This window comes from Daucus carota, chromosome 6 (assembly GCF_001625215.2).
Source record: "Daucus carota subsp. sativus chromosome 6, DH1 v3.0, whole genome shotgun sequence".
Lineage (NCBI taxonomy): Eukaryota > Viridiplantae > Streptophyta > Magnoliopsida > Apiales > Apiaceae > Daucus > Daucus carota.
In genome coordinates, this window is record NC_030386.2 from 15,674,315 (window position 1) to 15,809,740 (window position 135,426).

At 35.8% G+C, this 135,426-nt stretch overlaps 13 protein-coding genes across 18 annotated transcripts; 8 read left to right on the forward strand and 5 right to left on the reverse strand.

Moving 5' to 3' along the window:
- The first annotated feature begins 12,076 nt into the window (after positions 1–12,076).
- LOC135147220 (uncharacterized) lies at positions 12,077–14,568 on the forward strand. Its single transcript, XM_064080089.1, has 2 exons — positions 12,077–13,610; positions 13,682–14,568. Exons 1-2 carry the CDS (start codon positions 12,077–12,079, stop codon positions 14,566–14,568), a joined length of 2,421 nt encoding a protein of 806 aa, XP_063936159.1.
- Positions 14,569–25,981: 11,413 nt separating this feature from the next.
- On the forward strand, positions 25,982–27,486 carry LOC108225934 (putative ubiquitin-conjugating enzyme E2 38). Its single transcript, XM_064080090.1, has 5 exons — positions 25,982–26,243; positions 26,377–26,454; positions 26,542–26,681; positions 26,770–27,081; positions 27,238–27,486. The coding sequence occupies exons 1-5, from the start codon at positions 25,982–25,984 to the stop codon at positions 27,484–27,486; spliced, it is 1,041 nt and encodes a 346-aa protein (XP_063936160.1).
- A 3,133-nt stretch (positions 27,487–30,619) lies between these two features.
- Positions 30,620–33,949, forward strand: LOC108217713 (uncharacterized). The gene has a single exon (XM_064080091.1). The coding sequence runs from the start codon at positions 30,620–30,622 to the stop codon at positions 33,947–33,949; it is 3,330 nt and encodes a 1,109-aa protein (XP_063936161.1).
- Positions 33,950–53,674: 19,725 nt separating this feature from the next.
- Positions 53,675–66,370, reverse strand: LOC108224299 (F-box protein At4g22280). Of its 2 annotated transcripts, none has more exons than XM_017398840.2 (5): positions 57,330–57,547; positions 56,184–57,224; positions 55,760–55,912; positions 55,384–55,683; positions 53,675–54,177 (listed from the first exon to the last, which is right to left on the reverse strand). In XM_017398840.2, exons 2-4 carry the CDS (start codon positions 57,111–57,113, stop codon positions 55,399–55,401), a joined length of 1,368 nt encoding a protein of 455 aa, XP_017254329.1. In that variant the 5' UTR covers positions 57,114–57,224; positions 57,330–57,547; the 3' UTR covers positions 53,675–54,177; positions 55,384–55,398. The 2 variants fall into 2 exon arrangements, with proteins under 2 accessions (XP_017254329.1, XP_063935305.1); XM_064079235.1 differs by lacking the exon at positions 57,330–57,547 and adding an exon at positions 66,150–66,370 and having other exon boundaries at positions 54,036–54,177; positions 56,184–57,116.
- On the forward strand, positions 59,274–65,831 carry LOC108224338 (uncharacterized). 2 transcript variants are annotated; one of them, XM_017398912.2, is made up of 16 exons: positions 59,274–59,574; positions 59,657–59,797; positions 60,179–60,270; positions 60,554–60,650; positions 60,788–60,831; positions 61,360–61,448; positions 62,209–62,300; positions 62,377–62,520; positions 63,040–63,190; positions 63,322–63,398; positions 63,840–63,911; positions 64,327–64,374; positions 64,447–64,574; positions 64,669–64,828; positions 64,953–65,163; positions 65,457–65,831. In XM_017398912.2, the coding sequence occupies exons 1-16, from the start codon at positions 59,464–59,466 to the stop codon at positions 65,513–65,515; spliced, it is 1,716 nt and encodes a 571-aa protein (XP_017254401.1). In that variant the 5' UTR covers positions 59,274–59,463; the 3' UTR covers positions 65,516–65,831. The 2 variants fall into 2 exon arrangements, with proteins under 2 accessions (XP_017254401.1, XP_017254402.1); XM_017398913.2 differs by lacking the exon at positions 65,457–65,831 and having other exon boundaries at positions 59,313–59,574; positions 64,669–64,867; positions 64,953–65,091.
- A 10-nt stretch (positions 66,371–66,380) lies between the features above and the next one.
- LOC108225939 (homeobox-leucine zipper protein MERISTEM L1) lies at positions 66,381–68,665 on the reverse strand. Its single transcript, XM_017400888.2, has 7 exons — positions 68,630–68,665; positions 68,356–68,412; positions 67,624–68,184; positions 67,226–67,534; positions 66,988–67,144; positions 66,624–66,880; positions 66,381–66,551 (listed from the first exon to the last, which is right to left on the reverse strand). The coding sequence occupies exons 1-7, from the start codon at positions 68,663–68,665 to the stop codon at positions 66,381–66,383; spliced, it is 1,548 nt and encodes a 515-aa protein (XP_017256377.2).
- A 1,284-nt stretch (positions 68,666–69,949) lies between these two features.
- Positions 69,950–76,926, forward strand: LOC108226970 (protein disulfide isomerase-like 5-4). Its single transcript, XM_017401964.2, has 15 exons — positions 69,950–70,139; positions 71,744–71,834; positions 72,196–72,290; positions 72,545–72,602; positions 72,748–72,932; positions 73,034–73,091; positions 74,060–74,100; positions 74,200–74,274; positions 74,676–74,732; positions 74,902–74,950; positions 75,481–75,603; positions 75,884–76,111; positions 76,309–76,458; positions 76,555–76,632; positions 76,728–76,926. Exons 1-15 carry the CDS (start codon positions 70,078–70,080, stop codon positions 76,803–76,805), a joined length of 1,428 nt encoding a protein of 475 aa, XP_017257453.2. The 5' UTR covers positions 69,950–70,077; the 3' UTR covers positions 76,806–76,926.
- A 618-nt stretch (positions 76,927–77,544) lies between these two features.
- Positions 77,545–84,690, forward strand: LOC108224611 (rab GTPase-activating protein 22). 3 transcript variants are annotated; one of them, XM_017399285.2, is made up of 13 exons: positions 77,545–77,750; positions 78,055–78,161; positions 79,108–79,203; positions 79,644–79,747; positions 80,186–80,340; positions 80,416–80,511; positions 81,244–81,366; positions 81,762–81,850; positions 82,261–82,366; positions 82,858–82,955; positions 83,512–83,775; positions 83,912–83,995; positions 84,372–84,690. In XM_017399285.2, exons 1-13 carry the CDS (start codon positions 77,729–77,731, stop codon positions 84,384–84,386), a joined length of 1,359 nt encoding a protein of 452 aa, XP_017254774.1. In that variant the 5' UTR covers positions 77,545–77,728; the 3' UTR covers positions 84,387–84,690. The 3 variants fall into 3 exon arrangements, with proteins under 3 accessions (XP_017254774.1, XP_017254775.1, XP_063935713.1); XM_064079643.1 differs by having other exon boundaries at positions 77,634–77,750; positions 78,007–78,161; XM_017399286.2 differs by lacking the exon at positions 81,244–81,366 and having other exon boundaries at positions 77,591–77,750; positions 84,372–84,531.
- Positions 84,691–85,678: 988 nt separating this feature from the next.
- LOC108224694 (DDRGK domain-containing protein 1) lies at positions 85,679–90,006 on the reverse strand. Of its 2 annotated transcripts, none has more exons than XM_017399385.2 (10): positions 89,881–90,006; positions 89,558–89,685; positions 89,335–89,449; positions 88,357–88,466; positions 88,074–88,175; positions 87,826–87,987; positions 86,989–87,045; positions 86,431–86,467; positions 86,128–86,338; positions 85,679–85,955 (listed from the first exon to the last, which is right to left on the reverse strand). In XM_017399385.2, the coding sequence occupies exons 2-9, from the start codon at positions 89,672–89,674 to the stop codon at positions 86,133–86,135; spliced, it is 906 nt and encodes a 301-aa protein (XP_017254874.1). In that variant the 5' UTR covers positions 89,675–89,685; positions 89,881–90,006; the 3' UTR covers positions 85,679–85,955; positions 86,128–86,132. The 2 variants fall into 2 exon arrangements, with proteins under 2 accessions (XP_017254874.1, XP_017254875.1); XM_017399386.2 differs by having other exon boundaries at positions 85,679–86,006.
- A 1,792-nt stretch (positions 90,007–91,798) lies between these two features.
- LOC108224592 (protein translation factor SUI1 homolog) lies at positions 91,799–94,762 on the reverse strand. Its single transcript, XM_017399263.2, has 5 exons — positions 94,625–94,762; positions 93,447–93,548; positions 93,063–93,268; positions 92,925–92,978; positions 91,799–92,083 (listed from the first exon to the last, which is right to left on the reverse strand). The coding sequence occupies exons 2-5, from the start codon at positions 93,481–93,483 to the stop codon at positions 92,039–92,041; spliced, it is 342 nt and encodes a 113-aa protein (XP_017254752.1). The 5' UTR covers positions 93,484–93,548; positions 94,625–94,762; the 3' UTR covers positions 91,799–92,038.
- A 3,656-nt stretch (positions 94,763–98,418) lies between these two features.
- Positions 98,419–99,038, reverse strand: LOC108227034 (2S sulfur-rich seed storage protein 2). Its single transcript, XM_017402030.1, has one exon. It carries the CDS (start codon positions 98,991–98,993, stop codon positions 98,496–98,498), a length of 498 nt encoding a protein of 165 aa, XP_017257519.1. The 5' UTR covers positions 98,994–99,038; the 3' UTR covers positions 98,419–98,495.
- A 5,042-nt stretch (positions 99,039–104,080) lies between these two features.
- LOC108227018 (2S sulfur-rich seed storage protein 2) lies at positions 104,081–104,569 on the forward strand. Its single transcript, XM_017402009.2, has one exon. It carries the CDS (start codon positions 104,081–104,083, stop codon positions 104,567–104,569), a length of 489 nt encoding a protein of 162 aa, XP_017257498.1.
- Positions 104,570–122,254: 17,685 nt separating this feature from the next.
- LOC108225940 (uncharacterized) lies at positions 122,255–123,265 on the forward strand. Its single transcript, XM_017400890.1, has one exon. It carries the CDS (start codon positions 122,255–122,257, stop codon positions 123,263–123,265), a length of 1,011 nt encoding a protein of 336 aa, XP_017256379.1.
- The last annotated feature ends 12,161 nt before the right edge of the window (positions 123,266–135,426 follow it).

Below are 135,426 nucleotides of genomic sequence, written 5' to 3' on the forward strand. Positions count from 1 at the left end.
TCCTTCATCAGTTGAATAGTGTTTGTCCTTTAATTGATGTGCTTGACAACCTTCATCAGTTGAATGCCTCCTCTACTCATGTTTCAATTGATGTCCCTCATCAGTTGACAACTGTTGTTACTTCAATTAATTTACCTCTTTCTACATCAGTTGATCACATGGTAGCACAAACACTACTAGGATTGAGTGATGTGAGCACTGGAGTGGAGAGGCAGCCTTGGGTGCTAGCAAAAGGAGAGGGTGTGGAGAGTCTGGCAATTTATTCTGGCCAGGAAAAAGGAGAGGTAATGAGTGACCCTTTAGCAAGGGTAAGTGAGGGAGAGGTGAGTTGTGAGGTGAGCCAAGGGGAGCCCTTGATGCAAGAACAGAGAGAAAATGAGAGAAATGCAGGTGTCAATGAAGGGTTTAGTGAACAAGAATATCAAGAAAAATACAGATCCATATTGGATAGTGTTTCACTAGACCCTGAGACTTTTACTCATGGGATGTCTTCTGTCCAAGCTTTTGCAAAGATGGACAATCAAGCAGCTGAGAGGAGCTTAAATCTCATCCACACTACATCATCTATGCTTAGAGCAAAGGAGGCACTTGCAGCTCTGCCTGCCAATGCTAGAGATGATTTCCAATATAATGATAGTGATGAAGATCTCAATGATGCTCTTGAGGATTCTCTAGGTGAAGAGCCTACAGTCTCACTTCCATCTTGGCTCTCCATTCAATCTGCCAATGCAACTGCAGTCAGTCTTGAGTTGCAAAGGCAAGCCACCTCCATTCTCCATCCTCAAGCTGGAAGCTCTTCCTCTTCTCCATCCATCACTGCTACTTTTGTCAGTCAAGCTCTTGAAAATCTAAGACTGCGCAAGTACCAGTTTCTCCATTTCCAGAAGGAAGCTGAACATCTAAACTCTCTCATCACATCTGTCAAATCAGACTTATCCACAAAGATTGATGAGAAGTTTTCTACTGAAGTCCAAACTGCAATTTCTGCCTCTGACAAGAAACAAGCTCAACTAGAAAAGAAAGTGGAAGCTCTGGAAGAGAATGTTCAAGTTTTAAATTCCAGAATGGAAGAGATGCTCCAACACCAAAGGGTGCAAACTGGTCTTCTCCAACATCTTCTATTGGCATCTGGCATTCCTCTTCCCAGTCCTTCACTTGGTGCTAACAAAAAGGGGGAGAAAGAACTCTTACCTTCTCCTGCTGAGTTGGTGAGCAGAATTCCTCCTCCTTTTCATACTGCTAAGGAGCAAAAGAGGCTTGAAAGGCTTGCAGCCTTGGATTTAATTGAAAAGAGATTGGCTCTGCTAGATAAGAAGGCTGCCTCTGCAACTTCAAATTCTCAATCTACATCTGCAGTTCCAACTTCTTTTCCTACAACAACTACATATCTCAGGGTGATCACACCTGAAATTGTCATTCCCTCCAAGAAAGAAAAGGGTGAGCCATCAATTGTGAATGAGTTCAAGGCCATCATATTTCCAAACAATTGTGGTTACTCCAAGCCTGGAAAAGACTCAAGCTCAATTTACTTTCCACTAGCCAGTCCTGACAAGAGTGAGTGCAAGATTTTGGGCCAAGAAATTAAGAGCTATAAAGATTCTACAGATGTGGCCCTAAAATCTCATTTTGCCATCATCTACAGAGAAGGCCAAAAGCTTTTTATTGGAACTGGCCATCCTCACTACTCATTTGCTAAAGCTGAAGAGGTGGCCAGAGACTGTGAAAGAAAAGAGTATAAATCTCAACTTTCTGTGAATCAAGAAATAGAGGTTGATGAAAGGTATGCTATTGAGCTAGAAGAGGAGTTGGCAGCTGAGCTACAAAGTGAGAATAGATTGGCTCCTGAAACTTCTCCAAAGAAGAAGAGAGTCAAGTCTAGATCAAAGATGCCTGAGGCTGCCAAGAGAAGAGAAGAAGTGCCTGAAGAATCTGTACCTATCTCAAAGCCTTCTTCTCCAATCAAGGACACCACAGTGGTACATCCAGATGTCAACTTCCATGATGAGCCAATAATGCCAAAGGAGGAGCCAATTGACCTAGAAGATATTCCAATCCCAGCCTTCCTTGTTCAAGAAACTCCAAAACCAAAGAAGAAAGTGAAGACTGTGGCTAAAAGAATGGCTAACCCCCCTAAACCTCCAAAAGAACCTGAAAATCCAGATGACTATCTTGTCATTGCCAATATTGAAGAAATTTCTGAGTTAGAGCTGGAGCTGGATGATCTTCAAGAAGTCATAGGAATAGAAGCAACTTCCAAGCTTCCTGAAAAATTGGTATTCTCTTACAAAAGCAAAGGTGATGTCACCTGGCCTATTCACAGAGTTCTAAGTTCTGAAGGATTCAGTTCTTTAACAAAGATATATGCTTCCATGAAGAGGACGGGAGGATTTACACCACCTGCAAAGCAAATGGTGTTAAAGAGAATCCTTGAAATCAGGAAAGAATGGTCCTCAGATGCTACCTCTACAAAGAAGGCTGAAAATCCCCTACAATGGAAAGAAAATTCACCATGAACCAACTCCAATCATGGAGTTTAGGTACATTCAAGGTGTTAGGAGATTTTTCAGACCTTAAGATCAACTCAAGGTTGCTAGCATGAACACTCTGAAAACTCTCCAATCCAAGCTTAACAGACAGGACAGTGATGAGGAATGGTTCTACAGGATTTTTCAGAAACAGATTGATATTCTTGAAGAAAAGCTTAAGTCCAGAAGAAGAAGATCTTCTAGGAATAAGTAAACTGCTCAGGCTAGAGGAGCATAATCATCTGTAAACTTTTCTAACTCTTGTATTTAAATTCTGCATTTTATTTATGTTTTGTTATCATCAAGTGTAGAATTTATGTCTGTATCTTCTCCAGTCATAAATTGGGGGAGATTGTTAGGAATCAATAATTTTTGATGATAACATAAAAATTTTGTAACATGTCTTACTTAGAATCTTTATCAAATTTCAGTTGTAATTGTTATAGTATATTTCTTATCTTTGGGAATTATCAACGGATGGGTAGAATAGGATGGCTAATTGTAAATATCCAATGCCATGTAATTTTATCTAAGTGAAGGATATTCAACTGATGAGATGTAACTATTCAACTGATGAAGACTAAATCATGTTTCAACTGATGAAAACCAAGCATTCAACTGAAGACAAAGTATTCAACTGATGATGCTAAGGAATTCAACTGATGAGACTGGAACAGCATTCAACTGATGAAGCTTGTAATTCATTCAACTGATGAGTCTAGCGCAACATTCAACTGATGAAGTCAAGAGCAGTTGAAAGTAACCAGAACTTTCAACTGATGAAGCAAAGAGCAGTTGAAAGTGACTAGAGCTTAAGTCTGACAAATCACATGGATTGAAAATCACATGGATCGAATTACACTAAAATAGACATGGAAGCCTGATTAGGAAAATAAAGAGGAAGCAGAAACATTCTTATCTCATGCAATGCAATCTGGAAGAAATCAAGATGATGGTCAAAGATGAAGACATCTCAGAAAGCATGCATAAGACAATGATGTGCAGCATCATTTTTAGATTAGAGTGCATTTTGTAATCTAGCTAAAAGCTTTGTAAAACTTGGAGTATATAACCAAGTTAGTAGCATCAGTTGAACTTGTTCGAAACACTTGAGAGAAAATCTGAGAGTTAGAATTTGTTAAAGTGATGAACCAGCAGCTGTGCGAATTGTAATCAATCCACAGATTCTTCTATATAAAATCTCACGGGTGGATCATTCAATCACCCGTATTTTTAATACTTGGTGTTTTCTGTTTTATTGTTTTAAAGTGTTTGTTCTTGAATCTTTTAAATTTGTAAAAGATTGTATTCAACCCCCCCTCTTCTACAATCTTTCTTATAGTTGGTGTAAAATAACATACTTTAAACGAAGAACACCTTCTACTAGCGATCCGAAACATTTACTTCCTTTGCACTTCTGAAAATTTGCTTTTAAACATCAGGTACATATCTCAACTATATATGCTCTACTGTAATAGAAAATCTAGCCTGTTAATTACTAATACTGTCAGCACTTTAATGTTGATAAGCCACTAGTAATATATGTATCGTAGTTTATTGTTTGTTTGTCGCCACGCCCAATTGTGATTGATAAACCGTTGTATGATCCTATTTTCCTTATAGTGATTCAAAGTATTCTTTTAATTCTCTATTGATATCATTAGCAGGACTTGGATTTTACTGTTCCATCCAAAGTTATTGTATGAATTACTTTTAAATTTTAAATTGATTATATTGATTTTTATCAAAATTAATACTGTTAATGTAAAAAAATGCATTTTTTTACTATTCTACGTCAAATTTCTTCCCGTCATAAGATAAACTCAAAGTTATATATATATATATATATATATATATATATATATATATATATAAATTGAGGTTCACATGTTCAATATTGTTTACGTATTATTTTGCACGATCAGTTAACTTTTTTGATAAATTCCAAATAGAAATTTAATGCTCATATACTTTAAAAGAAGAACAACTTCTATTAGCGATCAAAAGAATTTACTTCCATTTCATTAGCACTTCTGAAAATTTGCTATTAAGCATCAGGTATATATCTCAAATGTATATGCTCCATTGTCATAGAAGTTCTAGCATGTTTACTAATATTATCAACACTTCTATGTTAGTCAGTCACAAGTAATATATGTATTGTAGTTTATTGATTGTTTATCACGGCACCCAATTGTGATTGATAAACCACTGTATGATCCTCTTTTCCTTGTAGTGATACAAAGTAGTCTTCCATTCACTATTGATATTAATTTTTAGCAGGACTTGGATTTCACTGTTCCATTCAAATTTATTGTATGAAGTACTTTTAAAATTTAAACTAATTATATTGATTTTTGTCTATATTAATACCGTTAATGTAAAAATGCATTTTTTTACTATTCTCCATCAAATTTCTTCCCGTTATAAGATAAACTCAAACTTATATATATAGTAATATTGGTTCACATGTTCAATGTTGCTTACACAGTATTTTTCGTCGGATTTCATCCATCTTTACATGCGTCAGAAAAAACTGTTTCACCCACGCACGATCAGTTAACTTTTTTGATAAATTCCAAACAGAAATTTAATGCTCATCATACACTTTAAAGGATGAACAACTTCTATTAGCGATCAAAAGAATTTACTTCCTTTTCATTAGCACTTCTGAAAATTTGTTATTAAGCATAAGGTATATATCTCAAATGTATATGCTCTAGTTTCATAGAATTTCTAGCCTATTTACTAATATTGTCAATACTTTTATGTTAGTCCGTCACGAGTAATATATGCACGGTAGATTATTGATTGTTTGTCGCGACACCCAATTGTGATTGATAAACCATTCTATGATCATATTCTACTTGTACTGATTCAAAGTAGTCTTGTATTCTTTATTGATATTACTAGCCGGACTTGGATATCACTGTTCCATTTAAAGTTATCGTATGAGGTACTTTTAGAATTTAAATTGATTATATTGATTTTTATCTATATTAATACAGTTAATGTAAAAATGCATTTTTTTACTATTCTCCATCAAATTTCTTCCGTCATAAGATAAACTCCAAGTTATATATATAGTAATTGAGGTTCACATGTTCAATATTGTTTACGTATTATTTTTTGTCAAATTTCATCAATCTTTACACGCGTCAGAAAAAGCTGTTACACCCACGCACGATCAGTTAACTTTTTTGATAAATACCAAACAGAAATTTAATGCTCATATACTTTAAAAGATGAACAACTTCTATTAGCGATCAAAAGAATTTACTTCCATTTCATTAGCACTTCTGAAAATTTGCTATTAAGAATCAGGTATATATCTCAACTGTATATGCTCCAGTGTGATAGAAGTTCTAGCATGTTTACTAATATTATCAACACTTCTATGTTAGTCGGTCACAAGTAATATTTGTACTGTAGTTTATTATTTGTTGTCACAGCACCCAATTGTGATTGATAAACCATTGTATGATCCTCTTTTCCTTGTAGTGATTCAAAGTAGTCTTCCATACACTATTGATATTATTAGTAGGACTTGGATTTCACTGTTCCATTCAAATTTATTGTATGAAGTACTTTTAAAATATTAACTAATTATATTGATTTTTGTCTATATTAATACAGTTAATGTAAAAATGCATTTTTTTACTATTCTCCGTCAAATTTCTTCCTGTTATAAGATAAACTCGGACTTATATATATATATATATATATATATATATATATATATATAGTAATTGTGGTTCACATGTTCAATGTTGCTTACAAAGTAGTTTTTGTCGGATTTCATCCACCTTTACACGCGTCTGCAGAAAAAACTGTTTCACCCACGCACGATCAGTTAACTTTTTTGATAAATTCCAAACAGAAATTTAATGCTCATCATATACTTTAAAGGAAGAACAACTTCTGTTAGTGATCAAAAGAATTTACTTCCTTTTCATTAGCACTTCTGAAAATTTGTTATTAAGCATAGGTATATATCTCAACTGTATATGCTCTAGTTTCATAGAATTTCTAGCCTGTTTACTAATACTGTCAATACTTTTATGTTAGTCCGTCACGAGTAATATATGCACCGTAGTTTATTGACTGTTTGTCGCGACACCCAATTGTGATTGATAAACCATTGTATGATCCTATTGTCCTTGTACTGATTCAAAGTAGTCTTCTATTCTCTATTGATATTACTAGCCGGACTTGGATATCCCTGTTCCATTTAAAGTTATCGTATGAGGTACTTTTATAATATAAATTGATTATATTGATTTTTATCTATATTAATATAGTTAATGTAAAAATGCATTTTTTTACTATTCTCCATCAAATTTCTTCCCATCATAAGATAAACTCCAAGTTATATATATAGTAATTGAGGTTCACATGTTCAATATTGTTTACGTATTATTTTTTGTCAAATTTCATCAACCTTTACACGCGTCAGAAAAAGCTGTTACACCCACGCACGATCAGTTAACTTTTTTGATAAATACCAAACAGAAATTTAATGCTCATATACTTTAAAAGATGAACAACTTCTATTAGCGATCAAAAGAATTTACTTCCATTTCATTAGCACTTCTGAAAATTTGCTATTAAGAATCAGGTATATATCTCAACTGTATATGCTCCAGTGTGATAGAAGTTCTAGCATGTTTACTAATATTATCAACACTTCTATGTTAGTCGGTCACAAGTAATATTTGTACTGTAGTTTATTAATTGTTGTCACAGCACCCAATTGTGATTGATAAACCATTGTATGATCCTCTTTTCCTTGTAGTGATTCAAAGTAGTCTTCCATACACTATTGATATTATTAGTAGGACTTGGATTTCACTGTTCCATTCAAATTTATTGTATGAAGTACTTTTAAAATATTAACTAATTATATTGATTTTTGTCTATATTAATACAGTTAATGTAAAAATGCATTTTTTTACTATTCTCCGTCAAATTTCTTCCTGTTATAAGATAAACTCAGACTTATATATATATATATATATATATATATATATAGTAATTGTGGTTCACATGTTCAATGTTGCTTACAAAGTAGTTTTTGTCGGATTTCATCCACCTTTACACGCGTCTGCAGAAAAAACTGTTTCACCCACGCACGATCAGTTAACTTTTTTGATAAATTCCAAACAGAAATTTAATGCTCATCATATACTTTAAAGGAAGAACAACTTCTGTTAGTGATCAAAAGAATTTACTTCCTTTTCATTAGCACTTCTGAAAATTTGTTATTAAGCATAGGTATATATCTCAACTGTATATGCTCTAGTTTCATAGAATTTCTAGCCTGTTTACTAATACTGTCAATACTTTTATGTTAGTCCGTCACGAGTAATATATGCACCGTAGTTTATTGACTGTTTGTCGCGACACCCTATTGTGATTGATAAACCATTGTATGATCCTATTGTCCTTGTACTGATTCAAAGTAGTCTTCTATTCTCTATTGATATTACTAGCCGGACTTGGATATCCCTGTTCCATTTAAAGTTATCGTATGAGGTACTTTTATAATATAAATTGATTATATTGATTTTTATCTATATTAATACAGTTAATGTAAAAATGCATTTTTTTACTATTCTCCATCAAATTTCTTCCCGTCATAAGATAAACTCCAAGTTATATATATAGTAATTGAGGTTCACATGTTCAATATTGTTTACGTATTATTTTTTGTCAAATTTCATCAACCTTTACACGCGTCAGAAAAAGCTGTTACACCCACGCACGATCAGTTAACTTTTTTGATAAATACCAAACAGAAATTTAATGCTCATATACTTTAAAAGATGAACAACTTCTATTAGCGATCAAAAGAATTTACTTCCATTTCATTAGCACTTCTGAAAATTTGCTATTAAGAATCAGGTATATATCTCAACTGTATATGCTCCAGTGTGATAGAAGTTCTAGCATGTTTACTAATATTATCAACACTTCTATGTTAGTCGGTCACAAGTAATATTTGTACTGTAGTTTATTAATTGTTGTCACAGCACCCAATTGTGATTGATAAACCATTGTATGATCCTCTTTTCCTTGTAGTGATTCAAAGTAGTCTTCCATACACTATTGATATTATTAGTAGGACTTGGATTTCACTGTTCCATTCAAATTTATTGTATGAAGTACTTTTAAAATATTAACTAATTATATTGATTTTTGTCTATATTAATACAGTTAATGTAAAAATGCATTTTTTTACTATTCTCCGTCAAATTTCTTCCTGTTATAAGATAAACTCAGACTTATATATATATATATATATATATATATATATATATATATATATAGTAATTGTGGTTCACATGTTCAATGTTGCTTACAAAGTAGTTTTTGTCGGATTTCATCCACCTTTACACGCGTCTGCAGAAAAAACTGTTTCACCCACGCACGATCAGTTAACTTTTTTGATAAATTCCAAACAGAAATTTAATGCTCATCATATACTTTAAAGGAAGAACAACTTCTGTTAGTGATCAAAAGAATTTACTTCCTTTTCATTAGCACTTCTGAAAATTTGTTATTAAGCATAGGTATATATCTCAACTGTATATGCTCTAGTTTCATAGAATTTCTAGCCTGTTTACTAATACTGTCAATACTTTTATGTTAGTCCGTCACGAGTAATATATGCACCGTAGTTTATTGACTGTTTGTCGCGACACCCTATTGTGATTGATAAACCATTGTATGATCCTATTGTCCTTGTACTGATTCAAAGTAGTCTTCTATTCTCTATTGATATTACTAGCCGGACTTGGATATCCCTGTTCCATTTAAAGTTATCGTATGAGGTACTTTTATAATATAAATTGATTATATTGATTTTTATCTATATTAATACAGTTAATGTAAAAATGCATTTTTTTACTATTCTCCATCAAATTTCTTCCCGTCATAAGATAAACTCCAAGTTATATATATAGTAATTGAGGTTCACATGTTCAATATTGTTTACGTATTATTTTTTGTCAAATTTCATCAACCTTTACACGCGTCAGAAAAAGCTGTTACACCCACGCACGATCAGTTAACTTTTTTGATAAATACCAAACAGAAATTTAATGCTCATATACTTTAAAAGATGAACAACTTCTATTAGCGATCAAAAGAATTTACTTCCATTTCATTAGCACTTCTGAAAATTTGCTATTAAGAATCAGGTATATATCTCAACTGTATATGCTCCAGTGTGATAGAAGTTCTAGCATGTTTACTAATATTATCAACACTTCTATGTTAGTCGGTCACAAGTAATATTTGTACTGTAGTTTATTAATTGTTGTCACAGCACCCAATTGTGATTGATAAACCATTGTATGATCCTCTTTTCCTTGTAGTGATTCAAAGTAGTCTTCCATACACTATTGATATTATTAGTAGGACTTGGATTTCACTGTTCCATTCAAATTTATTGTATGAAGTACTTTTAAAATATTAACTAATTATATTGATTTTTGTCTATATTAATACAGTTAATGTAAAAATGCATTTTTTTACTATTCTCCGTCAAATTTCTTCCTGTTATAAGATAAACTCAGACTTATATATATATATATATATATATATATATATATATATATATATATATATATATAGTAATTGTGGTTCACATGTTCAATGTTGCTTACAAAGTAGTTTTTGTCGGATTTCATCCACCTTTACACGCGTCTGCAGAAAAAACTGTTTCACCCACGCACGATCAGTTAACTTTTTTGATAAATTCCAAACAGAAATTTAATGCTCATCATATACTTTAAAGGAAGAACAACTTCTGTTAGTGATCAAAAGAATTTACTTCCTTTTCATTAGCACTTCTGAAAATTTGTTATTAAGCATAGGTATATATCTCAACTGTATATGCTCTAGTTTCATAGAATTTCTAGCCTGTTTACTAATACTGTCAATACTTTTATGTTAGTCCGTCACGAGTAATATATGCACCGTAGTTTATTGACTGTTTGTCGCGACACCCAATTGTGATTGATAAACCATTGTATGATCCTATTGTCCTTGTACTGATTCAAAGTAGTCTTCTATTCTCTATTGATATTACTAGCCGGACTTGGATATCCCTGTTCCATTTAAAGTTATCGTATGAGGTACTTTTATAATATAAATTGATTATATTGATTTTTATCTATATTAATACAGTTAATGTAAAAATGCATTTTTTTACTATTCTCCATCAAATTTCTTCCCGTCATAAGATAAACTCAAAGTTATAACTACACCATAAGTGGCCTATTGTAACAAATAATTTTGGTGTTACAAGATAAAATGTTACCATAAGTGCCTTAGAATGAATTTTATCTACATATGCCTACACCGTTTTTTAGTGTAACCATAGGTAAACTCTAGTGTAATTGTAGATATAATGAGACATCTATGGTAACATTTTATTTGGTGTTACCGTTAGTTTTAAAATAAGTGTAACTAATTCCTGAATTGTTTTGGGCGGCTGAAGTGAAACATGGGCGCGCGGGAGAGCTTGAAATTAATTAAAAACAGAAAGGGGGAAATTGCCTTGTCTTAAAACAAAACACCACAGTTGCCTTGTCCTAAAACTAAAACAAAACCTCTCGAACACTCACCCTCTCGAACACTCACCTCTCGGAAAATCAATCCCACCCACTCCACACTCGCTCTTAGTTCTCAGCTCTCAGCTCCCTCCCAGCATTGTGAACACTCGCTCACCCACCACTCACTCCACACTCACTCACCAGTCACTCGCCGAGTCGGGTCTGCAATCGGGTCTGCAATCGGGTTTGCAATCGGGTCTACACTCTCAGCTGGATCTTCACTCTCAATCGAGTAGCAATTTGGTCTTCAGTCGAGTCTTAGGTTCGGGTTTTCAAACGGGTTTTCAATCGGACTTAAATTAGGGTTTTCAATCGGGTCTTCTACAGGTATGATTCTCCCTCTTCATTAGCTCTTCAATGTGTTTTTTTATGTTTCCTCTGTGTTTTTTATTTGCATGTTCTGATTTGTAATATTTTCTCTGGGTTTTCTCTTTGTGTTTATATATTCTGATTTTAATGTTCAATTTTTTATGTTCTGATATGTATGCTCTGTTTTCTCTTTGTGTTTGTAAGATATTCTCTGGGTTTTCTCTTTGTTTTTTTTTATTTTTTTATGTTTTTTATGCTCCAATATTTATATTCTGTTTTTTTTGTAGCTTTATGTCCTGTTGAGATTTTGGTCAAATATAAGTTTGAATAGTTTTAAATTCATGTCCTGTTTTTTTGTTTTCTCTATTTTTTATTTGCATGTTGTGATTTGTTATAGTTTTTATGTGTCTCCCCAGTGGTGTTTGTGCTTTTAGTTTGCAAGAGTTGTATGTTAATTAGGCCTGCTAACGAGTAAATATATGATTAAATAATTAGGCCTGCTAATAGAGTTAAAAATACATAAAATAGGGCTTCGTTAACCGCCAAAACTAATTTTTAAACACGTAAACCAAACACGTAGGCTACTGTGACTAATTGTATACATGTTTAAAATTGGTAGTTATGACAGAAATAGGTCATACTTGGTTGAATCTTCCCAAGTATACGAAAGATTACATCGATGGAGTCAAATTGTTTGTGAAGAATGCGATGGCCAATTTCTCTACAGGAAAAGAAATAAAGTGTCCTTGTCGTAAGTGTGAAAATTGCTTGTGGTGGTCTGCCGACGATGTTGAGAGTCACCTGATCTGCAGTGGACCATCTATGTCGTTCGTTAAGTGGATTTATGACGTTACGTCACTGGTAGACAAAACCGATAATAAGGATTTCGAACCAAATACCGGATTCGGAGATAATCTTGATGAGATGTTAAATGTGACACACGACAATATGGAACCAAATGCAAATGCGCGAAAATTTTATCGACTTGTTGATGATGGAAAACAGCCCCTCTACCCTGGTTGCAAGAATTTCTCGCGATTAAGTTTTTTAGTTAGGCTGTACCATTGGAAGTGTCTAAACGGAGTAACCGAGTCTGCATTCGGAGAGATACTACAGTTGTTAAAAGAGGTTGTTCCCAATATTAATGTGCCTGCCTCTTTTAATTCAGCTAAAAATATAATAAAAGATCTAGGTCTTGACTACAAGAAAATACATGCATGTCCGAATGACTGCATCTTGTATTGGGGGGAGAATAAAAATAAAGATTCTTGCAAGACCTGTGGTGTTTCAAGGTGGAAAAGCGTGGCACAAGAAGCAGACGAGGACAATAGTAAAATTCCCGCCAAAGTAATGCCATATTTTCCGCTGATCCCAAGGCTCCAACGACTATTTATGTGCAAAGATTTTGCTAAACAAATGGTTTGGCATGCTGTTGAACGAAAGAAAGATGGGAAGTTACGTCATCCGGCCGATGCGAAAGCTTGGCAGACTATGGATGCCAAGTATCCACATTTTTCTTCCGATTCTCGTAATGTGAGATTAGGTTTAGCTACTGATGGGTTCAATCCTTTTCGCAAGATGAATGCCACGCATAGCACATGGCCAATTGTAGTCGTGAACTACAACCTTCCTCCGTGGCTAAATATGAAACCGGAAAACTTGATTCTCTCAACCATTATTCCTGGTCCGAATGATCCGGGAAACAACATCGACGTCTACATGCAACCTCTGATTGAGGAGTTAAAAGAGCTATGGAAAACAGGAGTGGAAACATTTAATGCTGCAACGAACCAAAACTTTACGCTTCGAGCAGGTGTCTTATGGACAATTAGTGACTTCCCTGGTTATGCAATGATGTCGGGGTGGAGCACAAAAGGGAAGCTTGCTTGTCCAGTATGCCACTACGAGACGTCGTCAATGTATTTGAAGCATAGCAAGAAAGTTTGTTATATGAACCATCGGAAATTCTTAGATGCAAACCACAAGTGGAGATCAGACAAAAGAAGATTTGATGGCACAGTGGAGACTGGAACAAGTGCTCCGATGTTAACTGGGAGACAAGTTGCTGAAATTTTGGATGGTTACGAGAATTCGTTCGGTGGGGTGGGTAAAAAAAAAGAAAAGTCAGCTGCGATGTCAACCCTTGGAATAAAAGGTCAATATTTTTTGACCTGCCATATTGGAAGGATAATTTAACTCGACATAACTTGGATGTTATGCATATAGAAAAGAACATATGCGATAGTGTTTTAGGCACCTTGTTAAATATTGGTGGTAAAACTAAAGACCATCTAGAAGCTCGGTTAGATTTGAAGGAATTGGGCATTAGAAAGGCCATTCATCCTACCACCTCTGCTGATGGAAAACACCTTGAGATTATGGCGGCGAAGTTTGATATGACGAACAAAGAAAAAGATATTTTCTGTTCAGTGCTTGAAAATGCTAAATTCCCTCACGGTTTCGCTTCCAACATCAGCAAATGCGTGCAAGATAGGAAAGTAATGGGATACAAAAGTCATGATGCACATGTAATCATGCAATACTTGTTACAATTTGCTGTCAAGGGGTCGTTAAAGCCTGAGGTTGCAGTACCCCTAATCAGACTTGGTGAATTTTTGAGAGGTATTTGTTCTAGAGTTATTGAGGTTGATGAAATCAAAAGGTTACAACAGGAGATTATTGAAATTCTCTGCCAACTCGAAAACATATTTACAAATGCCTTCTTTGACATTATGGTTCACCTGCCGGTACATCTGTGCTTGGAAATTGAATACGGTGGACCAGTCCACCAAAGATGGATGTATTCAATTGAGAGGTATTTAGGTGTACTGAAGAAATATGTGCGAAATAAGAGTAAACCCGAAGGATCCATTGCAGAAGGTTACCTTGCTGATGAATGTTTGACATTCTGTGCAAGATTTCTTAATGATGGTGAAAATAAACCGGTGAACAAAGCTCAAACTTCAAATGCAGAAAAAGGAGGGTATCCTATCGGTTTGGGGAAAAGCAAAACAGGGAAAGATATACACTTACCTGAAGATACTTGGATAAAAGCCCAGCGGTACATTTTATTCAATTATAATGACAAGGAAGTGGAAGACCTGATTGAGTAAGTCATGCAATTTAATAAGTCCTGAAATATTTCGCATTAAGTATATAAAATACTTTACTAATTTAAGAAAACTAAAATACCATACTTGTTTTAATTTCAGAAAACATCATACATTAATGGACAATAATGCAAGTCCAAACGTTATAAAAGGGAAAGAGCACATATGGATGAATTCTGTGAGTGGTTCAGAGATGAAATTAGGAAAAAAACAAATGTTTCGAGGGAACTAGCTTCATTAGCAAAGGGGCCCAGACGAGAGGCGAAGCGGTTCAGCGGGTACATAGTGAATGGCTATAGGTTTCACACAAAGCAGAGAGATCGCAAGTGCACCACACAAAACAGTGGTGTCTACTTGACAGCCCTGACCACTAGTTTTGCGAATGCAAAAGACTCCGATCCATTAGTTGGCGAAGTTAGTTATTACGGATCAATCGAAGAAATAGTAGAAGTTGACTATTGGGGAGCCTTTCGTGTTGTTTTATTTAAGTGTACTTGGTATAAAGATGAAAAGGATTCATTTGGTTATACTCGAGTTAATTTTAACCGAGTTTGTCAGAAAAATGACCCTTTTGTCTTGGCAACACAAGTGCAGCAGGTGTTTTACATTGGAGATCCCATTGAAAAGAATTTCAAATATCCGATTAGGAAGCTGCCGAAGGAGGTTCATCATACAGAAGGGGAGAATGATGAGGTTGAAGACGATATAAATTCTCAATTTTCTAATGACACAATATTTCGATCTTTAATAGAAGAACAAGATCAGGAGAGTACTTGGTTTAGAGAAGATATCCCTGCAACACAAATTCCCAATCTGTCATATCAACAAAAGGTTTTATTAGTTTTATTCTGTAAATTATATCCCAGCGTGTTATATGAGTTTATTATATTACAATATGCAACACATGATGATGCTGGTTTATTATATTTGTGAATTTATTTAAATTTTTGAGAAGCCTAGGAAATATTTGAATTACGTGTTTCCTTGTCCCTGAGTACAGTATTATGTAGGAAAATTAAGTGCGTATTGATTTACTTATATTTTAATAATTTTAAAATATTTTAATACCATCCTCTTAGTATATATAAAGACTGGTCCTGACAGTATGTTGTTATAATTGGAATGATGTTCTTTCTAAGGATATTCTTATAGATAGTGTGCAACAATTAAGTTGACTTGTTTTATGCTACCTAAATCATTTCCTGATCATAAAATATTGTCATCACAAACTTGCTTTATTCTGCAAATTTGTTGTTCTGTAGATATTTATTGACTGATTTTTTTGCTATTTTATTGCAGGATGGACAGTGAAAAGCTCATCATTCGATTGCATCACAGTGGTAACTTCATGAAGACCAGGTACATTGGTGACAAGTGTGAAACATATGATGTCGAACGTGACTATTTCTCCTACTCTGTGTTGATGGAGTTTGTTAAGGAGTTGAAATATGATGAGATTGGAGGCGTGTACATCAAGCAGAGAGGCTGGAAGCTTGTTACAGATGATCGAGGTGTAAATGATGCAACTAATGAGAGAGCGGAAGTTGACTTTTACATCGACAACAATGTCGACCCAGATGTGCCTCCAATGAAGCAAATGCAACCGCATGTCATTGTAAGGCCAAAATCAAGCCCTTTTAAAGTGAAGGAAAAGAATGCCGAGAAGCGGACTTTCGTGACACTACAGAACATCAATGCTGAGAAAACACGGAGAATGAAAGACATGAATGTTGAGAAGGAACGAAGATTAATCACAAAGAAAAAACTGGAGTTCAACCATGAAGATGCGAATCATCTAACAGGGGAACCAAGTCCAAAACTTGCAGTGAATGACGTAGATGAACCCGGAACTAATGCTGGACAATCTGGTTTAGTCGAGTCTGGTGGAAATAAAGAGATGGTAAATCCAGTTGAAGGTCAGGGTTGCAATGAGTACGAAATGCAACGGAATAAGAATATTGCAAAAAATCAAGAGAAGTTTGCTGCCCTTGGAATACCTATACTAACTAAGTCAGTTAGTGAAAAGGGGAAAAGGGAATTGAAGCAACCAAATGAAGCAGCGGGTGAAAGTGATTACCTTCCCAGTAACGAAGATGGGGGTGAAAGTGAAAATGATGAGGTTGATATTGCCACTTCAAAGGTACAAGCTAAATTGTTCGCAATAATTATAAAAAAAATGATATTATATACTTGTGCTAATTATAAAAAAAATACTTGTAGAAAATTAAAAGGACCAAGAGGCAGAGGGTGGTTCAGAGCACTACAGATGGCCCAAGAACTCGGGGCCAAGCTGCTAAACTGGTGGATAAATCTCAGAATAAGGAAGCAGCTTCGGAGCCGCTTCCTGTAGAGGTATCCGTTTTAAAACTCATTCATTGTCATGTTTAAATCTCCCATTTATTGAATTTTAATTGAACACTATGTGTGATTATAAATTAAAACATCAAATAAAAGGTAACAAATAAATAGATTATAATTTGAGAATTTTGTAACTTTTTTTAATTGCATTTTGGTAGAAAAATGATGCACATGTGCCTACTGCAAAAGAAAGGCTACAAGCTTTAAAATCTGGTCCTGGTTCCATGCTTGCTTATAATAAATTACGAGAACGCGAGAAATTACAAATTGAGACAGAGGTCGCGGAGGGAGAGTCTGGAACGCAGCAAATGATGGCTGAATCAGGTAATTTTTTTTCAATTAATACAATTGACTCATTTCCATCATGTTCACTGTATCATGACTAATTGATAATGACAAGTATTAGGAGATACCCCTAGTGAAGTTTCGAAAAGAAAGAGGGGCAAGACCAAAATGAACCATGTTCATAACAGCACTGAAAAAAAATTGTCACCCTCAATGATAAATTTCAACCTGTGTCGTGTGGAGGGAACAATTCAATTTCTGAATTGAGCAACTTTTTGGGGACAACTCTTAGGCAATTTGTGCCTCTTACTTGTGCTAGTTGGCGTGCAGTTCCCGAAAAGGAGCTGCTGTGGGAGTATGTCAAGGTTAATTAGTTTTAATTTCATTGTTTTTTTTATTTGGTGCTCCTATTTTGTGTGTTCTTCTTTATTTATGTAGTTTGAATAACTTTTTGCAGGACAAGTATATTATTCCAGAAGAGGCTAAATCATGGGTTTTTACAACCATGAGTGATCAGTTTAGGAGCCACAAAAGCCGAATTAAGCGAAATTATAACACCAAGTATGCAACGGATGAGGAGAGGTTGGAGAATAGGCCGAGGGACGTTTCTCTTGAAGATTGGAAGATTCTCTTAGCTTATTGGGGTGACGAAAAAATTAAGGTACAAAGTGTTAATTACTTAATTCTATATTCCCTTATTATGTGCCCACTGTCACTAATTAATACACTAATATTTGATCGTGTTTGTTCCAATAGGACAAAGCAAGAAAGAATATCATTGCACGTCAAAAAGTAAAAGAGTCACATACCACTGGGCCCAGGACTTTCGCGCAAGTTGTATACAACATGGTAAAAAAATATAATCACTATTTACCATGGTTTAATTCTAATCCTCCTGAATAATTGTTTAGAATTATGACTACACTGATTTATGTTTTTATTTAATGGAATTCAGCAACTCGAAAGACTTGATAACTTGCCCATTGGTATTGAGGATGATGAAGCGGAAGAGCTTTTAAAAATTTCTGATGCTGATGTCTATTTGAAGACACGTAAACGTGATAAGACCCGCGAGTACAAGTTAACAGAGAAAGAAGCTGAAGAGCTTGACAAAAGATTTGTAAGTTCTCTTTCTGAAATTCAAGTTCACTTTCATTTCAAAGTCAGTCCATTAGTCCGTAGTTCAAGTTCATTAGTTTTTTGACTTATTTGCATATGCTCTGTCCTTTATTTGCATATGTTATGTCCTCTAATTTTTCCCACATATGGTGTATTTTTTTTTTTGACTTATTTGCATATGTTATGTCCTCTGAATTTGCTTTCTTCCTAGAAAAAAGTCGAACAAACTCTAAAGACCGATGGTGCTGAGGCTGCTAATAAGCTGGTTCATGACAAAGAACACAAACCATCTTACCTGATTGGAAGGCTTATTCGCAAGAAAGAGGAAAAGAAACAAAAGGCGGCTTTAGGAACAACACGTACATTATTGGTTCCAGGACATGAGTATGCCAAAATCCGAGCTGATATTGAGAAAGAGCTGGATGAAAAACTTGAACAGAAGTTTCAAGACATGGTGAAAAAATTGGCAGAGCAGAATCCGGATTTGAAGATCAACCTCGATGAGTCCGACAAGTCGACAGAAGCAGAAGTAGAAGCTGAGTCTGTTGAGACTGATCATGAGTAGTTTTGCTTGTCGCAATTCTACTCTCTTTTGGTTAAAATTAACTCGGTTAACTCTAGTAATTAACTCATGTTTATGATGTATTTAATTTTAAGCGCCAATACTTGTTTTGGTGTGGTTGCTGGTTGGTATAGCTAGGTTTGGACCTCTGTTTTGGTACTTATTGGAATTGTGTTTGTTGTTGGATATTAGTTGGTAAATTTGAAATGGGGAAGTGCTATTTTCAAATGTTGTATTGCCTTTTTTTTTCCTTTAAAGTGTTGGCAAAGAGTCTTGTAAAGTGTAGCTATTGTTATAAATGGATCATATTTCACTGTTGCTAAATATCAAAAAATGTTGGTAATGATATAACAAATGTAGGTAAAGGTAGAAAGGTTTATATAAAAATGTAAACATAACCAACAAGATGTTGCCATTGATAACTTAGTTTTTCCAAGTTTAATGTTACAGTAGCACAAATGGTGTTACCATAGACCTATAGTTACATCTCATTTGGTGTTACCAAAACAAATAAAAGTGTAGGCATAGAGGTGTATGGTTACACTTTTTGAGGTGTAACCAAAAAATGACAATGTGTTACCCTAGACCCCTATGGTAGCACCGATTTTAGTTACGATCCTATTTTGTGAAAAAGTGTTACCATAGCCCTTTTTTGCACTTTCAGCAACATTTTCTGGCCTTTATTCACACTTTTTTGCTGTTACAGTAGGCCACTTATGGTGTAGATATATATAGCAATTGAGGTTCACATGTTCAATATTGTTTACGTATTATTTTTTGTCAGATTTCATCTACCTTTAAACGCGTCAGAAAAAGTTGTTACACCCACGCACGATCAGTTAACTTTTTTGATAAATTCCAAACAGAAATTTAATGCTCATATACTTTAAAAGATGAACAACTTCTATTAGCGATCAAAAGAATTTACTTCCATTTCATTAGCACTTCTGAAAATTTGCTATTAAGCATCAGGTATATATCTCAACTGTATTTGCTCCAGGGTCATAGAAGTTCTAGCATGTTTACTAATATTATCAACACTTCTATGTTAGTCAGTCACAAGTAATATATGTACTGTAGTTTATTGATTGTTTGTCACGGCACCCAATTGTGATTGATAAACCATTGTATGATCCTCTTTTCCTTGTAGCGATTCAAAGTAGTCTTCCATTGACTATTGATATTATTAGCAGGACTTGGATTTCAATGTTCCATTCAAATTTATTGTATGAAGTACTTTTAAAATTTAAACTAATTATATTGATTTTTGTCTATATTAATACAGTTAATGTAAAAATGCATTTTTTTACTATTCTCCGTCAAATTTGCTCCTGTTATAAGATAAACTCAAACTTATATATATATTAACTGAGGTTCACATGTTCAAGGTTGTTTACCTATTATTTTTTGTCAGATTTCATCTACCTTTACACGCGTCTAGAAAAAGCTGTTACACCCACGCACGGTCAGTTAACTTTTTTGATAAATTCAAAACAGAATTTTAATGCTCATCATATACTTTAAAGGAAGAACAACTTCTATTAGCGATCAAAAGATAAACTCAAACTTATATATATATAGTAATATTGGTTCACATGTTCAATGTTGCTTACACAGTATTTTTTGTCGGATTTCATCCACCTTTACATGCGTCAGAAAAAACTGTTTCACCCACGCACGATCAGTTAACTTTTTTGATAAATTCCAAACAGAAATTTAATTCTCATCATATACTTTAAAGGATGAACAACTTCTATTAGCGATCAAAAGAATTTACTTCCTTTTCATTAGCACTTCTGAAAATTTGTTATTAAGCATAAGGTATAAATTTCAACTGTATATGCTCTAGTTTCATTGAATTTCTAGCCTATTTACTAATATTGTCAATACTTTTATGTTAGTCCGTCACGAGTAATATATGCACCGTAGATTATTGATTATTTGTCGCGACACCCAATTGTGATTGATAAACCATTGTATGATCATATTCTCCTTGTACTGATTTAAGGTAGTCTTCTATTCTCTATTGATATTACTAGCCGGACTTGGATATCACTGTTCCATTTAAAGTTATCGTATGAGGTACTTTTATAATTTAAATTGATTATATTGATTTTTATCTATATTAATACAGTTAATGTAAAAATGCATTTTTTTACTATTCTCCATCAAATTTCTTCCCGTCATAAGATAAACTCAAAGTTATATATATAGCAATTGAGGTTCACATGTTCAATATTGTTTACGTATTATTTTTTTTCAGATTTCATCTACCTTTACACGCATCTAGAAAAAGTTGTTACACCCACGCACGATGAGTTAACTTTTTGATAAATTCTAAACAGAAATTTAATGATCAAATACTTTAAAAGAAGAACAACTTCTATTAGCCATCAAAACAATTTACTTCCATTCCATTAGCACTTCTGAAAATTTGCTATTAAGCATCAGGTATATATCCCAACTGTATATGCTCCAGTGTCAGAGAAGTTCTAGCATGTTTACTAATATTATCAACACTTCTATGTTAGTCAGTCACAAGTAATATATGTACTGTAGTTTATTGATTGTTTCTCACGGCACCCAATTGTGATTGATAAACAATTGTATGATCCTATTTTCCTTGTAGTGATTCAAACTTCCATTCACTCTTGATATTATTAGCAAGACTTGGATTTCACTGTTCCATTCAAATTTATTGTATGAAGTACTTTTAAAATTTAAACTAATTACATTGATTTTTGTCCATATTAATACAGTTAATGTAAAAATGCATTTTTTTACTATTCTCCATCAAATTTCTTCATGTTATAAGATAAACTCAAACTTATATATATATATAGTAATTGTGGTTCACATGTTCAATGTTGCTTACACAGTAGTTTTTGTCGGATTTCATCCACCTTTACACGCCTCAGAAAAAACTGTTTCACCCACGCACCATCAGTTAACTTTTTTGATAAATTCCAAAGTATATGCTCTAGTTTCAGAGAATTTCTAGCATGTTTACTAATACTGTCAATACTTTTATGTTAGTCCGTTACGAGTAATATATGCACAGTAGTTTATTGATTGTTTGTCGCAACACCCAATTGTGATTGATAAACCATTGTATGATCCTATTTTCCTTGTACTGATTCAAAGTAGTCTTCTATTCTCTATTGATATTACTAGCCGGACTTGGATATCACTGTTCCATTTAAAGTTATCGTATGAGGTACTTTTAGAATTTAAATTGATTATATTGATTTTTATCTATATTAATACAGTTAATGTAAAAATGCATTTTTTTACTATTCTCCATCAAATTTCCTCCCGTCATAAGATAAACTCAAAGTTATATATATAGTAATTGAGGTTCACATGTTCAATATTGTTTACGTATTATTTTTTGTCAAATTTCATCTGCCTTTACACGCGTCAGAAAAAGCTGTTACACCCACGCACGATCAGTTAACTTTTTTTGATAAATTACAAACAGAAATTTAATGCTCATATACTTTAAAAGATGAACAACTTCTATTAGCGATCAAAAGAATTTACTTCCATTTCATTAGCACTTCTGAAAACTTGTTATTAAGAATCAGGTATATATCTCAACTGTATATGCTCCAGTGTCATAGAAGTTCTAGCATGTTTACTAATATTATCAACACTTCTATGTTAGTCGGTCACAAGTAATATATGTACTGTAGTTTATTGATTGTTTGTCACGGCACCCAATTGTGATTGATAAACAATTGTGTGATCCTATTTTCCTTGTAGTGATTCAAAGTAGTCTTCCATTCACTATTGATATTATTAGCAGGACTTGGATTTCACTGTTCCATTCAAATTTATTGTATGAAGTACTTTTAAAATTTAAACTAATTATATTGATTTTTGTCTGTATTAATACAGTTAATGTAAAAATGCCTTTTTTTACTATTCTCCGTCAAATTTCTTCCTGTTATAAGATAAACTCAAACTTATATATATATGTATATAGTAATTCCGGTTCACATGTTCAATGTTGCTTACACAGTAGTTTTTGTCGGATTTCATCCACCTTTACACGCGTCAGAAAAAACTGTTTCACCGACGCACGATCAGATAACTTTTTTGATAAATTCCAAACAGAAATTTAATGCTCATCATATACTTTAAAGGAAGAACAACTTCTTTAGTGATCAAAAGAATTTACTTCCTTTTCATTAGCACTTCTGAAAATTTGTTATTAAGCATAGGTATATATCGCAACTGTATATGCTCTAGTTTCATAGAATTTCTAGCCTGTTTACTATACTGTCAATACTTTTATGTTAGTCCGTCACGAGTAATATATGCACCGTAGTTTATTGATTGTTTGTCGCGACACCCAATTGTGATTGATAAACCATTGTATGATCCTATTGTCCTTGTCCTGATTCAAAGTAGTCTTCTATTCTCTATTGATATTACTAGCCGGACTTGGATATCACTGTTCTATTTAAAGTTATCATATGAGGTACTTTTATAATATGAATTGATTATATTGATTTTTATCTATATTAATACAGTTAATGTAAAAAGAATTTTTTTACTATTCTCCATCAAATTTCTTCCCGTCATAAGATAAACTCAAAGTGTTATATATAGCAATTGAGGTTCACATGTTCAATATTGTTTACGTATTATGTTTTGTCAGATTTCATCTACCTTTACACGCGTCAGAAAAAGCTGTTACACCCACGCACGATCAGTTAACTTTTTTGATAAATTCCAAACAGAAATTTAATGCTCATATACTTTAAAAGAAGAACAACTTCTATTAGCGAGCAGAAGAATTTACTTCCTTTTCATTAGCAATTCTGAAAATTTGCTATTAAGCATCAGGTATATATCTCAACTTTATATGCTCTAGTGTCATAGAAGTTCTAGCCTGTTTACTAATATTATCAACACTTTTATGTTCATTCACGAGTAATATATGTAACGTAGTTTATTGATTGTTTGTCACGGCACCCAATTGTGATTGAGAAACCATTGTATGATCCTGTTTTCCTTGTAGTGATTCAAAGTAGTCTTCTATTTTCTATTGATAGCAGGACTTGGATTTCACTGTTCCATTTAAATTTATTGTATGAAGTACTTTTAAAATTTAAACTAATTATATTGATTTTTATCTATATTAACACGATTAATGTAAAAATGCATTTTTTTAACTATTCTCCGTCAAATTTCTTCCCGTTATGAGATAAAAACTCAAACTTATATATATAATAATTGAGGTTCACATGTTCAATGTTGCTTACACATTATTTTTTGTCGGATTTCATCTACATTTACACGCGTCAGTAAAAACTGTTACACCCACACATGATAAGTTAAATTTTTTTATAAATTCAAAACATATATTCAATGCTCATCATATACTTTAAAGGAAGAACAACTTCTCTTAGCGATCAGAAGAATTTATTTCCTTTTCATTAGCACTTCTGAAATTTTGTTATTAATCATCAGGTATATATCTCAACTGTATATGCTCTAGTGTCATTGAATTTCTAGCATGTTTACTAATACTGTCAATACTTTTATGTTAGTTAGTCACGAGTAATATATGCACCGTAGTATATTGATTGTTCGTCGCGATACCCAATTGTGATTGATAAACCATTGTATGATCCTATTTTCCTTGCTGTTATTCAAAGTAGTCTCCCATTCTCTCTATTGATATTACTAGCAGGACTTGGATTTCACCGTTCCATTTAAAGTTATTATATGAGGTACTTTTATAATTTAAATTGATTATATTGATTTTTACCTATATTATGCAGTTAATGTAAAAATGCACTTTTTTACTGTTCTCCGTCAAATTTTTTCCCTTTAGATAAACTCAAACTTATAATATATTGTAATTGAGGTTCACATGTTCAATGTTGTTTACCCATTATTTTTTTTGTCAGATTTCATCCACCTTTACACGCGTCAGAAAAAAACTGTAACACCTGCGCACGATCAATTAACTTTTCTGATAGATTCCAAACAGAAATTTAATGCTCATCATATACTTTAAAGGAAGAACAACTTCTATTAGCGATCAAAAGAATTTACTTCCTTTTCATTAGCACTTCTGAAAATTTGTTAAGCATCAGGTATATATCTCAACTGTATATGCTCTAGTTTCATAGAATTTCTAGCCTGTTTACTAATACTGTCAATAGTTTTATGTTAGTCCGTCACGAGTGATATATGCACCCGTAGTTTATTGATTGTTTGTCGCGACACCCAATTGTGATTGATAAACCATTGTATGATCCTATTTTCCTTGTATTGATTCAAAGTAGTCTTCTATTCTCTATTGATATTACTAGCCGGACTTGGATATTACTGTTCCATTTAAACTTATCGTATGAGGTACTTTTATAATATAAATTGATTATATTGATTTTTATCTATATTAATACAGTTAATGTAAAAGTGCATTTTTTTACTATTTTCCATAAAAAAAATTCCCGTCATAAGATAAAATCAAAGTTATATATATAGTAATTGAGGTTCACATGTTCAATGTTGTTTACGTATTATTTTTTATCACATTTCATCTACCTTTACACGCGTCAGAAAAAACTGTTACACCTGCGCCCGATCAATGAACTTTTCTGATAAATTCCAAATAGAAATTTAATGCTCATATACTTTAAACGAAGAACAGCTAGCGATCAGAAACATTTACTTCCTTTGCACTTTTGAAAATTTGCTTTTAAACATCAGGTATATATCTCAACTATATATGTTCTACAGTAACAGAAGTTCTAGCCTGTTAATTACCAATACTCTCAACATATATGTAGCTTAGTTTATTGAGTTTTTGGGGCGGCGCCCAATTGTTACTGATAATAGCACTGTTTTTAGCTGTAAATTGATTATCGTTTATTTTTTTAAACTAATGATGAAATAAACAAGAAAGTTTTTTCCGGTGTATAGTTAGCAAGTTTTAAAATAAATGTTGATGATATGTTACTTGCATGTTATCCATCCGGAGTAGTCTTCTATTCTCTGTTGATTTTATTTGCAGGACTTGGATGTCACTGTCTGAAGATCATGGTTTTGAGTCGGATAAATCATATCAACATGGAGAATACACTTTTGTCACTGGCTATCATCTATGTGATTATGTGGAGCATGTGGTTAATAATTACTGCAGTAATGAGATATTTAAAAAGTAACACTAGCACAGGAAGTGATCAGAGTGCCGTTTTACAGAGTAACACTTCTAGTTCAAGATGTTCATCAAGCTTTGGGTTGAATGCAAGGAGGCGACCTGTTGTTATGCAAAATTATCAGACCTTTAAGACATTTGATATTATTGATGATTTCAAGGATCATCATTACCGTAATACTTTGGGCTTTCGAGGATATCAGGTTCGGTGACTATACATGAATATGTACCTGTTTTCACTATGTGTGTTCTTGGAGCACAGGATAATTACTAGTTGTTGTTCCGCTAATTTATGAATACTTGCCAGGTGAATTCTCGCACTCTGTCATGCATTCAGATTACCTGAATGTTTTCAGACTGTCAGATAAAAATGCAAAAAAGTCCTGTGAGGAAAACCTTTTTACTTGAAGTGAAGATGTGTGCAATAATTCAATATTTCTAAATTATTTGTTGTTTATATTTCTCTCGACAGATACAATATATGTCCGAGTGTCTGAGAGTAGGATGGATCTTTTGCGAGCTGTCATCATTGGACCAGCAGGCACCCCCTACCATGATGGGTTGTTTATCTTTGACGTTCACTTCCCCCCTAAATATCCTGCTGTACCACCTGTATGTGATTGTTATTATGAGTTTAATTTATTTACCATTATTAAAACTGGTACTACCAATGATTGTTGTGTCAAACTTTTTCTCTCAGGAGGTTCATTACCACTCTAGAGGGCTTGGAATTAATCCGAACTTGTACAGTTGTGGGAGAGTCTGCCTCAGCCTTCTGAACACTTGGACAGGTCGCGGGAATGAGAAATGGTTGCCAAACAGGTCTACAGTACTACAGATTTTGGTGTCAATACAAGCTTTAGTACTAAATGAAAAACCCTTTTTTAACGAGCCTGGGTATGATAGCACCTATACCGGGAGTGAGGGGGCGCGAAGATCCAAAAAGTACAATGAAGAAATCTTCATTTTATCTTTGAAAACAATGGTTTACACCCTACGAAGCCCCCCACGGGTATGTTTTGCAATGTCTCTTCCAGTATTTTCTGTGATCTGACATGCTTCTCATAAACTCATCTATGAATTGCATACCTTTATATATGTAACAGATCATGGGTTATTTTTTAAAACTTATTAAGTGTGTTGCTCCTTTTCTTTTGGGTTACTGCAGCATTTTGAAGATTTTGTTTCTGGTCATTTTCTTGCTCGCGGCCGTGCTATTTTATTAGCTTGTAGAGCCTACATGGAGGGGGCTGACATAGGGTGCATAGTAAAAGATGAAATACAGGGTTGCAGAAAGGTGGAAAAGCGGAACCTGCAAGGATTCAAGAGAGGCATAGCTAACCTGATGAATTCTCTGATTGTAAATTTTACCATGAATGGATCAGAGGACTGCGCTGAATTTCACCTCACAGAATGACAGAGGAGCCAAATTCAGCAAAAATGACGTTGGCCGGGTTAGAGCGTTATTGATAAGGAACTGTAATGTATTTTTATTTGCAGAAATTTCATACCAGAAAAATTTTAGATACTAAAAACTGATGTTATAGTATATCCTTGCATCCTGCTCTAATTTAATTATTTCCTGGCAATCTTAAGGCAATAGGAGGTCTAGAATTGAAGGGGCTCGGCGTTTTGTTTCAATGTGCTACATTCATCACTTTTGCAGTAAAGACACTTGAGAACTGCAGCACCAAAAATCTGAACTTTAATTGGCATCACGAGCAAACCCAAACATTTACTAAAAAGTATATTTTGCGAAGTTTTTTAGATTCCAGAATAAACTCAAAACTCTTAACAGACTTGCTTCTTAGTATATTGAGCTAAGGACTACTGACATTAAGCAATGGATAGTCTCAAGTTTCATTGTAATGCAACATTGCCAACTTGCACCATAGATCATAAGTTTGGAGTGTTGTTCTCACTTCTTACTTCTTACCTTACTTCTTTTGCCAAGGTAGCATCAGTCTGTTACTTTATTAATTATCTGCCACTTAAATTAATAATAAAAAAAATAATAATAAGAAATAGTTGATGATATTTGATGTGGAGTTACCCGGGTTGTCCAAACTCGGGCCCACATGAGGACCATGGTCCCCGGAAAGCACAACCTATCAACCCTAACCCGGATACACCACCCGGGTAGGATCCCGAACCCGGGCATTACCCGAGCACCCTCCTCGACCAGGGTTCACATAGGTATCAGCCGACACTTGCTGCACAAGGCGCAGACTGACACGATAAAGACAAACATAACGGTCAACTACTGGCGATAGAGACAAGCCAAGGAACATTCCAAAATACTACTCCTACGCTGACACCTGGACACGTGTAGGGGATCAAACCCCTACACGTGTAGGACCAGGATCCAGGTACGCACCCTTGAACCCTAATCCTTGGCCTATAAATAGGACCAAGATCAGGAGTTCAAGGGTGACTCTCTTTTTACACTCATTCTCACACACACTTACACTCAGCATATATTCAAACACTCTCAGCCACCAGCCACCAGCAACCACCACACATACACCTTCACCCACCACATATAGATAGCTTATTTCCTGTTCCTATATTCCGATACCTGCACTCATTCTCACGCCGGAGGCGCCGCGGGGCCCAAACCCCCCTCCGGTGTTGTTTTGCAGACACCCACCAGCAGCTACACCGCAAGACACCAGTGCACGGCGGAGGAGCCACCGGAACGGGATCTGGAGTTATCATTTGGCGCTAGAAGGAGGGGAAGGTGTCCTCTGTCCTGTGGTCACGGTGCCACTGGACTCATCTCCTACAACAAGCCCCCGAAACGGGGGTCCAAAATCACACCTGTAAGCTCTCACAAAACACCTAGCTTCTCAAAACCCTCAGCCATGGCTTTTCTTGATATGTGCATGATAGAAAACCTTACCTGAACAAAACCCTAAATTTGTCTGTAGTAGAGCATGTTAGCAAACCCTGTCTGAGCAAAGCCCTAATCTTGTCTGTAGCACATAAAATCTTTTTGTCTCACACCTGCACACATTTTGTCACTTAACTATTTGTGGTATCTCTGAAAATAGTAAGTTGACTACTTGTGCACACTATTTTTGTCATCCTGTCACTATCTATACTATTTGTGGGCACTACCACCAAAACAGCAACCATATACCCTGTGTGAGTTCTTGAAACCATGACAAAAAGGACACGCTCCCACCTGGGTCTTCCCCAGAACCCGGATAACCCTCAGACAGACCAGGACAACCCGAACCAGGATCATGCCTCAGGACCCCTTTTCACCCATGTGAACCCAGACGAGAACCAAGCAATCAACCCCAATGATGCACGGGTCACGATCGAAGCAAACCAGTACAAGTACACCGATGTCCCGGTCACCACCCTCCACCTGTCCCAACTCACCAATGTAGAGTTGGCCGAAGCCATCCGGCAGTACCATGATCGCCGGGAAAGCAACCGCAGACTTGAGGACATCGGCGAGTCCGAGGACTCCGGGAACAGCCGTCAATCCCAGGGTTCCGTCTTTGACCGGATCGGAGACAAAGCAAAGAAAAAGAAATAAAAGGAAAGTGAGGAAACCCGGCTGAAAATCTTGGCTGAAAGGAAAGAACAGATCCGGAAAGAGGAAGAAGAAAAACTTGAGCAAAAAATCGCCCTCCGGATTCAACTCGAAGAGGAAAAGTTGACAAAAGGATCCCGGTCCAAGCGCTACCGGAAGGAAACAACACCCAAACTCATCTCTGATGACGAGGATGAGAGACCAGCCCGGAACACAGTTAACAAGGGAGAGGGTTCGGGAAAACAAAAGAACATTGTCAACGTAGTACTGGGCGGATCCTGTTCCCCTCCTCCCAGCCCGGACTCCTGTCGAGAAGTCATGTCCATACAAGCCTTTCCCGAACAAGTCATTTCCTTCAGCAGCAAGGATTTCGAGGGTGTCACCCGGGGTCACAATCAGGCTCTGGTGGTAACCTTGGATATAGCCGAGAATGAGGTCAGACGGATCCTAGTCGACAACGGCTCTTCAGCAAACATCTTGTTTAAACATACCATGGACCGAATACAACTAGGGAACATCCGGATGAACGACTACAGGGAGGACCCCTTATACGGATTCGGGAACAGCATCGTCCCGGTCCTAGGAACTCTTTACCTCCCGGTTCGTTTTGGAACAGCCCCAACCCAGGTCGTCCATATGATCAAATTCTATGTTACAGACACTCCTTCCTCTTACAATGTGATCATTGGCCGTCCGGGTCTAAACAAAATCGAAGCCATCACCTCTGTCACGCACCTGAAATTCAAATTCCCAACCCCATTCGGGGTAGGCGAAGTCAAAGGAGATTCGGAAACAGCCGGGGTATGTTACAGCCAAGCCTTAGTTATGGCGGAAACCCACATGGACAACAAGAGAAAGGCTACCATCTTCCAAAAACAGAGAAGTAACAAGAAACATCGACCATACTCAAGAACAAACCCTAAGGGTGAAGTCCAGGTCATCGACCTAGACCCGGGCAGTCATAGCCCGGGAGCAACCAATCCTGGTCCTGGACAAAGCAACCATGAGCTCAGCTCAAGATTTTGTGGAAAAGAACACTGACGCCCGGATCCAGCAAATGATCTCGACACAAGAATTATCTAAGGTCGAAGCTGCGGTCGAGACCGAGTCGGTCCTGATCGAAAAAGACAACCCGACAAGGAAAGTCAAAATTGGAAAAGGCCTGGATACTGTTTTTAAAGAGGAACTCATCCAACTACTCCGGAGCTATGCAGATGTCTTTGCCTGGAGCCCGGACGACATGCCCGGGTTGGATGAATCATTGGCAATGCACAGCCTTGACGTCGATCCCAAAAAGAAGCCTGTCAAACAAAAACGAAGAAATTTCGCCCCGGAGAGGCAGAAGGCAATAGATGAGGAAGTTGGCAAGTTAATGAAGGCAGATATCATATGTGAGATCAAATACCCGGAATGGCTCGCCAACGTAGTCATGGTTAAGAAAGCAAACGGCAAGTGGAGGATGTGCGTCGACTACACGGATCTGAACGCAGCGTGCCCCAAGGACCCTTATCCTCTACCAAGCATTGATCAGCTCATCGATGCCACATCAGGACACCTGATGTTAAGCTTTATGGACGCCTTCTCCGGGTACAACCAGGTTAAGATGAACCCAGCAGACATAGCCAAAACAGCCTTCATAACCCACCGGGCAGTGTATGCCTACAAACTAATGCCTTTCGGGTTAAGGAACGCCGGGTCTACCTACCAGAAGGCGATGAATGAAATTTTCAAAGACCAACTTGGAAGAAATTTGGAATGCTATGTCGACGACATCATATCCAAATCCACATCAATCCCGGGTCACATTTCAGATCTCAGAGAATGCTTTGAGAACATGAGAAGGACTAAACTAAAACTCAACCCAGACAAATGCACCTTCGGAGTAGGGGCTGGAAAATTTCTGGGGTTTATGGTAAGCAACCGGGGTATCGAGGCCAATCCGGAGAAGATCAAGGCAGTCCAAGAAATGCAACCACCCCGGACTCAGAGGGAAGTTCAGAAGCTAGCAGGGTCCTTAGCAGCTCTTCGAAGGTTCGTCTCAAAACTTGCTGAAAGATGTCTACCATTCTTTGAATTGCTAAAAGGGGCAAAAAATCAGAAGTCAGTGGAGTGGAGCCCGAATTGTCAAAAAGCCCTTGAAGAAATCAAGACATACCTATCCAAGCCTCCGATCCTGACAAAGGCTTTACCCGGAGAACCTCTATACCTATACCTGTCGGCCGGACCCCTTGCTGTCGGGGCGGCGTTGATCAGGGAAGAAGCCGGACAACAGAAACCCGTCTATTATGTCAGCCAAGTCCTTAAAGATGCGGAGACCAGATACCCCAACTTAGAAAAATTTGCATTTGCACTGATCACCGCATCCAGGAAACTCAGACACTACTTTCAAGGAAGAGAAATCAGGATTGTCACAGATCAACCTTTGAGGAAAATCATCCACAAGCCAGACATCTCCGGGAGGCTGGTAAACTGGGCAATCGAACTTAGCCAGTTCAGCCTAACATTCCTACCCCGGACAGCAGTCAAAGCCCAGATCCTGGCAGACTTCGTGGTGGAATGCAACTTCCCTGAAAACCAGACAACTCTCATGGAAACCGAACGAGGAGCCCCGGTAGAGTCTAACCCGGGGTCTTGGATACTCCATGTCGACGGCTCCTCAACAACCGAAAGGTCAGGGGCCGGGCTATACCTGAAGAGCCCGGATGGGTTCACCATCAAAACAGCAATCTCCTTCGGTTTCACAGCAACCAACAACCAAGCGGAATACGAAGCCCTTCTAGCAGGGTTAAAGTTAGTCCGGACCCTGTCTATCCGAAACCTCACCATCTATAGTGATTCCCAAATTGTGGTCAGGCAGACAAATGGGGAATACCTCGCCAAAGACCCGATTCTGACCAGGTATCAAGCCTTGGTGAAAAGCTACCTTACCCTGATCCCCGGGTGCAAAATTTTGCAAGTCAATAGAGAAGAAAATGCTGAAGCGGACAACCTCTCCAGGTTGGTCCAAAATTCGGCGGATTTGGACAGCTCAGTCTATTTCGAAGAGTTGCAAAAGCCAACAATAGAGCAGGAAGAAATCTTTAAAATCAACAACGACCCTACCTGGATGACTCCCCTGATCAACTACATAGAGAAGGGAGAGCTACCCGAAGACAAGGGGAAAGCACAACGGCTGAAGGCTAAGGCGGCCAAATTTTTTGTCGAAGGAGGAACACTCTTCCGCCGGACCTACTCATCCCCAATCCTGAAATGCATAGGTCCGGAGGAGGCCGAATATTGTCTGAGAGAAGTTCACGAAGGGATCTGTGGAGATCACATGTCGGCAAAAGGCCTGGCATATAAAATCATCCGGCAAGGCTACTACTGGCCAACTATACACCAAGACGCTATGGAATTTGTGAAAAGATGCAAGAACTGTCAACTGTTCAGCAACGTGCCCCGGGTAAGCCCTGTCCTACCTTCCTCAGTTCTATCCCCGATCCCATTTGCTGTATGGGGAATAGACATCATGGGACCCTTCCCCCGGGATAAAGGAGACCTCAGATACTTGCTTGTCTCCATTGATTATATGACCAAGTGGGTTGAAGCCAAGGCAATGCGGACGATCAATCAACAAGATGTCATCCGGTTCATGGACAACATCCTGATGAGGTTCGGGCTACCAAGAGTCCTGGTCTCAGATAATGGACCCCAGTTCATAGGGTCGGACTTTGAAAGCTACCTGGCTGAATTAGGCATCAAGCACAAGAAGTCTTCAGTCGCCTATCCTCAAGGAAATGGCCAGGTAGAGGTCACCAACCGGATCCTCCTGAGAGGAATTGAGAAAAGGCTTGAAGAAAGCAAGAGCAAGTGGCCAGAAGAACTACCTCATGTCCTCTGGTCATACCGAACTAGTCCTCGGACAAGCACCGGAGAAACTCCCTTCAAATTGGCCTATGGAACGGAGGCAATGCTCCCAATCGAAGTCGGGTCACCTTCCCACAGAGTGATCAACTTCGACGAAATCGCGAATGAAGAAGGACTCCGGGTCAACCTGGACTTGGTAGACGAGGTCCGAGATCAAGCAATCGCAAGGATGGAAAAATACAAAGAGAAGACCCGGGATCACTTCAGCAAAAAATCCCGGGTTAGGAATTTTCAAACAGGAGACCTGGTCCTACGAGACACCGAAGCCTCTGATCCAACCAACACAGGAAAGCTGATGCCTAAGTGGGAAGGCCCTTACAAAGTCAAAGAAGTCCTAAGGCCGGGCACCTACAAATTGGAGCATATGGACGGGTCAGAAGTATCTAACACCTGGCACGGACTCAGGTTAAGGAAATTCTACCAGTAGAATGAGGAAGAAGGACAAGGATCCTAGAAGACAGCTACATATCCCTAAAAGCAATCATGTACTTTTGATCGTTCTCAAAGCTGTGTAATAGATTTAATATCAATGAAGTCTTTTGCTGCCGATGAATCTATGTTATTATTTACTTAGAAAATTTCTAAGGCAACCAAGCAATATCAACAACCAACCCGGGAAGGATCTACCCGGGACCATCCATGCAATCATCTAACTTGGAAAATTTCTAAGTATAAAAGCTAAGAAAGCATACAATCCGGGCAGTATCTACCCGGGTCCATCCATGCAATCATCTAACTTGGAAAATTTCTAAGTATAAAAGCTAAAGAAAACAACCAACCCGGGAAGGATCTACCCGGGTCCATCCATGCAATCATCTAACTTGGAAAATTTCTAAGTATAAAAGCTAAGAAAGCATACAATCCGGGCAGTATCTACCCGGGTCCATCCATGCAATCATCTAACTTGGAAAATTTCTAAGTATAAAAGCTAAAGAAAACAACCAACCCGGGAAAGATCTACCCGGGACCATCCATGCAATCATCTAAATTGGAAAATTTCTAAGTATAAAAGCTAAGAAAGCATACAATCCAGGCAGTATCTACCCAGATCGATCCAAGCAACCATTTACTTAGAAAAATTTCCAAGTACAAAACTATCCTAAAACAATCAACCCGGGTAGATGTCGCCCGGGTCCACTTGTTCATTCTGATTTAAAGAAGTTTCTAAGTACAACATTGTGTAAGCAACCACCCCGGGAAAGATCTACCCGGGTCCATCTATTTCGTTCAACTTGGAAAATTTCTAAGAATAAAAGCTATCTAAGCAATCAGACCCAGGTACACATTACCCGGATCCACCTGTTTCGTTCAAGAAATTTCTAAAAGCTATTTGAGCAACCATATCCGGGTACACGTTGCCCGGATCCACCTGTTTCGTTGAAGAAATTTCTAAGTATAAAAGCTATTTGAGCAATCATACCCGGGTACACGTTGCCCGGATCCACCTGTTCATTTTACTTAGAAAAATCTCTAAACACAAAGCAGTTAGAAGCAATCGACCCGGGCAGGCGTTGCCTGGATCCACCTGTACCGTCTCTACTTGGAAAAATTTCCTAAGTACAAAATTATTCTAAAACAATCAAACATGAGAAAGAAATATACAAAAAGCATTCACAGGCAAAGATGACGGAAATATTCGATAAAAGCAACAGAGGACAAATATCCACAAGCCCGGGTCAACACAGACCCCGGACAAACATCCAAATCCAGACCATATCAAACATCCAGATCAAGCGTGTTTAGTCTTACAAAAACATTGTTCTTAAGTCAAATATGAACAAACTAGAAAGAGAAGGAGATCAGGCAGCAGGAGTCTCATTATCCCGGGTCTCGTCAGCAGGAGTCTCATCAACCGGTTCAGAACCAGCAGAAGAAGAACCCGGATCAACATCAACACCCGGATTGGCAGGAGGAAGAAAGCTAGGAGAGGGGCCTTCGTAAGGATCCGGTTCTCCTTTCCCAGCCTTGATTTCATCCTTAGCAGCCAGATAGAGCTCTATAAAGCTCTGCAATGAAGCCTCCGGGTCAGTTTTGATGTGCCGCTCGGCAACATGCCAACACCGGACAACCTCAAGAGCTCCAGCAGCGGCCAAGGCATCCGCATAAGCAGTGGACTTCTGGAACTCCGCAATGACCTTCTCCGGCTCCTCTTTCCCTTCCAAGAGCTTCTTCAGATCAGCCACCTCCTTCTCCAGTCCGGTGACCTTCTTCTCAGCAATGTCAGCCCGGGTCTCAGCATCCTTGATCTTCTGACCCAGCTCAGCTTCTTTCCGGACCTCGGCCTCCTTGATCTTAGAAGACATCCCGGCCTCTAAAGCCTCCCGGGCTGATCTTTCCACATCGAGATCCTTTTCTAGCTTGGTAACCCGAGCAAGGCTACTTACGGAAAGATCCCTTTCCTTCTTCAAGTCAGCCAGAGCATGAGTATTAAACCCGGCCAAGCGACCACCAAGCTGACAGAGAAACATTAGACCAGGATCAACAAAACCAGAATTATAAAAACAAGCAAAACAAAGCAAAATACAAAAAGAAGTTGAACCCGGGTTAGAAAAATACCTGACCCCACAGGTTCCCAATTTCCTTGAAATTTTCAGCAAGCCCCTGATCTTCCATCATCTCCCAATCCTGGTCGGAAGGGAGTTCGGACATCAACCCGATAACCTTCTTGACCGGATACTTACCAAACTTGGATCCCGGCCGGGAACCACCACCCAGTTCAACTCCCAGATCCACCACCTCTATAGCCGACCTACCCGGGTCCTCCACCGTCATGTCAATGATTTGCTTCTGAGAAGAGCCAGTTTTCTTCCTCTTCTTCTTTGGTTCGAGGACCGGGCTCTCCACCTCCTCAGTATCAGCAACCAACTCCGGATCCTCTATCCGCAGCTTGGGATCCGGAGTAGCATCCGGGGTAGCACTGGACTGCCCAGTCCCCTTCGTCCCCTGGCGGGAGGACCCGGACTCCCCTTTCTTCCCCGATTTCTTCTTCGGCTGGGGTTTTGGGGGGACATGAACACCTCCCAAGTTCCGAAGCGCAGCAGCAAAAGAATCTTTAGCAGACATGATCCTCCAGAGATCCGGGTCAAAATAAGGGAGACCTGTCAAAAGGAAGAGAACCCGGGTCAAAAGCAAATAACAAAGATACAAAATCTAAGGGAATATGCAAACTATAAACGGGAAGACCCGGACAAGACACTACGAAAGCAAAACCAAGGATAAATAAAAGAATACGACTCACAGCCACCCTCGTGCAGCTTATCATGCTGCATAAATGTGTCCCGGGTCAATTGGAACCCGATGCAAGCACAAAACTCAGCCAGCTGATCCCGGAACTCCCCCTCCGCACCCGGAGCACCGAAATCCGTTCTAACCTGTTTATCGTCCGTAACTATATATGGCATAAATGCCAGATCCAGACCTTTGAGCATGAGAACTTCACCATTCCAGTGTTTCAGCGAGCTCAGATGACTAACCGGGCTGATGAACCCGGACCCTAAACCACACTCCCTCGAGCGGAAGCGCAACTCGTACAAAGGCTTCACCCCGGACTTTTTGAACTGGAACAACATATGGAACAGCTTCAGGGTCGGGTAATAATTCATCTTATTACATGACCATAAGAACCAGGTCATCCATTTAATTGCATTCGGGGTAAGCTGCATAGGAGAGACTTTAAACTCATATTTGCACAAGTGCTTGAAAAAAATGTGCCACCTTGGATTCCACCCGGATCTAAGATGCTCCAACCACACAGGGATGAAACCATCAGTCGGACGGTGGTAGATTTTCTCCCCGGGTTCAGGCCACCGCCACTCTACCTCAGGAGGCAGCTGGAAAGCAGCCCGGATCATCCGGTCCGCAACGTCTGGGGCCAACTCCTTAATATGGCTCCTGACTGGATAAGGAGCCCGGATCCCGGGAAGCTTACGAAACCTCTCATCAAACTCAGCCTCGTCATAAGGCCCTAAAGGCCCACCCGGATGCTTGCGTCTATAGAACCCGGCCATATTGGCGTAAAAACCCTTCTCTTCGACCAGAGGGGCCTTGTTGATAAAATAAGACTTAGAATCACACCAGACCCCCTCCGGAGACATAATCACCTGCCTCCCAACCGTGGCTTTAACATCTTGCCGAGCAGACACCACCCCAGAAGACGAAACCTCTCTCTCCGCCATCTTAACCCGGGCCCGTCTAGCAAGGGAATGAACTTCGTCACACTCCGTATCACTGGAAAACTCCTCGGGCACAGCTGAATAGGCAACAAATTCTCTCCCTGGCCGCCTAGGGATCCGGACCATAGACCTAAATAAAGAAGCAATCCGGGTCAGTCTTTAGAATTCACACATTGTGACAAGTTTTATTTAGGTCCGGATCCCATCCTAATCCTATGTGAAGAACATACCAAAGAGAAAACAAAAAACAAGCACACCATAAAGAGCTACCCGGGTCCATCTTACACTGCAAACATCTTACAAACCTACCCGGGGCCGCTCCTTTTCCAGAATTACGCGGGAAGAGAATACTATATAGTAGAAACACGACCGGATCCGATATATGTTACAGCGGCGTAAAAATCCTCACAAGTCGGGAAGCTACAAGAATATCAACACATCTACCCGGGCTCACCATTAAGACACATACACCATATCCTACAAGCCTACCCGGGCCCTCTCTTTCTTCAAATTTACGTGGGAGAAGAGTACTATATACTAAAAGGACACCCGGGTTCTATATACATACTACAGCACAAAAACGTTTTCCCAAGTACAAAACAAAACACCCAAAATCCCTACCCGGACCTAATATACGTACCCGGGTCGGAGACCCTCCCCTTCGCAATTATATACACCATCTACCAAACACCTAAACCTAAAACAACCATCTCCTGAAACTACCCAACCCGGGCATACCTGTCCTACCCGGGTCCAGTTCAAGGCCCCGAAAACTCAAAAGCCACAAACAGTTCCTTCATTACTTCAAATCAAAAACAAAAATCAAAACCAAAAACCCTCCTATACACACATATATACACGCATACACACGCAAGAACATTCAACCAAAAGCCTTAAACCGAAATGCAGATTCTCAAAAGATCGAAACCCCAAACCAAAAATGCAAACATCAAACTGTCTTAAATCGAAACCACAAACCACAAAAGACTCACAAACTTCCCCAAACTAAAGCACAACGAGTCAAAACACGATAAACCAAAGATCAGAGCTACGGCAAACAGTTGTACAAACCCGCAAAATCAAAGCATGGCATCTATTTGGAGTAAAAACGGTAAAAGGATGAAAAGAGGAAGCACGCTTACCGAAATCAAAGTCGCGAGAACGAAGCAGAAGCAACCACCACACTCGAACTCGTACAAGCCACAAGAAGCACCCACAGCGATTTTTGAAACAATGGAGAGAAAAAAGACGAAAGCGAAAATGAAAAATAAAGGAGTGGGAGGGGAAGCTATATTTATAGCCATACTGATAAACCACGTGGCAACCTCCCATTGGCCGTATAGCAATTATTACAGCCGTTTATTATTACCCCTCCTCAAAAGACGCGTCGGTGCAACTTCCGAGACACTCAACCCGTTCAAATTCTACACACCTCAACCGTTTCACCATCCCTCAACCAGGACGATTCCCCCACCCGGGTCCACGAATACAGGGGTACAGAAATACAGCAAGATTCACCCGACCTGGGTCCCTCCACTAGCTTCCACCCTCACCCGGATCTACCCGAATAGAAGAGCAAACATAAACTCCTATATCTACCCGGATCAATCAAGGCCGGGGGGCAAGAATAAACCTCCACCCTTATCCGGGTCCACTCGATCGGGGAAACAAAGCAAAAACTCCACTCTACTCCCTCACATAGAGAATCTATATAAGGGAGTGGGGGGCAAATGATGTGGAGTTACCCGGGTTGTCCAAACTCGGGCCCACATGAGGACCATGGTCCCCGGAAAGCACAACCTATCAACCCTAACCCGGATACACCACCCGGGTAGGATCCCGAACCCGGGCATTACCCGAGCACCCTCCTCGACCAGGGTTCACATAGGTATCAGCCGACACTTGCTGCACAAGGCGCAGACTGACACGATAAAGACAAACATAACGGTCAACTACTGGCGATAGAGACAAGCCAAGGAACATTCCAAAATACTACTCCTACGCTGACACCTGGACACGTGTAGGGGATCAAACCCCTACACGTGTAGGACCAGGATCCAGGTACGCACCCTTGAACCCTAATCCTTGGCCTATAAATAGGACCAAGATCAGGAGTTCAAGGGTGACTCTCTTTTTACACTCATTCTCACACACACTTACACTCAGCATATATTCAAACACTCTCAGCCACCAGCCACCAGCAACCACCACACATACACCTTCACCCACCACATATAGATAGCTTATTTCCTGTTCCTATATTCCGATACCTGCACTCATTCTCACGCCGGAGGTGCCGCGGGGCCCAAACCCCCCTCCGGTGTTGTTTTGCAGACACCCACCAGCAGCTACACCGCAAGACACCAGTGCACGGCGGAGGAGCCACCGGAACGGGATCTGGAGTTATCAATATTGGTTACCCTTTCAAAGTACTATTTGAATATGGTATTCTCCTCCACATACCTAGCATGCAAATAATGCAAACCCCTTACTCTGCACCTCAACCTACCCATAGCAAATATTGGCTATTCATGGTACGGTCTGCATTGTCGATCAGAGCCTCTTCCATATCAGAGGGAAGTATGTGCCAGAAACTGTAATGTTTGCGCTCGCTGAGCTTGAGTTGGCCTTTAATGCGCTTTCAACTGACCTTGATTTTCAGGTTTCTGAATACTCTGCCAACATTTGTTTGTGATAATTAAATACAGTCACGCACCTGATCTTTGATAAGATTAAAACACTCGCCTTGTGTTAAGCAGAGTGAGAGAGATACTTCCTGCCTGACAACTTTGTCACACATAAGATTCTATCAGTTAATATCAACAACATAAATTTCCAATTTCTTCAAAAGGGGCTGGTCAGCATGGTCTCGCCACCGCCACTGTGTATGCGTGGTTGGTTTGCAATGCATTGTCTACATGGTGCTCAAGATATCCAAAGGCAATCACCGAATGTCTTAATTATGAAACTGTTAGGTCCCGATACGATTGTAGAAGGGGGGGTTGAATACAATCGTCACAAAATTCATGCGGAATAAATCTGATTTAAATATAACTGGATAATCAGATTTTAATTAATTAAATAAACAAGGTTCAAGTAAAAAGTAATTTAAACTTGAAAGTTGTTATTAAATTAATAAGGGTTCAGTTTTAATGTCCACTAAATATTTTAGAATAAATTTGACAGGAAGTATTCTAATTTAGGGATTAAAACAATCGAGTGATCAAAGCACAGAAAACTGTGGATATAACAAGCAAGTTACGAACAACTTGAAAGCTTAACAATGCTTTGAAATCAAAGAGAATGAACACTTTCAAATGAAGAAACTAAGCCATATTTATAGGCAAAGCTTTGTACATGCAAGACAATCACTAGACAAGACAATTACAAGCTAGCAAAGACAATTACAAGAAGGGTAAGACAATCTAGGCTTGGGCAAGACAATAAGGGGCAAGGAAAGACAATCACAGATTGTCTACCAAGCTTTAAACTCGCCAGAAAGACAATTGGAGGGAAGGTATGACAATCTGTCACAAGGTAAGACAATCACTAGAATCGGCAAGACAATTCAGGATTGTCTTGCACACCTTCAAGCATTCGGCAAGACAAAAGGATTGTCTTGGCAGAGAAGAAACTCTCGGCAAGACAAACCAATTGTCTTGGCAGAGGTGATAACTTCGGCAAGACAATTCATTTGAATTGTCTTGCTGCAACATTAATCCATTCGGCAAGACAAACTAGATCAGGTGAACACGCTGAAGTTTATTAACTTCCGTCTTTTAGTCTATCTCGTCTTATTATAGCCAGCTCCTTAGAAATGCTTTTAATCCCGCACAGCTTATAATCTTTAATTAATAAATATTTAATTTAATCCAGAAATTATATAAATAAATATCTAATATTATTAGACATTTATAAATATAATTTTCTAATTAATTAAAATATTTATTAATATAAATAAATCTTTACGGTCCAAGCTGCGGTCTCTAGAGGGCCAGGAACCGGACTCCTTTTGCCTTGCAAATAATATTTTAATTCCATCCGGGGTTCCAGCTTTAAGATTATATCACTTTCCATAGCGTTGGTGATAATTCTTTTTCCTCATAGTCAGACAAGTCTAAGATTCGGTCTCCTGTGGGTCTGGAACCGGATCCCTTTTGCTTTGAAAAATATAAATCAATTCCAACCGGGTTTCCAGCATTAAGAATATATCACACTCCATTGCGTTGGTGATAATTCTTTTTCCCATAGCTAGACAGGTCTGGGCGGCGGTCTCCTTGTCCTTCCTTTTGGCCTTCTTTCTTTTGCTTTCTTTTTGTAAATTAATTCTAAATCAATTAACTTATTAATAAACTTAATTTTCAAATTAATTCTAATTGAATTAATTTAACAACTAAATAAATTAATAGAGATTAATTATTTAACAAAGAATTAATTAAAAACTCTATATTCCAGAAAGCAAATGTCTTGAGCCTTCATCTTGATTATCACTCGGCTTGAACGACCACCTTCCTTTGATGTTAAATATTCAATATAAATAGCTGACACACAAATGTACTGTCTGGTTCATCTGTGCCTAACTAAATTGAATATTCTCCATCAATTAAACATTTGAGCTGTGGTCGGGTCTTCGAATCTTTGTCTTCTAGTTCTTCTTCATTTCAGTACACATATGGAATCTCTGATGAAATAAATACTTGAATCTTCATACCTTCCGAACTCCTTGAACTGCTACACAGTTTATTTGACACTGAGGCTTGATCATATGGAATGAACTTCTTCCAGTGGCTTGCAACAGAAATCTTGGAATTCTTCTGACATTCTGATTCTTGTATTTACTAGACTTTCTTGAACTGATTCCAACTAAACTATCTACTATCTACTATCATAACTTATCAGAGACTAATCCAGGTTGAGTTACAAGTTGAGTGGTTATCAGACACTAGTTGAGTTATCACTGGTTGTACAAAATAGGATTAGACATATACCTTTGAATAAGGCCTTTCAATCTCCCCCTATTTGTTTGTTAGACACTAACACACAAATTCAGATGAGGATAACTCAACTAACAACAACTAACAACTTTCTATGACTCAATAAACATTAATACCAACTCAACCTATTAGGAAACAATCCCAATTGATAAGAGAAACATAAAACATTAAAATGCATAGTAGATGGTTTCTGGTAATACATATAACATTGTACCAGTCTCTATTTTTCTTCGGACAGCTACTTCTTCTAGAATGCCTTTCAATCATTCAAGACCTTTCAACCTCTCTAGAGGCCTTGCAATTTCCTTCCAAGATATAACATGTAATTCTCCCTCAATCTTCTCCCTCATATGTTCATAATATTCTCCCCCTTAGATGATAGATCAGAACATTGATATTTTCCTTCCATGGGTTCTGGCAATATTATTCTTCCCCTATGTGACTCTGCACTCCCCCTAAGTGAGGCATAGAACATTCTTCCCCTTAGAGCATGGATCATAGAATATTCACTCAGAACATTCTCCCCTTTAACATCATTGAACATTCTCCCCCTTAGTTGAGGAATCCTCAATTGTTATCAATAATGATACCAACTGATTAGATAAAACATTGAATGACAGAATCCAGTATGAAGAAGACAGGGCTTCGTAGAAGGTGCATCCAGTAGAAAAGTAACCACAGTAAGCATCCACTTAGATAAAACATTATAGATACCAATTTTGAACAATAAGGTTTAAATTTGGTAAACAGTGGGTGTCTCACAAAAACATTCTGCAGGTGTATCACTCGACACTCAAAATATCTCTCAGTTTATTGGTAAAGGTGTCACTCACAAGTTCTGTAAGTGTTTCACTCCACACAAATCCTGAGCTTCCATAGATGGTGTGATGTACCTGCAATTAAGATCACCTTAGCCTCCTCATGGAAGGTCATTGGTGGTGCAATGGGAGTTCGTAATTCCCGGTCCTCATAGACTCGTCGGATAAATCCAAGTCATAGTCCACAAGTTGCCTACTACTTTCAGAGAGTAGTAAATCCTTTAAAGGATCCAGAGTTTGATTCTGGGAGGGTAGACATTAGGCCTTTAAATGGCATGAAACCTATGTTTCCCTCAGATACCTGTTAAGGCACTTGATCCTTAGAAGAATCCTCTACCAGAGTAGATTGCCTTTCACCTACAAGGGTGAAAGATCCCGTTGGGGATCTGGAAATGTTCCTTCCGGGAGGGTAGACAAGGACGTTTTAGATGGCAACGTGTCCAAGTTTCCCTCGGATGCCTATGAAGGCACTTGGTTCAATAAAGAACCTGCAATTCCAATGTCTATCCCTGATATGGACGACAAAGTTATTGCAACCGTCAATTACTTAAATATGTACCAACCACAGAAATATTCACAATATTAGTATTCACAACATGGATACCAATAAGAAATAATTTACAAGCATGCAACAAAATTAAAATGGAATTAAACATAAAAACTATTTACAAGAGCTCATGTCATGTTTAACATGCCAAGTTCACAAACCAATCTTGAGAAAGTGGATTTATCAAGTGGTTTAGTGAAGATGTCAGCAATCTGATTAGCTGATGGTACAAAAATTAGCACCACAGTTCCATTCATGACATGTTTTCTAATAAAATGATACCTGATATTATGTGCTTAGTTCGTGAATGTTGAACAAGATTGTTGGAAATGGCTATCGCACTTGTATCATCACAAAATATAGGGAATTTTGTTTAATACAAGTCCATAGTCATTAAGCTGATTCCTAATCCATAAGATCTGAGCACAACAGCTACATGCCGCAATATATTCTGCTTCCGTTGTCGAGGTAGATACTGAGTGTTGTTTCATGCTGTACCAGGAAACCAACTGTCGTCCTAGAAACTGACAGCTTCCAGAAGTGCTTTTCCTATCAATCCTGCATCCTGCATAATCAGAATCTGTATAGCCTGTTAGGTCAAAACCAGTGTTATTAAGGTACCAGATACCTAAATTTGGTATGCCCTTAAGATATCTAAAAATCTTTCAACAGTTATAAGATGTGACTTTTTAGCATCACTCTGGAACCATGCACATAAACATGTTGCAAACATTATATCAGGTTTACTAGCAGTGAGATAGAGTAATGAGCCAATCATACCTCTAATGCTTGAAATATCAACTTTCTTACCAGATTTGTCCTGTTCAAGCTTAGTGGCAGTGGTCATGGGTGTCTTTGCCGGTGAAGAGTCTTCTAGATATTATTTCTTCAGAAGATCTCTGACATATTTTTATTGACAAATGAAGATCCCATCATCTTTATGACTTACTTGAAGACCAAGAAAGAATGACAGTTCACCCATCATACTCATCTCATAGTTACTCTGCATTAACTTAGCAAATCTCTTGCACAAGTTATCGTTAGTAGAACATAATATAATATTATCAACATATACTTGAACAAATATCATATTATTATCATGCAATTTGTGAAAGAGAGTTTTGTCTATGACACCACTAATGAAATTGTTTCCAATTAAAAACTCAGAGAGTGTGTCATACCAGGTTCTTGGCGACTGCTTGAGGCCATAAACAGCTTTAAACAAGAAGTATGCAAAATTAGCAAAATCTAGATTTTAAAAGCCAGGGGTTGTTCTAGATATACTTCTTCTTCAAGCTTTTCATTCAGAAATGCACTTTTCACATCCATCTGATAGAATTTAAAGTTGGAATGTGCAACAAATGCAAGAAATATTCTAATGGTTTCAAGACGAGCAACTGGAGCGTAGGTTTCATCATAATCAATTCCCTCTTCTTGGGAGTAACCTTTAGCAACCAGTCTGGCTTTGTTCCGTACAACAATGCCATCACCATCAAGCTTATTCTGGTAGACCCATCTAATTCCAATAACAGACTTTATCTTTGTTCTTGGAACCATGGCCCAGACTTCTTGTCTCTCGAAATGATTGAGCTCTTCTTGCATGGAAAGAACCCATTCCGGATCGGCTAGTGCATCTTCAATTTTCTTCGGTTTTTCCTGATATAGAAAACCCAAATATAGACATTCATTCTGAGTTGCACTCCTAGTCTAAACACCAACATCTGGATCATCAATGATTAGTTCAAAGGGATGATCTCTACTCCAGATCATCTCCCTTGGAAGATATAATCTTGATGATTCGCCAGAATTATCATTGTGATGCTGTGTTTGACCAGTTGATCCACCATCTCCCCCTGAGTTGCTGCCAGGTTGACTAGATGATCCACCACTAGCATTAGTAGAGTCCACAGTGTTTCCATTGTTTTCTCCACCAATACCTGGATCAATATCAGCATTGTTAGGCTCATTCCTAGTTGCAGCATCAGGTTATTCATCGTCATCATCCGAGTCTGAGTCGGGATAATTATCAAACTTTAGTGACTCAGATGGATCTTCAAATTGGATACTTGGGAGTTTAGTGTCATCAAAAGTAACGTTGACACTTTCCTTGACTTGTAATTTATCAATGATAAACACCTTATATGCTTGATGAGAATAACCAACAAATAATTGCTTAAAGTGCTTTGGGTTCAAACTTGCCACGATGTTCATTGCCATCCTTAAGCACATCTCAAATACATGAAAGTACTTGACCGTTGGTTTCTTTCCGTTCATACGCTCATAAGGAGTTTTCATGTGTTCCTTGTTGATCAGAGTTCGATTTTGAGTATAACAAGAAGTATTCACAGCTTCAGCCCAAAAGTAGATGAGCAACCTTGATTTGCTTAGCATTGTCCTTGCAGTTTTAATCAAGGTACGATTCTTCCTTTCTACCACTCCATTCTGTTGCGGAGTCCCTGGCGCTGAATATTGTCTTGTTATCCCTTGTCGGAGCAAAATATGTTAAGAGTTTCATTCTTAAACTCTATTCTATTATTGCACCTTATTGCTCTGACACGAAGTTTATCATTCGAATCCAACTCGATCTCCTTGATAAGATCAATTACCAATTGAGGAGTTTCATCCTTAGAATGTAAGAATAAAACTCATGTGAACTTAGAGAAGTCATCAACAATCACCAAGGCATATCTCTTTCTTGATAAAGATATCACATTGACCGGACCAAATAAATCCACATGTAATAGTTGAAGTGGTTCAGTAATGTTACTGGTGTCTGTGCCTTTGTATGATGCTATCTTAGCCTTCCCATTCTGACATGCCTCACAAAGTCCTTGTAGAGTGAATTCCAAAGGAGGCAGTCTTCTCACCAAATCCCTCTTGACCAAAGAGTTTACAATTTTAAAATTAAGGTGAGACAGCTTCTTATGCCATAGCCAACTATCTTCAGGTGAAGCCTTTGAATAGAAACAATTATCTTCATCATTGGCACCTGAATTGAGATCAGCTAAGTATAAGTTAGCTTTTCTTACTCCACAGGGAGCAAGACGGTCATCTTTAGTGTGAGATATCAAATACTTCTCCTTGACAAAGTTTACTTCGAATCCCTTGTCACAGAAGATTGTGCTTGAGTCCTTCAACCAAAGAAACTTTTTCAATGATAACATTTCCAGCAAATAAATTGCCATATCCCGTAGTACGACCTTTGCTGTTATCTCCAAAGGTGACAATTGGGCCAGCTCTCTCAATCACATTTGATAGCAGGGCTCTATCACCGATCATATGTCTAGAAGATCCACTATCGAGGATCCATACAACCTTTTCAACCTTGTTTGGCTCCCTGCACATATCAAACGAATTAAACCTTCTTCGGAACCCAAACTTGATTGGGCCCGGCATACTTAAAGAATTGACCTTTGTCAGCTTTGACAATAGATCCTGTTCGAATAACATCAGCATCCACCTTGACTGTACTTACTTTCCTACACACAGCCTTGAACACTTTAGGTTTAGGCTTGGGAACATAAGTATCCTTCTTGATAGGAGAAGGACCGGCAGTCTTGGTTTTTGCAAACTTACTATTCATGTGCTTTCTAGGTGTTGTGTTTTCTTTGTTAGCATGCATACTTTTAAAATAAGCAGACATTACATTAAACGCACACAACATGCAATTATCAACACCACAAGGTTTATGGCACATATCAACTAAAGGAATAGTAGGCATGTTATTCAGAACAACAGGGGGTTTAATAGTTTCTACATTAACATTTTTAGAAGTTCTAATGTTATTAGTAGAAGAGCATGTATTGTTATCATTCCTGCATTTAACAAACTTATTAGGCTTGTTAAAATTATTCTTTAAGCCATTGGCACCTATGCCAGCTTTGGGCGAACTGAATGTGCCCTCAACTTGCATTGGCTCTACAGATGCCAAAATCTCCCTCTCATTCTCAATATCCTCTAAATTCATTTCATATTGAATAATCACGGGCATATCAAGTAATGGTTCTGCGACAGGGGTTTTGAATAAAGGTTTGGGAGCATCCTTTAAAACATGTGGGATACCCCTGTCTTCAGCACTCTTAACAAAAGGAGTTATATTACTAGCCTTACCTACCGACTTGTTGTAATCGAAACCTATACCAACTTTCCTTTTAATCACTTGTTGGTCCACTAGGTTCTTAACAATATTAGTCGACTCCTTATAAGCAAGGCACCTTACCTTCTCTTCAGCTAGTTGCTCATTCAGTTTGTTCTCCCTATACTCTAACACTTTGACTTTGTTAGACTGGGTCAACAAGTCACCAGTTAATTGTTCAATTTTAGGGGTGAGAACAAGTTTTTCTTTTAACTTTAACTCATGAACTTCTTGCTTTAAAGCTTTGTGTTCAAGAGTCAGAGCTTTGATCTTATTACGAGCGTCATCACGTTCAAGTCCTAATTGCATAAACAGTTTAGGGCAAGTAGGATCTACCGGAAATCCGCCAGTGCGATGTGGAGGTGTAGAAGGTTCCATAAAAGCCATTAGAGCAACATTCCCCCGCTCTTCCTCCTCATCACAATCTGTGTCATCCCAGTTTTTTCCTTTTGCCACATAGGACTTCCCTTGGCTGCTTTGGCCTTGATGCTTCTTTAGCAGAGCCTCATACTTCTGCTTTAGCTCGTCATAAGATTCTTTCTTCTTTGCCAGCTGATTGGGCTTCTTGCACTCCGATGCAAAGTGACCAGGCTCATCACAGTTGAAACATTTAAACTTGCTTCGATCAACCATCCCAGTCTTGTAAGCCCCTTTTGATGTTGTGGACGAAGATCCCCCTTTCTGAAATTTACTACATGAAGATTTAAACTTGTAGGAGGGATTCTTCCTAAATCTCATGTTACCAAACTTCCTGGCAAACATAGCAAGAGATTCGTCCTCCAGCTGATCTAACTCTTCCATCGAGTAAAATTCATCATCTCCCGTACTTACTGAAGTATGTCCCATTTCCGGCACAACATACTCCTGGGAGCTTCTTGAAGGTACAACAACCTTCCTTTCTTTCACAAGAGGTGATTGTATTATGAGGGCAGCAGAATTGCTAACAGACGTAGACGTGTTGAGTGTCTTTCCCCATCCGTATCTCTGTTTAGTTTGAGCCTGTTCCAATTCATAGGTTTTCAGAACCCCATACAGCTGTTCTAGTGAGATCTCTGTCAAATCTCTGCTTTCTCTGATGGCGGTTATCCTATGCTCTAGATGCTCAGGGAGTGTCAGCAAAAACTTCAGGTTCACCTCTTTGTTGTCGTAGTATTTCCCATTCAGATTCAGATTGTTTATCAAATTGTTGAATCTGATGAATACTTCAGAAATTCCTTCTCCGGGATTAGAACCAAATTGCTCGTATTGAGCCACAAGAATTTCCTTCTTGTTTTCCCGTACTTCCTCAGATCCTTCATTGATAATTTGCAGAGTGTCCCATATCTGCTTAGCACTTGTACAATTGACAACATTATTGTACATTATTGGATCCAATGATTCGATCAGAATGAGCTGTAGAGTTACATCTAGATTTATCAGCTCATTATCCTCATCCGAGAACTCAGTAGGTGTTTTCAGATAGGTTCTGTGAGGAATAGTAACTCCATCTTCAGTATGTTCCAAGATAATATTCATTGGGGGCGAAAGACCCTTCGTCAAAATATTTATGTATTTTTTATTCGCCGCCCGGAGGAACAAAAGCATGTGTCTCGTCCAAAGACCAAAATTAGCCTTGTCAAAAGGTGGAATTTTAATGCTGCTAATTTTTGCGGTAGACATGGTAGAAGATTGGGTGTTTGAGTGTTTGGGAAAAGATTTGGATTTTGACAGAAAAAATAATTTTCAATCAAAAATAATTTTTGGAATAAAATTATCTCGAATTAAAAATTATTTGAAAAAAGATTTGAAAGAAAAATAATTTTCGATCAGAAATAATTTTTGGAATAAAATTATTTCGAATTAAAAATTATTTGGAAAAAGATTTGAAATAAAAATAATTTTCGATCAGAAATAATTTTAGAAATAAAATTATTTCGAATAAAAAATTATTTGGGAAAAGATTGGATTTTTGAAGGAAAAATAATTTTCGGTCAGAAATAATTTTTGGAATAAAATTATTTCAAATAAAAAATTATTTGGAATTTTTAGAAATTTTCAGAGTGAGTGTAGGATCTGATAAGGTAGATTATATCAACCTGGCTCTGATACCAATTGTTAGGTCCCGATACGATTGTAGAAGGGGGGTTGAATACAATCGTCACAAAATTCATGCGGAATAAATCTGATTTAAATATAACTGGATAATCAGATTTTAATTAATTAAATAAACAAGGTTCAAGTAAAAAGTAATTTAAACTTGAAAGTTGTTATTAAATTAATAAGGGTTCAGTTTTAATGTCCACTAAATATTTTAGAATAAATTTGACAGGAAGTATTCTAATTTAGGGATTAAAACAATCGAGTGATCAAAGCACAGAAAACTGTGGATATAACAAGCAAGTTACGAACAACTTGAAAGCTTAACAATGCTTTGAAATCAAAGAGAATGAACACTTTCAAATGAAGAAACTAAGCCATATTTATAGGCAAAGCTTTGTACATGCAAGACAATCACTAGACAAGACAATTACAAGCTAGCAAAGACAATTACAAGAAGGGTAAGACAATCTAGGCTTGGGCAAAACAATAAGGGGCAAGGAAAGACAATCACAGATTGTCTACCAAGCTTTAAACTCGCCAGAAAGACAATTGGAGGGAAGGTATGACAATCTGTCACAAAGTAAGACAATCACTAGAATCGGCAAGACAATTCAGGATTGTCTTGCACACCTTCAAGCATTCGGCAAGACAAAAGGATTGTCTTGGCAGAGAAGAAACTCTCGGCAAGACAAACCAATTGTCTTGGCAGAGGTGATAACTTCGGCAAGACAATTCATTTGAATTGTCTTGCTGCAACATTAATCCATTCGGCAAGACAAACTAGATCAGGTGAACACGCTGAAGTTTATTAACTTCCGTCTTTTAGTCTATCTCGTCTTATTATAGTCAGCTCCTTAGAAATGCTTTTAATCCCGCACAGCTTATAATCTTTAATTAATAAATATTTAATTTAATCCAGAAATTATATAAATAAATATCTAATATTATTAGACATTTATAAATATAATTTTCTAATTAATTAAAATATTTATTAATATAAATAAATTTTTACGGTCCAAGCTGCGGTCTCTAGAGGGCCAGGAACCGGACTCCTTTTGCCTTGCAAATAATATTTTAATTCCATCCGGGGTTCCAGCTTTAAGATTATATCACTTTCCATAGCGTTGGTGATAATTCTTTTTCCTCATAGTCAGACAAGTCTAAGATTCGGTCTCCTGTGGGTCTGGAACCGGATCCCTTTTGCTTTGAAAAATATAAATCAATTCCAACCGGGTTTCCAGCATTAAGAATATATCACACTCCATTGCGTTGGTGATAATTCTTTTTCCCATAGCTAGACAGGTCTGGGCGGCGGTCTCCTTGTCCTTCCTTTTGGCCTTCTTTCTTTTGCTTTCTTTTTGTAAATTAATTCTAAATCAATTAACTTATTAATAAACTTAATTATCAAATTAATTCTAATTGAATTAATTTAACAACTAAATAAATTAATAGAGATTAATTATTTAACAAAGAATTAATTAAAAACTCTATATTCCAGAAAGCAAATGTCTTGAGCCTTCATCTTGATTATCACTCGGCTTGAACGACCACCTTCCTTTGATGTTAAATATTCAATATAAATAGCTGACACACAAATGTACTGTCTGGTTCATCTGTGCCTAACTAAATTGAATATTCTCCATCAATTAAACATTTGAGCTGTGGTCGGGTCTTCGAATCTTTGTCTTCTAGTTCTTCTTCATTTCAGTACACATATGGAATCTCTGATGAAATAAATACTTGAATCTTCATACCTTCCGAACTCCTTGAACTGCTACACAGTTTATTTGACACTGAGGCTTGATCATATGGAATGAACTTCTTCCAGTGGCTTGCAACAGAAATCTTGGAATTCTTCTGACATTCTGATTCTTGTATTTACTAGACTTTCTTGAACTGATTCCAACTAAACTATCTATTATCTACTATCATAACTTATCAGAGACTAATCCAGGTTGAGTTACAAGTTGAGTGGTTATCAGACACTAGTTGAGTTATCACTGGTTGTACAAAATAGGATTAGACATATACCTTTGAATAAGGCCTTTCAGAAACTTTCTTTTATCGAATTTTCTAGTATGTGCCCCAACTATGGATTTCTATTGGTTCCATCTCATTATAATGACTTCATGCATGCACAAAGATATCTATCAATCAAAATCTTTCACCTAAATAAAAAATAGTTGTTAGTGTGTGCTCATACACAAGAAATCCACTTTTTTTGTATAGTGTGACACAATGGTTGAGTGTCTGCATGGTATTTGCTACGTCACAAGTTTGAGCCCGTCATGTCATTCAATTCCAAAGATTCTCTTCCAAGGGATGGATGGTGATAATGAAGGATCTTTGTAAAGTAAGGACTTTCCAAGTTGAAACAATTTTGGTCCTTTTGGATAGCAGGTTCGTTACCAAGCATTGTGAACCCGATCGGGTCCAGCTTTTTTTCGAAGAAACCAAAATCCCAATATTATTTGTCAGGTCCAAGTGTTTATAATCATTTGGCAAATCTGAATGTAAATATCTGAATGATTAAAATTTCTGAATGATTAATAATATGAATGAGTAATGAATAATATCATTTGATAAAAAAACTCGTAATATCTTCTGAACAATATATATATATATCGTCAATAATTTCAATTAAAGATATATGTTTAAGTTCTATCATAAGTCATAACTATCACATATATAACAATTAAAAAAAGTAAAATTTAAATTCTATTTATATAATTTTAAAAATTACTTATTTATTATTAAATTTTGTTTTCAACTATGGGAATATATAATATAATTAATCGTAATAAATTTATAAATTATGTGTATTAAATTTCTAAATAAAAGTCATAATAAATATATAAAATACGGAGTAATTAACTATGTCCAAAAAATAATAAGAAAAAAGATTACTATGAAACATAGTAGCAATAGACCGGAATGTACACAGTTAACACAGGTTACACAGCAGGTGAATGATTAAGCCGGAAATTTTCTCCCGAATCGGTCAGCACAAAATGAATCTTTCAGAAGCTGAATTTGTTTAGACAAACAAGCTGAGCGCTTCAACAATCTTTCATTCAGCCTCGTTAAGCCGGTTAAGCTCTAAACAAATGACCCCGTTTCCGCCTGTTCAGATAAACTAAAACGCCATTTGGTCGAGGTTCGGTGCTGTTCTTGCTGTCGTCTTGATATATCAACGTTTAAATATAAATGTTTTGTATATGAGCTAAGTTTGAGTCGGACAGAACACAGTTGTAGTACTAGTATTCACTGTCCCCATATAGGCATATAATGTCTGGTTCCCATCTCTCATTAACAACTTCATTCATTATGTTATCCCCTATGTAGTGGTTTCTCGCTATCTCCAGCATTCAAGCTCATCTGGCTCCCAGCTTCCTAAAAAACGTCGGTGGAATAAACTGATTTACAACATATTACATACCTACTCTTAAAAATCACAATGTTTCATATTACAAAGTTAACGAGCTCAAATCCAACAACCCCTAAGAATAGGATTGTTGGCAATCAAGCACTGGTTCCAGTGTAAATCAAGCATGTTGATCTCTATATACCCGTTGTGAACAACTTTACAATGTTAATTAACAAAAATCTACATGAGCGTCATCCTGAACCAAGTGATATATCACTATTAGAGGCATATGATCGTTAAATGCATAAATCTATGATCCGGTAGCTCCACCATCTTCAAAAGTCAATGCTGAAATCAAATACAGCAGATAGAGATGCTAGTAAGTAGGTAAAAATATTAAGATCAAAATGTAGCATCCACGTAACCAAGCAGCATGAGCAGAAGTGAGGAGCTTGAATCACCAAAAAAGTATGGGGGATGTAGATAGCTTTAATCTCCATAAAGTGCGAGGGATACTTCATCGCTGAATCCTCACTTGTGTATCTGTAAAACAATAGTCATTCCAAAGAAAAACTGCAATACCACTCAATATATATGAAAGTATTTCTCACCAGACAAATTGTATGGTATTTCAGTCGCTAAAATATGGTTAGGTACATGGTTACCTATAATTTGACAATCTTAAAGGAATTTCCATCAAATACAGAGTCAAATGACCAAACTCGTAGAGTTTCAAGCATGAAATTGAATCATGTGATGTTTAAAAAAATTTAAGTGCTGGAGTTAATAGAAATAAAAGTATGCAATGTGCACATAAGAAAAGGCTTCGCGCTTTCCTACACAATACTTGATGGCATAAGACAATGAACTTGTACCAATAAACTTAAGGATTTATATAAATTTGGACTATCACCTAAGAAGTAAAAGGTTAAGATACAGCAAAAATATCTCGTATGGAAAGGTGTTTAGGTTGTGGGTTATTATAAAATATCAGCTTTATATAACTTACATATTTCTCTATCTTTTATGAGTAAATTGAAGAGTGACGAATGGCCATTGCCTAATGTAGCAATTTGGTCACATAGCGGTGACTGAACATTGCTTGCGCCATAAATGGTGGACCTTGTTTAAACAGTGAAAGTAATGTCTAAGCACTATTTTTTTTTATGGTCAGCCGCGCTTTTTTAATAGGCGGAGGAAATGTGTGGTCACCAAACAACAAACTGAAAGTCCACCCACCAGATGCATTTACTCAACATTTTTAAATATTTCAAGGTCATGCCACAAAATCAATAGATTGACAATTTGCTACAGATTGTAGAAAGTTCATTGCAAGTAGATTTGTACTTCATGCCTCTTTAAATAATTTCATACAGCAACGAAGTATTCTAAAATGGTGTTTTCCTTGCTACAAGGAAATATTAACAAAGCTCTAGTATTAGGTCATAAGGTTGTTGGGCTTATGATTTACCTACATAATTGTTCCTGGACTTTTGCAAAATGCTACAATATTTGTTCCCATCTCATAATTGTTGTTACGTTCTTAACTTGCATATAATAATTTTTAGAAAGTTTGCTTTATCTTAATTTTTTTCAAAATCCAATATTTATCCTCAGTCCTCACAAGCCAACTACTCATCAAATCAATACACGGAAGGATTTCGCTAACAAACCACTCTCTCATTGATACCATATCAAATAGAAAACCAAACAAAACAAAGATCAAGTACAATAACATAAAGTGCTCACAGTATCCTTGAAGCTTTATATGAAACAGAGAATGCAGTTTTTTGAGCCTCGGTCAAAAGACTGTAGCATCGCATTCAGTTCCTTTTGGCTCTTCTGACTTCCTTTTGTATTCTTGGCAGAGTATATATACATTCTCTCCAAAACAAGTGCATTTTCTAGAAAGTACTTTAGGAAGCAAATTTCCAAATCATATCCTCTGAAATTTTGGAACCTGATGTTCTTTAGGCAGGACACCAAACATCTAGGTGCTGGTTTTATATACCAAGCATTATCCTGGGAGCACATGCATAGCTCAAGCCCCTAATGACAAAGAGACAAATTTGATATCAGGTATATTGTAATACGCTTAATTGAATTTCAGGTTTTATGGACCTACCTCGCAAAAGTGGAGAGATTCTAGATTTGGTAAGCAGTGGAGCAAATTCATCAATCCCGCAATAGAAAGATTCTCAATTTTCATTGTTAGCTCTAAACAGGTCAATTTCTGAAACAAGGGTACTTCCAGCAAGTTACCCGCTAAGAAAAGAGACTTGGCATGGACAAGAAAATTTACCGCTTGTTAGAGACAAAATAATAACAAAAAACATAAGAAAACGATAGTCTATAAATATCCTGCAAGACCCAACATTTATATAGAAGTCACAGCCCAAATTTATGGGGAGCCCAAAGGCCTGAAACCCAAAGAAACTTGACCAAAGGTAATATTTCACACGATAATTGAGAGCCTGTATAAAATGATGGGCTTGAAAAAAAAGGGAGCATATGCCAAACTTATACATACAGATACAGTGGACATTTACCTTGATAGTGCGAGTAGACATCCTCAAAATATGGACATGCTGCAATCCCCTGAGTAGCTTAGCAGTTCGAGGGACAACTTCTTTCTGATCCTCAAACAAATTTGGAATGTGAATATGTGCTTTAACCAGTGAAGGTACATAAAATGGGATAAGTTCATTGCACAAATAGCCACTGTAAGATAGGTGCATGAGGTTTTCTGCATCGATCTTAATTCGACAGCCATTCACATCAAAGGTTCCATAGTAAGGCAAATCATCTATAGTCAAACTCTTCAAGGTAGGAATACAGATCGTAACATTCGTCAAATTCACCCACTCACAGTCTAAAATGGACAACTCTTCAAGCACAGGACAGTTAGAGAAAAGCTTTTCCATAGACTCGTCATCCACAAACGTAAACAGACATAGCTCTAACGTTTTAAGACTTGGAAACGAAATGCAATTAGGAAGTTGCAGCTCGCAATTCATTTGTAATTTCAATACAGTGAGTGATTTACTACAAAACACACATAGAGGCAACATAAACGGCTTTTCAACAAAGAAGCAAAGATCAAGTTCCTCAATATCATGCATAACCGCAGCAGAAACCCATGCATGAACACGAGAGGCACTAAAACAAACTCGACATGACAACCGAAACTTCTTAATACTCGAAGAATCTCGAAGCAAAAGCACTCTCTCCACGAAATTCATAAACCGAGTCACCTCAACCGGATACCAAAAGTCCGCATTCGTATAGAGCAATGCATCATCAAAATCAATATTAGGCACAGAAGTCCACAAGAACTTCCACCTTTTCGACAAAATGCAAGTAGCCACAGCATCTTTAGTAGGAATAAGCGAAAGTATATATCGCAAAACACAATCAGGTAGACCACTAATCTTATCGCTTTTTGACTCGGATAGCTTCTGATTCTTTTTGCCACTCATGATCTAATTCATTCTTACACTAACACAAAATATAATAAGCTTAATTAGTAGCTCTGTAGTTAAGTTTTACCATGAGATTATTGTGATTACATCCAAGCTATATCAATAAGCCTGCAAAAAAAAAAAAAAGAGAATAGGATTAGGACAAATTAACGAGAATGTTAGTTATTGTAATGATAATTAAAGAGGTGGATTGAAGTGTAAGAGAATGACTACCTTGGATTAAGAAGCCTGATGAAGAGAAATGAAGCGACAGAGTTTAGGATTGTGATTTGTATGTATAGTACATATGAAAGATCATTTTGTAATGAAGGAGTTCGGTTAGAGATTGGGTTAGGGTTAACTGTTCAGTTGCACGAAAGAGGGTACATGAACAGACTTTTATATGTCTATGCCCTGTATACTGAATCCTGATTTCATGCTTCCCGGACATTAACAACCATTTTTGGGAAAGGTCCTAAATTATTTTAAATTTTTGAGGAAATGTATAATTATTATATAAATATTTGGAATATTTAATATTATATTATTTTATAATAGAATAGTAGCATTTTCAATTTTATGACCAAAATTGTTTTTTTCATAAAACGTCAATCAATGACAAGAATTTTTTTTTTATTGGGTGGAAATGAATGAAGAAATCTATCTTATTACTCCCTCCGTCCCCCTGAGTTGTATACATTGGGGGACGAGAATGCGGCACAAACTTTAATACTCCCACTAAGTATAATTCTATAACTTATTTTTAAGATTTTTATTTTCCTTATAAAAGTTTGAATGTTATATTTTTATTCTAAAAAAAAAATTTAAAAATAAGTTATGGAACTATAGTTTATAAGAACATTGAAGTGCGTGTTTTTTTTTATAATCACAAATGTTATAAATCTCGGGAAATCTTACAATATAACATAACATAGCAGACCCACCAGAACTAAATGGGACAGAGGGAGTAATATATAACTAACCAATGTTATTAAATTTTATTATTATATAATGATACTCTTGAGGAGCTGTTTAACGAACCGAGCTGTTCACGAACAAGCTCAGGCTCGGCTCGTTAAGTTAACGAGCTCGAGCACAAAAAAATGTTCGTTAAGAAAATGAGCTCGAGCTGAGCTTTCAATATGTTCGGCTCGAGTTCGGCTCATTAAAACTCGAAAAAATGTAATATTTTTGGGTTTTTTTTATAATTTATATATGTTATTGAACTCATAATTCAACATATGGTGTGTGTGTGTCTATATATATATATATGTGTATATATATATATATATATATATATATGCCAACATTCCAGAGAGGGACTCCTTATATGGAGTTACGTAGTGCGCCACTATAAATCGTCAATTTTATTATAAATTCTGTTATAGAATACATATAAAACGTGATTCTAATATAGAATACTATAAAATAAATCTGTTTTAAGTAATTTAACACTTAAAATTTGATTAAAAAAGTATATTTTCGAAACTGATTCTACAACAGAATAATTCTGGATGATTATTATTCTGTTATAGAATCATGTTGATATATTGCATAATTTTATATGATTTTGGGATAAAAAAATTGTATAACTTCGTTTTCGGTTTAATAATCAAAATTTGAAATTATATTTAATAAAAAATATAATTGAATATATATTATGTGTATATATTTATAATGGTGTGCTACGTAACTCCATATAAAAGGGTATGCTATGGAGTGCTACCCTATATATATATATATATATATATATATATATATATATATATATAGATTTTCGTAATGTAACCAAAATTTCGGGAAATAATAATTTTATTTGGTAAGTTATTTTAACAGTTAAGTAGAAGTTTGACTAGTACCGCTAACTAGTTTTAATCCAACCGTGTGAATGTAACATATATACATTTTAGTGAAATAACCAAAGTTTCAAAAAAAAAATATTAAGTTAGCTATTTTAAGAGTCAACTAACGGTTTGTCCTTATTTTTTTCTGACTCAGCTCGGCTCGGCTCGGCTCGGCTCGTGAACAACCTTAATCTGGAGGTCTTGATTATCACACTAAGATAAACTAAAGATTGTTTTCTGTAAATTCATTATTATTTTTGAAATAATATACTGTTATTTTATAAAATTATATAAAAAAAATATATTTAAATACGATAATAGATTTTACTTGCTTATAGTTATCTTTAGTAATTCATTCGGCATCTTAATTTTTTTTCCTGCTTGAAGATCCAAAGTTGCTTACACTACGTGGCGGTGGTGTTTGGGTGCGGGGCCGCAGTTTTGCTCTTGCTGAACATTCTGGTCTGGAAGCAAACACGGCCGATTCGATATCTTGAAATTTTAAGAAAATCAATAATCAAAAGATGTTGGAACGAGACAAGGAGTACGATATTCACCTCCGAACCTTATCATCAAATGCTCGCCACTCCAATTTCAACGCCGATCCTGCTTCCGACCCTGCTCTTCTCATTTCAGTTACTTCCCCTGCTTAAAAGCACTTTTTATCAATCCTTCATCTTATTATCTTTTATGTTGATACGTGTTTTACCTCATCAGGTGAAGAAGCTTTACTTGCTGTGTCAAACTGAGCAGTCTGAGGATTTGATTGCTAGGGTTTATCCGCACTTGAATCGGATTTTTCAGCGGGCATTGGCTTCTATTTCTCAATCGCAAACATCTAACGGATTGCTTTTATTGGTACTTTTCTTCTTCTTTTCGATTAGGATCTAGTGTTTCTTTTGAGGGTTAATATGTACTGCTTTCTCATCGAATTTCTCTGTTAATATAAATTAATGTGACGATGATGATGAAGTTAATTTTAACAATGTGTGTTGCTCTTTTTCTACTGTGCACTCGTATGGCGTAAATTAGTGCCTCTAGACTTTTTGCGGTATTAATTATGCTCAACTCGTTATATTAAGATATGAGAGGTTTGGAGTTTTATACAGTGGATATGAATTGAATTTTTGCAATATTGTTAGGAACAACTTGTTACTGATATCCAGTAAACATTCTTGTCTGGATGGTCGTCTATTGTTTTGCTTATGTATTTTGTATATGTGTTCAACTGTTACTCAGGCCATTCTTCAGTTTTTCCTTGATTTTGGGGAAATTGTTCTCCATGATGCTGATCCTAGCCTCAGGGCGTTTTTCCGTTCATGCTTGAGCCGGTATGATATGACTCAACTATAATTATCAACTTTCTTTCCCACACATGTTTCGTAAGGTGATGGAAACTTTTATGAGGATACCAAGGAATATATTTTGTTTTGATCTTGTTGTCCTCTCTATCCTTGTTTAAGCTGTATGATCTGACAACCAACTCTTTCAAAGTAAAATATTATTTCTCCTTGTTAAATTTTCTTAGAAACATGATTTTTTCTGGTTGGGTCTTTTTCCTTCTTTTTTTTCTACGTTTTTGTGGACAAGTTTTTTTGTATATGTTTGTTGCAGTGAGTTTGCAGACTATGTTGTTGCAGAAGCAACCCTTGATTTTCTACATGCAAATAAGAAAAAACTACTCACTTCTTTTCCCTCTACACTCCCTCAGGTATAGTCCTTGTTCTTTGCCTTGCACATTTTTAATATCTTGTTTGAAAATATAGCCTGCAGTGCTTTTATCAAATTGTTGCAAGGAACTTGTAAGTTAAGAGAAGTAATATGGCTTCTTGATTATGTATTGCGCAGTATTTTCCGTTACTGCTGAAGCTGATTGCCTGGAACGGAGAGAAGTAAGTTTGTCTCCTTATCATCCACGTTTTGTCTTGGTTTCTCAATAGTTATATTGTAGAGGTATTTTTCCAGTAAATTTGTGAGAAAGAAGTATGAATTTGGTAAAAAACTTATTTACTTGTGTGTATATATTTGTCTATTATGATGGTTTGGTCATTGGTGTATAAGTAAATTGTGTTATGTCTGTATCCCTTACTATTTCACTTAAGCAAAGGGATATATCCCAAGGTGGAGGTCATAGTTATACCCCAAATGTATTTCATGTGTAAATTTAATAGTAAAAATATACACTTCTTTTGTTTATCCCCCTTTTTTTGTTCTATTTTTTTATTTTAATATACTAGTGGATCCCAAATGTAGCAGCACAGAAACAAAATAGTAGTCTCTTATTTCATGCATGCTATTGCATACGGTTCCATGCTGGATATGTTATTATACATATACTCCTTTTTGCTAGACCATTGTTTTTTTAGCCTATAGTCTTTAACATCATATTGAGGAAAAAGGCTGACAAATGCTATATGCAGATTAGAAAAAGCATTTCTCAGGATATTCCCAGGGTTGATATCTCCAGGATCATTTCTTCCACTATCTCCATCAATTGTTGATTTACCAAGTGAGTTACTGACCAGTCCATTTATTAGATCTTCCCGCCAATCTCTTATTCTTTTGCTAATATCCAGATTTCAGATTTGATGTCCATTAGATGCACTGCCTATAGTATTTTCCTTAGAGCAATTTATACAGTAATTATATATCGGTACCGGTGGGATTGTGTTATTCTAATATTTGTTATAGTATTCTAACATTTCCCCTCGCTCGAAAGCCCATTTTTGGGTCAAGAACCAATTCTCCCAAAACCTCAAGGTGTTAGGAGGGTTTACCAGGATCATATAGTATTCTAACACTGAGTATAACTAAATGCTATCCAACCAATTTTTGTGCATTGTGCCGCCTGAAAAGTTTTTAGTCAATATTATTGGCAAACATTGATGTGAGGACATTACCCAACATATGTAGATTATTGATAAAGCTCGTTGCCAGTTCAACACATTTTCTTCTAATTGGACAGTATCCAGCATTTTCTATAACCTTTGTTTTTCATTTTCTTCACACACTCTTAACTTGATAGGTAACATGCATAATTTTATTTTACTATAAAAGTAGCTTAGCAACTCGATTCTTCTTGAATTTACAATGCAGCTCTGCTATCTACATGCCTTGTTAACTTGTAAAAAGGATTTCTCTATATTTATATTAAAAAGTGTGTCATGTAGTATATTTATGAATTTATTTTCTCTCAAATAATTACTTCTTCCCTGATTCTTTTTCTCGAATTATTATATTGTTGTGGTGATTCCGTTTCGTCTTTACAGTATTGGTTGTAGCACTGGAAAAAGTGGAACGCGGCTCTGGGTCTCTCATTGGCAGTGGCATAGCCTCCATTCAGAAGAGTACTGCTCCAGAGGTTATTTCTGGACTTTCTAAACATCCACATTTGCTCCAGATATGCTCTATGTTATGACATTCTTTAATGTTTCCAGATGCTGCTGGCTCTCATGGATGAAGCATACACAGGATCTGTAGGCGATGGAGGTGCTGATTCTGAGTCTGAGGATAGCAATACAATGGCTTCTGGAGATCCACTATTTATTGAGATTCTGAAGGATGAGAACGATGGCCTTGCAGTAAGTGCTTTTCTGCTTCCTGGTGATTCCATTTTACTATTTCAGGATAAGATTTTAGAATTGTTTAGTACACATGCTGACATGCCTGACATATTCTATACTGTGATTATTGACCCACTTTGGCCAATTTCCTAAAGGATTCTCAAATTTCAATCTTCTCCTTTAAAATGGCGTGACTTCGTCATATAGAAGTCACAATTATTTTTCTCTCCTGGAAAATCTCAATGCTTCTAGTATTTATTGCCAGAGGCCATTATAAAGATATCAATTTGTCATAGAACTCAAATTTCTGATAGATTGTTTACCTGATATATTGTCTTTGTACTGACTATATCCGTCTACCTAAGAAACTGACTTTGTGAGTTGATTATTGTGTGTGTTCATTTAGAAATTTTAAAGCACTGCCTTCCTATGGGAGAACAAGTTATCTTCCATGTAGGCGAGGCTTAGTCAAGCACAACTTTGGGGTGTCTTCTTCATTGAAACCATTTTTAAGACTATAGATAATGACTGTTTCAGGAACGGCATTGGACTTCTCCTGGAATGATGAATACAACACTCCAGGCTGCAACCAGCAGCCCTCATTCTGATAGACTAAAACAAGCGTTGAAAATTGCACCTCGACTTCTAGATGTTTATTTTGCCATCGCATTGCATGATGTCAATAATTGTACGTATAGCCGTATGTTTATGCATGTTCACAATTTTCGTTCTCATCTTGCTTCTGTTTTCATTGGGAAGGGTCTTTTCTCTTGCAGAATTACATCTCTAAGAAAAACTCATATCAGCCTGTGTTTGCAGCTTTGCTGTGCGCTTTAATACCGTTACTTATGGCGAGAAATTCTGTACTGTTTCCGGACAAAATTTTCTGTTACGAGGTATGTAACCGTTTGCAGATATGAGAGCACAGACATATGTTTTCCTGCAATGATGACTATAATATCGCGAATACATTGACTGCACCTGCAGTGAAGAAAATATTAGCACCTGCAGTGAAGAAAATATTACAAATACCAACAAACTGTGAGAATCATGCCACTTATTATTGGCATTCAGCATGATCATTTCTAACCACCATAATAGGAAGTTTGGAGATAATAAGCATTCTAAATTTGAATTGGAGTATATAGAATTCAACACGTGAATACCACCCTTGAAGGTGTGTTAAATGTTCCCAAAATCTGATGGCTGGTGGATTTCGAGGTAGTTAAAAGATAAACAGTGTAAATGCAATTTTATAAAAGATCTAGTCAAGTATGTACTCTAACATCTCAGTATATTTTTCGTTGTATATTTATTGTACCTTGTGTTACTTGTAGGTTCAAAAGAGGTTCCTAGAATTTATGCTTGCTGCATTTCATCGAAATCCTGATTTCATAGCATTACTGAAGGTATCTTTCATATGTCTAATTGTGCTTTACTTGATATTTTTGGGTGTGATGTTCAGACCTTATTGTCCACCCCTGGTTTTCCTAAAAAGTTTAATGATGACACGGGCATGTAATAAGGATAATATATCTTTTCAATATCTACTTGATATTTGATGCGCTACCTTGCCAATTGTTGTCCTAAGATCCATAGTTATTCATCTTTGTTCCCGCTACAACATTGAAGGTGGGAAAGCAGTTTGATTAATATGAATTCATATTCACCATTTTTCCGGCCTTTGCTATATCAGTCAATTTGTAAAACATAAAGAAAAATAGTAGCTGAGCTGTGTGCAAGCATATTAATAACAGTGTACGGACTATAGATGTTCTAGATGTCTTTTCTACTTTAATGATATTCATTTGAAGTCATTTGCAGAAGCCTATAGTAGACAAACTTGGAGAAGCTTATGATAGTCCTGCTAAGGTTAGTTTTTTGCAAATTATTTTCCTGAACCTACGATTACAGGGATAATTTAATGTTATCAGTATTTCCCAGATGGAATTGGCACTACAATTGTGTTGGGCCATTGGGGAGAATGGAGGTGGCGGTGTTGCTCACAAAGATGCAGCTCGTGAACTTTTTGAGAGTTTAGAACTGCTCTTGTATGAAAATCTTTCAGCAAGGTACATCTACACAACCTAGATGTGTCCAGAAAGTCTTAATGTTAGATCAAAATAATTTTATTCTAATTATATCTGCTATTGGTCACTTTCAAAGTCGTCTTGGTCTGAGGGAGTCAGCCTTTGGTTCCAGCAGTTCCACAACCTTAACAAAATCGTCACATTCAAGGCTGTTATCTTTTGTTGTGACAGCAATAGCAAAGCTGGCAACATACCATCCCGACTTGCTGCCAAGGGCACGAGTATCACTCGCTAAGGTCAAGTTTTTCAGTTAATTTAATCTCAAGTATTTTGTGGTAAGTGATGGAGAAGAAACTTGACTCTGAAAAATAGAGAGTAATATTTATTTTCCTCATTTATTGGAAAAAAATTGCTTTACAGGTTGCTCGTTCTCGTATATCAGATGCAAGGGTCTGGCAGCGTGCACGTGATTATTTGGGTCTGATGAATGAACCTGCAATATGTTTGTCTGTGTTGGGTCCTTCAAGACCTTCAAGTGGACACATGCTGTGTCCTGGTGTTGTCAACTGGAGTGAAGGAGGCACAAAAATGGTGGCTCACATTCCCTTTTACATTCTCGGTGAACAAGAAGGTAAAATCTGTTTTGGTTCAATGCCAGGAATTTGGATAAGCTTGATAATATATCAGGAATATTGATCTAGAAGCAGCCCTCATGCTCAATCTCAATCTTCTATGGAAAACTAAAGATCTGCATTAGCAATTATGAACCCCCCCCCCCCCCCTCGTAAACATTTCATTGTGCCCATTCCGTAGTCATATGTTTATTATTATATTCTTTTAATGTATGAGAATAGTTTCTGGAATGATTTCCTATTGTCCTCTTGCTTTGAACTAGGCTGAAATCAACTTTGTCCTCCTCTACAGGTCCTCCCTTCCATGATTTTTCAATGTCAGACATTCTTCCTAGAGAACGGAAGGGGTAACTTTAACCGGGTTATTTTCAAAATGTGCCGGAGATCCTCGTTCACTGTTACCTAACCCGCATGTCCTAAATGTGGCTGAGATCCTCACTTGCTCTTTTCCGAGGATTGGATTGGCCTACGATGTCGCATTACTACAGAACAATTTTGTTGGATTACTTGACTAAGTTGCCTACATTGATGCTTCCGTTTTTCATCCTTAGCAGCTATTTTGGTTTCTTGTGTTCTGAAAATGGTTAGAAGCTTTTGTGTAATTGTTGTAAATGAAACGTTGATGTTAGATGGTTAATATAATACTATACATTTGATTATCATTTTATCAGTGTCTTGGTTGTTTTAAAGTTTGGTATAGATATGTTAATGTAAATATACATTTGATTATCACTTCAAAAGAATCACTCTTTCAAATTTCAAAAGACTTGTACAGATCAGCTTCACAGAAAAAATAAAATTGAATGCACTAATCTAATCAGTTCCAAATATTTCTGAACTAGATGCCTATCATACACAACTCTTAAACTGTTGTTGAATCCTAAACTGATCCTTGAATCAAGGAAAGTGTTCCAGCTATGAGATTGTGCAGTGTAGCCACCAACTCCGGTGGAAGATATTCTGGTGAAGATAAGTTTTCATCTGCAATCTGAAACACTATAGTTAATATACTTCCTCCAGTTCCTGTAGTCTGTTCTACTGGATTCTCTGGGAGGACAGTGAAGCCTGATCCCAGTATCGCCATATCTGTCGAGCTCCCACCCTTAAGTAGTGCTTTCAGTGATTCATCGTCAACTGGGGCGTAAACTATGTAATATCCTGTTGCATCAGTGTAGCTCTCTTGCAGGTAAAACTTCAGCGTTTTATTTAGCAGATGCTACACATCAAACACCTCCATGTTATATACGTAAACATTTGGAAGAATTAGAAAACCTACACGAGCATTAGCTACCTCAACTACTACGAGGGAAACACGACTTGAAGGCTCACGGCCAGTGGCAAAGTATGCTATATCTTGAGTTGCACAGTCATGAGAGAGGAGATCCCACTGCAATATTATCAAGCATGTTTTTCAGTTACAGGGAAATTGATACTGCAGATTGAATAAGATGGGATCTACCTTGCTGCGGTTACTCCCAGAGCAAAGGAACTCGAAAACATCATTTGGTGGGATATTTAGTCTTAGCGAAGTTGCAACAGTTATGACAACCCCATGCGGATGCCCCGGATCATCCACATTAAAGCTCGTCTTGACTAGTATATTTTCACCATTCGTCGTCGGCAGTGGTTGCCAATGGCTCTCTGTGGAACCTCGTACAGCCTCATTGTAACTTCTACTTATCCTCTGCGAAAGTTGCAGTAAACTCCTCCTTCCATCTGTTTAATCAGTTACTAGCCTATGGTTAAGTGAGTGTATTAACCAAAACATTGACAAAAGCTCCAATTCAAAGCAATACATAACTGAGAGAGTAGTAAGAACTTACCATTATCGTCCTCCACGACTAATTTGAGTCGCTCACACTGCCTACGCAACGTAGCTATCCAACGTTTTGCCTGAAATGCAAAGCCTGAAGAAACTAGTTTTCTGAACATATTAGGAACAGAACTGTAATCAATTTCATTATGCTCAATCCAGGTAACCTGCAAATATCCGATACAATTTAAAAAGAATCTATGACCTGGTTCTAATTAAAGGAGTGGATTTTGAAATAAATTTCAGACCTTGGAAAATCCATTTTCAAGGCCTTGGATCAAGCAACCTGATGCTTTTCTTCGACACTGTGTTACCATATCAGGAAAAATACTTTCCAAGGAAACGTCCACCACGACCCACGTATTAGCAGCAGTCATTTGTTTACAATATCTTGCGAAATATATCTCCCTAGTCTTAAGCAGGGGCGAGGCAACATGAAGTTCTGCTTTTACCACTTGCAAGGCTCCATTAGGATTTCCCAACTCCTCTCCACTTGACATAAATCCAAGAACTGAGACTTCTGAGACAATATCACAGAAAACAAGTGACCATTGTTCCTGCACAACAAAAAGCTATGAGCAAGTTCATATATGAACACATGCACATAAGAATTTTGTGATTTATTAGGATGAAAACAAGAACCTACCACATCAATAAGAACATCAACAATGTTTATTGGGTTCATTGGCACAATCTCTGTCTCTCGAGAGGCTTCAGTTTTAAAAGCGGTTTGGTGTCCATTAATAAGATGCATTAGATCAGGCTCCTTGCCGTATTTCCCTAGTAGCTTAGCATTTCTAGAAAGCTCTGATGACAATTCGTTAGGCTCTCCGACTGATAACAACCTTATAACTTCTTCTAGAGTTGAATCAAGAGACTCAAATCTGCGTTTATACTCAGGAACATTGAGCGTCTCAGTTTCCCTATCCTCTTCAAAAATCCACAAGGGCTTTGCAGTGCAGGCCTTTTGTGTAAGTTCCCCTGCTGCTGCAACAGCCAGATCATAAATCCTGGCTTTATAAGACTCAGCATTTACCATAACTTGCATCAGAAGCTCCGTTGCTCGGACTTCTTTCCCCAAACAAAAAATTGATTGTGCATTTCCAGTATTTGAGGACGACGAATGATGATCATTCGTCTGGATCGAGGATTTAAGGATCGGTGTACTAGGCTCTGAAGCAGATGCTGAACCATTTTGACCCTGTAACTACAAAAACATTGGACATCACATCATTTTATTACAAAACAAAAATGCAAACACATAAGTACACCTAGGCACATTACAATGAAGGGAAACATTTTTCAGATAGTGCTTCTTCTGAACAAAAGATTCTTTAAATCAAATAGACACTCAGGTAACTAAAAAAGCCGTTTTTACCTCTAGGTTAAAGTTGATTTCTAAGCTTGAGATGTCTTGTGTGTCCATAATCACTTCCTGAAACATAATACAACATGTACCATCAACAGGCAGAAGACCATAAATAATTAAATAGATTATATTCAACTGACAGATCAAGAATTGATTATCAAATCATTTTAAACTGAAATGGTATTGAAAAATCTAGCAGATGATTCTCATATTTAACAGAACAGAACTTAAAGAAATATATAGCATTGAATTGCATCACAAGTCCGAAATGTGTTGTACTTACTCTTAACAGAGCACTATAGCTCATGTGCTCTGCCATTTTCGGATGGACGTGATTATGGTGATTTTGGATACTACTTAGGGTTTGGCAGTTATCAGATTTTAAGAAACAAACGACCAAATATTAGTCTAAAGATTTATTAATTTTGATAAGTTCTTTTTTAGGAAAATTTAAGTTTGAGATTGAGTCCTATGTTGAATAGAGCACACTTATTACATATATCCCGTATACAAATATTTTTTGCAACTTTCCAAAAAATTATAAAACTAGTATTTTCAAAATATTAAAATTATTATTAGTTAATATAGGAGACTGACGATAGGATAATATTTACCTTATATTTACATAAGATTTGTGTATATATAGTTCATTACATATATATACACACTAACACACACACACATGCATGTGTGATACTGAATAAAATTAAACACACACATGCATGTGTGATACTGAATAAAATTAAATATAGAAAAGTGTAAAATATAAATATAATGTAAATATAAAATTATAAAGTACCTTCTTCATTCCGGTTTCGCAGTATTAAAAATATTTGTTAACTTTGTGAAATAAATAAATATAATGAATATAAATTATTATATTATATAATTATCAGTTAATGAGCGGACAAACCAGTATGATGTTCTACCGAAAGTAAACAGGAATCAAAGAACTCTACCCGTAAATAAACACTAACCAAGAAACTCTTCCTAAGATGTTTTATTTCACATATCTTCTTAACTTTAATATTGTCTACAAGACGAAGAAGAAAATGATATATTCTTTTGCTACAAAATGAAAAAATATAATTTAAAATTAATCAAAATTTTATTTATCATATTAATATCAGAAAAACCATTTACATATAAATAATAAAAATATTTATTGTTTATAACTGATTTAAAATATAATAAATACGTTATAAAAGATGAATTTTAAAGAAAAAATATAATCAGCCGATTAATATATTTTAATCAAACACCAATTTATTAATACTAAAATACTAACAAAATGATGTTAAAAATTAAACTACTTATATTCGCTCGTGCTTCGCGGATGTAAGGTTAGTATCGTTGAAAATATCACATGTTTTTAAAGCTTGAAACCGATAATTAACACTAATAGTTTATAAAAATATTTAATATTTAATATTATAATAGAGATAATTATAACTATAATACTTTGAAAAGAATATTTAATTAGAAGGAGGAGTACAAAGTGCTACTAACATTGAAGTGAGCGTGGGCTAACATCCAAACACATTACGAAGAATTTGAGGCGAAAGATGTGCCTAAGCTGCATTTCTCTGCTTCTCTCGCCAAAATACCGGATTAGTTACATTCATTTATGTACATCTCATATCTACTTTATTTCTAGCTTAAACATCGGATTAACCACATATATCCACACCAGAGTCTGGTAATCACATCACATCATCAACACATTCTTGTATGAATCTCACTGCCAAATCCTCAATGATGCCTACTCGATTCAAATCCATGGATTTTTTCAGGTTCTTTTCCCTTCTTTCATTCTTAGATTTCGATTTTTTTATTTTTCGTTGGATCGGACTGCATGCATGTCATTATTTATGAGGATTCATTGCATATTTGGACATTTCTCTGCTTAGCATGTCAAATCAGAAATTTAAAGGATTTCAGGCTGCTATTTAGTGCGTAATCTTTGCTTTTGCATCTTAGTATTACAATAATTAGTACCAAGTAAGGTCGAATTATAATATGAATATTACGAGGAGTGAAATTTATGCGATGTGAGATGGGGGTCCAATTATTGTGGCCGTGATTAATAAGTATAAAGTGAAGTTTGTAAGGCTAGATAATGTGTTTGATAAAGTGAATGTAAGGCAGAAAGTGAAGTTTGCATTTTGGGTATAATGAAGAGGCGATGCGAAGTTCAGCTCTGTATATTGCATCACACTGAGCCTGCTGCAGTTGTGAGGTGTAAGACAAAGTGGGTGCGGATCTGTATGAGCTCAGCTTGACAAAGGAGGACTTGGTGGATTTAGCTGATGAGGTGACGTTGAGGGGGAGTTTGAATTGCAGCACAGCAGCACGAGTTCTGGCAGAAACAAAGATCAGGCCTCGTATATGTTGAAAGAAAGAAAGGCAAGAGGGAAGAGGAACGATGTGAAAGTGATATGGCCTTGTTTGTACACGTTTTCGGATGATGGTCCTTTCAGGCACAATTTTTGGAGTAATATAGTCCAAAACAGCATGATCCAAAAAATGGCCCTTCATAGCACGTCAAAACACAACTATATCTTGCGTTTTTTAGAAATGCAGAAAAATCTTGCTTCGCTGCTATTTTAGAAAATCCAGGTTGATTTTTAAAGCATGTACAGTATTAGTTGCGCTATTAAAGAACGCATATGAAATTTGTGTTATGTACTTTTTCATTATCACTCACATGCTGGACTCCAAGAGTTTGCCGTCATTTACCATGGCAGAAACAAAAAAGTCGGCTTGAATCCAGATAGTTCGTATCATATGCAACCACAGAAGCACATCACAATCAACAGAAGAAGGGGGAATTAATTTTGAATTGGAAACACAATTACATATTATGTTTTTTGTGCACTAAAGGGCCATCTTTCGAGACTCTGAGAATTTTACTCTCAAATTGTGCCAAGGGGGACTTTTTTTGACATTTTTGTGGCCTGCAAAGAAGAACGGAGTGGTTAAAGTAAACAAAAGAGATGGAACTACACAGATAAAAATCTCACCCCAGGCCCAAGTTCATACTATTCAAATATATCAATCTGCAAAAATGACAATTGGATGTATAAAATACACCCACCCTTATCTTATTTTAGGTTCCGCCACTGGCCCACTCCACGTATATATTATGACAGAAAACTCAAAAAAGACCCGTACGTCGTACTCATATGTCCCATCTTACTAGATTCACCGGATATAATATCCCCCGTATCCACTTTCGTGCCTTGTTTTAGATCGAACCCTGTTTTATGTAGTAATTGTTCTGCCCTAAACGTTGCATGTTATCGGCCGTGGTGTTAAAAAGACGATTAATCATAAACTTGAGTCACTCGTGTAATTTTGTATTATTTATTTACATTATTGTTCATTTTCTTTGCAGAAAAATCCCCAGGGATTTAACAGAAGCATCAGTATCAGGTGCTGGAATGTCCATAGCGGCAGCTTTCTTCATGATATTCTTATTTGGAATGGTATAGTGGTCTATCTCCTTAGATATCTTGAGATTTAATTTAATTGATTTTATAATAATGAGTCACGTTTCTAGTGGCTATGGCTTAAATTTTTATAAAGCCTGTTTTTTCTATGGGGCAGTGTTATTTCCAGAGCAAAGTTTCTATTTTCAGAGCAATTTGTGTTAGAGCTGCCTCGTGCAATGAAGCATGCAACTCTAATACAACCTGCTCTGGAAATAAAATTTAAATTCCTTTTGTTTTTATATATTCCTAACATATGGTTTTACTTATAATTGTTAAACTGGTTTATATTATTTGTATGATATTGGATCTACTTAGAAGGCATAACTGAGCAAATGATGATTTTGCTTTCCTGAAGGAACTAAATAACTATTTGATGACTACTACCTCTACATCAGTTATTGTGGACAATAGTCGTGATGGAGATCACTTACGCATTAATTTTAATGTAAGGTATGGTATTGTGTATTTGTCTAGTAATTTATATCTTCTCCCAGTTTTAAAGATCTCTATTCCAACAGTTGTAATCTTCAAAATTGAAGTAATGAATATTTAATAAATCTGAATCTTTATTTATGTGTACCTATTAACTATTTTGGCACTCTCCTTGTTTTGGTTCATTTTCTTGACTGTCGTGTTTGCATATTATTTGTAAGAGATTGCTTTTCTTAGTTTGCTAATAAACATCTTGTGGTAACTTGTGGTAGTTTTCCAGCACTGTCTTGTGAATTTGCATCTGTCAACGTGAATGATGTCCTGGGAACAGTAAGTCAGTCATTTATTACTTTTTCGGTACATACACTGTCAGTAGTAATGATAATGTACACAGTGTGGATATATCATCCTTGAAGTCACTTGATTTTGCAAAATAAAACTTAATTGGCTAGGCTCTGCATACTCTTCTTTGCAGAACAGGTTGAACATAACCAAGGAGGTTCATAAAACTCCAATAGATACAGATCTCAAAGCTTCGGGTTCAGGATATTCTACTGGACCACTTTTGAAAGTTATTAGGCATGACGCTGAAATTGATGTAGAATACACTGAAGGTGCTGTTTCACTGAATGCACATAATTTCGAGAGAGCTTCTCATCTGTAAGTGTATATAAGTTGGCTTAGAACGCTTGATAGTTCCTCAATGATATATCTGTACTGACCTTATATTATTGCTCGACCGAATCTGTAATCTTCTGCAGGTATTCGATTTTGGTTGTAAATTTCTTTGCTCCATGGTGCTCTTGGAGTAAGCGCCTGGTATTGCTTTTACATTTTCTTGATCTTTTCTTAATCACTGATCAAATATCTAACTTCATAATAGGCTATTTAGAAGTGACATCTTTACTCTTTTGACTTCTTGACTTGTTTGTGTTGATGCTTTGTCTTCATTTATATGGTCTAGTTGCGGTTCTCCAACTTGAATCGGTATGTCATGAGGCCTATTCCGTAGGTTCTTATAAATTTAAAATTGATGTGATACTAAGAGCAGCATTATTAAATATGCAAGACAAAGCTGACATAGAATTGATAATATTGATCTGTCAAAAAAAGAAAAAGAATTGATAATAATATTGAGAAATGTCAATCTGCAATATGTATCACAGAATAATTGGTTTACCAAATCACTAGCAATTAGTTATGGTGTAAATTTCATGCAATAACAAAAGAATATATGTGCAACAACATGCAGGAGGGTCTAAGAAACACTAAAGATATGAACAAAAGGCCATGAACATATAGCATCTGAATTTTACATTCTCAGGCTTTTCGAAGAATATGTTTGCAATACTGTATCAAGTGTTCCGTATGCACATGTAATGAAGTGACTACTGAGAAGATATGATTTGGAACTACATTCAGATACTTTTAAATTTGGGTATATCCCTATTAAAGAATCTCATACAAGGAATATTCCATGCCATCTAGGAGAATCAAGCAGGTGCCTAAGCGTCGGCAAAGGTGCTAGTTATATGCCAACTGCAAAAAAAATAAAAAAAGATATTACAAGCTTCTTATTATGTAAAATTAAGGATGCTGTAGCAGTGCCAGTTTGCTTTTCAATTAGCATGTAATGCCTTTTGTTCGGTCTGAAATGCATATTCCAATAATAATCGCTCAGTGATATCATTATGGACTTCTGTAGTTCGAATCTCATTCAATTATACAATTATGAGCTCAGCTAATATCTATATATATCCTGCATTGCGATCTTCTCCTTCTGTCAGAGACCTTCATGGGAGAGAGCTGCAAAAATCATGAGAGAAAGGTGTATTAGCTATTTCTGTTTATAGATGACATTTGAAAGTAGCTTCGAATGTTTACACTGAAGAATATTTAGCTAGTGAATTTATAATAAAATTTTTAGATATGACCCTGACGTGGATGGACGCATTCTAGTGGCGAAGGTTGATTGCACAGAAGAAGCTGAATTGTGTAAAAGGTATCTCTTAAATTGATTAATATTATTATCAAGGGCACTCAAATTTCTATATGCAAATTGCAAATGGATCAAAAATTTGAAAATACAATTGTACTCGCAAGAGGGAAGCTGATTTTATTGTTCTATACTTTGTAAATAACAATTATTTCTTGCTACTTATGAGCAGAATGCACTCTGGTGGGTTCCCTACTAATAGAGGAAATATAACAATTAGTTTTTTACTGATTGAGTAGGATTACTTTCGCAGCTTTTTGCATGGAACACATAGATGCACCGCATATAATTGGAATATACATGACTTCTAATATAGTGTTTTCGTTGATTTACCAAATTATTAGAGTAAAAGTGGTTTAAGTGATCTTCTTTTACGGGTTAATGGATGCTGTGTACTGGATATTCAGGCATAACATACAAGGCTATCCCTCTATTCGCATATTCCGTAAAGGGAGTAATATGAGGTATTAAAGTTTCCAGAGTCCAGTTCCATTGTGTAATATATAAATATTTCAGGACTATATTGCTGATTTTTTTTCCTGAGATTTCGGTAATCTGTTTAATTCACATATGGTTTCACATTTTATACTCTAATTCCTTTATATATTTTTTGTTATCAAATCTTTGTCTCAGGGAGCCCGAATCTTACTATGGAGATCGTGATACTGATAGCCTAATTACTGTAAGAACTAAGAACCTTAGTTTAGAACAAATTAAACTTTTTGGCTTTATGAATTTAAAAATCAAAGGTTAAATATCGAAGTGATCATTCAAGTGGAAGTCATATATTACTTTACTCACCAATCATAACGGGGTATCATTTGAATAATCAAAATCATGATAAATATCAAACAAGTATTCTAAATATGTGCTCGGAGAGTAAAAATAATTTTTATGAAGGTTTACACATTTTTCTTGAATGTTACCACAACCAAAGGTTATGAATTCGGTTATGAATTCTAGTACTTATGATAATATATTTATATTCCAACAAGTTTATTTTACTATTTATTTTTAATTAAAACAAAAAAGTAACTATAAAATTAAAAATAAATAGTAAATAAACTTGATATAATCTAGAGCAAAGTGATATACGACCTCCGCTTCAGTGACCACTTTGTTATTTAACCCTTAAAAATTAGGGGGGGGAAAGTCGGATGGGTTAAACGTGCGTAATTTTATACTAATGATGTGATATTACCACCCTTGCAGACAATGGAAGATTTAGTTGCACCCATCTCTGCGGACGCTCAGAAGATTATTTTTGACTTGTCTAAACATCCTGCACCATCAACAGGAGGATGTAGACTTGAGGGCTTTGTACATGTCAAAAAGGTAAATAAAAAGGGTTTTCATAAATGGGTTGTCTTCAATCAAAATCAGACATTTCTTCTTTCTTTTAGTTTTTGCTAAATAAAAATAGAGGCAGTGTTAGATGACATTGTTAGGGCAACTGAACTTTATTTCTTTTTCAGTATTTCTGAATTCAAAACAAATGAAAATTACAGCATACACCATACCACACGCCACAGATGAAAATCTGTGAATTGTGTTTATGTTTTAAATAAGGATCCATAATATATAACTTATGGACCTTCACAACGTGTGTGTGCAGGTTCCTGGAAACCTTGTGGTATCAGCTCGTTCCCCGGCCCACTCCTTTGATGCTACTAGGATGAACATGTCCCATACGATTTCCCGCTTCTCATTTGGTAAGAAAATCACTGCAGAAGGGTTTAATGATTTCAAACGGGTACTACCTTATCTTGGTCGAAGCCATGAAAGGTTGAATAAGCAGTCTTATATTACTGACCGAGGGAATGCAACTGCTGTAAATGTAACTGTAAGCTTTGTTCTTGCCTTATGAATATTAACATTACTCAATTTTAAGTGCGTACACTTTTATAACACACTTCACAGTGTTTCTTGTGGTCCTTACAAGTGCCTTCCATTCGGTTATGGTCAATCACATAAAACTAAATATGCACACACCCGCACTTTTCAGGATAATGATCGCACAATTTATTGTACTATTTGCAGATAGAGCATTATCTTCAGGTTGTCAAAACGGAGGTACTGACAAGAGCTCATAAAGTAGTTGAGGACTATGAGTACACAGCTCATAGTAGTTTAGTACATAGCCCTGCGCTCCCTGTTGCGAAGTTTCATTATGAAATATCTCCGATGCAGGTTTTGAATTTATAGAATTAGTCCTGGAGCATTTGAGTAAATTAAAGCGCTCATATAGTTAGTCTCTTAAACTTTTGTCATTTCTTGTATCACCAGGTACGGATTGAAGAGGTTAAGAAGTCTTTTCCACACTTCCTCACTAATCTTTGTGCCATCATAGGCGGTGTTTTCACGGTTCTCTCTGCCTCCCTCTCTCTCTCTCTCTCATTGTGTGTCCCGTTTTACATGTCTAGTTTGTAGTAATGGTTGCGATTATTTTGGTTGTATAGGTTGCGGGGATACTGGATTCTATTCTTCACAATACTATACGGCTGATTAAAAAGGTTGAATTAGGCAAGAATTTCTGATAGGAAGCAGTTAGGCTTACTCATTGAGTACGATATCCATGTAACCGATATAATTGTCTCTGTATACAAGTTATCAGAATACAGAAAATTACAGTCCTCTCTGCTTTAGAAATGACATGTAATGAGGCTTCTCGGTTCTCTAGTGCTTGCACTCATGCATCTGAGTTTTGATCTTGGTGTACAAAGGTATTATGTGTTCTCAGTTGAAAACCTTAAACAGCTGTACTTTACTAAAATTCACATGGCAGAGAATGACGAATTCCCCGCATATCCTCAATTCAACCAAAATATTAGTCTAGAAAATTTATGACTTCAAAAAAGATATGGACAAATCGAATTTCATCATAAGCATGAATATAATTAACACAACAGAATCTAACTAATTTACATTCATGAATCCAACAAAAGGTTTTCCATACTCATCATTCAACAATTAAATTACATAAATATAAATGTCAATTAATTTTTAGATTCAATATCAGTTAATTGTCTCAAACTCTTAAAATTACTGATAAGAAATATCTCTTACGTGTGATCAGAAAATTTATATTTATATTTATTTGAAGAATGAACCAATTATCTATTCATGAATTAAATAAATATAATAAAATAATAGTCAAAATATTAATTAATTATAAAAAATATGATATTTTTTAAATGATTTATATCAAACTCGAAAAAAAAAATATATTGTTATTAATCCATTTGCATATATCAAATAAACTCGGCATCTTGTAGTAAGTTACAGGATGAATAACACAGACAATTTGTTGAGCACATAAACGAAATTGACAGTGTCATTATTTGTCCTTGTGGATATATATACATACAAAATAGTGTATGTATATTCCTCAAGACCAGAGTGGGGAAGAGAAGCAACAACACTAACCTTCATCTCTCTCATTGACTTGTTCCCGCGAAACATGGGCCCCACGCTTTTTTCGGGTAATTTATACACACATTTACTAGTTTATTAATAGCTAGACACATCATAGATATTCAATCATCTGCATATTTAGCAACTAAATTGTGGTGGCCTTTCTTTATTTATCATCACATTAATTTTTGATAAAATAAAGGTATTATTGTTTCACCTACCTATACACACAGATGTTGTATATGTTAAAGGCATGATCTTTGTGTGTTTTGGTGATTTTCTTGGTGTTTTTGATCTGGGGTTGGGTCTTTTTGGGTGATTTAGATGGGTTCTTGGTGATTTCTTGAATGATTATATTTTTGGCTTTTTGAGGGAGGAGAAAGAGAAGAATGTGGAGGGACTCTGGTGTCTCTACTGAATCTTTCTATCAAGTTCGGCCGGAATGTACAGATGTTCCCAAGACCAAGTTTAAGATTCGGGTTCGTTCTTGATTCTTTCATTTTTTTTTTTTGGGTATGTATTATTTGTTTATAGGTTGCATTTTGTTAGATGTGATTATGATGCATTGCTTTTTTGGTTATAAAATGATTGAATGAAATGTTGGAGATTTGGCTGTGCCCGTGTGATTTTGTGTTTCTTGAGCTTTTTAATTATGTATAATTATAGTTTTTGTAGATTAAAGAATGATTATTGTTATGCTAATTTGGAGCATAGGTGATTTGGGTATTAAATTACGGCACAAGGCTTATCGGCTTGTAAATATGATGCAATTGTAATTTGGATTTTGAAAGATATTAAGGAGTAGCTGAGTGCTTTACTTGGTACTGGAATGTGATGTCTTCTGTAATGCAAAAACTGTAATCATGTTTGTTCCTTACCTTGTTTGATGGTCTTGACTAATCTAGACTTTTTAATCATAAGAGCTCATTAATTCAATCAAAAATGTAGTAGTCCTCAGTTTTTTTCTTATCCAGGAAAGTTTTCGTTTCTAACTTAAGCTAATATAGTTGTAACCAAAAGATTTCTTTAATCTAAAATAAAATCCTAAATTTATATTCACTTTACATTTGATGTATACGTTCATAGTGTTAATGACCTTAGGGTCTGTCCTCTATCATTACATGATAAGTGATGAGGGTGAATATGAGAATGACTCCTTAATGTCTTAACTGGACAAAGCTTATCTACCATATTAGATAAGAATTACCTAGCATAATATGACAGCTTCATACATAATTTGATTACCTTACTGCATCATAAACCTATTCTGCATCAATATCACATCATCGCCACAAATGTTATCTTTTAATGTGCTAAAGGTAAGAATTGGATGATCATGTTCATTAAAGTTGCCAGTGGTCTCACTCTTTATTCTGACATATCCTGAACCCTTTTGTGTGTTTTCCTGTCCAATTTCACTTTCAGGCTGGAAAGACCCTCAGTGTGCGGAAGTGGCATGCTGCCTTTAGTCCGGAAGGCTATCTTGATATAGGCAAGACACTTAGTCGTATACATCATGGGGTAAGATATACATTCTTGGACAAGATAGAGTTTGTTTAAAATGTGTTGAACAGATGGGCATTCTGCACTTGCACACACGGAATATGCAAAGAGTAGGGGAGGTTGTCTTTCTACCAAAATGTATATATGGCACTTTTTTCTGTAATTGCTAATTCCTTTTTCAAGTCTTCGGAAAAGATTAAACAGAAAATAGACTCATTGGTACATTTGTAAATTTTTGAAATATCTGGGCTATGGCCTGTTGTTATTAGTCATCGTTTTATTTGACGAATGAACCATTAAACCTGTAGAGACATTACAGATGGTTCTCGCAACCCGATTTATGCAAAATGTGATACTTTATAATCTTCCAGAGTAATGTATTTCCTGTTCTTCCATCTTGAAACAAATTTGATTTGAGGCTCAAAACGTATATCTTACCTATTATGTGGCTGAATTAGGGAGTCCATCCAACAATAAGAGGAGAAGTCTGGGAATTTTTACTGGGTTGTTATGATACTACGAGCACATTTGACGAAAGACAGCAGATACGGCAACGCCGGAGGTAGTTCCTCATCCTTTTTGTTATATTCTATTGAAACTAATAGAAACTTCTGGCGATTTCTGTTGCACTATTTCTTCGTATATGTAATCACAATTTGTCCATCTTTAAGCATCCTGGATCTCCCTCTCCTTTGTCTTCCTTAATCTCAATGCTGTGAAGAATGCATAGAGAAACTTATTTTTGTAAATATAACACTTTACTTGTTTTTTAAGTGGTCTTGACAAAATAAAACTTTAATGTTAAGAAGTGATTTCATTTCTTAAGGTGTGGGGATGCATCTGATAAAGTAATCCATATATGGTAGGGCTTTAACATATTTGATTTGTCTACAGACATCTGTTCCTTCTTAACTGTAAGTGTAGAACTTAATTTACTCTCAGTAGTTATTGAATATCATGTCATGTAAAACTCATTCTATTCATATCTTTATGCCTTTAGGGTGAGATATGCACAGCTAAAAGATGAGTGCCGTCAATTGTTTCCCATCGTTGGAAGTGGTAGATATATTACTGCACCTGTAATTACTGAGGATGGGAAACCTATTAAAGATCCTATTGTGCTTCAACAAACTTATGACCGAGTGCAAGAAAATGGTAATGCTAAAAACTTCTAGCTTTCACCTATGATATCAAATTAAGTTCTAATTTTCAAAAAATTATATATAACAGATGCTTCCAACAGCCATGAACACTTACTAGAGGCAGTCCCTGATGGACCTCAAGATGAGAAAGTAATCCAATGGAAGCTGACACTACACCAGATAGGTTAGTCACTAGTATAATATTATTTAAGAATTAGGATCTAAGAGTTGGATATCTGCATTCCTTGGCCTAGTACCCTACATTTTGACGTTAATAACATGCACATGGCTTTTGATTTCATTTTATATGATTCAAGTAACAGTTTCAAATGTTACCCCACTACTTATATCCCTGTCCCCGTGCTCCTGTCAGCTGGCCAAGTTAGATACTTGAGAGGCGTTTTGGTCTTATGACCCTTTGTAATCCATTCCTTTCATCACTCTTTTTCCATATCCCTTCATTGCTTATCTCTTGCTCTTATCATATGAAAAACCACTCTGCTCTACAAGATGATACACCCTCGGTCTTAAGTTAACTATTCTGTTTGACATTTCTAGAGTCAAATTGACCAAATATGACTGAAAATTACATGTAGAATATAATTCTTAAAAAATTAATATATATAGATTAAAAAATTCATTATGTACTGTAGACTTTAATTTTTTAGTTTTTTAAAATTGTAGCAGAATAATTTTGATATTCAGTCAAAGATTAATCCATTTGACCACAGAAAGTCAAACAGAACAGTTAATTTGGGTTGGATGGAGTAGTTTATTGGATTGTGGACATATGCGCTCGCGTTTATTGTCAGAGCCTGATTTGATCAATGTTATTTGTTTTCTGATGTCCCTGTCTTTTTTCTGTTGTTTACATATTGCTAATAGTTGTTACTTCCCCTTCTGATGTTTATATTAGGTCTCGATGTGAACCGCACTGACAGGACATTAGTGTTTTATGAGAAGCAAGAAAATTTATCGAAACTTTGGGATATCCTAGCAGTTTATTCATGGTTTGATAAAGATGTGGGCTATGCTCAAGGTCAGTTAGACTTTCTTGGACGGCTAAGGTTTTCACTGGGTTGGTTTAAATACTGTTGACGGAACTAGGAAATGATTTAGAATCCATATGGATGTGGAGATGTGGATCACTTTAGTTTAAAATGTAGATTCAGTTGCTCATTTAAAACAGTTCTAGTTTAGATCTTTGATTTGGTTGATCTCACCCGGAGTCCGTTGATCTGATCAACCTTTTTGTAAAACTTTACTGTAAATTAACAACTGCATCGACATGAAACTTATTGAGGTCCAGATGTGCTGATATATAGATGTCATTATCTCTAATATGGCATTAGCTTGTAGAAGTTCTACTACGTTATTTGTGTAATTGTATTGATTTCTGGTTCTAAATAATTGGGCGTTTTATCTTGCGATCAGGTATGAGTGATCTCTGCTCTCCCATGATAATTCTTCTTGAAGATGAAGCAGACGCCTTTTGGTGTTTCGAACACTTGATGCGTCGATTGGTAAACTATCTTATTAAACTGCCTTCCTGCTGGTTATCATTTATTTGGTTAACATTTTAAAATCACCTGCAATCCACAAATCGGAGAAGCATCATAATTTACCTTCGTTTTCATTCCTAGATCAATTATAAAATTTCTATTTTTTTTTTACTACTTTTATGAAGGGATATGCCAGTACTCTATATATTAGCCATGTTACTACAACATCGTTTCCAGTTAATACGTGCTTTACAATCGGAACAATTTATATGTACTTAATAATTTTGTATATAAAATATTCCAGTAACTTTAGACAAAACAAAGAAATACTTTTTAAAGTGTTTCAGTACTGAAAGCTTGATAAATTCCTGTCTTTCTACACATTGCAAACTTCAGTTTTTTATAATGCATTTGTTGTTTGATTCTTAAAGCGGGGAAATTTCACATGTACTGCGAACTCGGTTGGCGTCGAGACACAACTTAGTCATTTAGCTGCAGTTACTCAAGTTATCGATCCAAAACTTCATCAGCACTTAGGTACGTCTCTTGTTGTGTAATAAAAATTACTCCTATTCATTCTTAGTTAAGTTTTAAACTTGATTTTGTTATCTACAATTTTGATACAAATATTCAAATATAAGGATAGATGCATTACAATTGTCTAACATGCACACATTTTGCAGTTAAAGCAATTTCTGTATCGCTGTGTTGGTTCAGTTAAGGTCAATTAAAGAATTTTATATACTCGCACATACATGTCTCCACTAAAACTTGAACTCTCAACATCTTATTACCAAAATGAGAGAGGGTTTTTGATGTGCTAAAGCCTTGCAGATCTTTTATTATTTTCATCATTTTTTTTTGTTTCTTCAAGTCTTGGCTGTTGCTATTTTTGACATTTTCGGTTTTCTGTGTTCATGTGTTCCCTCCAAGTTATGTTGCTACAATTTAACAGTAAATTTACAAATAAATTTAACAAAATAAGGAGTAAGGGAATAACAATATTGCTTTCTTCTCTTTGGATGCAGAGAACCTAGGTGGTGGTGATTATCTATTTGCTTTCCGAATGCTAATGGTTTTGTTCCGTCGCGAATTCTCTTTTGGTGATTCTTTGTACCTCTGGGAGGTATAATTCAGTATCTTTAACCCTGAAAATAAATTATGAGTAACTTATATGACTGGATATTTGTGTTAGGAAATCCGAAGTACAACATTTTTGGAACTGAAGGGGTACAAGGAAATTCATAGTGCAACTGTCTAAGATTTCAGTGCTTCTCTGTTTTTGAAAAAAGTTAAAAACACAAATTAGAAATTATTGTTTTTGTTCACTTGAATTCTAGCAAAGTTGGAATATCAAAAATGTTGGCCTTTGTGTAAAACGTTCTGCATCTCTTAATTCTTAAAACATGATTCTGCATCTTGTCACCTTGTCATGTAAGATGCTCACTTCCAATCTTATTAGATGCATAAAATGACTCCCTACCCAACACGGCGACATCAGTCCAGGGAAGAGAAATAGAGTAATGACTGAGTTAAACCAAGTGACTGCTTTATCTTCTTTTCCATGCTTTCTAGTTTCTGGAGGGAATTTCGTAACCGTCCAATTTAAGAGTTGTGATATGTGCATGTTCACATATCCATTCTTTTTACTTATACAATTATTGTTTTGAAACCTGTAACAGATGATGTGGGCTCTGGAATACGACCCAGATTTGTGCTCTTTGTATGCGGCTGACCCTGAAGCACCTACTGAGAAGTTAGAGGATGCAAAAGGAAAGTCTAAATCAAAAAAGCAATTTGGAAAGTACGAAAGGGAGAACATGAAAAGTGGAGGTAAAGGTGCTGAAACCCCCCTCCCCATTTCTGTTTTCTTAGTAGCTAGTGTCCTGAAGGATAAGAGCTCAACATTACTAACAGAGGCTCGTGGATTAGATGATGTTGTTAAGGTCAGTTTTCGGAGTAATCATTTGTTACATATTTTCAGAAAGAAGATTTTATGTTACTTCTTCCTTGCAGTGAATTTCTAACTGCTGCTTATTTCTCATTTTGGTATCTTAACTGATAATCCTCTTTTAATTTTAGATATTGAACGACTTGAATGGAAATATCGATGCCAAAAAAGCTTGCATTGGAGCATTGAAGTTGCACAAGAAGTATTTAAAAAAGGTACTATATGTAGTTGAATATTGATGATGGTTTCAATGAATTATTGTGTCTCATAATCGCAAAATAAGCCAGTCAGTGATGGAATTTAGTTTGGCAACTGATTTGAAAAACATTTTTATCTCATGAAACTAAAAGTATACAGGAAAAACTTTTTTCTCAAAGAGAGAACAGATCCCTACTTCTACTGGGTATTTCCCCTTGTTTGTAATTATGTTTACCTCTTTTTGGTGCTGCCATGGGTGGGAGATAACAAGAATTGTTTTCAATATATGAAGTTGTGTTTTGGCTACTATGATTTCAAATTATCACTCCAGCCTTCCTTCTTCATTATGTAGACTTTGATGATAATGTTGGGCTATCTTCATGTTAATTGCAGGTTAAGAAACCATGATATGATATGATGACACGTAAGTAACCTATTTGTTTAGATGCCATTTCAGCACAGCCAATTTACACGCTTTTTACCAGAGTGCAACCTTTCCGAGAGAGTTGCAGATTACCACAGAGCTCCTGCCTCGAAATTTTACTTATATATATTTACCAACAGATAAACATAGGGGTGGAAATAATGTTTTATTTGTTTTAATCTCCACCTGTACACAACAATTCTTTCAATGCTGTCAGATGTAACATATTGATGGTAACAGATGTAACATATTGATGGTAACATATCAAAAGATGTTCATTTGTTCTTATTGGCTATCGATCTTTTCATTGTAATTTGTCTTCATAGGATGCTTGGGCTAATTACCTCTGAGCCTGTTTCGCTAACTCGATTATGATTCTTGATTTGGTTGGTTTGTCAAATAACAATTTGACAACTTACTGGAACCACTGATCAGCAATGAGAAGCCATAAAATTGTGTCTGGAACCAAATCCACCTTCCATATCTGTCTGTAGTATGAGCTTTTTTAAACTCAAGTCACTGATTGCTCTTATTTCTGCTACTCTAGGAGAAGAAGGATGTCCCCCCGTTTACGCTACCAGCTAATTAAACCCGGGCATTCCTTTCATAAAGACAGTATTGTTTAGATTTGTTAGCATAATTCCATTAAAGATGAACATACAAGGTACCCCAAATTTTGTTCCCAAAACTTTTTACTTACCAAATGACGTGGCAAACAAATGACTAGTTTTAATTGAATGGTTGATGTGCATAGGGGGTCTCATTATTATTAATTTGAATTGAACCAATTATATGTTGTCAAATCTATTTGGGAAAATAATTTGGAAAGAATTTTTGAGTACCTAGCATTTTCCATTTTAAAAACCTTTAAATTTCTGCAAGCCAATCTTAACCGGCTCTTCTGTATTTTGTTCCATCTGCTCCTGGTTATGCATAGAACTGTTCTTAAGCTACCAATAACACTAGTGACTTTCTAACAAAAAAAATGTTTAAAGGACTTGAACTCAGCTGGTAAAGTAGACCAACTTGCGCAAATCTAATTGGAGAGATGATCAACCTTTAACAAATGGGTTTCTCTAAAAAAAAAAAAAACCTTTAACAAATGGGAGTCATAAAAAGATGAACATACACATTTGGAAAATAATCAGTAATACTATCTTGGTAACAAATGCATGGGCATTCAAATATTTGATTAGATATATATATGATAGAGAGCCCATTTATAAAATAAAGGAAGAGAAAAACCACAAACATGCACAAAACCCCTTCTGGTACCTTTTGAATCCGCAAGTATTGATATTCTTATATTAAAAAGCAGTCGAATAAGTTTTACAGCATTCTTATAACATTGCATAGTAATGTTAGTAACAGACTTTGCAGGTTATGGAAACAACTGGTTAATGTTGGACATCGGCCTTGTTCAATGTCTTCTAACCTAGAAAGGATTTTTAAGAGTTCTGTGTGGACACATAATCTACATAGCGCAGCTTGGGTCACCAAAATCTGGGGAAGCATCAATACAAGAACAATGTGCAACAAACCCCGTTGTATACCTGCAACGAATAACTCACCAAGTCATCTCCTGATAACTTGACACGTGTTTTCTGCAAATTTAAGTAGATAATTGCATCATATTTCCCCTAATTTTTTCTAAGAAGCTCTCACATCTTCTGTTACACCGCACTAATTTGTAATTCAGCAATAAAATCCAAGTGATAAGACTACCTGACTTAAGCTACGATTGGTTCCTCCTGACTGCTGATATCATCAAGAAACTGTGCTTTTGGTTCCAAGTCTATAAACTGGTTGGATTGGCTAGCTAAATGTGATATGCTAACCCTACCCTCCCGCTTGATATAGTCGGCAACAGCTTTCATTTCATCCAGTGAAATGTAAATATATTTCCCTCGATCATCCATAACACCAGATAATCGTCCTGATACAGATATATAAACACATCTTGTTAAGCAAAGCACTCATCAGGCAGTGCTAGAAAAGGAATAAAGTTCAGGAACCATAATATCATACCCAGATCTTCTAAAGAGGTGATGCGGTTGATACATTCCTGCATCAACCAAAAAGTTCATATAAGGTGCATAATTATGAAGAACAAGAAAGCAGGAGAAAGTTTTTATTTTTTTCCTGCAAGTAGTATTGAGCAAGAGACTTCTGCTCTTTTATCAGACAAACAGGCTAATTAAATTGGACCAAAACCTAACTACAAGCAGCAAAGGAGCTGACAAAAATAAAAAAAATAAAAAGGCTTAACAATGAATGAATCACCTCCTCTATATCATTTATATATATAAATTATAAAGAGACCAAGTGCGGAGGTAAGGTAATCATCTCCCTCCATTTTCTTCAGATTGTTGACATTTCGGAGAGAAGGCTTGACATGCATTTTAAGGTTCCAATAGAGTACTTTCATATATTATTTTATCTTTATTTTTTCTTTTGAATAAAAATTCAATGTTTAAAAACTAAGTTATGAAACTATACTTTATATCCACCTGAAAATGCGTGGCAAGCAGTGCAAAAAAACTGCTAACAAATGGATGGGATGGAGGAAGTATATATATTAAGAACCTGAGTTCGTAATTTAAACTCTGCCGCGAGATCTTCCAGTTGTACACATTTGTGTTTCTGCAATAATTACATGAAGAAAAACTCAGGCCAACAAGTACATTAAATTTTCTAAGTTTGTTGCCAAACACAGCAAACAAAAAGCACAGAGTTAAGAATTATACTTCAGTTCAGCTTGAGATTGTCTACTGAAGTCTCATGATTAGAAATGCAGGATAAGTTCATTTACAAGTAAAGAGAATATATGTACAATAAATAAAAATTCCTCTAAACAAATTTCATAGATGCACCTGCCCATCTGCTTTTAAGCTCCTAGTTGAAACACCCACTAACTGTTACACTGTCCTTTGCAAGACAGTCTTTACATTGTGAGTGGCTGAGTGCTAATCGAGGACTTAATTTGTAGCTTATACAAAATTTCTCAATCACTAAAATACTCGTTTTTGCCATTGTTTAAAAGAACATTATATTTGGGGATAAGAACCATTAAAGGTTCAGGGTGGTTATTATATTGATTTGTATGAGGTTGCTTTTTCTAGATGAAATGACGTATCAGTTAACTAGCAGTCTGTGGCCGATAAAAGTCTGTTGCTGGGATTCAAACACATACTGTAACTGAGAATAAGCTCCAGGACTACAGATAAGCAGACATACTGTAGGTGCAGTCCTTAGATAAGCATACACTGTCATGCTCAGGACCTTGATTTAATTTTTTTTGTCTGTATTTTTCTTACAAACTTAAGACAAGTCTAAATTGTAATCTGTAATTAGCAAGTAAGGAGTGAATACAATATAGAACAAAGCCAAATCGAATTAGAGTCATCTAGATGTTAAATCTACCTTGATGTATTCAACAAAATCAAATAGTAACCCTTGGTTGGCATCTTGAACTTCCTTCTCCGTAGTTCCTTCGGAATCAATTGAAAATTCTCCTTTCCACTTCTCAAATTCTAGTGCAGCAGCTTCCTCCTCTTTCGCCTGTCGAGCCTTGGCTTCTTCTTCCTGAATTAACAGTGATAAACTTTATAATAAAAAATCCAACAATGCTCATTCAAAATTATTTAATGAAAAAACAAAAATTAACCAACCAGCCTACGTTCTTCAGCCTCCCGCTCCTCATCCTTCTTCCTCCTCATCTCTGCATACCGATCCTGTTTTGTTACCCTTGACTCTCGAGCTGCTTCCTCGGCCTTCAAAAAAGGGCGAGGCGTAGGTGTATACATTAAAGTCAGCATATCTCATCTCTACTGTTCTAAGTATAAATATATTTTAGCCCTAATATGGTCCATATGAAATCATTATATATCTATACTGCTAAAATATTATATATAATTGTAAGTAAATGAAAAGTATGACACAATTACAATGTACCTGTCGTATAGCTTCCCGCTCTTGTCGTTTCTTTTCCCTTTTCTTTGACACCTTCACATTATGATATTCCCCTTCACCAAGATCCTCCTCGTCAGTCCCATCACCAGATTCTGTACAACGATTAACAAGAAAAATATTGGGTTTTTTTATCAAAGTGGCCACCGTTCTTGTAAAGGTATCTCATTTAACTACTCGATCTTCATGGAGACTCATTTGAAGGAATTAAATCACTATATATATCACTTTTTAAATCAAAAAAAAATTGAGGAATTTTTCTTAATTTTAGACATATACAACTAAAGGTTTTTGGTTTGATATTCAGTAAATTAATTACAGAAACAAAGCAAGGTTAAAGGTGTTCAGAGAGTTCTAAAAAAACATATGTCTCTATGTTCATCTATGTGTTTTAATGTGCCTCATATCACTTTATTATATGAGCCACGTAAAGAAGCTAAGTGAGATATTTTGATGAGGACGGTGGCCATGTTGATATAAATTTTATATTAAATAAAGTATTGATTCAAGCATGCAAATGATCTATCTTGAATGCTATAGAGCCAAATCAATGCTTAATTACTTTCATCCTAGACAAATTCAATCAGTCAAAAGAAGAAAACACAATGGTAAATTTTTTGCACACTATTACTATTAATTACAAGATCCGACAAAGTAACAAGTAATAATCAGTCTAATGAGAAGTGAGTTAATCAAAGAATATAAGTCATTTTAAATTCGGAGAAAAGACAGCACGACTATAAAATCTTAAATCACATATCCACACACAAAAATTAATAAAAAAAAGTATCCGCACCCCGACTGCTCCAATTAGGTTAATATGACAAAACTTTAAATGCACGAAACGACAAATTATCCCGAAGAGCCTACGATATATGACGTCTGACGTCTCATAGCCTAATGTCAATTAAATACAAATTAGATAAAGTACATGTGATATCGAAAACAATTAAAGCCACGGACCTTCAACATGTGATGTAGAAGCAGCCGAGGTTGTTGTCCTTCTACGCATACGACTGCGAGGAGGAGCAGTACCTCGAGCACCAGTAGCTCGCAAAACAGCCTCCCTCTGACGAACCTAAACTCATTTCCCAAACAAAAACCATCACACAACACCATTCACAATACAAGAGTACTAAACAACTGTTAACTACTGTCTACTCCTACTAATCACGACGTATCGAACCTGAACTTGCTCGTCAGGCTCAACGCTCGAAGATGCCTGGCGCCTTCTCCATATGTAAAGCGGAATCAACGCCGCAACGAGAAGCATTGAGAGAATCGCTACGAGTATATCGTCCATTCTTTCAATCTCTGGTAAATTATGTACACGCAACAATTATAAATATATATATCCACGATAATTCAGTTTGAAATGAACAACAAATCATGTGAATATTCACTCAATGTTTCAATTGAATAGCAAGAAATTCGTATCGGGAAATACATATAAGCAATTAATTCGCTATAGTTTGTGTGTGTGTGTGTGTTTTAGTGAATGAGTCATACCAGAGCGAGATGCTACGATCTTCGAGCTCTATGTACAGCACCTGAATTTGGGAACTCCGGTTTGAAGATGGACCCTAGTTCTAATCGATTTTTTTTTTTTTTTGCCAATTCGATGACAAAAGAAACTTTTTAACATGAATTATATCCATAAAGAAATTAATAGAGTTAAGTTCCATGTAGTCCACATATGTACTGTAGTACCGTAGACCACGTATTAACTGCAACTATAAAATGGCATAAAAAAATTGCAAAATGTATGAAACTTGTTATTTTGTGAAATACATTCTATAAATATCACTATTTCATGAAAAATATTGAAAATCATTTATGTTCGACAAGTAGAACACATATGTTCTGTAATATGTAAATATGTTCTGCAAACTTAACATGTTTTGCAGAATAATGTGTTTTTCACTATTTAACTTGTAGAATGTTTAGGATTGTCAAAATTTTTAACAAAATAATGATGTTTATAGAATTGATTTGCAAAATAACATATTTTGCAATGTTTTTATGTCATTATATAGTTGCAGAACATACGTGGTCTACGGTACTACAGTAAATATGTGGACTACATGGAACTTTGTTCGAAATGAATAATCTACTATTTTCAAGATTTGATAAAAACTATATAATATATTGTTTTGTTGGCTAAATATTGGTTTTAGACAAGTCATCTATTGATATCAATTAATAGATCAAGACTTATATTTCATTTATCATGTAATTTAAAAGATAATAAAAAAATTATAATAAATTATATTATCACAATCAACTCTATTGAAATAGTATTTAATATAATCAACAAATTTTCAAAAAGTAATTTCACAAAAATTTCACCTATCATAAAGAAAATTTTACACAAAATGTATTTCTATCTTATTGGCATCTTTTTAGTTAAGAGATTGCACTCTTCAAATTACTCATGCATTTATCCGTAATATTTCGTTTATTTAGTATTTCGAGTTTTTTAGACATGGAATTTGAGAATTTGTTATTTTCCCCCTCAGGTATTTTGAGTTTTGCAAGCATGAGATTCAAAATTTGTTTTCCTTGGTCATGTTCGTGATGGAGTTTTCTGTCATGATTCTGTTTAACGACTAGTAATCTGAATAAAATTTTTTAATAACATAATAATATTATCATTTAACCCCCACTTTAACTTCATAGAAAACAATTCTTTTATATCTATACACTTTTTTTGCATTATATACATAACAAATATTTCTTTTTTTTAAAGAAAATAACAATTTTCGTCCAAGAAACTTCTTTTGCATTATATACATAACAAATATTCCTTTTTTTTTAAGAAACTAACAATTTTCCTCGAAGAAATGAAGGTAGTATGATTAGAACAAATTTTTTGATGAGAAACAACAAAAAACATAAACAAATCTACTATCATTACTAATCGGAATCAAATTTATCTGCCTGATTAAAATAAATTTTTTGATAAGAATCGACGTTACTAATCAGAATCAAATTTATTTGCCTATTACTCGTAATAATTAAACCGAAATTTCTACTCCATTTACCCTTGTCGTCGGGAATGTGAAATTCTAAAATATATGATCAGCTTGACAGCAATTGACAGAACTCCTCCAAACTCTGCGCAATAACATGTTTCTGTAACCACTCCGCTTGGCATGACATGAACCTTAACCTATCTTGACAAGTGAAGGTAAATGTGTTTTCACTCTCATCCCACTTTTGAAGTGAAACTTTTGCTATATTTGCATCCACTTTCACTTGCTTTCCTCCTTTTCTCCTTTTAAAAAACTTGGGAGCACAAACAGGAGTGAAAGTTAAATAACTTTACTTCCTTTTCACTTGTTTTCCTCCCTAATTATAACTCGGGAGCAGGGCGTAAGAATGGGTATATCTTCATTCTTCATAGAATAGCAACAGCAGACCAAAATAACAAAAGAAACACTTTTTAACCATCAGTTGGCAATTATTAATAACATAACACCAAAGACTAAGAAACATTTCATCACCATCCCACACAACACTTCCAAGAGCAGTTGCGTTGCAGCACACTGCCTATTAAAATACTTATAACAAATGACGATATATATAATTCAAGTGTACAAACTACAAGCACTTATATCATAATATGGTGAACATAAACTGCACTTCTGATAGACTCCTCTGCAGCTCAGAAACCATGAATTTTGATGTGCTCCTTCTTCACAATACCTGCCTGTTCATGAAACAAACACAACACAAAGATACAAATAATATGAATACCCTCATAAAGGAATGTGGCAACTAGATTCATCAGAAAAGTTTCGGAATTTCACAAAAAATTATTCATTTATTTTTCTCATTCTGTCATCCTATATTGTAAGATAATCAGACATAAGTTTACATAATTCCCTCAGCCAACAACTAATACAGACTAGTGAACACAAAGGAATCAAATAGAATAAGAGATAGCACAAAACATTTTGCATAGAATCACAACTAACTGTTACTATCATCATTTCTATTCGGATATCCTATTCAAATGTGAAAATTATTTTGATATCAATCACTTTCTAAAATAAGTCAAAGCATCTCTTTATCCCCCTCGGACAAGTAAATACTGCTGAGAGAACATAAAGAAGCAATATTGGATCAAACATTTGCTAGGCCAATAAAGTTCCTAATTTTTCAACCATCCTCGCAGGGTGCAAATAGCTGCAACTAGGCTCATAAAATAAGGACGTGGACGGAAGCAACTATAGATTAAAGATGCCCGAAAATACTGACAGGTCTTAAAAGATGCATATAAAACATCTCTCCCATTCTTCCAGCACATTATTATTTTCCAATTACTACTTCCCCTTTCTTTTCTTTTTCTCGCTGAATCAATTACTACTTTTTTTAGTACAGGGTGAGGGGAAGTGAGCATTGTGAGCCTGCCCATTGGCATATGTAGGAGCCTCAGCCACTATCGATCCCTAATAACATGCATATAAAAAATCCCTCCTCCCTTTTTGGGTACCCTAATATATTTGCATCTATATGTCACAGAGCTAAAAGAAAAAGCAAGTAATCACCTGAATCAAGAAAGTAGAAGCGTTTTTTCGCTGATCGCCTTGAAGCTGAATAACCTTCACATAAAACAACAAAGAGAAATAAGGCAACTCAAAAAGTATTTAAAATAATAAAATTTAGCCAATGGAGTCAATGGGTACCTGGCCTAGCTCAGGATCCTGGACAACAGTACCGTTGCAGCAAAACTCCTTCTTGAGATCCTTAAGAATCTTATTATAACTGAATTCTTTCTTCAAGCCCTGCACAGTTGTCAAGCTTTTCCTGCCATTTCGCTGTTGTACGCGAATATGCACGTACTCTTTCGACCCAGCACTAGAGTCCTCAGCAGTGGCCTCAGCAAAGGGATCTATATTAGCACAAAGCACCAAATGTCAAACATTAAAACAAGAAAACAAAAAGTACCATATAAAAAAAAACACAAATACTGTTGACAGGTATAACACAAACATGATCAGCAAATAACTATAAAAACGATGATAGTGTTGAAACATGTATGAATCAATTGCGCAGTGAAACCTTCTTACCAAAAGCATTAGGAATCTGGATATCGAGGTCAGACATGAAACTTGACTGATGAACTTAACAACAGAAGGTAACTCTTTGCACCAAAACTCAAATGCCCAGACCTGTATCAAACAGATGATTTAAATAACTTAAATAACACAGTACAGTAATTTAAATGTATAAAATTAAGAGGGGTGTATTGGATTGGGATTTTAAAGCATTTTTTTGCATTCATGAAATTCGAGGGTATTCGATTGGGATTGTTTAAAATTCATTAAAATCCTGAGGTATTCAATTGGGATTTTAAATTATGCTACAAAATCTGGTGGTATTCAATTGGGATTTTAAATTATGCTTTAAAATCCGATGGTATTCAATTGGGATTGTTTAAAATCCATTAAAATCTGATGGTATTCAAATGCCGATGGATTTTTTTGCATTTCATAAAAGGATGAATTTTGTGGCATTCTTCAGTGTATTTTAAGTTTTTTGAAATCCCATCAAAATCAATGGGATTTTGAAGCATTGTACTGAAATCCTATCAACTCTGTGACATTTTATCAAGAATCCGCACAAAATCAAAATCCCATACAATCCATTAAAATCCATAAACTAAAAACAATCCATTAAAATCCCAATCGAATACACCCCCGTAAGTTTTTCATCGTCAGCCTGAACATGAATATGCATTATTTTAACCTATATCACAGGTACACAAAATTAAAAGCAAGAAACATCGATCATTCACACAATAATAATAACTAACGCAAGTGATTGCAGGCTTACTATAATTCACTACAACTACTTCACAACGAAACTACACAGCACCGGAACAAAAGACGCTTCACCATCACATTAAAATATACGAGCATCGCAATTTCAAGAGAGTCTATACAATTCCAATCAATCACAAACATAACAATTCCGAGAGTACACACAACTCCAAATAATAACACCGTGAAAATCATATTCATAGCAGCTCACAAACAAGCATCCACTAATCAAAAAAGAAAAATAATCAAAAATTACAGATCTAGAGTAATCAAATCATGATACAACTACAACAATTAATTTCTTATTCATACACATAAAAAACGAGTATATCAGCTAATATTCACCGAATAATAAATTAATTTAATTCAACAAATATCAAAAGAGATCTAGTAAATACAAATATAAAGAGAGGATGGAATAGTACCAGATCCGGTGGATAGGGTTTGAAATTGGGGTAAATGAAACCCTAATTGAGAGAGCACGGATGAGAGTCTGAGCAGATAGAGTTTGTTCCCCAAATGAAGTGATGCTGTTTATTTTACTGACCAGACTACATTATTTGGGCTTTCAGATTGTTTTTGGTTGGGCTTGTGTTTTTTTATGGGCTGAAATGGGCCTGGTTATACACGTGAGAACACGTCTTTATTTATTTATTTAACAGGCTCTTCCATCACTAAATAAAGGAATTTTGCATTTAAAATTATAATAACTAGTTGAGAAGCCGCGCGTTGCGGCGGCCTATAAAAACTATATTAATTATTCAATATTAATATTTTGCAGAATACAATAATTTTGTGGCTGTCTATAAAAAAGTATATTAATGCTTAAAAATTAATATTTGTAGGATAAAATAAATTTTATATTATAAAAATCTTGATGTAATACCAATAATAATATATAAAATTGCAAAATTTGGACTATAATTCATGGTGAAAAGATGAAAATATCTTTCTACACGTAATTAACAATTTAAAGCACAACAAATCTTAATTTTATACGCGTTTTTTTTTAAAAAAGTTATCATGTTCTTACATTGTCACCTTCCTCCAATTTTTTTGGATTGATCGTGCACAAAAACATCTAACTTAAATCCGTGAGATAGCAGTCTATATAACTACCCTTGCGTGTAACAGCCTTTATTTTTTAATACTGTATAAACAGCTTTCACTTAAAAGTTACTTGAACGGAGCAAACAGATAATGCATGAATAATATTTTCCTGTATACAAAGCAAATCATATAAAAATAAACAACAACAAACATGTCCGATGAACAAAACATGTATTATAAAAGAATAATCAACAAACATACATCACTAATAGTTAATTTATTGATATCATCCATCAATATGATGTCAAGACTATATTCTTCTCCCGTGTTTGGATTTGTCGACTCCCACCTAGCTGTTTTTTACTTGCAACAACCTTTATATTTTTTAATACCGTATAAACAGCCTTCACTTATCGTTGCAGAAGAACGGCACCACTGAGTTAAAAATCGAGTAAGAGAATTATCACCAGAGAGAGAGGTAGGACTGTGGTATGAGAGAGTATGTTGTGTTTAGATGATCCAAAACCCTACAACCTATAGGGGTATTTATAGGTGTAGAGAGACTTGTTTATAGGTGTAGAGAGACTTGTGTGCTACTCTTTCCCATAATTAAATAATCTGAAACAAAATCAGATTAAAACTTTCAAACTGCTATATTCCATAAATAATCTAAAACAAAATCAGATTCTGAAACTTACTTCTAATATATCCGAAACTAAAAAAGGTAGTTCTAATTTTTGATATTTTTCATCCGAAAATTCCAGAAAATTAGAAAAATATAACAGAGCGATGTGAGAGGCGCCACCTACACGCCCCTCGCTACTCCTTTACATAGAAATGAAATCAGATTAAAATTTTCAAGAAACTTGCTTCTAATATATCCGAAACTAAAAAAAGGTAGTTCTATCGCTTCTTCTTTATATAGAAACAAAACCAGATTAACTTTTAAGCTACTATATTCCATAAATAATTTGAAACAAAATCAGATTCTGAAACTTGCTTCTAATATATCCGAAACTAAAAAAGGTATTTCTAGTTTTTGATATTTTTCTTCCAAAAATTCCAGAAAATTAGAAAAATAAAACGGAGCGATTTGAGAGGCGCCACCTACACGCCCCTCGCTTCTCCTTTATATAAGTATATTGATTTAATTAGAATTAGGGGCCGTTTGGTTCGCTTCGGGGAAACGGAATGAAATCTAGAAAGGGAAACACGGAGAAAGGAAAGGAATGATCCTGAATTGTTTTACCTGTTTGGTTTTGTTGCAGAAACGGAATGAAAATTTGTGCGATTAATTTTATATTCGATTTTCTTAATATTATATAATTTCAAAAGAGTTAAATGTATTCATATCTATAACAAGATAATTTATTTACATTCTAATAAATTAATATAATTTATTTAAACATACTATTAATTTTTTAAATAAATTAACATGTGAATTATGTCACAATTATATTTAATTTAAAAAACTAAATTAAAAAATGTTTTTAATTCTTAAAAATACTTTATATGATAATCTTTTATTTTAATTGTTTAAAATATACTCAAAATAGAAAAAATGTGGGGAAAAGGAATCCAAATACCTAGTTGGGGGTGGGGAATGAGTTATGAGCAATATCAGGTAAACCCACTACTAAAAAAGGGGAAAGGGAATGATGATTTTTACCAAACAAATACGTACAAAGGGAATCAATCTCCTGAATACCCATAACCAAACGGCCCCTTAGTCCACGATTTGTGTGAAACGGTTAAAATTAGCACTTTGTACAAAAGTCAATAACGAGGATGTCATTTTTTGAATTTGTTTACTGGTCGAACATCTGGTGACGTACTTTGAATTCGAAAGTGCCTCTGAAACTGAAAGTAAACATTTTATATGGAGGGCAGCTCAAAATATACTGCCTACTAAGGAATAGTTATTGTCCAGAAGAGTTATTGTTCTTGATACATGTCCTGTGTGCAATAACGAGCTTGAAACAGTGTATCACATCCTGATAACATGGTCGTTTGGTAATTTTCTTGGATTCATGAACCAAGAAGACGGCAAAGAGCGTTGGGAACATCCACAGGAAGGAACGTACGGTTAAGATCAACGTGCAGCGATATTCGAGAACTCGAGTAGCTCGAGATTACATACGCGAACTGGTAGCTGCTAGTGCTAGGTGCAGAGAAGGTCGACGTTTAGCTCCTGAATTAGCCGAAGCTTTGGGTATTAAGGAGGCTTTGAGCTGGATCAAGGATTAAATTGAGCAATCATTAAGTGGAGACTGATTGTTTAACCGGGGTTCAAGCAAACCGTTGTTCTTCAATCTATCTGTCCTATCTTCGTAGGGTAATAGAGGAGTGCAAATTTTTATTGTCTGAATTACAAAATCATTTGGTGATGCTGGTTTAAATTTGTTAAACGATCCATCCGCGAAACAGGTCGCTCATTTCTTACCAAGACACAATAGTTGTATAGCTAATCATATGGTTACCAGAACTCCATCAGGTAATGCACAGAGATTTGAATGCTTAATGAAATTTATTTCCTTGACAAAACGAAAAGAAAATTAATCGACTATTAAAAACGAAAAATACTGTATTACTCGATTTCAGTTGGATATCCAATACCAGATACACACAACATAAATGCGTAACATTATTTGAATATTATAAAAGTATAATAATGAATTGACACTGGATATAAGTTTTCAAATATCTATATTTTGGCATGAAAAATACATTTCATATATGATTATATAAAATATAAATATATTTAAATTAAGAAAAATGAGAATTTTTACCATCCTGGTTAAAATCGGTTGTTTTCACATTATCTCAATTAAAAACTTGTTATATGTCCCTCCGCCGTAACCTACTTCCACTCCATTTGGTCCACCTTAAAAGAATATTTATTATTTATAAATGAAAAATATGAAAAATTAATAAATTTTTTTTAATATTTACAAGTCTCACCTGTGCATCCATATTCATGTCCTATATAGCAGTTTTCTTCCTATTTTGTTCCGATCATTTTCCGGTTCATTTCACAACTGATTCTGATGACTACTATGTATTGTTTCTTTGTTTACTGTGATGTGTTCGTCGTAAATCGTATTTGATATTGCAAGAAATGATCATTAAACAGAATAGCAAGAGAAACCACACGATTGTGTGCTTTATTATATAAAAAAGGTTAATTGCTAGCTGCCTGCCTATCTAAATCCAAGTTTATTAATTCAGACTCATGCACGAAAATGTTTATGCAATCCAGTAGGTCTGTCCAAAGCTGCATTCCTGTGGCTGATCAAACTTGCATCGACTCGGGAGATTCTGGGCCTTCTGCAGCATCTGTCTCATTTTCTTGCTTTGCATGCTTTGTCCACCCTCCATCTGTTGCTTCACAACATCCCCAATCGCCGCACATCGGCACATGGGCTTAATTTGTTTCAGCTCTTCGCAGCATTGTGTCTGCAGCTCTTGTTGTTCTTCTCGTCTTTGTTTTCCCTCGTCACTCTGGACAATCATTCTCAGACTTCCTCCTCCTTGTTGTTGATCCGGGATAAGGAATCTCTCACACATGTTGAAGTCCTTGCCTTGGATCTCTTCACGACATTGCTGCCTGCTGCCTTGCTGCGAAGAGGATCCTTCGTCTTCGGTGGTGGTGGTGATTGTGGTGACGGTAGTTGTGTAGGTGGTTGCTGTGGCCACAGCAAAGAGAGCAATAAGAAGAGCACCGAAGAGTTTGAGGTTGGCCATTGTTTTTGCAGCTAGCTAGGTTTTTGTTTGATTAGAAGTGTTGGTTAATTGCTTGATGGATGTGCAGAAGTGGTTCAGCTGCTGGCTATTTATCATGAAGCCGAAGGTTAATTCCGGGAATTCACTTGCACTGCAAACACGTACGTGGAGAAACATGTTGGAGAAGGAAGTGTTGATCTTGTTACACGTAGAAATTACATGCAGATGAGTCCACAGCTTCCAAGCAGGGAAGAAGCTTCTCTTTTGCTCTTTCATTTGCGGATAAGCATCCATCCTGTTCAACTTTTTCGCTGTATTCGATGGAAATCTTATGAATACGTCCGTGGTTGGAATCGGACAAATTTACATGCAAATGCTTCTCTATCCAAACTACTATTCTACAGAGCGATTAGAACAAAGTAAATGCAATTAGGGCTGTTCACGAACTGAACTGTTCGCGAACAAGCTCGAGCTCGGCTCGATAAAAACTCGGTTCGGCTCGGTTCGTTGAGAACTTGATCTCGAGCTCGACCACATAAATGTGTTCATTAAGAAAACGAGCTCGAGCCGAGCTTTTAGTGTGTTCGGCTCGAGCTCGACTCATTAAAACTCGAAAAAATGCAATATTTTCAGAATAATTTCGTAATATATACATGTTATTGAACGCAAAATTCAACATATAATATATCAAATCGATCAGGAGAATATTAACTATAATATAGGGGTTAATTATCAAGTTGATCACTGAAGTGAGTTTAATATATCAAGTTGATCACTGAAGTGAAAACGATATCAAGATAGTCACTAAAGTCACCATAAATATCAAACAAGTACATTCAAATATGAGTTCAAGCAATAAAAATATTATTTATAGAATTTTACACATCATTTTTAAATGTTACCACAACCAACTAAGAGGTTATGACTTCTAGTATTTATGATAATATATTTAGATTTTATCAAGTTTTTTTATTATTTATTTTTTATTATATAGTTAATTTATTTGTTTTAATTAAAAATAAATAATAAATAAACTTGATAAAATCTAAATATATTATCATAAATATCAGAAGTCATAACCTTTCAATTGATTGTGGTAACATTCATAAATAATGTGTAAAACTCTATAAATAATATTTTTACTGCTTGAACTTATATTTCAGGGTACTTGTTTGATATTTTTGGTGACTTTAGTGTCTTGATACCATTTTCACTTCAGTGACCAATTTGATACATTAAACCCACTTTAGTGACCAACTAGATAATTAACCCTATAATATAGTGACATCAAAACACACTAAAAATTTTATTTGGCTTGCTATTTTAAGAGTCAAATAGCGGTTTGACCTTATTTTTTTTCTAACTCGGCTCGGCTCGCCTCGTATTTGTTCGTGAACAAACTCGTGTTCGGCTCATTAGTTCACGAGCTCGAGCTCGAACACAATTTTTTGTTCGATAAGAAAGCTCAGCTCGGCTTGATTCCATAGAAAAAAAATTTAAAACTCAGCTCGGTTCGGTCAAAACTCGGCTCGGCTCTGTTCGTGAACGGCCCTAAATGCAATCCTTCCATCCTGTGAAATGGATAAGTTTGAAAATGGGTTAAATATCAAAGTGGTCACCGAAGTGGAGGTCATATATCACTTTGCTCACTAATTTTATCGGGGTCTCATTTCAATCATTAAAGTCACAATAAATATCAATCAAGTACCTCCAAATTTTAGTTGAAGGAGTAAAAATATTATTTATAGAGTTTGACACATTATTTTTGAATACTATCACAACCAAGTAAAAGGTTATGACTTCTACTATTTATGATAATATATTTAGATTTTTTAAATTTTATCTACTATTTTTTTCTTATTATATTAATACATTTTTTTGTTTTAATTAAAAATAAATACTAAATAAAATTGATAAAATCTGAATATGTTGTCATAAATGCTAGAATTCATAACCTTTTAATTGGTTGTTGTAATATTCAAAAATAATGTGTCAAACTTTCTAAATAATATTTTTATTCTTTGAACAGAAATTTGGAGGTACTTGATTGATATTTATTGTGACTTTAATGATTGAAATGAGACCCCGATAAGATTAGTGAGCAAAGTCATATATGACCTCTACTTCAGTGACCATTTTGATATTTAACTCGTTTGAAAATATACATGCATATATACATGCTTGCTACTTGCTAGCAACGACCAGGATAGTCCGACTCTAGGATTATGATATTAATATTTATATAAAGAAGTACCTTTTTTATTATGGCTCTGATTTTGTAAAATACGGAGTATTTTTGGCATTTATAATAAATCCACCACATTGTTCTGTAATCGGAGAAAAAGTGTTAATTCGTAGTTGATCAATAATAGAAAATTAAAATTATAAATCTTGCGAATTACATTAGAAGGCGTTTGGAAACGTGCATTTCATTTGAATCATGTTATGGCTCTGATTTTGTAAAATAGGGAGTATTTTTGGCATTTATAATAAATCCACCACATTGTTCTGTAATTGGAGAAAAAGTGTTAATTCGTAGTTGATCAATAATAGAAAATTAAAATTATAAATCTTGCGAATTACATTAGAAGGCGTTTGAAAACGTCTATTTCATTTGAAATCATGGATTTCAAATGACAGGATTTGAGTTGGCTGTCAAATTCTCCTGTTTATACTGATATTTGAATATCCAGATCCAAATTTCCACATAGATTATTCGATTAATTCAGAATTTCAAATGAAATCTTGATTTGCAAACGAGCTATTGATGTATTTGATTGTTAGAATTACTAGCTAGCTCCAAAGAGGCCATTAATGTATTTGATTGTCAGAATCACTGGCTAACTAGCATATGATCACCAACTTGAGGTATCCGGTCATAGTAGTTTCGGGATGGGCTGAAGGTGAGTTGGAGTAGTCAAGTTCATCAATGGTTTAACTGTTTATCTAGTGTGTGCTTATAAACACATGTTAGATACTTAAATTTCATATTTTTGATTCATTTTAATTGGCATAATTGTTATTTATGTAATAATGTAAGGGGGTTCACCAGCAAAAATCAATCAAGCTTATAAATTACAATCATATACATTACTTTTAAATCATCAAGAAGTATATGATGTAAATGATTTGGAAAGACTTTTTTTTAGCAGGGAACAGCCTTTGGGCAATTAGTACACTCAAATTTTCCTTAACCTTTTTTACATCAGCTTGACAACCATAGCAACTGTTAGATGACAAAATACTTGTATCATCGACGCTTTGGATTTTCACATTGCACAATTTTTTCCGCCGGAACATCTTTATATTAAAAGAAGTTTAGATTTTAGGGTCATTCAAAAGAGTGGAAAAGAGATGCTCATTATTTTTGAATCTTAATATAAGTAGTGTATATATATCATTACACTCAATCGTTTCAAGGATAGTGTCTCAATAATTGGATTAAAAAATGTGTCAATTGGTGTTCGAAAGTAGTATACTAATGTTGTGTTTGGTTGGGGTGAATGAAAATGGGGGGAATGGAATGAGATTTGAACTATAATTTAGTTGAATGTATAATAATTTCATTCCTTCCACCATTCCATTCCTATCATCCTCAACTAGAGCTCAAACCCTCCATCTTGTGAAGGAATGCTCCATTCCTTATCATACCTATTTTCTACTCAATTCTTATCATACAAAATTTGCCCTCACTCATTTTGTTCAAAGTCCTCCATCCTACACTCTATTATTTTCTTTTATTTATAATCATTTCATTTCATTCCATTCCATTCCATCCACCCCAACCAAACACAACATAAGTTGCATCAAAGATGGATTGATTTAGTACGTGGGAAGATAGTAAGAAACTTGCACAAATTAAGGCATAGACTAAGAAAATATGTATTCCAATTTATGATATGTCGTCGAAAAATGAACTTACTTCTAAAACTTTTCAGCTTTGTACTTGTCGCAGTGACTATTTTTGGTCGCTGGACTCGCTGCTCATCTCTTTATAAGCGACATCGTTTTTGGTCGCAAGTTCATCCCAAATACTTACTTTATGCGAGTGCTTGCATCAAATTTAAAGGAAAAGTGCCAAAGCTTAGACATTAGTGATCAAGTGGCACATAACTTTGCTCAAAAAAAAGTGGCACATAACTAATACATATATAAAGTATTAATATCAATCTCAAATCTTAATATACCATAGATATATGATTTATTTTATTTTATTTAATATCTCTTGTTCACTAAGATCGTCTATATTAATTCCATTTATATATTTTATTAGCCGGAACTGAAAATTGATTGTCCAGATTTCTTTCTCCAAATAGTAAGTCTGGATGGGTTGGTCTGGTATACTAAATTCTTTTAAGGACTCGTGATCGTTGCTAGCAAGTAGCAAGCACCAACTCTGTATATATCTAGGATGGGTGCCGGAAGTGACAGTATTCAAAATTTTGCATTCAACGAAAAATTTTAACTTTTAATTATAAACTTAGTATTCATGATTTCAGATCCAAAACTGTAACTAAGCTCTAATCACTAACCAGGAAATGAAGAGAATGGGAAAAGAGGGTGAACAAAAAAAATTTCGATACTTCTCCTTTGTTTAGTTAATTAACTATATATGATAGATATTTTTAAATTATTTTTTTGCCTTATTCTCCGCCCCTGAATCCCCATCCCGAACTTATCCTTTTCACAGGACGGAAGGATTGCAATTACTTCGTTCTAATCAGTTTGTAAAATTGTAGTTTGTATAGAGAAGCATTTGCATGTAAATTTGTCCGCTTCCAACCACGGACGTATTCATAAAATTTCCATCAAATACAGCGAAAAAGTTGAACAGAATGGATGCTTATCCGCAAATGAAAGAGCAAGAGAGAAGCTTCTTCTCTGCTCGGAAGCTGTGGACTCATCTGCATGTAATTTCTACGTGTAACAAGATCAACACTTCCTTCTCCAACATGCTTCTCCACGTACGTGTTTGCAGTGCAAGTGAATTCCCGGAATTAACCTTCGGCTTCATGATAAATAGCCAGCAGCTGAACCACTTCTGCACATCCATCAAGCAATTAACCAACAATTCTAATCAAACAAGAACCTAGCTAGCTGCAAAAACAATGGCAAGCCTCAAACTCTTCGGTGCTCTTTTCATTGCTCTCTTTGCTGTGGCCGCAGCAACCACCTACACAACGACCGTCACCACAATCACCACCACCACCGAAGACGAAGGATCCTCCTCGCAACAAGGCAGCAGGCAGCAATGTCGTGAAGAGATCCAGAGCAAGGACTTCAACATGTGTGAGAAATTCCTTATGCAAGGTCAACAACAAGGAGGAGGAAGTCTGAGAATGATTGTCCAGAGCGACCAGGTGAAAGAAGGACAACAAGATATGCAGACACAATGCTGTGAACAGCTGAGACAAGTTAAGCCCATGTGCCGATGCGCGGCGATTCAGGATGTTGTGAAGCAGCAGATGGAGGGTGGACAGAGCATGCAGAGCCAGAAAATGAAACAGATGCTGCAGAAGGCCCAGAATCTCCCAAGTCAATGCAACTTTGACCAGCCACAGGAATGCCGATTTGGACAGTCCTATTGGATTGCATAAACATGTACGAGTCTGGATTAATAAAGTTTGATTTAGTTAGGCAGCTAGCTAGCAACCAGTGGCTAGCGTGAGTGAGTCTACCTTTTTTATATAATAAAGCACACAATCGTGTGGTATCTCGTGCAATATCAAATACGATTTACGACGAACATATCACAGTAAACAAAGAAACAATACATAGTAATCAGAATCAATTGTGACATTGAACTGAAAATGATCGGAACAAAATGTGAAGAGAACTATATATTACACATGTTTGATTAATGGATGCACAGGTGGGAGCACCGATATTGCTGCTTACCCTCTATTATACGTTGATTCCCGGTCAAATTTTATACTGCAAATTATCTAGTACACATGGATAATATTCAGGACTTGTATGACCTAGCTCTTCACCTAGCTGTGATAAATTCCTGCAAATTAATTGTCGACCGGGGCGATAAATGTCAAGCACATCACCGGTGATAAATATACAAGCACCTTAAATAAAACACCAATCGTAAAGAGGGCAGACCAGGATTTTTTTTCTTCCCGGGATTGAGTAAAATAAAATTTGGCCAACAAAAAAGTGAGTAAACTAGCAAAAAAATCACTTGCAGTTAGTAACAAGGGTCGGAGTATTGCCTATATATATCGTCTTAATCCACCAAAAATCAAATTAGCATAGAAATAGAATCTAGTTGATCAATTTTTAGTACTATTTTTTACCGTAAAAATCACTAATTTGTACATCATAAATCATTATTTTCTATATAAAAATGTAACAAATATTAATACAATTATATAATTAGTAAATTAAAAAAATAAATGTTTAACATTTTTCACCAAAAAAATCATTGAAAATTAATTATAATATCCAACAAATTCTACTCTGAAACCAATTTATTAAAAGTGGTTATACCGTTCAATATTAAGTCTAAAAAAATAGACATAAAATACTAAAATTATAGTACCGTCCACACACAAATCACATACTCAACTTACACCTTACAAGTCCGGGCAATAACAATTTGGAAGACTTGTCTAATAAACAGTACTCTCCCCGTATCTTATTATTTTTTCTATTTGCCTTGAACACGTTTGTCAACGCATACTTTCAATCGTTAATATCTTTAGTTTCATGTTAGTATTAAATATAAAAACTTTATCATATTAAAATATTTATAAATACGAATCCAACGAGATCTCTCATGACTATATTTGGTTTTATTGATTTGGCGTAAAGTAATCATTTGTCTCATGTTATGAACAGTCCCAACATTTCAAACGAGAAAGAAACGGAAGGAGTACTTATTTGTTTGTCCGATGAAAGCAAGGCAGAGGATAACGTTTTGTTTCATTTAATTTTGTGTACAGCTGTGTTAAGGAAGCAGAGTCAATTTATGGACTCAGCTAATCACCGAGAATTTTATTTTATTTTCTATTCAGATCGGACTTTAACACATATATAAATATCAATAAACTTGCTAATTACATTTATCCTAAGTAAAAAATATTTTGATATTGTTAACAAGTTTTTTATTCTTCAAATGTAGTCGACAAATAGCTAGCTCTTTATGTTTGTATGTCATATCCACGAAACTTTTTTACTATTGGTTTTGCTTTGTACGTAAGTTTAACTCGTGACTTTATGGTATTGTAAATTAGTAACTTTTGTTTCAATTTCGGTTGCACTACACCAATTCTGGCAAATTACGACAGATATCTTACGACGGAAAAAGCGGAGCGCAAAGCTTACGACGGAACACAAACATTCGTCGTATTTTTCTCGTCAATACTTACGACGTATCAACCTTTCGTCGTATGTTTCGCTATAATAATAATCTCTTTCCGTGAAAAAAACCGTCGTAATTTAACCATCGTAAGTTAACATATCTACCTAAATAAAGCCAAAAAATAAATAAAAATAAAGTATTTTCTTTTCCGTCGTAAATACGCCTTCATAAGTTCATATAATTATATAATTATATCTGTTTTAAAAAAGGAAAATAAATGAAAATTATAAGTTTTAATTGTTAGTCGTAATAACCGTCGTAAGTTAACATATCAACCTAATTAAAGAAAAAAAAATAAATGAAAATAAAGTGATTTTTGTTTCTGTCGTAATATAACCGTCGTAAGTTAACATATCTACCTAATTAAAGACAAAAAAATAAATGAAAATAAAATGAATTTTTTTCCGTCGTAATTACGCCGTCGTAAGTTTACCTAACTCATTAACTCCCGCCTTCCCGCATTGAAATCAAACGGCAGGATATTCATTTTTTAAACAGAACTTACGACGGACATGATAATTCCGTCGTAACTTACCATATATCCCTCAGCAGCTACTGCCTCCTTCTCGCCAACATCATTTCTATATGCTCCTAACCAAAACCAAAAAATATGCTCCTCATCGAATAAATATGATAAACAAATTACACTCAACACTTGCATCAATCGTTCTTGTAAGTATTTATTTTCTACTTTCCATTTAAATTGTAGAAATTTTGATCTTCCATATTTTATTTAGATTAATATAATTTTTCAATATTTGTATGTGGCCTTGTGTGCATATTTATAATTGAAATTTTGTTATTGATTATTCATAGATGTCTCCAGATCGTAGTTGGATCACTAAGCGAATAAAACCCGGTGGATATGGTTTTACGGATGAATATAATGAGGAGGTTAAATATTTTTTGGCATTTACGCGAAGCAATTCTAGTAAGCCGAATGATCCGAATCTTTTGATTTGTTCCGTCATATATTGTGACTTAATAAAATTGAGCAGTGGGGTCCACATGGCTGAACTTACGACGGAAGTGATAACTTGCGACACAATTTGAATTACCGACCATTTTTTAAACTTCAGACGCCAGCAAAAGCAACGGAAACTTTCCATCATAAATGACACTAATTACGACGGAATAAGCGGAAAAAATCCGTCGTAAACGGCCAGAAGAAGGTGATGAGTGCATATTTTTATATATTTTAAATGCCTAATTATTAATTGTTCTCACTTATTTATTTGTTTATTTGTCTTTTTTTTAGGAAAATTGCAAAAGCTTGAAGAAATAAAAGAATAAAGCAAAAAGAAGAAAAAGATGGAAGAAAAGGATCATAGGGGAATATTCTCATGGGAAGCATCAAGATGGGACACCTACACCCCCCTCTACCCTAATTTCCCCCTATAAATACACACCTCCCCATCATGTTTCAACCAACCTAGGATTTCATATTTTTAGTAGCCTCTCTTTTATGTAGTAGATCTAGTAGTAGCACTCTAAATTTGTAAACACTTTTATTATATCAATACAAGTATTCATTTTTGTTCTTAAATCTTGCTCTTTACTTTTACTTCTAGGCTATGAAATCTTTCTCTAACCACATGAGACTCAAAATTACTTGTGGATTGAAAGGAGCCTAATTATATGTTTTAAGCTTGCATTTTTTAGTATTTAGATTGAACCCCTTTTAATTCTCAATATTATTGGTGGGTTCAATGGTTTAGTATTCTAGATTTTGATTTTAGCTTGTAGTTTGATGGGGTTTTGTTAGAGACTTGGTAGATAAGCTAGTTTTGAGGTTTTGTGTGATTCGGAGTTAGTTTGGTAAGATTTGGTGTTCTCTTTGTTCTTGATTTTGGGGCTTTTGGGTGTAAATTTTAGTTTATGATTTTGACTTGAGGTTAGTGGGTTTATGTTGGAAATATTATGTTTAGGCTAGATTTGAAATTTGGTGTAGTTTGGAGTTGATTTGGTTTGATTTGGATCTTGTTTTGGTCAAGAAATGGGTAGTTTAGAGGCTATTTAGTGTAGAATTTAGTGTCAAATTTGGTTTAGAGTTTAGTGGGGTTTGATTAGAAATATTTGGAATGGCTTTATTTTCCGGTCAAATCAATTTTCCGGCGAGATTTAAGCTATTCCGGGCACCTCATTTAGTTCCGGCGAGGATGTTCCGACGGTGCTCTGTTTTTTTTATCTCCCGTTTGATTTGCGTACACACAGTTCTACTGTTTGATTTGTTTATTCGCGTCTTTGTTACCTGCCTGCTGTCCGCGCATTTGTTTTTTTTTTTTTTTTTTTGTTTTTTTTGCTTTTATGTAATTATTATCTTTTCATTTAGTTAACTTGTTATTTAACGTGTTATTTAATAATTCAGTTTATTCAATTAGATTTTAGATGGTAATAAGTTATATTTAATTGTTAATTAGATAAATCAAAACAATCTCAAAATCTTTTGGTCTAATTTGATTAAGTTAAAAATTAAGGTTTTCGCGAAAATAAATTTAGTCCTTGGAACGAATCTTATATTACTAAAACGGGATCGTGCACTTGCGATTAATTTCAAAATCTTATTTTGAGCACATCAAGTTTTTGGCGCCGCTGCCGGGGACTAAAATTAATTTTCGCGCCTTAATTTTTAATTTTTCGGATTAGTTTTTTTTTTAATATTCTCTCACTTCTTTATTTTTGTTGAATTTTAGGAAATTGGAAGAGTATGAGCTAGCTGGGAATAAGTGGAGAATATTCTTGGAGTATTGGAAGCTTGCTAGGGTAACTTGTATCTCTCTCCTATTTCAATTTATTTTATTTAGAAAATCACAAACAAATTTGAAAATTGAAAAAACACAAACAAATTAAAAATTTTAAAATCCAAAAATATTTGTTAGAAATACATGTTTGTTGCATCATGCATTTTAACACTTAGGGGCACATCATTTAGATTTTAATTTTTTGTTTTTAAATTTTCGTACCTTTAATTGTGGTGATCGCTGGAGGACCCAAAGGTACGTTAATTTCTTTTCTTTAGATTAAAACACGTAGTGTAGAGCATCCTTAATTGTTTATAGCTTTAATTATATCGTTGTGTGGTGCATCATTTTAAATAAATCTTAAGGGCAAAACCCAATCACAAGATGAGGGAAGGGATTTCATCACTCTTTCCTTGGCCCACAACAACTAATTTCAACATTTTGCATTTCCCTAGCCTTTTAATAAAATTGAATTAGACGTTAGCCCCTAGGATTTCGCGCTCAACTAGGAAGGTACCTAAAAGACGAGGTAATCTTTAATTATTCCGACTTTTCGGTGTCTAAGGCAAGCGAAAGCTTACCTGGCCGATTAAGGTTTGGTGTCTAAGCGCGGAGATTGGCCTCTTGGCAATGCCTGCTCCAAACTGGCCAGACCGGTCCGAATAATTTTGGATTTATCAAGTTTTTGGTGGTCCTTAACGTTAGGAGCAAGGTCTAGTTCATTTTTATTAGGGAACCCTAGAATTAAGTTTTTCTTTCACTTTTACACCCTTTCTTTTGTTTGTTTTATTTCTTCGCACTTATTTGCTACGTGTTTACTATCTAGTTTATGCGAACTACTTGGGTTAGGAGCGAATCGTCTAGATTAGTTAGACCGATCATCGAAATTCCTTCTTCATCCTCTTCGGACTCTGAGCCCATAGAAGCTAGCGAACCGATAGTAAACATGGCGTTGTCGCTTAAAGACCGTTGTTACCCATCCCGTTCCGCTCAACCATCGTGCATTACCCTTTCTCCCGTTAATGGGAATAATTTCGAGATTAAGGCACATCACATTAGTATGTTGCCTAAGTTTTTAGGGAGTGAAGGTGAGGATCCCTACCTTTTTATCCAAGAATTTGAGGAGGTTTGTGGTTTACAAAAACTCCAACAATTGAGTGAAGACTCCATTCGGCTTAGACTAATCACCTTCGCTTTAAAAGAAAATGCTAAAAAATGGTTGTATAGTCTTCCCGTTAATTCAATTTTCACTTGGGAGGGGTTTGTGGTAATGTTTCTTAAAAAGTATTTTCCGAACCATAAAACGACTCGAATTACAAATGAAATAAATCAATTCCATCAAAGGGAAAATGAGTCTTTTTGGAAATTCTTTGATCGTTTTAAAAATCTTTTATCACAATGCCCCCACCATGGAATAGAAAAATGGAGACTTTGCAAAATTGTTTACGAGGCCTTAGATACTCAAACAACCGCTTTGTTAGAGTCTATGTGCCAAGGAAAATTCATGGATAAAGATGAGGACCAAGGGTGGGAATTTTTCGAGGACTTAGCCGAGAAGACAATGTTGTGGGAGTCAACTAGGGAACCCAAAACGTCGATCGAGTCATCTAGCTCTAGGGGTTTGCACTCGATAGGAAACAATGTGACAACCGATGTCAAATTAGCTACCCTAACTAGGAGACTTGAAGCTTTAGAAACTAGTAAACCTCCCCCACAAATGTCGATGCTCCCTAATTACAATTTTCAAAATCCCGGAACCCAACTTTCGCACGAACTTGAACAAGTAAATGCGATGTTCCAAAATTCTAGGAATGATGCATTTTCACCCACGTACAATCCGGGTTGGAGAAATCACCCAAATTTCTCATGGACCCAAGGTCAAATTTTTCAAAATCAAGGCCCAGTTTCTTTTCAAACTCCTCAAACAAATTTTCAAAGGCCTATCCCAAACTCTTGCCCAACCCAAAGTCCGAACTCATTTCCTAACCCAATTCCAGCACCTTTGAATCCTCCCGGTTTTAATGATTCGGATAAACGTCTTAATTCTTTAGAAAAGAGTTTGGAAGCCTTAGTTAAATCGCAAACTAATTTGACTCAATCTCAACATACTTTCATGACAACCCTAACCCAAGATAGGCAAATTTTGCATTCTAACGTGCAAGCCGTGTCTAAGTTAGAGGCTCAATTGAGTCAATTAGCTAGCGCATTGTGTGAGCGAGAGAAGAACAAGTTGCCAAGTCAACCCGAGGTCAATCCTAAGTTTCCTCTCAATCAAAGACCTCCCGAGAATGTTAATGCAATTATTTCTCTAAGGTCGGGAAACCAAGTGGATAACAAAGTTGGTAAGAACGTTGATGAAAATGAAGAGTCGATTCCTAAACAAAATCCTTCTTTGTCTAGCACTAATCATGATAAGCCCGAATGTTCTAGAATCCGTGAGTCTGTGAGTGAACCTAGTCCTGGGCCCATTTCTCAAAAGCCCAACGAAGAAGTTTACAAGCCAAGGGTTCCTTACCCACAAAGACTCATTCCTCCTAAACAATCGGCCCAAATGGAACAAATCCTAGAGGTTTTCAAACAAGTCAAGATTAACATTCCTCTTTTAGATGCCATTCAACAAGTCCCTTCTTATGCTAAGTGTCTAAAAGATTTGTGTACCCATAAGAGAACCACCCATGTTCCTAAGAAAGCCTTTTTGACCTCACAAGTAAGCTCGATTCTCTCGAATCAAATTCCTGTGAAATATAAGGACCCCGGTTGTCCAACAATTTCTTGTGTCATATGCAATACTTTTGTGGATAAAGCTTTACTTGATTTAGGAGCGAGTGTGAATCTTCTTCCGTTCTCGGTTTACCAAGCCCTAGGTTTAGGGGATCTCAAGACCACCAATATGACCCTTCAACTTGCCGATCGTTCTATAAAAATGCCTAAGGGGATCATTGAGGACGTGTTGATCAAAATCGGTGACTTTATCTTTCCCGTTGACTTTGTTGTTCTCGAGACTCAACCCGTCTCAAATCCTAAGAACCAAATTCCTATCATTTTAGGACGACCTTTTCTTGCTACATCCAATGCCTTAATTAATTGTAGGAATGGTTCAATGAAGCTCACTTTTGGAAACATGACCATTGACTTAAACATTTTCAATGTAGGAAAAGAACCCAATGAGCTTTATGAACAACCTATAGGGGTCAATGTGGTTAACAAGTTTGTCACATGGTCTACTTTTGAGGATAGTGAGATTGAGTCTCTTCTCAGTGAGGATTTCAAAGTCAACAACGAGAACAATAGAGAATATCATGAGTCTTTGAAAGAATTGACCTCAGAGGAGTTGTTAGGAGAATTGAACGATATTTGTTCAAAATGGGAGACTCCACCCGAGATTGTTCGTGTTGACCCTAGGCCCGATTTAGAGAGTCATGTAGGTGAATTACCGACATTTGACTCGTTGTTCCATCATTCGCATAGCGCCTTAGGAAAGGATGACATCATTTCTTACATCGTTCCTAGTGATTTATCCTATGACCAAAATTGCATAGTCTCTAATTTGCTTGATAATAAAGAAGCATTAAGTTGGTTTAGGGAGAACATTAGTGATACTTGTCCTATAGGGATGAACGATTGTCACATGCTAGAGAAAGTCTTTGTGCCTAAAAATTTTCGTACACATTTTGACTCTTTCTCGAAGCTTCCTCCCATATTTCCTTCCGGAATCGGCTGAAGTGGTTCCTCCTTCGAACCTTCCCTCGTGAAATTCAGGTATGGGGAAGGAAATGTGTGAGTGCGTGGGTCGCGTTAGTGTTTCGTTTGTTAATAAAAATCCCCTTCATATCCATTTCAGGTATTTTTCTCTTTACTCTCTCATTTCAATTCTATGTTTTGCATACATTGAGGACAATGCATGATTTAGGTATGGGGAGGGCTTTAGTGTAATTCTTAAAAAATGAAAATCCCTAAAAATTGAAAAAAATTAGAAAATCCAAAAATAGAGATGTTTTAGCTAAGTTGTCTTTCCCTCACTCGAACTTTAGGAGTAGTTGGTGTTAGCATGTTTTCGAAAAATATATATATGTAGTGTCTTTTAGATAATTTGAACGTAGTTGAGTAAGGTTGTCTTTTTGAAGCTTGTATCGACCGATTTGTACTCGTAATTCCAAGATGGCACACACATTTGCACAAGACCTTTGATGGAGAGATTGTCTAGTGATATTATTCGATACCTGAGAGAGAACCCACATGTTGAAACAATGTCGAATCGAACCTTTGCGAATAAAAAAAGCAAAAGAATAGAAAAAAAGAAAAAGGAAAAAAAATAGATAGAAAAAGAAAAGGAATAACTACTTCAATACCCATTGTTCTTTATAGATAAAATCTTTAGATAAATGGGCAAAAGTAGATTGGCTAGTCTCGTTTTGTGGCCTTTGTTACTCGAGCAATTAAGTCCGTAGGGGGATTTCAAAACCTAGTGCCCTAAGACCGTTTGGTTTGGGAGTCACTGACCCAAAGCTCGCTACATGGGTAACATTGTTTGCCTAAGAAAACGGACAAAATAAAGTCAATGCAAAAAAAAAAGAAAAAAGAAAAAAGAAAAAAAGAATAAGAGTTTGTGAAGTTTGGCTAGATATTTGTTTCGATAGAGATTGGGTCAGTTCAAAATTGGTTGAAAAAGAGAAAGTGTTCTTAGACAATTAGGATCCATCAAAGGCCTTAAATTCATTACACACCTTGGAATTCTAGTAAATTTTTGTGTCGGTTCAAGTAGATTAGAGGCAATTGTATCTTGATTATTAGTAAAAGAGTCTTTGAGTCGTATTTTCCTTAAAAATGCTTTTTGTTAACACCAACGAAATTAGAGTAGGGTCGAGTAGACACTTGCTAGAATGTCTCGAAGATTTTATGGGTATATCTTCTGTAAACCCTTAGGAGACAAAACTCCTCTTGTAGAGATCGTCTACGAGTTTAACGGGTTGGTGAACCTAAAATCACCCGTCACGCCTACGAAAAGGAGCCTAGGAATCGCATCTAGTTTTCATAGTTTATTTTCTTTTCTTTTGATTTTACTCGAGGACGAGCAAAATATAGGTATGGGGAAGTTTGATGAGTGCATATTTTTATATATTTTAAATGCCTAATTATTAATTGTTCTCACTTATTTATTTGTTTATTTGTCTTTTTTTTAGGAAAATTGCAAAAGCTTGAAGAAATAAAAGAATAAAGCAAAAAGAAGAAAAAGATGGAAGAAAAGGATCATAGGGGAATATTCTCATGGGAAGCATCAAGATGGGACACCTACACCCCCCTCTACCCTAATTTCCCCTATAAATACACACCTCCCCATCATGTTTCAACCAACCTAGGATTTCATATTTTTAGTAGCCTCTCTTTTATGTAGTAGATCTAGTAGTAGCACTCTAAATTTGTAAACACTTTTATTATATCAATACAAGTATTCATTTTTGTTCTTAAATCTTGCTCTTTACTTTTACTTCTAGGCTATGAAATCTTTCTCTAACCACATGAGACTCAAAATTACTTGTGGATTGAAAGGAGCCTAATTATATGTTTTAAGCTTGCATTTTTTAGTATTTAGATTGAACCCCTTTTAATTCTCAATATTATTGGTGGGTTCAATGGTTTAGTATTCTAGATTTTGATTTTAGCTTGTAGTTTGATGGGGTTTTGTTAGAGACTTGGTAGATAAGCTAGTTTTGAGGTTTTGTGTGATTCGGAGTTAGTTTGGTAAGATTTGGTGTTCTCTTTGTTCTTGATTTTGGGGCTTTTGGGTGTAAATTTTAGTTTATGATTTTGACTTGAGGTTAGTGGGTTTATGTTGGAAATATTATGTTTAGGCTAGATTTGAAATTTGGTGTAGTTTGGAGTTGATTTGGTTTGATTTGGATCTTGTTTTGGTCAAGAAATGGGTAGTTTAGAGGCTATTTAGTGTAGAATTTAGTGTCAAATTTGGTTTAGAGTTTAGTGGGGTTTGATTAGAAATATTTGGAATGGCTTTATTTTCCGGTCAAATCAATTTTCCGGCGAGATTTAAGCTATTCCGGGCACCTCATTTAGTTCCGGCGAGGATGTTCCGACGGTGCTCTGTTTTTTTTATCTCCCGTTTGATTTGCGTACACATAGTTCTACTGTTTGATTTGTTTATTCGCGTCTTTGTTACCTGCCTGCTGTCCGCGCATTTGTTTTTTTTTTTTTTTTGTTTTTTTTTCCTTTTATGTAATTATTATCTTTTCATTTAGTTAACTTGTTATTTAACGTGTTATTTAATAATTCAGTTTATTCAATTAGATTTTAGATGGTAATAAGTTATATTTAATTGTTAATTAGATAAATCAAAACAATCTCAAAATCTTTTGGTCTAATTTGATTAAGTTAAAAATTAAGGTTTTCGCGAAAATAAATTTAGTCCTTGGAACGAATCTTATATTACTAAAACGGGATCGTGCACTTGCGATTAATTTCAAAATCTTATTTTGAGCACATCAGAAGGCATTCTTGTGATAGAATGCAGGCTAAAATCGGCCCAGTAATTCCTCTGTCTCCTTCATTAGCATCCACAACTTCCTCTCACTCCCCCCTCCATCAATTCTTTTACCCAAAGCTGCCGTAGAAACAACATTATTTTACTATTCGAGATACACGAAAGTTCTCATCGGGGCATCAGTTTCGCTGAAGCTATAGTATTTGATTTCTAGTGGTCGACCGGTTTGTGACCGGAATCGGAGTTGGGTATGCGATGATGATCGCTCCGGGTACACTACTGATGCTGATCTGCAGAAATACAATAAAAAAAACAGGAAAAACAGGTGTGATCTTTCCAAAACTTAAAACTACGTTATTATCATTATGTGATTATTGATTGATTTATTGTATATATTATTGTGACGTGATTCATAATTCATCTTTTCATGATTATGTATAATTATGCAATAATTTGTCTTCTGAATGTGAAGAGATTGGATATGTGTAATCAATCTTATATTTTTATGTGATTATTTACTTTTTATTTCTTATGTATCCTTGTTTTCGATTTTTAGTTTTTGGGTTAGTGTTCATGATGAATGTTTGTAGTTCTTGATCGTAACAATGGAGTTGTAGTAGTGGCTTAATTAGTGCGTGTGATGAACTTAGATTACTCTGACTTATTGCATGATTTTAGTTTGAGCTTTGTATTCTTGATATTATTTGGTTTTAATGGTAGTAATTGTAGATATTAATCTTAGTTTTGATTGGCTAGTTGACTCTTTTATTTTGTTTATCTTTGGAATTTGATTTTCCTTTGCATGCTTGAATTTGAATTTTTGTATTTTAATTAGAAGATTAATTGATAGAATTTATTGCTGATTATTGTACCTGAATTTCATAATTCATGGGGGCCATAAAAGATTGCTTTATTGTACCTTAATGAGATATTATAGTGCCTTAATGAGGTATTAATGTGCCTTTATTGGTTGATTGGTAGATTGGTGCATACCAAGTTTTTATTATGTTAATAAAGATTACTAGCTAAATTCATGATATATTTGCTTCCCATGATTTTGTCGTATATTGCAGTATATATATCTTAGACGTGTTTTCAATTTTCTATTATATTTTATTTATAGTTTAGATTTTTATCGATTTATTTTTTTTGGTAAGATTTATATTTTATTACTTATTGTTTTATTAGGTATCTAACCAAAGAGATCTCATTATTCTCTCTTTGGTGTAGATTTTTTACTGATTTTTATATAGATTTTTATTTTACTTTCCATATTCTGTAAATTATATTAATATTTTTATTTCGTATTTTATTATGAGTTTTTTGACTCTTTTCCTATATCGTATATCGTTTTTAAATAGTTTTATCATTTTATTGTCTGTATGAACTTATTATGCTCTTTGTTTGTATTGTATTTTTCAGGCTACGTTGGAAGGGACAATGATAGCGGGACCTCTTATGGTGTTTTCTTATCGAACATTAAAGTTTTATTGTCTAAGTGTCCCCAGTCATCTCTGCATGTCTGAGGGTTGGATGTTAAACTTTTTTGAACGAAAGGAACTCCTGGCACCAGTTTTTGTATTATGATACAATTCATTATACGAGAAAGTATCTTGTAACAAAAAAAAAATGACCGTCGGAAATAACCTTGTACTCATGTTTTTGTGTTGGAACGGAAAATTTAAAAGAAGAATTATGATGCATTGACTTTAACCTCACAAATGCATTACCCACTTTAACGATCATCAAAATTCGCGAGGACATAAATATATTTATTATTTAGAATTAATTAATTTATTTCGAACGGAGCAATTATTCTCATCATTTCTGAAAGATCATTGCAAGGAATAGTCGTGAAAGCAGAGTATTCACATTATATACATATATATAGTCAATTGCTCAAATAGAAACCACTAAAATAAAAACTAAAATGGAAACTAAGAAAAACCATAGCTAAATGACCTCACCCACCCCGTGTATGTCATCATCCACCCCCTATATGTCATCACTCACCTATGGTCCATCTTCACCCCCACTCAATCCGCCACGAACCCCTAGGACCTCGCCAAGGCTCCTTACAGGCTCTGGACAGGCTCTAGACAGTCTTAAAGAGCCAAACTTTGATCCCACCATAGTCCCACTACTACTAGGCTCCGACCCGGTCCTATTAGGCCCCATTTAGATCCCATCTAGGCTCATTTCAGGGTCCATCCCTGGTATCAAAACCCGCATCATTCTACTTAATCGTATTGGTGTCTATTTAGTTTCTATTCTAGTAGTTTATATTGGAATAGGACCCTATATATATCTGTGTGTGTCATGTGTGAATAATCAATTACGAGATATATTTAAGTTGATTAGGTATATAATAGAAATATAAAATATAGAATAAATTAAAACGTGATCTAATAATTGGAGAAATTGTGACCTGAGATATGTGTATAGGCCGAACGTATAATCAAATGAGTTTACTAATTCGAGAATAGAAGCCTAGAAGAAAAATATGTAGCTCGAGGGACGTAGCTCGATTAAAAATCAAAATGATGAATAATTAAATATCTTATTAAATAAAATTATGACGAGATTTTCGATAAGAGTTATTAAAAAGAATCATTTAAGGAAATATTATTTTAATAAGATAATGGATAATAAATAATTTAAAGAAAGTCGAGACTATTAGATGATAATTAAATATAGCAAGGATTATGGGTGATAAGTAGATAGATATAATAATAATGATGATGATGATGATAATAATAATAATAATAATAATATATAAATAGAGGTGGAAAATCAAGTAAGAATTTTAACCTTTTTAATTGTATAAATATATTTATTTTTAAGGACATTAAGAATAGATTAAGTATAGATAAAAGGTCTTTGGATGAAAAAGGAGAAAATTATCTCGATAAATAGGTATAAGTACATTAATTAATCATAATTATTATTAGCAGAGAGAAACAAGAGAAGAAAGAGAAGAAAAGAAAGAAGGATTAAAGAACCAGGTAATAAAGAAAAGGAGATTAAATTATAATTAAAGTATTATCTATACTAATACCCACTTCATTTGCTTAAATTAGGAAGGTATGTACAAAGGGAATCTTGAAAATGAAGGTCCCACTTACACACATACTATCCACACTTTAAACCTTTGTACAGTATTTATTTATGTAATAAAAGAGGAGGGAGAGAGACTTGACGTACGGGGAGAAAGGAGATGGAGGTGTGACTTGTGACTTGTGAGAATACAACAAGTGTCTGGGAATCGGGATCGTCAGGGTGACAAACTAACAATACAGTTAAACCTGGATTAAGTAATATTCGATAAAGTAATAACCTCGCTTAAGTAATATATTTTGTCGATCTCAACTTGGGTCAATGTTATAAAGTAATATTTTCGCTAAAAATATAAGATAATAAAAATTTAGAAATTCATTAAAGACCCAAGTAATATGTAAAGTAATAATTCATGAAATATATATATATATATATATATATATATATATATATAGAGAGAGAGAGAGAGAGAGAGAGTTGAGCTGGGTTATTTGGAGACCCACTTTGTTTAGAGTTATTGGAGTCCTACTTCCCCACCCTAAGATTGTTTTTAAAAGCAACGGCTACGATTTAAAAGATAATCTTCTTTATTAATTATTATTAAAAGCAATAACTACTAGCATAATTATCCTGCAATCCCGATGTCCCGCATCTTAAGATCTTCAGTTACGAGTTTAAACACCCAACATCAACCCAATATTCTGCTTAGTGTGTCGAACTGCTAGAGCAAGTAGAGTGCGGAACACAATTCTTTTTGTAAATTATTCTGCAATTTGGAATCAATATCCTACAAAATAGACCTTTCATTACCTAACTTCTCTTAGTCTTGCTAATCTGTGTAAGAAATCAAAAAAAGATATCCTGCAATCCGGATGTCCCGCATCTTAAGATCTTCAGTTACGAGTTTAAACACCCAACATCAACTCAATATTCTGCTTAGTGTGTCGAACTGCTAGAGCAAATCACTAGTACAAAAAATGCCTTTTGTAACGCCCCTTTTGCGTCGGTCTTTTCTATAACCGTCGCTAAAAACTACTTCAAGCGTCGGTTCTTTCCACAACCGACGCATAAAATCAAATTTCCTGATTTATAGCGTCGACTCTTTTAAGAACCGACACCTAAAACACATTTCTTACGTCGGTTAAAAATTACCCGACGCTTAAAACTTGTTTAAGGCGTCGGTTTCCGGAACACCGACGCTAAAAGGTTACTTTTCTGCGGCGGTTCGGGAGACGCCGACGCTTAAAATACAACTCTAGCGTCGCCTTCCATTAACCCGACGCAAAAGAGTTTTTTTTAAATATTAAAAAACTAAATTCTAATCGCGCGTATATACAGTCCATCGGGTTTTTACTAACTTAATTTATCAATTTGCTCTCCTCGCCGGTGCCAATTTGCTCTCCCAGGTGAATCTCCCAGGTGCTCAATCTCTCAGCGCTCAATCTCTCGGCATTCAATCTCTCTGTGAATCCCTCGACTCTCTCAATCTCTCTGTGAATCCTTCAAAATCTCAATCTCAGGTGCGCGCTCATTTTCAATCTCTTGGTCTCTCTTTGTCTGCTGTAGCTTGTTTATCAAATTCACTGGGTTGTGTTCAATCTCTCACCGAATCTCTCGGCTCTCTCTCAATCTAAATCTCTCAGGTGCTCGATTTTAATCGCTGGGTCTGCTGCAAACTAGGGTTCTTTCGTCGATTGATTGGATTTCTCTGCTGGGTTTTTTGGTCGGCTGCAAAACAAGTACTGGTATGTAGTTTAATTTGTTGGGTACTGTGATTTTGTTAAGTATGCTCGGAATTTTGCTGGTTGGGTTGTATTTTTTGGTTGGGTTTTTTGGTGTTTGATTCATATTGGGTGCTGGTTGGGATTTTGCTGTGATATTGGTTTTTTGTTAAGGGTTACTGGTTTGTTTTTTGGTACTGGGTTGGGATTTTGCTAGGTTGGTTTGCTGGATTTTGTTTTCCATATATGAAATTATTCACTCTGATTTTGTCAAGTATGAGATGGCATATCCCAATCCTTGTTAGATGGTCCTTGTTTTACTTGTTTTATAAACTTTGTAAGTTTCAAACAGAGTCAAAAAATTAATAATAATGATTTTGGTAGGATCCTTTAAATTGTATGACATATTCTTAAAGGTGAAATATGAGTTATCTGGCAAACATTAGTATATGAACTTGATATCAACAACCTCCGTTTGCCTTTAAATACCGGCATATGAACTTGTAGTTGTTGACAACCATTTTACAATTTTAATTAAGTTGACTGCTTAGTTGGCTGAAGAAGCACGGTATTGGTCTGAAGAAGCACGGTATATGGTAACATTATACTGTATTTAGCCATGATCTATATTGGTCTGAAGTTTTGTGTTGATAGTTTGTTTTGATTTTCAGCAGTAATCCATTTAAATGCTATATCAGAAAAATTAATAATAATGATTTTGTTGTTATGTTGCAGTGAATAAGTAGTTAAATAATAAAGAACGAGTAGCAGCAGCTAGCATTCGAAAATCCTAATCTTGTTTGCGTAGATCACCACCGATTCGAAGGAATTCTCACACCTCGAGCCAAGGTATTTCCCCTGATCAGTGCCATTGTAATTTACCCCTCACCTGCTATTCAGTTACTCTGCATTACTGACAAATTTTAAATAAGCTAAATATTTATATATCTTTGGTTAGATTATGTGTCCCTGGAATCTCATGCCTTTTGATTGAAATGCTTAGCATCCAACTAGGGAAAAGAAATTACAGTGTCAAGAGCTAGCACAGCTTTCAGAGCTAGGACATGCATTATTAACTCCGTAATATAATTTTGGTACAGATTAGTCGAAACACAAACCATTGAGCTGTTTAGTAATTGAAGAACCAATAGCAGAACCAATGCTATTTATTTAAGTTCTTGTTAAAATATTGTAAGTCAACGTAAAATTAGTCATTGCCAACAAGTATTTCTTCGCTCCCTGTTTTATTATTAGGTAAAAGTAACCTTCTACTATCTAACTTATAAAACTGATCATCAAGAGCCTATTCTGAATAAACAGTGGCCTACTTCTGGTGAGTTTTTTGCCATCTCTGCTTGAAACTGGATGCACTTTAATTGTCTTTTACTTCTTTTGTAAGTCATATTCCTCTAAATAGGTTAAGTGATTATTAGTGAGTTGATTATTCCTCTGTCTTCGCACATAATAATCTGATTTTGACCACTCAAATTACAATTTCAAGCGTCTAACATGAATTTCTGCATCTCATCAATAAAATAACAGGGCTGTTTTAAATGTTAGATCATAGTTGGTACTATTATATGAAATAATAAGGTATTTGACTGAAAAATATCAATGTGAGATTAATGATAAAAAATAAAAGAGGATGTAGCATTTATAGATAATGTTTGTCTGAGGAGGGACCATAATATTTAGGGTAGTTATGCTATCAGAAGAGCTTAGATTATTTAGAGTAATTAAGAAGACATAACAGAATTCAATAAGTAATTGAATTCAAAGGTAAAATTTAATAATTTGTTTGTAATCTATTTGAGGTTTAATATCCGACATGACAAATATTTGCTACGAATTTATTTCAATGCCTACTAACTTCTCTGCATATTATATAGAAATATAACATGGATCGTGCCACGTGGATGTACAAATTACCACGGATTGCACCTGAGTATGTTAGTGGTGTTCATGAGTTCATTTCATGTGCGGTTGAGAACCTAAAGAAGAAAGGCACCGAACATGGCACAGAAGAAATGATCACATGTCCTTGTCGCGACTGTTATAATTTAAAAAAGTATCCCAGTGCCGAGACTGTACGTGAACATTTATTTCGGCGTGGTTTCATGAAAGATTATACTAAGTGGATCTGGCATGGTGAAGGAATACAATCTAAAAGAACGGAGACAGTTAATAGAAAATTTGAAAGTTGCGGATCTGGTATGGATACTAACAAAGAAGATGACGTAGAAAATGACAGGGTCCATGAGATGATCGAAGATGTTGAAGATCTTCTAATGCACCAGGCAGAAGTTCTTGGGCACTTGGTTGATGACTCCACAAAACTTTTGTACCCTGGTTGCAGGGATCAGTTTACCAGGCTGTCAACTACCCTTAAATTGTGTAAGCTTAAAGTAAAGAATGGGTGGAGCGACAAGAGTTTCACCGAGATGCTAAAACTTCTGGCAGACATTCTTCCTCCAGATAACGAGCTTCCCACTTCCACCTATGAGGCAAAGAAAATATTGTGTCCACTGGGTATGAATGTCAAAAAGATACATGCATGTCCAAATCATTGTGTGTTGTTTCGCAATGAGTATGAACATCTACACATGTGTCCAAAGTGTGGAGCTTCCAGGTTCAAGCGGGAAGGGAATAATTCTTCTACTAACAACACGAAGAGGCCTCCGGTCAAGGTGTTGCGCTATCTACCTATAGTGGACCGATTCAAACGACTCTTTGCAAATGTAAATGATGCGAAGCTATTGAGGTGGCATGTTGAAGGAAGAAAATCAGATGGGATGCTTCGACACCCAGCCGACTCACCACAAAGGAGAAACATTGATGGAAAGTTTCCGGAATTTGGTGGAGAACTTAGAAACCTTCGACTTGGCCTTTGTGCTGATGGCATGTGTTAGGAATCAATAATTTTTGATGATAACATAAACATTTTGTAACATGTCTTACTTGGAATCTTTATCAAATTTCAGTTGTAATTGTTATATTTCTTATCGTTGGGAATTATCAACGGATGGGTAGAATAGGATGGCTAATTGTAAATATCCAATGCCATGTAATTTTATCTAAGTGAAGGATATTCAACTGATGAGATGTAACTATTCAACTGATGAAGACTGGATGATGTTTCAACTGATGAAAATCAAGCATTCAACTGAAGACAAAGTATTCAACTGATGATGCTGAGGAATTCAACTGATGAGACTGGAACAGCATTCAACTGATGAACTTTGTAATTCATTCAACTGATGAGCCCAGCATTCAACTGATGAAGCAAAGAGCGGTTGAAAGTGACTAGAGCTTAAGTCTGACAAATCACATGGATCGAATTACACTAAAATAGACATGGAAGCCTAATTAGGAAAATAAAGAAGAAGCAGAAACATACTTATCTCATGCAATGCAATCTGGATCAAATCAAGATGATAGTCAAAGATGAAGACATCTCAGAAAGCATGCATAAGACAAAGTTGTGCAGCATTGTTTTTAGATTAGAGTGCATTTTGTAATCTAGCTAAAAGCTTTGTAAAACTTGGAGTATATAACCAAGTTAGAAGCATCAGTTGAACTTGTTCAAATTACTTGAGAGAAAAATCTGAGAGTTAGAACTTGTTTGAATGATGAACCAGCAGCTGTGCGAATTGTAATCAATCCACAGATTCTTCTATATAAAATCTCACGGGTGGATCATTCAATCCACCCGTATTTTTAAATACTTGGTGTTTCCTGTTTTACTGTGATTAAGTGTATTGTTTCTTGAATCTTTTAATTTGTAAAAGAGTGTATCCAACCCCCTATTCTACAATCTTTCTTATAGTTGGTGTAAAATAACAATTGGTATCAGAGCGAGGTTCCCAACAAACAGGGAAAAAGATCAACACTGCTAAAGAAAGATGGGAAAGAAGGATGCTGGAGTGAAGATTCCTGTTCTTGACAAAGACAACTATTTTCACTGGAAAGTGAGAATGCATCTGCATTTGTTGTCCGTTGATGAAAGCTATGTGAACTGCATTGAAAAAGGACCTCATGTCCCCATGAAGGTCTGCACCAGTATGGGAGCTGATGGTGAAGACATGGCAGGTAAGATGATTCCAAAACCTATCCATGAATATTCTCAAGAAGATACTGAAGAAGTGCACAAAGACAAGAAAACCATGAACCTTCTGTTCAATGGTTTGGATCAAGAAATGATTGATAGTGTTATCAGCTGCATAAGTGCCAAAGAAGTTTGGGACACCATCAGGACCATCTGTGAAGGGAATGAGCAAGTGAGAGAGAACAAAATGCAGCTTCTAATTCAACAATATGAGTCATTCCATTTCAAGGCTGGTGAAAGTTTGAGTGATACATTTAACAGATTTCAAAAACTGTTAAATGGTCTAAAGCTCTTTGGAAGAGTATATCAAGTTAAGGATTCAAACTTGAAATTCTTAAGAGCTCTTCCCAAAGAATGGAAACCCATGACAGTCTCTCTCAGAAATACACAAGAATTTAAAGACTATACTCTAGAGAGACTGTATGGAACCTTAAAGACTTATGAGCTTGAAATGGAGCAAGATGAAGAGATTGAGAAAAGCAAAAGAAAGGGCATTCATCTGTGGCTCTAGTTGCATCTCTAGAGGATACTGTCAAGGACAAGGGAAAGTCTCAAGTTGAAGAAACTGATAAGTTGGTCAAAGAGGAGAGCTCAGAGTCAAGCAAAGGAAAAAGAAAAGAGAAAGATGTAGCTGATTCTGGTGAAGAAAGTGATGGAATTGATGAGCATCTAGCCTTCCTGTCAAGAAGATTCTCCAAACTGAAATTCAAAAAGAATTTTAATTCTGCAAAATCATTTAAAGGCAATCCCAAGTCTGATAGAAGCATGGTAGACAGATCAAAATTCAAGTGCTTCAACTGTGGGAATGCAGGTCACTTTGCAAATGAGTGCAGAAAGCCTAAAGTTAAGAAGAAGTCAAGTGAAAACATTGACTACAAAAAGAAATACTATGAACTTCTCAAACAAAAGGAAAGAGCATTCATCACAAAGGATGATTGGGCAGCTGGAGATGATTCTGATGAAGAGGAGGAGTTTGTCAATCTAGCTCTAATGGCCAACTCCACAGATCAAGAAGAAAACACTGGAAGCAGTAGTCAGGTATTCACTACAAACCTAGTTGAGTTAACTAAAGATGAATGCAATGCTACCATTAATGAAATGTCTACAGAACTGTATCATTTGCATGTTTCTTTAAAATCTCTCACTAAGGAAAATAGTAGAATTAAGGAAGCTAACACCTTTCTTAGTGATAGAAACAGTGCCTTAGAAGCTCAATTTATTGAGTTTGAGAAGCTGAAAATTGAGTGTCAGACAGCCAAGGATGATCTCTTGGTTGTTCTGAAGAGAGAAGAGATCATAAGAAAGCAGCTTGATAAGGAACAAGAGATTATTGCCAAATGGAAATCTGGAAGAGATGCTTCCACCAATATCATTAACATGCAAGGTAGAGAGACTTTTGTAGAGAATGAATGGAAGAGGAATAAGAAAGTGCTTGAGGTATCTGAGAACAGTTCAAGTGATGAGAATACTGATGATGATCATCAGTTGAAAAGCAAAGTCTCAACTGATGAGAGTCATCAGTTGAACAAAAACTCATCAGTTGACAAGAATGTTCTCAAGAAGCTTAACAAGAAATATGGTCCTGTTAAAAAGAATTTTGTTAAAGGTGAGAATAGTTCTTCTGAGACCAGTGATAGTGTTAATAACACTCTTAATTCCAGTAACAAGAACAAGAAGAAGTTGGATACTAGTGAGCATAAATCTGAGGAGACTAAAAAGAAGAAAGGAAATAGAAATGGCAAAATAGGAGTTAACAAGCACACCAATTACACTCCCAATGCTAGTGCTCTTAGGAAAACCTGCAGTAAGTGTGGTAGTGTAAATCATTTATCTGCTAATTGTAAAACTGTGATTGCTCCTAATTTATCTCTGCCTATTCCTATGACATCTGTTCCTCACATGAATTTATCTGCTATGAATATGATGCCTGGTTTATTGCCTCACAATCCTTATTCTCAGCCTAACATGCCATATATGTTCAATCCTTATTTTAATGCCTTTAACATGCCTCAATTTTATTCAAATTTGCATGGAATGAACAATGTATGCATGCCTCAAAGGCCTGTGTTTGAAAACAGAGTTGATATTCCAATTTCTCAACCAAAACCAAAGATTGAACCAATTCAATCCAAGGAAAAGGTTGAGAAAGTGGAAAAGACTGCTAAGACTAACAAATCTGGACCCAAAGCAATTTGGGTACCAAAATCAACTTGATCTGTTTATGAAATGTGTGCAGCGAAACCACAAGAAGAATTTGTGGTACTTGGATAGTGGATGCTCCAGGCACATGACTGGTGATTCCTCCCTGCTCACAAAGTTTGTGGAGAAGGCTGGCCCTTGCATTACCTTTGGAGATGACAGCAAAGGATATACTATGGGATATGGCCTGATTGCAAAAGAGAATGTCATCATTGATGAAGTTGCATTGGTGTCTGGTCTTAAGCACAACTTGCTTAGCATCAGTCAGCTCTGTGACAAAGGTTACAAAGTTAATTTCACTCCTGCAGCCTGTGTTGTCACCAAAGAAGATGACAACAATGTGGTTCTGATTGGACAAAGGAAAGGAAATGTGTATGTAGCTGACTTTAATTCTGTAAAGTCTGAATCTATCACTTGCCTTCTCAGCAAAGCAAGCTCAGATGACAGTTGGCTATGGAATAAGAGATTGTCTCATTTAAATTTCAAAACCTTGAATGAGTTAGTAAAGAAGGACTTGGTAAGAGGTCTACCTAAGCTGGAATTCTCCAAAGATGGACTATGTGGAGCTTGTCAGCTGGGAAAGCAAAAGAGAAGCTCTTTCAAAAGCAAATCTCTTTCATCAATTGTGAAGCCCCTTCAGCTCTTGCATATAGATTTATTTGGACCAGTCAACATAATGTCCATTTCAAAGAAGAAATATTGCTTAGTGATTGTTGATGATTTTTCAAAATTTACTTGGACCTTCTTCCTGCATTCTAAGGATGAAGCTGGGAAAATCATCATCAATCATATCAAGGCATTAAACAACAATCCACAACAGAATTCAAGAACTCTGTGATGAAAGAATTTTGTGAAGAAGAGGGAATTATTCATGAGTTCTCTGCACCAAGAACTCCACAACAAAATGGTGTTGTTGAAAGGAAGAATAGAACTCTTATTGAAGCTGCAAGAACCATGATTAATGAAGCTCAACTTCCTACCTATTTTTGGGCTGAAGCTGTGAATACTGCTTGTTTTACTCAAAACATTTCACTAATTACCAAACCTCATAATCTAACTCCCTTCCAACTCTTCAAAGGAAAGAAGCCAACAATTAGCTTTCTTCATGTATTTGGATGCAAGTGTTATGTTCTAAGAAATCAAGGTGAAAATCTTGGAAAATTTGAGGCCAAGGCAGATGAAGCTGTTTTTGTTGGATACTATGATGGAAAATCATTTAGAGTATATAATCTGAGAACCAACATTGTTATGGAATCAATCCATGTAGTTTTTGATGATAAGAAGATTCAAGGATTCTCAGATGAAGGATTTCATGATAATCTCAGATTTGAGAATGAAGGTGAAGGTGATCTGTATGATAGTGATGATGATGATGACATTATTCAGAATGTTGGAATTAATCCTGGAATTAATGTTCCAACTGATGACTCTCTGGTGCAAGAAACAACTGCCATTGGAAATTCAACTGAAGCATCAGTTGAAACTACATTGGAGGGATCAGTTGAAACACCTCAAGGATCATCAGTTGAAAGAATGTCTCAAAATTTCAATCAGTCTAGAAATAATGAGATGTCAAATTTAGGGGGAGCTTTCCAACATGGAAACCTGAACTTCAATAATGAAGCCACATCATCAAGACAATCACTTCCACCACAAAGAAAGTGGACAAGGGATCATCCTTTTGAGCTAATTATTGGAGATGCAAATGCATCTGTACAAACAAGAAGAGCAACTCAAGATGAGTGTTTGTACAGTGCATTCCTTTCACAGGATGAACCTAAAGTCATAGAAGATGCTCTCAAAGATGCTGATTGGGTTCTTACTATGCAAGAAGAATTAAATCAATTTGAGAGAAACAATGTATGGAAGCTGGTACCCAAACCTAAAAACAGAACAATTGTAGGAACAAGGTGGGTATTCAGAAACAAGGTGGATGAGAATGGAGTTGTCACCAGAAACAAGGCAAGGCTTGTTGCTAAAGGATACTCTCAATCTGAAGGAATTGATTTTGATGAGACCTTTGCACCAGTTGCAAGACTGGAAGCAATAAGAATCTTCCTGGCCTATGCTGCTCATGCAAACTTTAAAGTTTATCAAATGGATGTCAAGAGTGCTTTTCTAAATGGTGAACTGGAAGAGGAGGTATATGTCAGTCAGCCTCCTGGTTTTGAAGATCCAGAATTTCCAGAGTATGTTTACTTTTTATTAAAAGCACTCTATGGACTAAAGCAAGCACCAAGGGCATGGTATGACACTCTGTCCCAATTCTTGTTAGATAATCATTTTTCCAGAGGAACTGTGGATAAAACACTATTTTACAGAAATGTAAATGGTGCCTTTATTCTGGTTCAAATTTATGTAGATGATATAATTTTTGGTTCTACAGATGAGAAACTTTGCAAGAAGTTTGCTAATCTAATGAAAAGTCAGTATGAAATGAGCATGATGGGAGAGCTCACCTACTTTCTTGGTTTACAAGTTAAACAAGTAAAGGAAGGTATATTCATAAATCAAACTAAGTACATCTATGATCTACTTAAAAAGTTTGATTTATTGGATTGCAAAGAAGCTAAGACTCCCATGCCAACAGCCACCAAAATAGAGTTAAGCCCTAATGAGAAATCTGTGGACATCTCTAATTATAGAGGCATGGTTGGTTCTCTTTTATATTTGACAGCTAGTAGACCAGATATTATGTTTTTTACATGCCTCTGTTCTAGATTTCAATCTGATCCTAAAGAATCACATCTTATTGCTATAAAAAGAATATTCAGATATCTTAAGGGAACACCAAATCTTGGTATTTGGTACCCTAAAGACTCTGGATTTGATCTAATTGGATATTCAGATGCTGATTTTGCAGGATGCAAAATTGATAGAAAAAGTACAACAGGCACCTGTCAATTTCTTGGTGACAGATTGATTTCTTGGTTTAGCAAAAAGCAAAATTCTGTATCAACCTCTACAGCTGAGGCTGAGTACATTGCAGCTGGAAGCTGTTGTGCACAATTATTGTGGATGAGAAATCAATTACTTGATTATGGATTAAATCCCTCAAAAATCCCAATATTTTGTGACAATACCAGTGCTATTGCTATAACTGAAAATCCAGTACAACACTCAAGAACCAAGCACATTGACATCAAATACCACTTCATAAGAGAACATGTGATGGCTGGTACTGTTGAAATGCATTTTGTTCCAAGTGAAGAACAGATTGCAGATATTTTCACAAAGCCTCTTGATGAATCCACATTCACAAGGTTGGTAAGTAAATTAGGTATGTTAAATTTCTCCTAATTTAGAATGAATTTTTCTGTAATTTGGCAGCCAGAATTTGATTAATTTTAATTTATCAAAATTGAATTAGTTATAATTCTGGATAAAGTCTATAATACTTCAACTGATGAACTAGTGAAATTGTTTCAACTGATGTTTGAAACAATATCCTCTTGTTTTGTTTTTCATTCAACTGATGACACCAGTTGAAAACGCTTTCAACTGATCTTCATCAGTTGAATAGGAAGTTTAAAGAGGCGCTTATTTCATCCGTTGAAAGCATTATCAGATCTGAGCCGTTGAAATTTCTTTTGTCTCTCTCCTACTTTATACACACGATCGTGTGTGTAATTTTTGTAGAGTTAAGTAAGAGTAATTTCTTCTCAACGGTAATTTCTCAGCCAATCACAGCAATTTTCAGAGAAAGTATTTAAGTGTTTTAATTTATTTTCATTTCTTTTCATCTCACTCTTTCGAATTCTTCAAGCTCTCTTCTCTTTCTGTGCAAAAGCAAGCTCTAATTTTTCTTCAAGCTTTCTCTGTAACTGCAATGGCACCAATGAAGAAGTATATTGCACCAAGTGGGTTCATTTATGAGAAGAACAACTTCGCATCATTTGTGGATACTAAGGCAGTAGAGGAGAAAGAGTATCACAAGATGATGGAGTTCATCAAATCAAGCCAGCTCTCTTATGCTATGCTTGAAGCTCCTACCATCTACCATGAAATAGTGGAGGAGATGTGGACCTCTGCAGAGTTTAATAGTGAGAATGAAACTCTAACCTTCTCTATTAATAATGAAACTCATTCTGTTAATGCTGATGTTATGAAAGCATGCTTTAAGATTCCTGAAGACACTGTTTTATCTTTGCCTAGTGATATTCAGTTGGTTAATTTACTTTATGCCATGAATTATGTTTTGCCAACTGATGCCTTAGGTAAAATAGAAAGAAGAGGTCTTAGGAGAGAATGGAGTTATCTGTGTGATGCATTTATTAAGGCATTCTCTGGTAAAATTAGTAATTTTAATGCTCTTACTTCCCAAATTTTACAAATGCTTTACATGTACTTGACTAATGAATATTTCAACTTTGGTGGTTTGATGATCCAAGAAATTGGGGAGAAACTAGGTGATAAAACTGGTAGACCTAGGAATATTTATTATGTTAGATTTCTCATGATGCTAGCTAATCATCTTAATGAAAAGCTAGTTATCACTAACAAGGAAGCCAAGCTTCCTAGTTTTGTGCAGGAAAAGAGAGTCTTTAAAGACCTCTTAAGGATGAATCTATACCCCTCCTTGGAGGTGGTGTACCTGCCAATCATGGAGGCTGGAAAGGAGAAAGAGGTACATGGCTTTCCCACTACTCTTTCTCAACCCTCACCTTCTTTGCTTTCTGCCATCAGGGCTGTTGAAGAGGCCCATCAACAGTCCACACAAGTGGCAAAACCTTCTAAAACCAAATCTTCTAAACCAACCTCAGATGTCTCCCAAAAGGCATCTGTTGTAAAATCCAAGAAAAACAAACCTGAGGGGAGTGTGATTGGAGGTTGTGAGGGGGAGGGAAAGGGTGAACATCAAAGAAGCCCTAAGGATAAGGATGGAAAGGTGAGTGCTGCCCAGCCTGGCCACTCTGCAGTCTCCCAAAAGACTGTAGATATTAATATGGAATTAAACACATCCCTAGCAGCATCCTCCCAAAAGGATGTTGCTATTGAAAATAGTCCCCAACCAGGGACACAGACAAAAAGGGGGAGGGACACCACTTCTTCACCAATCAAAGCTTATGGGAGAAAGAAGATGAGAAGTGACAAACTTAAGCACTCTGCACACACACAGGCATCCATTCTGGATTTTATGCCTGTAACTTCTCAAAGTCAGATTGATGTGACTCCAATAAATGTCGAGTCACAGCCCCCCTCTTCATCTCAACAAATCACCCATATTTATGATCTTACCATCTCTACTACTCAAACACAATCCCCAACCTCTTCTGTGGATGTGGAATTAATTCACACCACACTTGTAAATTCTCCATCTTTGGATTTCATGGAGAAGCCCCTCTCTGAGATTGATCATCATCATTTTGATGATTTGTTGGATCTTTCTCTTCCACTTCCTTCTTCTGTGACAGTGTGTTCTGTGGATTTTCCTTTAAAATCAATCACCACAGACTCAACTATCACAGCCTCTAAACCTATTTCTTCATTTTCTTCAACTGATCTCATTCATCAGTTGAATAGTGTTTGTCCTTCAACTGATCTGCTTAACAGCTCTCATCAGTTGAATGCCTCCTCTACTCATGTTTCAACTGATGTCCCTCATCAGTTGACAATTGCTGCTACTTCAATTAATTTACCTCTTTCTACAGCATTTGATCACATGGTAGCACAAACACTTCTAGGATTGAGTGAAGTGAGCTATGGAGTGGAGAGGCAACCTAGTGTGCTGGCAAAAGGAGAGGGTGTGGAGAGTCTGGCTATTTCTTCCAGCCAGGAAAAAGGAGAGGATAAGAGTGACCCTTTAGTAAGGGTAAGTGAGGGAGAGGTAAGTGGTGTGGTGAGCCAAGGGGAGCCCTTGATGCAAGAAAAGAGAGAAATTGAGAGAAATGCAGGTGTCAATGAAGGGTTTAGTGAACAAGATTTTCAAGCTGAATACAGATCCATATTGGATGGTGTTTCACTAGACCCTGAGACTTTCACTCATGGGATGTCTTCTATTCAAGACTTTGCCAGATTGGATAATCAAGCAGCTGAGAGGCACCTCAATCTGATTCACACTACATCTTCTATGCTTAGAGCAAAGGAGGCACTTACAGCTCTGCCTGCCAATGCTGGAGATGATTTTCATTATGATGATAGTGATGAAGACCTCAATGATGCTCTTGAGGAATCTCTTGTTGAACAACCTACAACTTCTCTACCCTCCTGGCTCTCCATGCAGTCTGCCAATGCAATTGTTGTTAGCATGGAGCTGCAAAGGCAAGATTCCACCATTCTTCAACCACAATCTGGAAGCTCATCCTCCCCTTCAGCCATCTCTGCCACTATTGCCAGTCAGGCTCTAGACAACCTCAAGCTTCACAAATATCAATCTCTCCATTTTCAGCATGAGATAGAGCATCTAAATTCTCTCATTGCCTCTGTTAAGACTGATCTGACCAAGCAAATTGATGAAAAGCTTTCAGCTAAAGTCAAATCAGCACTTTCTGAATCTGAGCAAAAGCAACTCCAATTGGAAAAGCAAGTGGAAGTTCTGGAAGGAAATGTCCATATCTTAAACTCTAGAATGGAAGAGATGTTGCAGCATCAAAGAATTCAGACTGGACTTCTTCAACATCTTCTTCTTGCCTCTGGTGTTTCACTTCCCAGTCCATCCCCTACACTTGCTGCTAACAAAAAGGGGGAGAAAGAATTACCAACTCCTGCAGAATTGATCAGCCAAATTCCTCCTCCTTTCCACACTGAAAGGGAAAAGCAGAAGATTGAAAGGATGAAAGAATTAGACTCTATTGCAAAGAGAGTGGCTCAGTTGGGCAAGAAATCTTCTGCAGCCACCACAGCTCAAATCTCTTTTCCAACCACAACTACAATTCTCAGGGTGATTACACCTGAGATTGTTATTCCTTCCAAGAAAGAAAAGGGTGAGCCATCATTTTTGAATGAGTTCAAGGCCATTCTATTTCCAAACAATTGTGGTTACTACAGGCCTGGAAAAGACTCAAGCTCAATCTACTTTCCACTAGCGAGGCCTGACAAAAGTGTATACAAGCTTTTGGGCCAAGAGATCAAAAGTTACAAAAACTCTACAGATGTGGCTTTAAAAGCTCATTTTGCCATCATCTACAGAGAAGGCCAAAAGCTGTTTATTGGAACTGGCCATCCTCACTACTCATTTGCAAAAGCTGAAGAGGTGGCCAGAGAATGTGAAAGAGAGGAGTTTGAATCTCAACTCTCTTTGAATCAAGAAATAGAGGTTGATGAAAGGTATGCTATTGAGCTGGAAGAGGAGTTGGCAGCTGAGCTTCAAAATGAGAAAAGATTGCCTCTTGAATCTTCTCCAAAGAAAAAGAGAGTCAAATCTAAAACTAAGATGCCTGAGGCAGCCAAGAGAAGAGAAGAAGTGCCAGAAAAGCCTATCTCAAAGCCTTCCTATCCAATCACGGACACCACAGTGGTACATCCAGATGTCAACTTCCATGATGAGCCAATAATGCCAAAGGAGGAGCCAGTTGACTTGGAAGATATCCCAATTCCAGCTTTTCTTGTTCAAGAATCTTCCAAGCCAAAGAAGAAAGTCAAGTCTGTGGCTAAGAGGATGGCTAACCCTCCTAAACCTCCAAAAGAACCTGAAAATCCTGATGACTATCTCATTATTGCTAACATTGAAGAAATCTCAGAGTTGGAGCTGGAGCTGGATGATCTTCAAGAAGTAAGAGGAATAGAAGCAACTTCAAAACTACCTGAAAGATTGGTATTCTCTTATAATAACAAAGGTGATGTCATCTGGCCTCTTCACAGAGTTCTGAATTCTGAGGGATTCAGCTCTTTAACAAAAATATATGGATCTATGAAGAGAACAGGAGGATTTACACCACCTGCAAAGCAAATGGTACTAAAGAGAATCCTTGAGATCAGGAAGGAATGGTCCTCAGATGCTAGTCTGCAAAGAAGGCTGAAAATCCCCTACACTGGAAAGAAAATTCACCATGAACCTACTCCAGTCATGGAATTTAGGGACAATCAAGGTGTTAGGAGATTTTTCAGACCTAAAGATCAACTCAAAGTTGCTAGCTTGAATACTCTGAAGACTCTCCAATCCAAGCTCAACAGACAAGATAGTGATGAAGAATGGTTCTACAGGATCTTTCAGAAACAGATTAATATTCTTGAAGAAAAACTTAAGTCCAGAAGAAGAAGATCTTCTAGGAACAAGTAACTACTCAGTCTAGAGGAGCATAATCATCTGTAAACTTTTCTAACTCTTGTATTTAAATTCTGCATTTCATTTTATTAATGTTTTGTTATCATCAAGTGTAGAATTTATGTCTGCATCTTCTCCAGTCATAAATTGGGGGAGATTGTTAGGAATCAATAATTTTTGATGATAACATAAACATTTGGTAACATGTCTTACTTAGAATCTTTATCAAATTTCAGTTGTAATTGTTATATTTCTTATCTTTGGGAATTATCAACGGATGGGTAGAATAGGATGGCTAATTGTAAATATCCAATGCCATGTAATTTTATCTAAGTGAAGGATATTCAACTGATGAGATGTAACTATTCAACTGATGAAGACTGGATGATGTTTCAACTGATGAAAATCAAGCATTCAACTGAAGACAAAGTATTCAACTGATGATGCTGAGGAATTCAACTGATGAGACTGGAACAGCATTCAACTGATGAAGTTTGTAATTCATTCAACTGATGAGCCCAGCATTCAACTGATGAAGCAAAGAGCGGTTGAAAGTGACTAGA

Coding starts and splice junctions, on each gene's coding strand:
- LOC135147220 (XM_064080089.1), top strand. CDS start 12,077: ATGACAGAAATAGGTCATACTTGGTTGAATCTTCCCAAGTATACGAAA. Junction 13,611..13,681: donor GTCAACCCTTGGAATAAAAG/GTCAATATTTTT, acceptor TTATGCATATAG/AAAAGAACATATGCGATAGT.
- LOC108225934 (XM_064080090.1), top strand. CDS start 25,982: ATGGAGAATACACTTTTGTCACTGGCTATCATCTATGTGATTATGTGG. Junction 26,244..26,376: donor TTTCAAGGATCATCATTACC/GTAATACTTTGG, acceptor AATACTTGCCAG/GTGAATTCTCGCACTCTGTC. Junction 26,455..26,541: donor TAAAAATGCAAAAAAGTCCT/GTGAGGAAAACC, acceptor TTCTCTCGACAG/ATACAATATATGTCCGAGTG.
- LOC108217713 (XM_064080091.1), top strand. CDS start 30,620: ATGAGCTCAGCTCAAGATTTTGTGGAAAAGAACACTGACGCCCGGATC.
- LOC108224338 (XM_017398912.2), top strand. CDS start 59,464: ATGTTGGAACGAGACAAGGAGTACGATATTCACCTCCGAACCTTATCA. Junction 63,912..64,326: donor ATTTCATAGCATTACTGAAG/GTATCTTTCATA, acceptor AGTCATTTGCAG/AAGCCTATAGTAGACAAACT. Junction 64,575..64,668: donor TATGAAAATCTTTCAGCAAG/GTACATCTACAC, acceptor TCACTTTCAAAG/TCGTCTTGGTCTGAGGGAGT.
- LOC108224299 (XM_064079235.1), bottom strand. CDS start 66,248: ATGGCGATACTGGGATCAGGCTTCACTGTCCTCCCAGAGAATCCAGTA. Junction 57,117..66,149: donor TAACTATAGTGTTTCAGATT/GCAGATGAAAAC, acceptor AGAATGAATTAG/ATCATGAGTGGCAAAAAGAA. Junction 55,684..55,759: donor AATCTCTCCACTTTTGCGAG/GTAGGTCCATAA, acceptor CTTTGTCATTAG/GGGCTTGAGCTATGCATGTG.
- LOC108225939 (XM_017400888.2), bottom strand. CDS start 68,665: ATGGCAGAGCACATGAGCTATAGTGCTCTGTTAAGA. Junction 68,185..68,355: donor AAATCAACTTTAACCTAGAG/GTAAAAACGGCT, acceptor ATGTTTTTGTAG/TTACAGGGTCAAAATGGTTC. Junction 66,881..66,987: donor AGTCGTGGAGGACGATAATG/GTAAGTTCTTAC, acceptor CTGATTAAACAG/ATGGAAGGAGGAGTTTACTG.
- LOC108226970 (XM_017401964.2), top strand. CDS start 70,078: ATGAATCTCACTGCCAAATCCTCAATGATGCCTACTCGATTCAAATCC. Junction 73,092..74,059: donor GCTCTTGGAGTAAGCGCCTG/GTATTGCTTTTA, acceptor TCCTTCTGTCAG/AGACCTTCATGGGAGAGAGC. Junction 74,733..74,901: donor CGTAAAGGGAGTAATATGAG/GTATTAAAGTTT, acceptor TCTTTGTCTCAG/GGAGCCCGAATCTTACTATG.
- LOC108224611 (XM_017399285.2), top strand. CDS start 77,729: ATGGGCCCCACGCTTTTTTCGG. Junction 79,748..80,185: donor CAGATACGGCAACGCCGGAG/GTAGTTCCTCAT, acceptor TTATGCCTTTAG/GGTGAGATATGCACAGCTAA. Junction 82,956..83,511: donor ATTCTTTGTACCTCTGGGAG/GTATAATTCAGT, acceptor AACCTGTAACAG/ATGATGTGGGCTCTGGAATA.
- LOC108224694 (XM_017399385.2), bottom strand. CDS start 89,674: ATGGACGATATACTCGTAGCGATTCTCTCAATGCTTCTCGTTGCGGCG. Junction 88,467..89,334: donor TTCTACATCACATGTTGAAG/GTCCGTGGCTTT, acceptor ATCGTTGTACAG/AATCTGGTGATGGGACTGAC. Junction 86,468..86,988: donor AGTTTAAATTACGAACTCAG/GTTCTTAATATA, acceptor TGGTTGATGCAG/GAATGTATCAACCGCATCAC.
- LOC108224592 (XM_017399263.2), bottom strand. CDS start 93,483: ATGTCTGACCTCGATATCCAGATTCCTAATGCTTTTG. Junction 93,269..93,446: donor CCAGATTCCTAATGCTTTTG/GTAAGAAGGTTT, acceptor GTGCTAATATAG/ATCCCTTTGCTGAGGCCACT. Junction 92,979..93,062: donor AGGATCCTGAGCTAGGCCAG/GTACCCATTGAC, acceptor TTTTATGTGAAG/GTTATTCAGCTTCAAGGCGA.
- LOC108227034 (XM_017402030.1), bottom strand. CDS start 98,993: ATGGCCAACCTCAAACTCTTCGGTGCTCTTCTTATTGCTCTCTTTGCT.
- LOC108227018 (XM_017402009.2), top strand. CDS start 104,081: ATGGCAAGCCTCAAACTCTTCGGTGCTCTTTTCATTGCTCTCTTTGCT.
- LOC108225940 (XM_017400890.1), top strand. CDS start 122,255: ATGGATCGTGCCACGTGGATGTACAAATTACCACGGATTGCACCTGAG.